The sequence below is a fragment of the Hyla sarda genome, chromosome 3 (assembly GCF_029499605.1).
Source record: "Hyla sarda isolate aHylSar1 chromosome 3, aHylSar1.hap1, whole genome shotgun sequence".
Taxonomy (NCBI): Eukaryota; Metazoa; Chordata; class Amphibia; order Anura; family Hylidae; genus Hyla; species Hyla sarda.
The window spans coordinates 161,841,121-161,943,907 of NC_079191.1; the positions used below are offsets into that span (position 1 = coordinate 161,841,121).

Below are 102,787 nucleotides of genomic sequence, written 5' to 3' on the forward strand. Positions count from 1 at the left end.
TACACCGGGCCCCTTGCGCAAATTGTGGCAAAGTACAATGTTGTGAGTATGGACGTAAATATGTTCAGGAGGCCCTCTTTTGGATGGGGGCCCTGGGCATTTGCCCAGATTGCCCTCCGCCTAACGCTGGCCCTGACTGCAGGGTCGGCTTGTCATCTGAAACAAAAAGCAATGGAGAGCACCAGGGACTGGAGCCATCACAATAGCACTAGTAGGGATCAGGATAGGTAAATATACTATATTTTTATATATTTATATTATTGTGTGTAAAATAACAAACTGCAGAATATTTACCTTGCCTGTTCCAGCACGAATGCTGTCATCCCCCCTAGTGCCTGTGTTCACTAACCCTGAAGATTCAGCTGGATATACATTTACCCTGTACCTGCCACTATAGAACAATATCATGTGGTGGCCATTCAGATAAATGCTCATCCATGTTATACATGGATGTCTCAATTGAGCCAGAGGAAGATCTTCTGTTTGTTAGTGGCTCGTCACTCTAACTGAACTTCCCTCAATGATGCCCATGTGCCCTATTTAGAGTCTTCGTTCAGAACCTCTATCTGTTTGCAATTACCCTTCACATTTAGTGGCCACTGTTTAATGCATCACTTCTCTTTTGGTGGCATTGCAGAGAGACATCTTCTGGTTACTTCATCCTCAATGGGTCATTCAAAAAAAAAGGTTTTTGTCAGAAACAGACATCCCCTTTAATTTTAGTTTTTGAGCCAAAATGAACATTTAGAAACCAGTAGCTGAGACATCATTAATTCTTAAACAATGTTTACTTCTATATGGTCATATTGTTATAAGATGTATGCTTTCACATCTATACTGTAGCTATTGTTAGGGTTTATAGCACAAAACCAAATCCTATTATCAAATTAAAAAGTTGAATACAACTGTATGGTTCTAGGCAACTTAAAACTCATCCGGTCATAGCTACATTATAATTTATTGGCATTAGGCTAGATTCATACACGGTAAAATCAACAAGAAAATATATCCGTAAGCTAGATATATAAAAGGGCTGGATTTCTAATATAATATTGTGTTATATAAAAGTTTATGGAAAAGGGGAATTACATACTTTTTTTTTAAACAATGTGTGCACTGTTGACCACTTTTCAATTTTTTTTACCTAGTTTAAAGCAGCATTTTACTTTTGAATTTACAATGTGTGAACTCAGCCTAAGTCACAAAATAGACAAATGCCAAATAGATAAGTCCAAGCATGTCTAAGGAAGGTCCTTACTGTATCTTAATGTCAAGCCAGCAAATTCATTAATGTACCTGTAAAAATTAGTTTAAGGAGATGTTTTAATTGTATTTAATCAATTGTCTACTTATATTGTTTTTTTTGTTATGGTAAATATTTTCTTAATTTCATTTACCGTACTTCTTGCCATTCTAAATAAAAAGAAGGGGAAAAACTGAAAATAATGTACAGAGTATTTGTACAGTAACATGAATAAGTCTGGCATTAGTTGGTGAGGCACACTGTAGGTCTTCTGTTTAACTAACATTATTCATTCTTACTCATTCTTACAACATTTACTTAAAACATAAAAATGTTAAAGTGATAATGGGGCAAAAGTAAAAATACCAGGTTCCCACTAATCATGAATGATCCAGACTTCTGGTAAGCTACTTCCAGGCAGTGGTTAATCTGATCTACCTAGGAGCCAGAAGAGAAAGCTATTATAGACATTACATTCCGTTCCCAATTTTATGATGTGTACCTATTGATTTTATTTTTTTTTTTAGGAGACATTTGGCTATAAAGAACAACCCTACAGGAGATTCCTCTGTGTTCTTGGATATATATTTACTTTTGGCTTTCTTTGGTTGATATTCTATTGGAAGCCTGAATGGCATGTATGGGCTCATTGTATTCCATACAACTTACAAGATGCTGACACTATCTTGCTGAAAACAACAGTAAGTACTGTTTATATCGATGATTAAAAATAGTCATATAGACAAATTACATGAGAGAAGAAACAAATATCACTGAATAGGAACTTCATGACAGCAGATCCCCCCCCAGATCCATGCAGACTGTGGTTCAGACATGAGGACAGAACAGCAACTGGGCAAGGTTTTTGCCCATGTCCACAAACCCTTAGCAAATATTCTTGAAATACATGGTTTTAATTTTTTTCATACATCAATTGTTTTTTCAAAACACAGGATGAATTTGAAAAATATTCTAGGAAGAAGGTAACATGGATTCAACTTCTGAACCTGAACATATCGCTGAATACAACATCTGCACAGCCCCTTATTGCTGATGGCAAGTCTATCATTAACAAAGCCATTCGAAAGACAGATCTGAAGGTAACATATTCTATACGAGTTATTTTATTTATTACTATTAGCCCATGAAATGTTTAAATAAATAATATATAATATAATGTTGGTATTGAAATATTATGTGAATATTACTGTTATGATTCGGCTAGCTGGATGTGGATCCTCTGTGTCAGCGAGGGATTGGCGTGGACCGTGTCGGTGGACCGGTTCTAGGGTTGCTACTGGTTTTCACCAGAGCCCGCCGCAAAGCGGGATGGTCTTGCTGCGGCGGTAGCAACCAGGTCGTATCCACCGGCAACGGCTCAACCTTGCTGACTGCTGAGAGGGCGTGGGACAGAAGGACTAGGCAGAGGCAAGGTCAGACGTAGCAGAAGGTCGGGGAAGGCGGCAAGGTTCGTAGTCAAAGAGGATAGCAGGAGATCTGGAACACAGGCTTTGGACAACACTAAACGCTTTCACTGGCACAAGGCAACAAGATCCGGCAAGGAAGTGCAGGGGAAGTGAGGTAATATGGACAGGGAGCAGGTGGAAGCTAATTAGGCTGATTGGGCCAGGCACCAATCATTGGTGCACTGGCCCTTTAAATCTCAGAGAGCTTGCGCGCGCGCACCCTAAGGAGCGGAGCCGCGCGCGCCAGGACCTGACAGCCGGGGACCGGGACAGGTGAGTGACTTGGGATGCGATTTGCGAGCGGGCGCGTCCCGCTATGCGAATCACATCCCCGCCGGCAATGTCAGTGCAGCGCTCCCGGTCAGCGGGTCTGACCGGGGCGCTGCAGAGAGAGGAACGCCGCGAGCGCTCCGGGGAGGAGCAGGGACCCGAAGCGCTTGGCGTAACAGTACCCCCCCCCTTAGGTCTCCCCCTCTTTTTGTCGGGATGTTTCTTCATCCGGGATGAGGCCTGTATGAGGGATTTTTGAGTCTCTTTCCAGATGGTGGAGAAGTCCCGGGAAACCTCATCAACAGCGGGCAAACCAGAAGGCGTGGGAGTGGGGAGGGGGGGGGAGAGGGTGAAGCTTGGCACGGGGCAAAGTGTTACCAGGACGGGGGCTATGAGGAGGAGACACTGAGGTTTGACTGACGGGACTGGGAGCAGACGTGAGGCATTTTTTATGGCAAGAAGCACCCCAGCTCTTGATCTCCCCGGTGGTCTAATCAAGGGTAGGAGAGTGGCGTTGGAGCCATGGCAGACCAAGGAGGACTTCAGAGGTGCAGTTGGGCAAAACAAAAAGTTCAATTTTTTCGTGATGCCGTCCAATGCTCATGAGCAGGGGTTCTGTGCGGTAACGCACAGTGCAGTCCAACTTCACTCCGTTGACCGAAGAAATGTAGAGCGGCTTGACTAGATGGGTCACCGGGATGCAGAACCTATTCACCAAAGAGGCCAGAATAAAATTTCCAGAAGAACCAGAGTCCAAGAAGGCCACGGCAGAGAAGGAGGAGTTGGCAGAAGGAGAACTCCGCATGGGCACAGTGAGACGTGGAGAAGCAGACTTCGTACCAAGAGACGCCACACCCACGTGGGCTGGGTGCGTGCGGGCGTTTCCTAGATGTAGAGGACGAATAGGGCAATCCACCAAGAAATGTTCGGTACTAGCGCAGTACAGACATAGATTTTTTTCCCTACGGCGAGTCCTCTCTTCATGGGTCAGGCGAGACCGATCCACTTGCATAGCCTCCTCGGCGGGAGGCACAGGGGTAGATTGCAAAGGATACTGTGGGAGAGGTGCCCAGAGATCAAGGTCTTTTTCCTGGCGGAGCTCCTGGTGTCTTTCAGAAAAACGCATGTCAATGCGGGTGGCCAAATGGATAAGTTCTTGCAGGTTGGCAGGAATCTCTCGTGCGGCCAGCACATCCTTAATGTTACTGGATAGGCCTTTTTTAAAGGTCGCGCAGAGAGCCTCGTTATTCCAAGATAATTCGGAAGCGAGAGTACGAAATTGGATGGCGTACTCGCCTACTGAAGAATTACCCTGGACCAGGTTCAGCAGGGCAGTCTCGGCAGAAGAAGCTCGGGCTGGTTCCTCGAAGACACTACGGACTTCAGCGAAGAAGGACTGGACTGTGGCTGTGGCAGGATCATTGCGGTCTTAGAGCGATGTGGCCCAAGACAAGGCCTTTCCAGACAGAAGACTCACTACGAACGCCACCTTAGACCGTTCTGTAGGAAATTGGTCCGACAACATCTCCATATGTAGGGAACATTGAGACAAGAAGCCATGGCAGAGTCTAAAGTCCCCATCAAATTTGTCCGGCAGGGACAAGCGGAGGCTAGGAGCGGCCACTCGCTGCGGAGGAGGTGCAGGAGCTGGCGTAGGAGATGGTTGCTGCTGTAGCAGTGGCAGAAGTTGCTGTAACGTGGCGGTCAACTGCGAAAGCTGCTGTCCGTGTTGGGCAATTTGCTGCGATTGCTGGGCGACCACCGTGGGTAGGTCAGCGAGACTTGGCAGCGCACCTCAGCGGAATCCATGGCCGGATCTACTGTTATGATTCGGCTAGCTGGATGTGTATCCTCTGTGTCAGCGAGGGATTGGCGTGGACTGTGTCGGTGGACCGGTTCTAGGGTTGCTTCTGGTTTTCACCAGACCCCGCCGCAAAGCGGGATGGTCTTGCTGCGGCGGTAGCGACCAGGTCGTATCCACCGGCAACGGCTCAACCTCGCTGACTTCTGAGAAGGCGTGGAACAGAAGGACTAGGCAGAGGCAAGATCAGATGTAGCAGAAGGTCGGGGCAGGCGGCAAGGTTCGTAGTCAAAGAGGATAGCAGGAGATCTGGAACACAGGCTTTGGACAACACTAAACGCTTTCACTGGCACAAGGCAACAAGATCCGGCAAGGAAGTGCAGGGGAAGTGAGGTAATATGGACAGGGAGCAGGTGGAAGCTAATTAGGCTGATTGGGCCAGGCACCAATCATTGGTGCACTGGCCCTTTAAATCTTAGAGAACTGGCGCGCGCGCGCCCTAAGAACTGGCGCGCGTCCCGCTATGCGAATCGCATCTCCGCCGGCAATGTCAGTGCAGCGCTCCCGGTCAGCGGGTCTGACCGGGGCGCTGCAGAGAGAGGAACGCCGCGAGCGCTCCAGGGAGGAGCAGGGACCCGGAGCGCTCGGCGTAACAATTACCCATAATATGAATGGTTATTCTCAAGGAAGTATTGGGGGAATAAAGGCTTATTAGTGTTATTAAGGCACTTTTTTTGCGCCTCAAAGAGTGTCAACTATGCCTCATTTTCAGAAGTGTGTTTGGTCTTTTGAAAACTTGTGGCAAATAACACATTATTAAATAAAAGGTATTTTTGGTATTAATTGGGACACTTTTGTGCGTGAGAAACTTGTGCTAAACCTTTGAAAATATGGTGTCAATACCACAAAAAGCCTAGCCACACCCCTTTGAATTTCCCCATCAATAGTATATTTGCATTGCTCCAAGCAACTATTCCTTTCTTTCTGACATCAGTAAAGAAAATGCTATGATCCAAACATTAAAGATGTATTCCCATATGCAGGATATGCTGTAAATGTCTCCTAGATTCAGGTCTCACCTATGGGACCAGCATATGCCCCTCAGCCCCCTTTGAGCAACCGCTATTGGGGTTACATAGTGAACATAGCACAGTACCATAAGCTAACTCTGGGACAACATAAATATTGTTACTGATTATAAAAATGCTCTATGGCCAGCATTTGTCTATGGACATATTAAAACAACAGTGTATTACCTAAATGTTGTTAAAAAGACCCAAGTGGAATTTACTAAAGTATACCAGTGAAAGCCTCCAATACCGTGTTTCTTTGCAAGGCTTCACATTGCATTAATTGCCACGTTGTACCAATTTAGTACTACACCATTCATCAGTTTTACAAATCTGTTACATTAAATTGCACCCAGTTCAAAAAGAGGCAAACTTATCAAAATATCTGCAAATGTTTTAAATATATATCACATTGAGTGTTTTTTTTTTTCACTTTATACTAACATTTCACTAATGAAGCCTAACAAAAGAAATGGGCTAGTACATTACTCCCTGTGTCTTTTCCAATAGCACTTTAACTATCCAAAAGTGTATATGTATATGTATCACAGAGACACAGTCAATGTACACAACATGTATTTTGTAACAGGGCATGCCTCTAAGTGGAATTCTAGTTTGGAATTAAAGCATAACATGTACCATACATCTCAACACGGTGCAAATGGACTGGCAAATGTGACACAGCTACAGAGCTGCTTCAGGATGTACCTGCTGTAGCGTACCACCATATTTAGTTATTTATTTTTGCGTAAAACAAATGGACTCGTAGGATTTTTCTGACAACTTCAGGCCACTTTGTATCAGTAATAGCTAAATATATTAATCAGTTGGATCACAAATAATCCTGTGGTGACTCAGAGAGGGCTTAAATTATTTTTTATTGACTTTCACAGGTTAAGTTGATCAAAGTCCAAAAAATATGCTATGTCTTTGATGAAGAGGAACAACAGTTTCGCAGAGCAGGGTGAGTAAAATTCAGACAGGTCCTCAATACAACCAAATTACATACTACAGTAATATACAAATTGTCTAGTCTATGTCTCTCAACTTTACAAACCATGTACTTTTACTGTAGGGTTCTTGAGGACAACCTTACCTGTTATGAAATTCATACAAAATTTGCTTCTGGGTTAACAAGTGGAGAGCAGAGCATCAGGTAACCATATATTTTTATGCATGTGCTGTATATACAGAAAACAAAATATTTTTTTGATATGAGACAGGAGTGAAAACGATGATGAATGATAATTATTATTACTAATTATGTACAATATAAGATATTACGTGCACCGAGATACAAGTATAAACAGTGTGGGGGAGAGTTATCAAAACCTATCCAGAGGAAAAGTTGCTGAGTTGCCCATAGCAACCAATCAGATCGCTTCTTTCTTTTTTCAGAGGTCTTTTCAAAAATGAAAGAAGCGATCTGATTAGTTGCTATGGGCAACTCAGTAACTTTTCCTCTGGGCAGGGTTTGATATATTGTCCTCTATAAGTTTTCAAACAGTCTTATCGAGTAAGGTTTATATGTTTCTTTCCATTTTATGGGAAAATATATACAATAGTAAGAAGGGAACATTAGGTAATAGAGTATTGAATCATAAGAAAGAGGCTTTTGTTTCCTATTGGAAATTGAAGAACTCGTGTTCATGGCTAAAAGGAAACTTGTCCTTCTTCTCCTTGGAATAATGACCTTTCTATGAGAATATGTCCTTTCCGTAAACCTTGATGAAAAAGTGGAAATAACAAAATATCTGTACATTTTCTTTAATTGTGTATTTAAAAAAAAAATTAAATATTTTCCTTGTGTGAATTACACTGAATATGACATTGTTTAATTATTACTATAATTTATAATTAATCTTATTTATCTCTATAGACGGTCTATTTGTGGCCCCAATGCTATTGAAGTTGATATTGAGCCTATCTGGAAATTACTGTTCAAAGAGGTATTATTTTTTATCATCTGTTGTTATTAAATATACAGTATTCAAAAACAACACAATAATTAACAGCAATAACAAATAACTAAATGTCTGAAAGCTTTTGCAAATTAGTAATGCACACAGAAATACAGAAAAGGGGGAGTATAGGAAGATACAGACGTGCCAGGTCATAGCATTTATTAGGCGTCCGATGGTCTCAAAACTGCTATCCAAAATCTTTAAAATCCTTGGAATGGAAACATTTCAGGGGGTTATTAAAGGGAAGCGGGAGAGGGAGTTAGGGAAAATCTCAGTAGAAGCATGGGCTAGAGCTCTAAAAAAATGTTAAGGAATGTTCGCCCAATAAATCACATTATACCAGAAAAAAAAAAAAAAAAAAAAAAAATATATATATATATATATATATATATATATATAATACCCCAGGTTTATTTAGCTTTGTCAGCACCATGGTCTTGGCTATATAGTAACAAGATGCAGGATACGCAGAGTAGCTTTCTAGCAGAAGGCAAAGAGTTTACTGTGATACTACCTATTTGCTTTAACGAGAAACCTTATCCCATGACAAAGGCCAGCGAGCACTCTGCTCTGTACTGACAATAACCACAAAAAAGCACATAACAGCCACCAAATAGCCACATTTTCTTTGTATTTTAAATCCCCAGTCATGCTCTAATGCTTTTTACCCATAAGGATATAGCCATTTTGGCCTTAAAGCCATTTTTTTCCACTTGCATTTTAAGAAAAATAGCTCTTTTATTTTTATATCCACAGAGCCAATTGATGGCTTGTTTTTTAGCTGGACCAATTGCACTTCACAGTGAAACCTTTCATTTAACCAGAGAATGTACATAATAGTGCATAAAAAGAGTCATCCTTAGGCAGTCCTGTACTGTTGGGACTTTTTTGGGAATGGTTGGAGGTGCAGTGTTTGGATAACTCTTTTTTTGCAGCTGTGTTGCCTTCAGCTGTGTGCCTACAGCTTTTGCAAAACTACAACTCCCAGCATGCCCAGACATCCTTTGACTGTCCAGGCATGCTTGGAGTTTTAGTTTTGCAACAGCAGGAGGAACTTTTTAGGTAAAACTCTGTGATACAACAATGTTGCTGCATGCTGTGTTCCTTTTAATGCCTTGTCCATCAGCCATCTCTTGTTCATGACCCTTGGACATGCTCATGCTGCTATGGGGCTCATCAGTGTCCCAGGAGGTAGGGGAACCTTAGTGGTGGGATTTTCAAAGAAAGTTTGAAGATGTATATTAGAAAATATATATCTAACAGTGCCCATTTGAGACTCATGATACAAGTACTAATGATTTCCTTGTCCCCAATTTCTTACAGGTTTTAAACCCTTTCTATGCCTTTGAGATGTGTAGTTTGGCTCTTTGGTTAGCTGTAGGCTTCATTGCATATTCCATTGCTGTTATTATAATGAGTCTTGCATCCATCATTTTTACAGTACATGATCTCAGAAAGGTAGGTAACATCATTAATAACCATGTGAATAATCGTGTTCTAAAATGTATTAACAGAAAATGACTTGTTTAAAGTGGAACAAAACTTTTACCCTATCCATCTCATGTGGGGTCGGACCGTTGGGAACCCCCATAATCTCCTGTACAGGGCCTGACTTGGGTGCTGAACTTACCAAAATCCTGTGCACTCTGGCCCCCACTCTTAGAGTGAAAGCCCACTCAGTGAATCACTGGCTGAGATAGAATCTCATCTCAGAAAATGATTGGCTGAGCAGGCCGTCACTCCTGATGGCTTCAGGAGGTGGGGCTGGAGTTCTTCAAGGACAGGTGTGTAACCAGACCCTGTACAGGAGATTGCAGTGGGTCCCAGTAGTCAAACCCCACAACCAGACACTTATCCTCTAAGTTAAGTTCCCTGGACTACCCCTTTAAATCAAGTTTTTCTGTTCAAAATATTTTTAAAGAATTTTTTGGAGTTTTATTTTCCATGTCACTACATATTTTTTAAAAAAGTGCTAACATTTTCCAATTTTTACTCTGACTACTAGGCCTAATAATATTTGGACACTTTCTGTTCTGTAGAAAGAACTGTTCTGCAGTTTCCTCATTATCATCAAAGGTAGAATTACAGTGAAAGGTGACACCAATGTATAGGTAACACAAGACTGCATCTTTGACAATAGGTGATGGTCACAGATCACCCCTCCCCCTTCACAGGTCATGGTACATGCCCAGAAAAATCAATGAATCATTCCAGACAATAGGTCCCTATTGTTCATGTGGTTGCAGTAAAGTACATCTTTGAAAACTGTGAACAGGAGCTCAGTCAAGTTTGATGCCCATATAATCCTGAGCAGATATAAAAAATAAAAAAAATCTATAACTAAATATTAAAAACATATGGATCTGGTTTTAATAATTAAAAAATAATAATTTATAGATTCCCTTTAAAGAGAAACTGACAGGCTGTTCACCCACACTAAACTCAATATACTGGGTTATAATGTGGGTAAACAGGAGTAAAAAAGGAGTATGCCATGCTATGCCTGACCATCTTTTCCATATTTATTATTCTTCACTGTCACATCCTGGTGATGTAAGAGCCTGTAGCCACTTGAGTAGTCTAGGGTTTTTCCAGAGCACATGCGCCGCTGGCTAATCTTCAGTAGGCATATCGTGGCATACATGATGGAGCCAGCTCCTGAGTTCATTGCACAGTAAACCTAGTTTCCCTTTTATTAAGCTTCTAAAGGTATTCCAAGAAACTTTACTCAGGTAAGGGAACATGGTTTACTTTTGATGGGAAAATGGGTTATAATACATTATGCTATAAGAAAAGCAAATTTCAAACATGAGAAATAATAGAGCTACTGTGAATAGCACCACAACTATAAAAAAAATGTATATGTTATATTTATAATTTATATTAACCTTTTCCCATAATTAGATGTAAATTTAAGCTCGATACAGAAATTCCAGACTACGGACAAAAATGAGATATGTTTAGGAAAATGACTCAAAAGTTACTAGCACAAATAGGAAAATACCTACTATTTGAGGCTAGCCAGATGTGAAGGAGCCAGCAGGGAGTTACCCCCATTTGAATATGTTTGGGATTCCACACAAACTGCATTGCTGTCAATGGCAGAGGCATACATATCATTAGGAGGGTAGCTGGCTAGCTAAATAGGTAGCCAAGTAGATAGGTAAATAAGTAGGTAGCTATGCAGGTGTGTAAGTAAGTAGGCATGTAGATAGGTAGGTAGCTAGGTAAGTAGGTAGGTAGGTAGCCAGCTAGATATGTACATAGGTAAGTATACAAATAAGTAGGTAGCTAGGTAGATATCTAGGTAGGTAGCCAGATAGTAGGTAGCTATGTTGGTTAGGTAGCCAGGTAAATAGCTATGTTGGTTAGGTAGCCAGATAAGTAGCTATGTTGGTTAGATAGCCAATTAAGTAGCTATGTTGGTTAGGTAGCAAGCTGCAACCCCCCCCCCCCCCCCAACCAGCTCCTCAAGATACCATGGTGAAGAAAAAAAAAATATGCTTACCTCATCATGCCCCCCGCAGCACTTTCCTCCACAGTGCAGGCTGTTCGTGTTTTTCTTCCTCCACAATGCAGGCATCTTTTTAAATTTATTTAACTTTCATAGAATGCATTATGTCCTGTATATAACAAATGTCTATGTTTTTAAATCAAACTATAACTAATTCATTTTATCCAAAGGAATCTGTAAAGCTTCACAACCTGGTGGAATCTAACAACAGTATAAAGGTGACGATACGGCAAAAAAATGGAGGTATGCTCTTTTAAGAGATACAGATTCATAGATTTGAAATAAAATGGGCAAGACATGAAAAATACTTGTCAGTTGTATATATTTGAGTATAATTCGGCATGTATGAAAATCTTTTGTTTTAGAAAATGTACACTTATTATAAAGGGTTATAAAGGGCAAAAATACATACCTAATGTCAATATAGTGACACCAAGTGTACAGCACACACCATGATCTCACAGAAAGAGTAATTTATAGTACAATTAATTTAAAGTACATTTATAGTAAAATAAAATAAAAATACTGCTGTACATACATTAATGAGCTGACATTTTCTTTAGGCTGTTACATTTAAATTTTATTTATTTTACAATTTCTTAGGCTCCATACACAAAAGCCATGTTACTTATCTATGTACAACAAGTTTAGAAAGGAAGACATGGTTGCTCACCCACATGTGAAGTTATACATTTTTAAAATATAATTAGGTGCCCATGGCACAGCTATAATATGTTAAAGAATAATACTTTTAGCATTGACATTATATGTACAGTAAAATGTTTGAATTGTTTATAGTCTATATATCATTGAAGTGCAATTGTCACAAAGAAAGTCAAACCGCTATCAACAAAAGCATACTAGTAATACCCTTACCCTGGCTGTCCATGTGTTTATTTTTCCATGCACAGCCCAGCGGTGAGATGATCCAGTCCTTCAGGCATGCTGCTTCGACACTTTAAAGGGGTACTCTACTTTAGTTCCAAACTCTGTGTGCGGGATGCGGGGGTCGTGCACGCCTCCTCGTGATGTCAGACCACGGCCCCTCAATGAAAGTCTATGGGAGGGAGTGCGGCAGCCACCAAGCCCCCTCCCATAGACTTGCATTGAGGAGGCGTGGCCTGACATCATGAGGGGGCATGACCAACCCCCGCATTGCACACACAGCACTTGGAACTAAATGTTTCAAATGCTGGCCAGTGGAGTACCCCTTTAACACCCCATAAAGACATGGACAGACAAAGTAAAGGCATTACCAGTCTCCTATTATGGTGAGAGATGTACTTTAAAAGTTAAAAATATATTGTTTAGCATAGACAAAGCTTGCTATTATTGTGTGATGGTCAATAAAAGTTTAGCAACTATTTAAACACAATGGCTCTGCTTTACTAAGAGTGGAGTGTAGGTTTTGTTGTGTTTTTTGCTGTGCCGGCCTTTTTTTCCCATGGTATTTACTAATTTACTCCACTTTCGGAAACTTTATACATGCTTTAAAGTGTAGGGTTTTCTTCCCAGAAAATACACATGATTTTCAGAGTGGTTTTCAGAAAAGACAAAGGATTTTGGATGAAACGTAGGGAACACACCTCTTTTCCAGAAAACCACGCCCGTTTTGTAGTTTTATTTATTTTTTTTCACTCTGAGTGTTTCTGATTCAGGTGATTTTCTGTCGTACATTCAGAATTTACACAGAATTTAGGCGCACAACCCGACAAAAAGAGTGGGAATGCTGTTAGTAAATGAGGGCCAATATTTTGTAGGATAAAGTGAAGATAGTGGGCCTCATTTACTAATCTGAAACTGACCAGTTTTTGTCTGGTTATTTTGGCGCAGAGTGTCTTCGACATGTACGCGCCAGTCTGCACCAGTGTGCAACAGTGTGCGCCTGGAAAATCCGAAAAACCCGACATTGCACTGTGAAAAGCCGAAAAAAGGGGTGTGGTTTGTCACAAAGGGGGAGTGGACAACTCAAAAAGGGGGCGTGATTTCACAACCCGACCGATTTACTATTGAATTCACAGAAAATCCTATGGATAAATGGCTGGAAATTTCCACCTAGAAAAGCTGGTCAGAAAATTTTCCTGACTTTTCCCAATAGTAAATAGAGAGGAATCCTGCAAGTCTGAAACAACATTTCCCACTAGTAAAAACCCGACACTCTTAGTAAATGAGGCCCAATATTGCTATAATTCTTGTGAATTTTCCAATTGATTCCTTTTGCAGAGTGTAAAGAAGTGGAATCCCGATGCTTGGTACCAGGCGATGTCATTGTACTTACTGGGAAGAAGTTTTTCCTTCCATGTGATGCTATACTCATAAGTGGAGGATGCATTGTGAATGAAAGCATGCTGACAGGTATCCTATTTCCTGAGAGAACCCAAGTACTGAAACATAAAATTATCTAAATAAGGCTAATTTTACAGTGCATGCTTACTATACAAGCCAGAAAAGGCCCCAGATAGAGACCAAAAGAGTCATTTTGGCCACTATTAAGATGGTATATGCCCAGCATTAAACAGCGAGAACTTCTGCGCTATTCTTTTTAGATGGATTAAGTAAAACAATTTTTTTTTTTCAAAATACTTTTTTTTGGTTTAACAACAGGACCCTAGGTAAGATAAATGTCACTAAGTAAACTACCTTGTACAGCAGATACACATTTGATGGATACATTTGAGTATGCAGTGACATATTCCTCCAACAGAAACTGTGAGATACAGGATAAAATCAGCCTAAGGCCATGTTCACATGGCATAAAACGTGTGGAATGTCCGCCGACGAGCTCTCGGAAAAGTGCAGTTTCTGAGCGGAATCCACAAAAAGAATAGACAGGTCTATTCTTTTTGCAGATGCCAGAATCTGGATTTCTGAGGCAGAAATCTGCAGTGGATTCCACCATGTACACAGTGCAAAAGAATCCCATTGAAATCAATGTAATTCCGGCGGAATTTTGCACGGACATTCTGCTGTGTGAACAATACCCTCAGACTTTGAAATGTATCATTTTACTAAAGATATATTTTCACTAGGATCATAGATTTTGCCTACAGCAAAGGCATGACAGCTGTGCTGGATACATTTCAGTTACTAACTATTCCTGAAGGTGTCCATTGACTTGCAATTGGGGTTTGTCAATTATCCTTCTGGGATTTTGTATATTTGACAATAATAAAGAATAGCACAAAACGCCTATGGAATGTGATGGCCTTCTGCTTTAGACATTATTGATTTAGAATTGGTTTTCAGGCATATAAAGTCCATGCTAATGTATCCTACAGTGAGAATTGTATTATTAAAAAGCATTTAGGAAAGTAAGCATGTGAATGCTTTGTTGATATTATTATTGTGGTAATTTGTTTTACTAGGGGAAAGTATTCCTGTCTCTAAGACACCCCTTCCTCACAATGATCATACAATGCCATGGAAGGTTCACAGTGGAGAAGACTTCAAAAGACATGTACTTTTTTGTGGAACAGAAGTGATTCAGACCAAATCCTCTGGCCAGGGGCAAGTGAAGGCTGTCGTCCTTAGAACTGGTCAGTAAAATAATCTAATGTTGTAAATATACATAGAGATTGTTAATCTACTCTAAAGCTAATGCACTGAACTATTTGAGGCTTGAAAAGATTTTAATTCTAGTTATCATATTTCTTTCAATATTGTATTCTTCAAGATTTACACTGTAATAAATAAGAAAGTTACAATATATGGGGGGAAGAAAAAATTCTAACAAAAACTGCATTTCCTTTTCATCCACAGGATTTAATACAGCCAAAGGTGATTTGGTTAGATCTATATTGTATCCAAAACCTATGAATTTTAAACTATACAGAGATGCCTTCAGGTTTCTTTTGGTCCTAGCAAGTGTTGCTGTAATTGGAACAATTTACACAGTGGCTGTCTTTGTTCTACAAGGGGTAAGAATAAGAGTTCCTCCAGTCAATATTGTGCTCTTCAGAGAAATTTATTATTGATCATTAAAAAATTCTGACATGAAAGTGATGTTACAAACAAAAAATCTATCTATCTATCTATCTATCTATCTATCTATCTATCTATCTATCTATCTATCTCTCTCTCTCTCTCTCTCTCTCTCTCTCTCTCTCTCTCTCTCTATATATATATATATATATATATATATATATATTTATATATATATACACACACACATATTGTACACTATGTGTCAGAGAGGAGCTAGGAAAGTTAATATTTAATGAACGGCTTTTTATTCATGTAAAATCATTCATGGATTTAAATAACAGTCAGAAACTATAATATTATACTTTTTATACCAGTGTTTTCCCAATATTAATCCAGGGATTTATTTTGATTATTATATTTGAAGACAGGAATGAATTCCACCCTGGTATGGGACAATTAGCCTCAGTCTAATAAAGGTTTATTGCCTTTCTCTGGATAAACACAGTAGGGACACAATCGGGATGGTCTTTTTTCAACCTTATGAACTTTGTAACTATGTAACTATTCCATTTCTTCTTTTTATGGCATGGACTCTTAGTGACAGGGTCTTTTACCCTGGATTGGTGCATAGCAGATGTGGTGCCAAAATTTCAAAAAGGGACTCAATATCAGCATGAGTTTATGAGGGATCAGAATTGTTAAACTAACATGACCAGCTTTTATGAGGAGGTGGCTCCAGACTGGATCAGGGTGAATGTTGTATATCTTGATTTTTTTTAAGTATTTGAAACTGTGCCACATAAAAGGTTGGTACATAAAATAAGAATGTTTGGCCTTGGGGAAAATGTGTGTAAGTGGGTAAGTAACTGGCTAAGTGACAGGAAATAGAGGGTGGTTATTAATGGTACATACACTGACTGTTACTAGCGGGGTACCACAGGGGTCAGTTTTGGGTCCTCTTCTCTTTAATATATTTATTAATGACCTTGTACAGGGGTTGAATAATAAAGTATCAATCTTTGCAAATAATGCCAAGCTCTGTATAGTCTTTAAAACAATAGAGGACAGTGCACTGTGACAAATGGATCTGGAGTGGTTGGAGGTTTGGGCTGAGAAGTGTCAGATGAGGTTCAACACTGCTAAATGTAAGGTAATGCACATGGGGAGGGAAAATCCGGCTGGGAGTATGTATTAAATTGGAAAACACTGGGAATAACGGACATGGAAAATGACTTTTAGCTAACAGTAAATTTAACTGTAGCAACCTGTGTCTGGCAGCTACTGCCAAATAAAAATCATTGGGGCATTTAACGGCGCATAGATGTACACAACAAGGAAATCATTCTACTGCTGTACAAATCACTAGTCAGACCACACATGAAATATTGTGTACAGTACTTGGCACCAGTGTACAAGAAAGATATAGTGGAGCTTAGAACTTGTAAGTAATAATTAAAAGTAATAAGTGGAATGGGTGGACTACAGTGCCAAGAAATATTGTCAGAATTAGGGTTGTTTAGTTTACAAATATACAGCTTAGTGGTGACCTAATAACTATGTATAAATATATCAAGGGGCAGTACAGAGATCTCTCTCATGATCTATTTATACCCAGTACTGTATCTATAACAAGGGGGCAACCTCTACATTTAGAGGAAAGAAGGTTTCTACACCAGCACAGACGGGGGTTCTTTACTGTAAGAGCAGTGAGACTATGGAACTCTCTCCTAGAGAATTTGGTCATAGTGAACTCAATAAAAGAGTTCAAAAGGGGCCTGGACACGTTTGTGGAGAGTAATAACATTACAGGTTATGGAGACTACATTTATAAAGACAGACCATTGATACGGGGATTTATTCTGATATTAGGAGATTTTTTTCTTTTCTTTTTCTTTTCTTTTTTTATGTGGCAATAGACATTAGCTATATAAGGGTTTTTCCCTTACTCTGGATCAACAGAGTAGGGACCAAATGGGATTTAGATTGAAATTGGTGGACTTTAGTGTTTCTTTAACCTTATTAACTATGTAACTATTCCATGTTCCCTTTTTTTTAAGTAAAAAGGAAGCCTGCTTCTCAGATTACTTTATGCACAGTGTGCTTCGGCAGTCTCAAACTTTGATTATTATATTATATTATACTTTCTTTACCAGTATTTCCCAGCCAAACAGCTTTTGGCTGTCCAAAAATTCTGGGAATTATAGTTATTCAACAGTTGGAGGTACCCTGGTTGGGAAACACTGCTCTATACTTTAGTAAATTAATCGCTGAGTTGTTGAATGTACTGAAAGGGTGATGTAAAAATTTAAAACAGCTGTAACATATATAGTTAAATCCTAAAAAAAAAATTATAGATCCCAAATACAATACTGACATTTATTTTAATGCAGCATAGTATATTTAGAAAAATATTTTCTACGAACCCAAGCCATTGTACCTTAAAGAGGTACTACGGTGGAATTATTTTTTTTAATCAACTGGTGCCAGAAAGTTAAACAGATTTGTAAATGACTTAAATTAAATAAAATAAAATTACCCTTCCAGTACTTTTTAGCAGCTGTATGCTACAGAGGAAATTATTTTCTTTTTTAATTTCTTTTTTGTCTCGTCCACAGTTCTCTCTGCTGACACCTCTGTCCGTGTCAGGAACTGTCCAGAGCAGCATGGGTTTGCAGTGGGGATTTTCTCCTGCTTTGGACACTTCCTGATACAGGCATCAGGTGTCAGCAGAGAGCACTGTGGACAAGTCAAAAAAGAAATTCAAAAAGAAAATAATTTCCTCTTTAGCATGCAGCTGATAAAAAGTACTGGAAGGGTAAAGATTGTTTTTTTTGTAGAAGTCATTTACAAATCTGTTTAACTTAAAAAATCCCTTTAAGGCAGCTATACACATTAAATAACTAACCTTCTAAATTGAGCCACCAATTATTTATCCTGAATTATGAACATGCATGACCTAGCCAGCTGTTTCCCATGAGAACAAAGGATCAGGCATGTAAGAATTCAATATGACAGATCCCGCTCTTCCTGTTCATCTACCACAGAGGGTCAAGTCACCTCCATTAGGAAGTTTGCCAATCCTGATGGAAATTGTCGGTTTAGCTTCAGGAGGGTTGTGCACAAATTTACTTATGCCAAAGAAATCCTGCACATTTACCATTTGGAAAAAGTTTTCTTAACAAATTCTATACTTAAATGATGCTTTCTGATCAATGATTGTCCTTTTTAAACTGTAGGAGTCTCCCACTGAAGTGTTAATAAAAGCCCTGATCATTATCACTACGGCTGTTCCTCCAGCATTGTCAGCCGCCTTATCTACAGGTATTATGTATGCACAGCGGAGGCTCAAAACGAAGGGAATTTTTTGCATCAGTCCTCAAAGAATAAATGTGTGCGGCAGGTTGAACATTGTATGCTTTGATAAGGTAAGGACATTTACATTTCTCACATATAACATATAGACCCTTTTACATGTGCTGATTATCTGGCAAATGATCACTCTTAGGTACTCTCGTGTAAAAGGGCCAGCAATCAGCCATTCAATGAGCAACTTCTGGATTTTTTTCAGCCATTTCAATTATTGCTATCGGCCACACATTCCCCTATGTAAACAGGTGATATGCTGCTGACAGTGATTAATTTAATGGACCGCAATCATAATCCAGACATTGTTTGTGCATGGTTCATCGAGCTGTGTAAAGGCACTGTAGATGAGCACGGATCACAGAGATCAACACTCTTTATTCTGTTCTCATAGGCCTGTCTAAAAGGACCCTACGTTTTACTTATTTCAAAAGACTGTTATCCAAAATTCACATTGCTTTTGTGTAATAATTTGCTTGTGCACAAAATGAAGATTTAGAAAAGATATCGATCTATCTATATATCCATCTTTCTGTTTAAAAAAAATTTTAATGAATGTTTTGTGCTTACTATAGACTGGAACTTTGACGGAAGATGGATTGGATTTATGGGGAGTTCTTCCTTCCAATGGAAATAGGTATGTACCATCACTAAAGTACACTTTTTATATTTCACCATATGTCACCATGCTTAGTTTCGTATAATTATAGGCTTAGGATATACATTGAGTTCACTGTTATTTAATTTATTATATAATGTTGGTGTATAAATGAAAAATTCTTCAATAAAAATCATTCAAAAAGGATATACGTTGAGTTTCTCTGCAATTCACTTTATAGCATACACTGTCATAAACCAAAGGCTTGTTATATGTAATACTAGGTGCCCTCAAAGGTTTTTAATGCCCCACATTATATATTTCTTCTGTAGAAAGAACATTAAAGTCTCCTCACTCAAATTAAAAGAAATCTACAAACTAGCATATCTGTTTTGTGTTAAAAAGTGTATTTTTTTAAACTAACATACTATTAATTGTATATTAAAGGGTTGACAATATATTTGATTATATTCATATTTTTATGTAAACTGTAATATATACTGTGATTTGATTAGAGAGTCTGGTTCAAAAGGTTATAGAAACAATTGTGGCTTTGGAGGGCCAAAAGTGACACCTGGACACCTCCACAATCAAATTGGCACCATGTAATATCACCGTTCTCCCAGAGCAGATTTCCCTATAACATCAGACCTTATTTAGGGAAGGGGATGTGCAGATGAGACAACCTCTTGTACTTGAGAACCAAGTGTTTGTGTGTAGATCTGACATTTTAGGATGTGCTCAAAATTCCATGAAGTTACATGATGAGCTAGCTTTCAGGTTCACCAAAAATTTTTTTTTTTTTTAATCTTCTCTCATAAAACCATATTTCACTCATAAAAGACATTACATGTAAAAAATACAAATATGCACATTAATCTTAATTGTCTCAAATATAAGGCATACAGATAATTATCAGGAAACAGACTGATCTGTAGATCAGCAACCTAATTATTTTTCCATGATAAAGAAGTTGCAAGGCATTTATGTACTTCAATGGGCCAGACTATGTTAAAAAAATAAAATAAAATAAAATAGTACTTACCGGCCCTATCCAGTGAGGCTGCAAAGCCTCAAATATAATGTTGCTCACTGGTTTCTGGTCCCTGCCTTTACATACAGAAAATGCTTGCTCAGCCAATCACGGACTGAGGAGTGTGACTGCTGCAGCCAGTGATGTTCACCAGGAAGAGGTGAGCAGACGGTACCCGGAGAGCCCTGAAGCAGCCAGAGTAGGCAGGGGAGTATTGCTTTATATTTTGTTGAATGTAAAGTTCAACCTGGCTTATTACAAATAAATGCCGGACATCTCCATTTAACTTTTTTTAGTCAGAGAAGATAGTTTTAAGAGTCTGTCTCTAGACCCAACAGGTAACACATTTGATGTTTCTTCAAGAGAGTAGTTAAAGGAGCACCCTGCTCCTAGACCTCTTTTCCCTATCCAAAGCATAGGGAAAAATATGTCTAATCTTGGGGGGGTCTAGCCGCTGGGATCCTCCAGTACCCTGTAATCTGCACGCACGGAGCAAACTCCACTCAGTTCCAGATTACGAGTGACCACAGCCGCCAGGTCCCCTCCATAGACAGAGGGGCGGGATGACTACTAATGCCTGCAGTCTAGCACAGCCGGCGTTCTGAACTTAAATATTCAGAATGCCACGGTACCAGACCACAGATGTTGGGGGGTGCGGTCACTGGGACATCTTATCCCTATCCTTGGAGTACCCCTCATAACAAACTCATTAGAAAACAACTTCTCTGATTGACTTTGGTGATAACAGGACATTGCAAGATGCTGTGGGGCAGGAAGTAAACATTTAGTCAAACAAAGAGTCATAATATGTACAAATCATTTCACATAAGATTAATAGACCCTGCCAATTAATGTGTGTGTGTATATATATATATATATATATATATATATATATATATATATCATGTCTTATACATATGTTATGTGGATGAGCAGTAATTTACACATTTTTTTTTTTTACTGTTAGTTTTCAGCAGGTACATAGCTTCACATCTGATAATACTTTGCCCTGGGGACCACTTCTTGGAGCATTGACAAGTTGCCACTCATTGGTTGCTATTGATGGAACAATCCAAGGAGATCCATTGGATTTGAAGATGTTTGAAGCTACACACTGGGTATGATCAAGAATATTATTGAAAATCTATAGCAATAAATAATATATTCTGTTAACAGAATATTCAGTAACAACTGGTATGGACTAGTGAGTAAGGAGAATAAGGGTATGTTCATACTTTTATTAAAAAAAACTATGTATATCCACCGCCTGGAAAAACAGCTTTCATAACAGCATTATTTATACATTATTTATAAAGAACATGCATTTTTGGATGTTTCTTTCAAAAAGGCATATTTTTTTTTAACCCCTTAACGACCACGGACATAAATGTACGTCCTAGTTTGGCGGTACTTCGCGCACCAGGAAGTACATTTATGTCCTGTGTATGACCGTGAGCATTGGAGCGGTGCTCGCGTCATACACGGCAGGTTGATAGCAGCAGGGGACCCACCGGTAATGGCAGACATCCGCGATTGCGTGGATGTCCGCCATTAACCCCTCAGATGCTGTGATCAGTACAGATCACGGCATCTGCGGCAATGTGCATGTTAAAATAGATGATCGGATCGCCCACAGCGCTGCCGTGGCAATCTGATCATCTGTAATGGCGGACAGAGGTCTCCTTAACTGCCTCCTTCACTCCCGGCGTCTCCTGCTCTGGCCTGAGATTGAGCAAACCAGAGCAGGAGATAACCGATAATACTGATCAGTGCTATGTCCTATGGGTGGGGTTACAAGGCCCCTTCGGGCACTCTGACGTCAGAGCCGCTCTTCTGCCGCACCTCCCGGCTTATGAATATTCATCCCCTCCCTCTGACTGTTCCTCCCCTCCCCGCTCTGTACTGGACTCCACTGAGGAGGGAGGGGATTAATATTCATAAGCCAGGCGGTGCGGCGGATGAGCGACATTGACGTCAGAGTGCCTGAAGGTGCCTTGTAACCTGTAACCCTGCCCATGCCAGTTTGTAGCTCATTGCATATCCACAAAAAAGAACACAACGGGCGAACGGTGGGACCGATCCGGGCATAGTAGGCAGGAAATTGATCAGCGGCCCCCACACTACGAGCCAGGACCTCTGGTTAGTGCGGGGGGAGTTTACTGACAGTTTTCCTTTAATGTGAGTTTCAAGCTGCTCGGAACAATAATATTTTGTTAGTACATTGTAGTTCTGCTTTAACTGTCTTAAAAATTGTGACAAGACTGTAAAAAAACAGCAACAAAATTTTGTCATGAGATCACAGTCTACATCTGACTACTGATTTTACACAGATAATTTTAATCACTATATATTATAGTAAATAAATATATTATTCTTTCTGTTTTATATAGTAAACAATACATTATATATTTTATTAAACTCTCTACAGGAAGTGGCACAGTCAACAGCAGAAAATAACGAAGTGTCTTCATCCTACCTCATTGTTAAGCCAGGGAAAGAAAAAACTATGGTGAGATTTAATTCCTAGTCCATATATATATATATATATATATATATATATATATATATATGTATATATATATCGAGCAATTCCAACACAGATATGGCATATGTGATAGAAAAATTATCCAAAAGGCACCCAAAAGGGGGTTTCCGATTTCACACATTGATGGCCAGGATAGGCTATTAATATCTGATCATCTGGGTGCAGACATATGGTATGGGTGCCGGAATGGTGACTAGCTGTGTGTTACTACTTCGGCATTACCTGCTTCAGTGGCTGCTGTAAAAGAAATGTATGTTCAAATGTCAGAGGGGCAGGAATTTTTACAGATCAACCTTTATTTAGGCTCATTCATCAAGACCACTGCTGAAGAAAAGTTGACCAGTTGCCCATAGCAACCAATCAGATTGCTTTTCTCATTTTTGAAAAGGCCTCTGAAAAATAAAAGAAGCAATCTGATTGGTTGCTATTGGTTGCTATGGTCTGGTCGATGTTTCTTCAGCAGAAGTTTTGATGAATCTCCCCCATAGGGTGTGGGATATCAAATGGATGATTTATCTCTATGAGGTCCAGATTTCATGTTACTTTAAAAGTCTCCTTTAATGTATGTGAATGACCTAATAATAAAAAAAAAGACTAAAGGATTTTAATATTATTCAAAAAATATTTAGAACTTATGGCATTGCATACTTTATTTAAACTAAGGGATAATATGAGTAGAAAAAAATACATTGTATTTATATTATTGGAAAACTTGTTTATTCTCTAGGGTCCTCCAGATGGACTAGCTATTGTCCACCAGTTTCCATTTTCTTCAAGCCTTCAGAGAATGTCTGTAGTTACTCAAGAAGTGGGTCAGGATACACGTTTTGTATTTATGAAAGGAGCTCCTGAGATGGTGATAAGGTTTTGCAAGGAAGAAAGTGGTAAGATAACTTACCTTGCATAGTTTAGGTTAAGTTTACACTGTGTAAACCTGATACATCACAAGAATATGTCTGCATCATGCCAAAAAGGTATGTCAAGGTATACCATGGCATACTGACAGCCCCATTCAGTCAAAGGTCCCAAACATAGTTAACTAGTGACTACATATGGGCCATTTGCATGAAGTCACATCTGAAGGAATTGATGGCGGCACTAAATAGGTCATGTAACATAGAAAAGTCACAAATTTCTGCACAGGCCTCACTGTTTTAAAAAATATATATATGACTGTCATTTTACGCCAACTGCTTTACTTTAAAAACAAATGACAAGGCTTAGTGAAAAAGGAGGTGTGGCCTAATCTCATGCCAAATTAACTACAATATATGCTAGGGAATTAGCATATATTGTTACTTAAATCAATAATAGCTCGGAGGTAGCATAGATTTCAAAGCATAACACATGGAGTAGCCGGTGCAGTGTCAGATTCCCCCCTCATGTTATAGCAGCTCCATACCACAGTCATAGGCTCTGCTCTGTATGGCCTCTGCATGGCACTGTATTATGAAGGAATGCTTGAAGCATGCCAACATTGTTGCCCTGTAGCATTGTGTATTAGTCTGACAGTGGGGCCCACTGTATACCTCTGAGCAAAATCTAAAGGTATACAGTGGGCCCCATAGACTTCTATGGGTGCTGTATAACATTTCTAAACAACTCAAAGTTTTAGTTGTAATACAAAGTACCTTCCGTAAATAACATTTTCCTGCAAACACTGATACACAGAACGTTAGATAATTTCAAGCCTTAAACTGTATTTCTTTTTTAATAGTACCAAAAGGCTTTTCCCAAGAGCTTCAGTATTACACAATGAAAGGCTTTCGTGTTATTGGCCTAGCCTACAAAACTTTGGATAACAAGATGGCAGCAGATGGTAACTTTATCAGGTACTGTATACTAACAAGAGAATTGTCTATTGTGGACCAGAGATTGCAAATTCACTCAAAAAGTAGTTGAGGCTCATCTAGAATCTATGTATCCCTTAAATGGAAATCAACACAATCCCCCAGTATCACCCATTGGAAAATAGGTGTGACCAAATTTTCAGACCAGAATAACTTTCTTACTGGGAGCTAAAGCCTTAAAGGCTCTTTTCACACCATGTTTTTGCCAATATAGAAAAGTATAAGTTTTTTTATTTGCTGATGATCCCTCAAAAATAAAAAAATTATGTACAAAATTGGAAACTATGGCCCAGATTTATTAAACTGTGTGAGAGAAAAAGTGGAGTGATTTTCCCATAGTGACCAATCACTCTCAGCTTTCACTTTACCACAGTTTATTAGCTGAGCTGTGATTGGTTGCTGGGGGAAATTCCCTCAATTTTTCTCTCTCACACAGTTTGATAAATCTGGGCCTATATGTATTCAGCAGGATCATGGGGAGAGGCCGTAGCAAAGCTTTTACATTAAAAGATCTATATATGTTTTCCTACTATTTGATGCCAACCAGCACAATCTAACCTGCTATACTTTGAATAGATCCAACCTGAAAGCAACATATTCAGTTTTTAGCTGGACAGAGAAGCACAGAGGTTTGGCATTATCCTATTCAGCACAAAAAAAAAATAAATAAATATCAAAGCCTTAAAGCGATGGAAACTAATAAAACAGAGTCATTTTGGACAAGTGTTGCTCGTGAATATCGCATATTCGCGAATTTGCGAATATTCGCGAATATAGCACTATATATTCGTAATTACGAATATTCGTTTTTTGTTTTTTTTCACAGTACACATCACCGTGATAATCCCTCTCTGCTTCCAGCTTGTGTGGTGTAAAGAAGGCTCTAATGTGAGACTGGTGTGCGAATTTTCGCATATGCAAATTTTTGCTTATGCTAATTTTTGTATATGCTAATTTTAGCAAATGTTAATTTTCGCATACGCGAATTTTCACATATGCGAAAATAAAACGAGAATATTACAAATATGTGAATATTCGCGAATATATGACGAATATTCGTCCATATATTCACGAATATTCGCGAATTCGAATATGGCCTATGCCGCTCAACACTATTTTGGACATGCATGTTATAATACATTGCTCAAAAAAGTAAAAGGAACACTAAGATAACACATCCTAGATCTGAATGAATTAACTAATCGTATGAAATACTTTTATCTTTACATAGTTGAATGTGCTGACAACAAAATCACACAAAAATGATGAATGGAAATCAAATTTATCAACCCATGGAGGTCTGGATATGTAGTCACACTCAAAATCAAAGTGGAAAACCACACTACAGGATGATCCAACTTTAATGTAATGTCCTTAAAACAAGTCAAAATGAGGCTTAGTAGTCTGTGTGTGGCCTCCACGTGCCTGTATGACCTCCCTACAATGCCTGGGCATGCTCCTGATGAGGTGACGGATGGTCTCCTGAGGGATGTCCTCCCAGACCTGGACTAAAGCATCTGCCAACTCCTGGACAGTCTGTGGATGGAGCGAGACATGATGTCCCAGATGTGCTCAATCGGATTCAGGTCTGGGGAATGGGCGGGCCAGTCCATAGCATCAATGCCTTCCTCTTGCAGGAACTGCTGACACACTCCAGCCACATGAGGTCTAGCATTGCCTTGCATTAGGCGGAGCCCAGGGCCAACCGCACCAGCATATGGTCTGACAAGGGGTCTGAGGATTTCATCTCAGTACCTAATGGCAGTCAGAAAGAAGAAATGCCACCCCACACCATTACTGACCCACCGCCAAACCGGTCATGCAGGAGGATGTTCTCCACGGCATCTCCAGACTATGTCAGGTCTGTCACATGTGCTCAATGTGAACCTGCTTTCATCTGTGAAGAGCACAGGGCACCAATGGCGAATTTGCCAATCTTGGTGTTCTCTGGCAAATGCTAAATGTCCTGCACGGTGTTGGGCTGTAAACACAACCCCCACCTGTGGACTTCGGGCCTTCATACCACCCTCATGGAGTCTGTTTCTGACCGTTTGAGTGGACACATGCACATTTGTGGCCTGCTGGTGGTCCTTTTGCAGGGTTCTGTCAGTGCTCCTCCTGCTCCTCCTTGCACAAAGGTGGAGGTAGCGGTCCTGCTGTTGGGCTGTTGCCCTCCTACAGCCTCATCCAGGTCTCCTGATGTACTGGCCTGTCTCCTGGTAGCGCCTCCATGCTCCGGACACTGTCAGGCACGGCAAACCTTTTTACCACAGCCCGCATTGATGTGCCATCTTGGGTGAGCTGCACTACCTGAGCCACTTGTGTGAGTTGTAGACTCTGTCTCATGCTACCACTAAAGTGAAAGCACCGCCAGCATTCAAAAGTGACGAAAACATCAGCCAGGAAGCAGAGGAACTGAGAAATGGTCTGTGGTCACCACCTGCAGAACCACTCCTTTATTGGGGGTGTCTTGCTAATTGCCTATAATTTCCACCTGTTGTTCCATTTGCACAACATCATGTGAAATTGATTGTCAATCAGTGTTGCTTCCTGAGTCGAAAGTGTGATTTCACAGAAGTGTGATTGACTTGGAGTTACATTGTGTTGTTTAAGTGTTCCCTTTATTTTTTTGAGCAGTGTAGAAACCTATGAATCTGTTAAACTGATACATCACAATGGTCTTTGGGGATTAATGCTTCACCATTTACTGGTTGACCCCAAATCTTAACTGGCATGGAGAACGTCAGCTCTTACTACTTCTTGAATTATGTGCCCTACTGAATCTTTTAAACTTACCCCGCACCACCACATCTTTCCCTTTATTATATACTTAATATTAAAGAAAAAAATTTAAAAGAGACAACTTTATATGACTTTAAAGTACTAATAAAATGACAGAACAATTTACTGTATTAAAATAATATAACCTGTCCTGCGAGTATATGTTAAGATAATGATAGCTACCTTACAACTTTATGTAAAAGGGAAATTCTTAGAGTTAAATCATTTATGGATAATCAAACGATTGACATTTTTAGGGAGGATGTCGAATCAGATTTAGAATTTCTTGGATTGCTCATATTAGAGAACCGACTGAAACCAGAAACAAAACCTGTTTTGCAAGAGTTGAGCGCCGCCAACATCAGGACAGTCATGATCACAGGTAATTCACAAGTTTTTTTTGTGAGCCAAAATCTTAGGCTCTGTTTAGAGCCTCCATTGGTGGTTCCTTCAGATTTAAAGGGGTACTCCGGTGGAAAACATTTTTTTCCCCAAATCAACTGGTTCCAGAAAGTTAAACAGATCTGTAAATTACTTCTATTAAAAAATCTTAATCCTTCTGGAGCCAGTAAATATGAAAAACATTTTTCCATCAGAGTACCTGTTTATTGGGAAGGAAAATTGCAGTATGATGCGCTATTCTTCCTATCAAAATGACAGGGCACAGCTGATGTTTGCCACTCAACTGGTTCGGCACTGTTATAATGGAAGGCATAATGGCAATATAAACAGCAATATCATAAGCAAATATGGCTTGCTCATTGATTTCTCTAAAATTAATTAAGAAATCCAAAGTGAAAAGCACAGATCCTCTCCTGAAGTCACTTTAATGGAGAGACCTGAGACAATTGATCTAGATATTGGGTTTATGTAAAAATTTCCTTTTTATTTTTCTATTTACTATAAAGTTTACTATATTTCTGGAATAGGAATTAGTAATAATTCTACATTGGTCAGACAATTGATGATTATTTTATTTTATTGTTTACTTCTGCAGGGGACAACTTACAAACAGCTATCACAGTGTCACGGACATCTGGCTTAATTCCAATGGACAGCAATGTCATTCTTGTAGAAGCCGAGGAGCCAACTGGACAGAGTTCAGCAAAGATTTCCTGGCATACAGTAGAAGGAATTGATCAAAGTTCAGAAGATGTACCAGTAAGTTGTTTCTTTATAGAAGATACAAATATTTAGACCCTTATATTATAGGCATGTCATTTTTAATGTATATATAAATAAATACTGTATTTATCGGGGTATACCATGCACCGGCCTATAACACGAACCCTTATTTTACCAAGGATATTTGGGTAAAAAAAGTTTTTTACCCAAATATCCTTGGTAAAATGAGGGTGCGTGTGTGTGCATGTGTATACCCCGATACACTGTTTCTGACCCCGCAGAAGTCCCCAGGAAAGGCAGGGGGAGAGAGGCCGTCGCTGCCCGCTTCTCTCCCCCTGCCTTTCCTGGGGTCTAGAGCCCTGCTGTCGCCGCTTCTCTCCCCCTGACTATCGGTGCCGCTGCCCCATTGCCGGCACCGATAGCCAGGGGGAGAGAAGGGGCAACAGCACCCATTGTATAGTTACCTGTTGCCGGGGTCGGGTCCATGCTTCTTCTGGCCTCCGGTGTGGCATCCCCTGCGTCGTGGCTATGCACTGCACGGCGCGACGCAATGACGTCACTCGTCATTGCGTCTCGCAGCGCACAGCAACGACGCAGGGGACGCCACACCAGAGGACAGAAGCAGCGCAGACCCGACCCCGGCAACAGGTAGTTATACAACCGGGCATGGGGGAGGCAACGGGGCAGCGGCGCCAGCAATGGGTGCCGCTGCCCCTTCTCTCCCCCTGGCTATCGGCGCCGCTGCCCCATTGCCGGCGCCACTTCTCTCCCCCTGGCTATCGGCGCCGACAATGGGGCAGCGGCACCGATAGCCAGGGGGAGAGAAGGGGCAGCGGCGCCGATTTTTAGGGGGAGAAAAGCGGCGGCAGCAGGGCTCTAGACCCCAGGACAGGCAGGGGCAGAGAAGCCAGCAGCGACGGCTGGACTCTGCACCTGCAAAAGCCGCTGCAGTTCATTGATTTAAAGCGCCCGCTTTAAATCATTGAACTGCAGCGGCTTATCGGCGTATAACACGCAGATAGACTTTAGGCAAAAAATTTTTGCCTAAAAAATGAGTGTTATACGCTGATAAATACGGTAAATAGAAAAACATCCTAAACTCTCATTGAAATATAATATCTGGATGTTACAGGTGTCAGTCAATATCGATATTGATGGAACAATTCTAGAAGAAGCCCAGGGAAACTATCACTTTGCCATGAGTGGAAAGACCTATCAAGTCATTCTGCATCATTTCCAGAGTTTACTACCAAAGGTAAGAGTAATTCAGTTAAATAAATGTAAGCTATTAAAGGGGTACTCCGGTGGAAAACTTTTTTTTTTTTTTTAAATCAACTGGTGCCAGAAAGTTAAACAGAATTGTAAATGACTTCTATTAAAAAAATCTTAATCCTTCCAGTATTTTTTAGCAGCTGTATGCTACAGAAGAAATCTTTTTTTTTTTATTTCTTTTTTGTCTTGTCCACAGTGCTCTCTGCTGACACCTCTGTCCGTATAAGGAACTGTCCAGAGCAGCATAGGTTTGCAATGGGGATTTTCTCCTGCTCTGGACAGTCCCTGATACGGGCATCAGGTGTCAGCAGAGAGCACTGTGGACAAGACAAAAAAGAAGTTCAATAAGAAAAGTATTTCCTCTGTAGCATACAGCTGCTAAAAAGTACTGGAAGGGTAATCATTTTAATAGAAGTCATTTACAAATCTGTTTAACTTTCTGACACCAGTTGGTATAAAAAATAAAAAGATTAAAAGTTTTCCACCAGAGTACAACTTTAAACAGAATGAATTTTTTTTTTACATTTTTTTAAATTATCTTTCATGTTATCACCAAAGAGAATAAATACCTATTTTTAATCTTTTTGTTGTTATTATTAAACAATTATCTATAACAAAATGTCATCACTGAAATCAATGATTTACAATACTAGAATATTTGGAAGAATTTGTTAACTTCTATTTTATTTATCTGTGTATACTTTTTTCTCTGTTGTTTTCAACCAAATATTGTGCAGTATATTAATTTACTATACTTAGGTTAGGTTTCCACACATATTTTTTCTGGTGTTATTTTATTATTTATTTATTTATTTATTTTTTTAAACTGCAGTTTTTAAACCAAAGTCAGAAGTGGATCCAGAATGAAGGGGAAGTATAAGTCCTTCCTTTATATTTCCCTTTTCTTTTGAATACACCTCTGGCTTTGGTCAAAAACTGCAGGAAAAAAAAAAAAAAAAACCTGCGTGGAAACCTAGCCGTAAAGTTACTTTGAAAGGCAATATGAAAAATAAAAACATATTGGCTACGTGTATAACATGCTTTTAATACTTAAAAATGTTTAAATTGTGAAACCTGTATCTACAGATGTAGTTGACACTCAGGCTTTGTGGGTTACGTAACTAATAAATGTACTACGATAGTTGTATGATATTTTATGATAGTTACCAATTTTAAGTGGCAGGGCAGATATAAGATCAGGGACATAAGTAGAGTCCCATTGCCCTATGGCTAATTCTGGACCTCCTCCTCCTAACAATTAGAGGGTAATTAAACATTTCTAAGTATAAGATAATACTGTATAACTCAAAATCTTACAGTTATCAAAATAACAAGAGGAACAATTATCACAAACATGTCACTAGTTACTAGCGAATCGAATCGGACAAATCCAAATTTGTTCCGAATTTCATGAAAAATTTGATTTATACCAAATTTCCACTCGATTCGAAATAACAAATTTCTTCATTCACTCCATTTTGTTATTACTCTAAGGCTAGGATTCCACTGAGTTTTTGCAGCAAAAAACTATGTAGTAATGGAATTTTTTTTCTACAACAAAATGTTAATACATTTTTAAACAGGGAGCAATGTATGCGGGCAGACAGGGACCTAAAAATTTAGCCGACAATAATAAAAATGTAGAAAGGGGCCATTTAAATGTAAAAATTATATATTTTTTAGAATTCATTTTGTTAAACTTTTTATTAGTAATGTATTTTAATAATGTCTTTAATAAAGTGTGTGTGTTTTATAAAAAAATGTTAACTTTTTTTTTGTAGTACTACTACTCCCAGCATGGAACATACTATTCCATGATGGGAGTAGCAGTACCTGTACTAATAGACAGATCGCCCCGGATGTCACTTCTGACACCCGTTGCGATTGTCCTATAAAATGCATAGATGCGGGTGGCTGGCCGCTCTTCTGCATGATCCTGCACTATGTTCTGCAATGTAAAGTTCTTCACATCATAGATTCATATTTCCCGCAGAGAGCTGTGATTGGCCAAATGGTTCCAGCCAATCACAACTCTCTGCGGGAAATATGAATAATAGGTATATATATACAGAAGTGTAGGGGACCAGAGTAAAGCGGCCGTGCCCTGCATCCATACATTATATAGGACAATCCTGATCTTTCCTTAACTGCAGGTACTACTGCTCCCAACATGGAGCACACTCTGTTTCCTTAAGTTACCAAAAATCCATAAATTTACTGAAAAATTAAAGATACTTCAAATTGTTATTTGCGGAGGCAGATAATGTATGTATGTATTTAATGTAATTGGGAAATTTGTTAATGTAATTATACAGTATGAGCTGGTTTTAATTGACAAATTACTGAAAAATTCTTCTTGCAATTCCAATGTCTCTGCTTTGTATGTGAAAAATCTTTTGCTTTTTAATGTAGGGGATGATGGGAGTTGTAATTCCTGAATTTCAGTACAGTGGTTGCAGTTTGCAAACATATATTTTGCACTGTTTGCAAATTGACTGTCAGTTGGTCCCACAGCATATCTCAATACTGTTGCAGGACAATGCAATATCAAGTATTTATACCAATAGATATGTGTATATACAGTCATGGTCGTAAATGTTGGCACCTAGAAAATTAAGTGTTTATCAGAGAAAAGGATTGCAGTAACACATGTTTTGCTATACACATGTTTATTCCCTTTGTTCGTATTGGAACTAAACCAAAAAAGGGAGGAAAAAAAGCAAATTGGATATAATGTCACACCAAACTCCAAAAATGGTCTGGACAAAATTATTGGCACCCTTAACTTAATATTTGGTTGGACACCCTTTGGAAAAAATAACTATCAATAAGCTTCTTAGACCTCTCAGCCGGAATGTTGGACAACTCTTTTTTTGCAAACTGCTCCAGGTCTCTCTTATTGGAAGGGCGCCTTTTCCCAACAGCAATTTTAAGATCTCTCCACAGGTGTTCAATGCGATTTAGATCTGGACTCATTGCTGGCCACTTTAGAACTCACCAGCACTTTGTTGCCATCCATTTCTGGGTGCTTTAGACGTATGTTTGGGGTCATTGTCCTGCTGGAAGACCCAAGATTTTGGACTCAACCCCAGCTTTCTGACACTGGACTGTACAGTGCGACCCAAAATCTGTTGGTAATCCTCAGATTTCATGATGCCTTGTCCACATTCAAGGCACTCAGTGCCAGAGGCAGCAAAACAACCCCAAAACATTATTAAACCTCCACCATATTTTACTGTAGGTACTGTGTTCTTTTCTTTGTGGGCCTCATTCTGTTTTCGGTAAACAGTAGAATGATGTGCTTTACCAAAAAGGTCTATCTTGTTCTCATCTGTCCACAAGACGTTTTCCCAGAAGGATTTTGACTTACTCAAGTTCATTTTGGCAAAATCTAGTCTTGCTTTTTTTATGTATCTGTGTCAGCAGTGGGGTCCCCCTAGGTCTCCTGCCATAGCGTTTCATTCCATTTAAATGTCAACGGATAGTATGCGCTAACACTGATGTTCCCTGAGCTTGCAGGACAGCTTGAATATCTTTGGAACTTGTTTGGGCCTGCTTATCCACCATCTGGACTATCCTGTGTTGACACCTTTTATAAATTTTTCTTTTCTGTCCACGCCCAGGGAGATTAACTACAGTGTCATGGATTGCAAACTTCTTGATCATGTTGCGCACTGTATATAAAGGCAAATCTAGATCTCTGGAGATGGACTTGTAACTTTGAGATTGTTGATATTTTTCCACAATTTTTGTTCTCAAGTACATACAGTTCTCTTCTCCTCTTTCTGTTGTCCATGCTTAGCGCGGCACACAAACAATGCAAATGCAAAGACTAAGTGGACTTCTTTCCTTTTTATCTGCTTTCAGGTGTGATTTTTATATTGCCCAAACATATACATGCCCCAGATGAGTTTAACCCCAAGGACGTACCGGTATGTCCTGGGTCCTTTCCCTTTCTATAATGCGGTGCCGCGCGCTATTAACCCTTTAGACGCGGCGTTCAAATGACTGTTCAGTGCCTGAGATCCAGGCATGAGCAGTCAAGCGGCAGAATCATTTATCAATGGTTTTCTATGAGAAACCATTGATCAATGTAAAAGATCAGTGTGTACAGTGTTATAGCTCCCTATGGGAGCTATAACATTGCAAAAAAAAAAAAAAAGTGAAAGATAAAAGTGAATAAAGATCATTTAACCCCTTCCCTAATAAAAGTTTGAATCAACCCCCTTTTCCCCTTAAAGAAAAAAAAACAACTGTGTAAATAAAAATAAACATATTGCCGTGTGCGTAAATGTCAGAATTATAAAAATATATAACTATTTAAACCGCACGGTCAATGGCGTACGCGCCAAAAAATTCCAAAATATAGTATTTTTGGTCACTTTTCATATCATGAAAAAATGAATAATAAGCGATCAAAAAGTCTGATCAATACAAAAATGGTACTGCTAAAATCTTTAGATCACGGCGCAATAAATGAGCCCTCATTCCGCCCGTAGGAAACATTTTTGAAAAAGTTATAGGGGTCAGAAAATGACAATTTTAAACGTATAAATTTTCCTGCATGTAGTTATGATTTTTTTCAGAACTACGACAAAATAAAACCTATATAAGTAGGGTACAATTTTAATCTTATGGACCTATAGAATAAAGATACGGTGTCATTTTTACCAAAAAATGTATTGTCGCACAATGATTTTTTTTTTCCATTTTTGGGTAAAATGAAAAATCACATGCTTAAAACAATCCCATTTTTCCAAAATTATGAAAGGGTGCCAATAATTTTGTCCAGACCATTTTTGGAGTTTGGTGGGACATTATGTCCAATTTGCTTTTTTTCCTCCCTTTTTTTTAGTTCCAATACACACAAAGGGAATAAACATGTGTATAGCAAATCATGTGTTACTGCAATCCTTTTCTGCGCGAAATACTTAATCTTCTAGAAAAATTTCAGGAGTGCCAACATTTACGGCCATGACTGTGTATATATATATATATATACATATATATATATATATATATATACATATAGCTATCCATATATATATATATATATATATATATATATATATATATATAATTAAAAACAAAAATGTATAGAGAACCTTCAATAAAACTTCACTTTTAATAAGTCCTTTAAAAAATACTGAAATAGATTATCAAAACTTAGATAAACTCACAAATTGCACAGCAGCATACGGCATTACTACATGTTATTGCACATTTGTCCGTACCTTAGATTATTTCTGCTTGTGTGGGAGTTCAAGATACAAAATTACAAAAACAATATATAAAAGTCCAGATACTCTATTGCAGCTTCCTCATAATAATATGCAACAATATCCAGAATCGTCCTTGCTATTAACGGCTCCAGTATATTATTCTTGTAGAGCCTACTATACGTCAGTTGTAGCATAAAGCACCCAACAACATTAGTGCAAAAAAGTAATTTTTTGTTCAACTTTTTTTTATTAAATAATTTTTCTTTAACCCCTTAAGGACCAGGCCCATTTTGGCCTTAAGGACCAGACCAATTTTATTTTTGCATTCTCGTTTTTTCCTCCTTGCCTTCTAAAAATAATTGCTCTCTTATATTTTCATCCACAGACCCATATGAGGGCTTGTTTTTTGCATCACCAATTGTACTTTGTAATTACATCACTTATTTTACCATAAAATGTATGGTGCAACCAAACAACTATAATTTATGTGGGAAAATTGAAAAGAAAACCGCAATTTTGCAAATTTTGGAAGGTTTTGTTTTCACGCTGTACACTTTCTGGTAAAAATGACATGTGTTCTTTATTCTGTGGGTCAATACAATTAAAATTATACCCATATTATATGCTTTTCTATAATTGTACCGCTTAAAAAAATCTCAAACCATTTTAACACAATTAGTATGTTTGAAATTGCCCTATTTTGACCACCTATAACTATCTCATTTTTCCGTATATGGGGCGATATGAGGGCTCATTTTTTGCACCATGATCAGTAGTTTTTATCAGTACCACTTTTGCTTAGGTTTTACTTTTTATAACTTTTTTATTAAATACATTTTTTATAACTTTTTTTTTAATAAACTGTGACAAAAAAGCAGCAATTTTGGACTTTTTAAAATGTTTTTATCTTTACGCCGTTGACCGTACGGGATTACTAACAATACGTTTTAATAGTTCAGACTTTTACGCACACACATTTTTAAACATTTTTTAAACTTTTTTATTTTTTTACTTTTTCGTTACACTTTTTATGTCCCCATAAGGGACTTTTCATAGCAATTAGTTGATTGCTAATACTGTTCACTGCTATGTATAGGACATAGCACTGATCAGTATTATTGGTCATCTTCTGCTCTGCTCTGCTCAATCTCAGACCAGAGCAGAAGACCCCGAAAGATGGCCGTAGCCAGGTGAGGGACCTCCGGCCGCCATGCTGGATGATCGGATCCCCGTGGCAGCACTGCGGGTGATCCAATCATCCATTCAAAGTAGCGCACTGCCACAGATGCCGTGATCTGTATTGATCATGGCATTTGAGGGGTTAATGGTGGACATCCGCACAATCGCAGCCGGGACCTGCCGGGCATGACGCGATCACCGCTCCAGTGGTCGCAATCATGGCGGCGCGTAAATGTATGTCATGGTGCGTTAAGTACCACATCACCATTACGTCCATTTACGTCCATTGTCGTTAAGGGGTTAAAACAGATAGTTGACAGTAAAGAAAATATAAGTATGTAGAATAATAAACAAAGGTCATTACATATTAACAAGACCAGGTTACAATATGGTAATCTGCATAGATCCGGCTGTCAAGATGTTGTGAAGTCCAGATTTTCTCAGGTCGGCTCTGTGAGTCTCCGGGGAAGACCCCACGCCAGGGACATTGATCATGGATAGAAACCATTATCTGATAAATAATGGAGCTAGGATTTTATGAAGTGGTATTAGTGGGTACTAGTAATATCTCTAGAGTTCCTCACAATCCAGATCTATTACACCTCGGCTGATGGTCAATAATCTAGGTAACATGCCATGAAGAAGATATAATATAATGTACAAATAAATACAAATAAAGTGCAAAATAGTCAATTGTGCAAATATATCCAAACATTTTTATATATTCACTTCCACTGCTTTATAGACATCTAGTGCATAGTTCACATTCAATGTGGTATGTAACCATCCACTGCAACTGTCCAAGCAAGTAGCGCACTCCAAACAGTATTACATTCACTTGCACTGCTTTATGGACATCCAGTACACAGTTCACCAACTTGATTATCCAAACAAGTAGCACAAATTCTGAATATATTCTATTTCATGAACCATTTTCCTCCTTACCTTTTAAAAATAATAACCCTTTCAATTTTCTACCTAAAACTCCATATTAAGACTTATTTTTTTGCACCACCAATTCTTCTTTGCAGTGACATTAGTAATTTTACCCAAAAATCCACGGCGAAACAGTAAAAAAATCATTTTGTGACAAACTTGAAAAAAATGCAATTTTTTTAACTTTTGGGAGCTTCCGTTTCTACACAGTGCATTTTTCGGTAAAAAAAAAGGCACAATATGATTCTGTACGTCCATACGGTTAGAATGATACCCTACTTATTTAGGTTTGATTTTGTCATACTTCTGGAAAAATCATAACTACATGCAGAAAAAGGTTTATGTTTAAAAATGTCCTCTTCTGACCCCTATAATTTTTCCGCATATGTGAATGTATGAGGGCTAATTTCTTGAGCCGTGATCTGAAGTTTTTATCGGTACCATTTTTGTTTTAATGGTATAAAAAGTGACCAAAAATACTATATTTTGGACTTTTGAATTTTTTTATGTGTACAACATTTACCATGCGGTTTATTTAATATATTTTTATAGTTTGGACATTTACACCCCCCCACATATGTTTATATTTATTTTTATTTACATTTCTTTTTATGGGAAAAGGGGGGTGATTCTAACTATTGTTAGAGAAGGGGTTAAATCCCATCTATTAACACTTTCCCCCCTTTTTTTTGCAATGTTATAGCCCCTATAGGGGGCAATAAATTTGCGTACACTGATCTCTTACTCGGTTCACTACCATGCAATAGCATGGCATTGATCAGTGCTATTGGCGCTTGACTGCTCCTGCCTGGATCTCTGGCAAGGAGCAGTCATTTCGGCGATTGGACATGCAGGAAGCAGGTAGGGATCCTCCTGGTGTCCTGCAAGCTGTTCAGGACACCGCGGTGAAATGAAATTTCACCGTGGCGGTCCCAAACAGCCAAACTGAGGTGCCGGGATGCTTTCAGTTTCACTTCAGACGCGGCAGTTAACTTTGATCGCCGCAGCTGAACGGTTAATACCGGGCATCACCGTGATCAGTGATGTCCGGCAGTAGCCACGGGTCCCACCCGTTGATGGCCGCCGGGACCGACCCGCATTATATTGCTGGAGCCGGCATCCTGCATTGTTAAGGAGTTAAAGGAGATGTCCGGTATGGACTATTCCTATTCCATACTGCCCGGCTGCAAAAAAAGAGAAAACAAACTTTCACTTACCTTCCTATGTTCCCCTGGAGCTCCGCAACAGCTGGTTGGTGGGCCGGGCTGTCTACTTCCTACTTCCCTTAGCCCGGGACGTCAAATAGTGCTTCAGCCTATCACTAGGCAAGGCAGGACATCACTGCGGCCGGTGATAGGCTGAAGCGCCATGTGACATCACAGGCTAAGGGAAGACGGAAGTAGACAGAACAGTCGACCTATCAACTGTTGCAGAGTTCTGGAGGAATGTAGGAAGGTAAGTAAAAGTTTGTTTTCTCTTTTTTTGCAGCCCAGGCAGGATGGAGTAGGAATAGTCTGTACCGGACATCTCCTTTAAGTTACTATGCATTTTTGTTGCCATTTTTTTTGTATTCATATTATAATATAATTATGAGGAAGCTGCAATAGAGTATCTGGACTTTTATATTTTTTTTGTAATTTTGTATCTTGAACTCAAGCAGAAATAATCTATGGTACGGACAAATGTGCAATATCATGTAATAATGCCATATGCTGCTATGCAATTTGTGAAAGAACAGTCAAGTTTACAGTATGTGGAATTATAGTGCAAATGCTAAATAAGGGTACTCTGCAGCACTCAAGAGCACGGGTGGCGGTCAGAATATATCTAAGTTTGATCATCTATTTCAGTATTTTTAAAAAGGACTTATTAAAAGTAAAGTTTTATTGAAGGTTCCCGATACATTTTTAGTTTTTTGCGTATATATATATATATATATATATATATATATACAGAAAAGCAATATATCCGAGCCCATGTCAGCAGCAACGTTTCAATTCATCAGTAGAATCTTTTTCAAGCAGGATATATATATATATATATATATATATATATATATATATATATGTATATATATATAACAGGAGAATACAGCAGCACACTGATAGCACAAAGATACGGAAAACATGAAATGCTATACAGCTATAGTGCAAAAAATGAAAAAAAAAATAAAAAAGTGAGATACTTAGCTCACAATTTGGTGGCCAAATAGTTTGGACCATCCCACCACGGTAAGGTGACCTCATTGGGACGGACCCTACACTGTGAATATGCCTCTGTGTAATCAGTTTAACAGGCATTGCAAGGTCTGAGATGTCCAGCACCTTATACACACCTAATAGAGGTGGGTGGGGTCCAGGAGTCAACATGGAGGCAGTCACTCCCCCATATGTATAACACAAACAAGGATGAGTTGGCCAGCACTACTGATACCAAACTACTGCATGGACCTGGCATACAGGTGCACGTTGCTAGGCTGAATATACATAAACAGGAGAATACAGCAACACACTGCTAGCACAAAGATACAGATAAAACATCAAATGCTATACAGCTATAGTGCAAAAAATGAAAAAATTAGGTACTTAGCTCACAATTTGGGACCAAATAGTTTGGACCATCCCACCACGGTAAGGTGACCTCAGTTTGGTATCAGTAGTGCTGGCCAACTCAATCTTGTTTGTGTTATACATATGGGGGATTGGCTGCCTCCATGTTGGCTCCTGCACCCCACCCACCTCTATTAGGTGTGTATAAGGTGCTGGACATCTCAGACCTTGCAATGCCTGTTAAACTGATGGGCACATTCACAGTGTAGGGTCCGTCCCAATGAGGTCACCTTACTGTGGTGGGATGGTCCAAACTATTTTGCCGCCAAATTGTGAGCTAAGTACCTCACTTTTTCATTTTTTGCACTATAGCTGTATAGCATTTCATGTTTTATCTGTATCTTTGTGCTAGCAGCGTCCTGCTGTATTCTCCTATTTATGTATATTCAGCCTACAGCGTGCACCTGTATGCCAGGTCCATGCAGTAGTTTGGTATCAGTAGTGCTGGCCAACTCAACCTTGTTTTTGTTATATATATATGTATATATATTTCATATATATATATATATATATATATATATATATATATATATATATATATAGCTATCTATCTATATATATATATATATATATATATATCATATATGTACTGTATATATATATATATATATATATATATATATATTATTAAAAAAAATTCACTCACACAGCAAATAAATGAATGAATAACAGGAAATAGGTCGGAAATTGATTATAAATGAATAATAAGACCTCAACCAATTAAGGTCAAGCCACTTGACCTGCATTCTTTTGATGTTCTATTGCCTATTTGACCTTAATTGGATGTGGTCTCATTATTCACTTAACCTTAATTTGCTCTAATAAGAGCAGCTACTGTATATTTCAACTTATATATATACTTGTATATAATTACAACTTCCATCATCCCCTAAAAAAAATAAAAGATTTTTCACATACAGAGCAGAGACATTGGAATTGCAAGAAGAGTATTTCAGTAATTTGTCAATTAAAACCAGCTCATACTCTATAATTACAATGACATCGTCTTTTCCAATTACATTAACTACATCCATACATTATTGTCCTGGCCATCTGCCTCCGCAAATTACAGTTTGAAGTATTTTTAATTTCTGATAGAAGACCTCTGTAAATTTATGGATTTTTGGTAAATTAAGGAAACTGTCAGGCTTTTTTTGCCTACTGTATAATATATATTATTGATGTCCATGTCCTCAACCTTTATCTGAACCATGAAATTATTCATGCTAGCACATCTAAATGCCTGAAAAAATAGCATTAAATAAATGGGGCTAAAAAAGTAAAGTGAAAATATATACTGTATAATATTGGTCCCCATAATTAGTCCCCCTGTAGTACCTGCATTAATAGACAGTAAAGTAGCTGCAGTACCTGCAGTAAAGAAAAGATTACAGTGGGTGTCACTCCTGACACCCGCTGCGATCGTTCTGTATAATGTAGAGATGCAGGCAGCCGACTGCTCTTCTCTGGTCCCCTGCACTGTAGTATATATACCTATTATTCATATTTCGCGCAGAAAGTTGTGATTGGCTCGAGCTCTCTGTGGGAAATATGAATCTGTGACGTGAAGAACTTCACATCGCAGAACATAGTGCATGATTGCGCAGAAGAGCGTCCAGCCGCCCACTTCTATACATTATCCAGGAGGATCACAATAGGTGTCAGAAGTGATACCCGGGGCGATCTGTCTATTAGTGCAGGTACTACTACTCCCATCATGGAACAGTCTGTTTCATGTTGGGAGTAGTAGTACTTCCTAAAAAAAAATAAAGAAAAAAGTGAAGACAGTTAAAAACACACACACACACACACACACACACACTTTATTATATCGATTTGCCACAAATTTATTTGGATTGAATCAAATTTTTTCTAAAAATTTGTCAAATCAGCCAAATCAAATTTTTAAAATATCCGTATCTCCACATGTTACCACCATACTGTTACTGACCATGTTCAGTATACCAAGATTAATATTAACATAATACCATTAAAAAAACTAAAATGATCATCACCTCCTTCAAAATGTAATGCGTACACAGGTGCACACTGCTCATTTTGTGTGTTACCAATAAGGGACAAATCACTTTGCCAAATCATGACTATCCATCACTACCATTACCATTGACTAATGACTAACTTACACTGCTTTACTGTTACTAAATAGAATCCTAGAATCCAATAAACCAATATTCCTCATGCATTGACATATATATATATATATATATCCAGCTCACCCCTGGTTAGGCCCCCTCGAGCATGAGGCCTCAGGTAGCTTCCTAGGTGACATAATGGAAGAGCCACCTTTGGTTGCTGAGACACCATAGTTAAAGGAATACTGTAGTGGAAAATAACTTGTTCACAATCGAAGGATAGGGGATAAATTAAAGATTCCAGGGGGTACGACTGCTGGGTTCCCCCCATGCGATTTTCTGTACGGGGCCCAGCAGTCTGCAGGAAGAAGGCATGTCCATCCTGAAATGACGCGGCAGATAATATACCCCCCATGTATCCCATAGAGGCACATGGAGGGGGCATGTCAGCCATCGTGTCATGCGGGGATGGAACGATCCCTTCATGTCGACTGCTGTGTCCCCATACAGGAGATCTTGGGGGGTACCCATTACAGTTTTCCTTTAACCTACATGAGAAATATATTTTTAATGTTCCAGACTTCATGGAAAAAAAAATGACCCTCTTTTACCACTGCCGCTCTGATGTTCACTGGGTCTCTGCTGACCACTACTTCCTGATCCCTGTCTCAGCACAGGAAAATGCCCACTCAACTAATCAGTGGGGATCCGGTAAGAATCAGAAAGGCAGTGGAAGAGGATTGAGCAGGAAAGTAATACCTTTTTTGTTTGTTCTGGTATCTACCGTAACAATTTTTATTTATTTTATTTTATTTATTTATGTAGCGCCTACAGATTCTGCAGCACTTACAATTATGGGGTACAAACAAAGACAAGTATCAGACATAATATTACACAATAACTATTAAAACAAGAGGTGTGGAGATATGTTGAGGATATGTTGAGGCAAATTAGAGAATTTTATAGGCTTGTCTGAAGAGATGTGTTTTGAGGCCACGTTTGAAACTATGGATGTTTTGGTTCAGTCTGAGGGATTGAGGGATAGCATTCCAGAGAACCGGTGCAGCACAAGTGAAGTCTTGGAGACAGGAGTGAGAAGTTCGGATAATAGAACATGTTAGTGTGAGATCATTAGCAGATCGGAGTGAACGTGTAGGATGGTAGACAGAGATGAGAGAGGAGATGTAGGGAGGTGCAGCAATGTGGAGAGCTTTGTGTGTGAGACTGAGGATTTTGTACTATATTCTGGACTGAATTGGTAACCAGTGTAGTGACTGGCACAGGGAGGAGACGTCATTGTAGCGGCTGGAGAGGAAGATGAGTCTAGCTGCGGCATTAAGGATGGACTGGAGAGGAGAGAGTTTGGAGAAAGGAAGGCCTATTAGTAAAGATTTACAGTAGTCGAGGCGGGAGTGAATCAAAGGAATAATGAGAGTTTTAGCAGTTTCAGTAGTGAGAAATGGGCGGATTCTGCAAATGTTTTTGAGATGCAGGTGACAAGAACGTGAAAGGGACTGAAAATGGGGAGTGAAAGACAGAGCAGAGTCAAGTATAACTCCAAGACAGCGAGCCTGCTGCCCGGGAGTTATGGTAGTACCTATAGGACTACCACATACTGAGATGGAAATGTCAGGGTTAGGTACAGTATCAGTTGATGGAGAAAAAACAAGAAGTTCTGTTTTTAAAAGATTTAGTTTCAGATATAAAGAGGTCATGATGTCTGAGACGGCAGAGAGACAGTCACTGGTATTCTGTATGAGTGCAGGGGTGATGTTGGAGGAAGAGGTATAGAGTTGGCATCAGCATAGAGGTGGTACTGGAAACCAAATCTACTGATTGTTTTTCCAATGGGGGATGTGTAGAGTGAAAAGAGTAGAGGACCCAGGACCGATCCCTGGGGAACCCCGACAGCAAGGGGAAGAGGAGAAGAAGTAGAGCCAGAAAAAGAGACGCTAAAGGAGCGGCCAGAGACATAGGAGGAAAACCAGGCGAGAGCAGAGTCCTTGAGACCGATGGAGCGGAGACTACTGAGGAGGAGTTGGTGATCCACAGTGTCAAAAGCCACAGACAGGTCCAAGAGAATCAGTAAAGATAAATTGCCATTTGATTTGGCCGTCAGAAGATCGTCAGTGACTTTGGTTAGGGCCATTTCTGTGGAATGAAGGGAGCGGAAACCAGACTGTAAGGGGTCAAGGAGAGAGTTCTCGGAGAGATAGCATATAAGGCGGGAGTAGACCAAGCGTTCCAGGAGTTTGGAGATAAAGGGGAGATTTGAGACGGGTCGATAGTTGGCTGCACAGGACGTGTCCAGAGATGGTTTTTTCAATAGTGGGGTTATGATAGAGTGTTTGAAGGAGGAGGGAAAGACCCCAGAAGAGAGGGAGAGGTTAAAGATTTTAGTTAGGTGACAGCTGATAGCAGGAGAGAGAGAGACTGGATGAGGTGTGAAGGCATGGGGTCACTAGAGCAGGTAGTGGGGCGAACGGAGGAGAGGAGCCTGGAAACCTCATCCTCCGTTACAGGCGCAAAAACTGAGAGTGATGAAGAGGAAACGTGGATGGTAATTGGATCAGAACTTTTAGGGGACTGGGATGTAGCTTAACATATACATAGCTACTAAATAAAACATTAAACCTTATTCTTAAATATCTTAATATATTGTTTATGTCTTTTGTCTCTCTCCTTTCTAGCTTCTGGTAAATGGAGCCATCTTTGCTAGAATGTCTCCGGGACAAAAATCCAGTCTGATCGAAGAATTTCAAAAACTAGAGTATGTTTCCTGCAATCTCAAATATTAACTGTATTATCTATTTAATAATAAATAATCATCTTAAACATACAATTTGGAATATGTGTTAGCCTGCCGGTAAGGTAATGTACTGGATTATGATAAAGATTCTATGAGTGAAGAAAGGTGTTATGGCATTGGGTTGCTTTGTACCCATATTGTGCCAGCATTATAATTGGTCATTAATAAGCTATGTGATAACCAATGCAGTTGAGGATTATAATCTTGATCTTCATGCACCGGCCCTGTTAAGACTTTAGCAATAGATTTACACCCTAGCCATATATACATGCAGAGGGTAAGTGACTATTTGTTTTTAAATGCAGAAGAGAAGTAAAATACTTTTTAAACTAATCCTGTGTGACAAAGGGGAAATTACAGTTCTTATGACTGCTATATGCTACCATATAGGTTTTGAATTTATAGCACTAAGGCAATTATTGAGCAGAGCTATAGTGTAAGGCCCCGTTCACACTATGGAATTCTTGGGGCTGAATTCCGCTAGCAGTGATTCCGCCTGGCGGCCGCCGCCGAGGCAATCGGCGGAAATGTTCGGCCACTTTCATCGGCGGAAATGTTCACCGCTGAAATTCCGCAGTGTGAACGGGTCTTGCGGTGACCCGTCCACACTAATGTTAAAGTTCACACCACGTAATTCCGCCCGCGGAATTCCGCCTAGAAATTCTGCAGCAATTCCGTAGTGTGAACGGGGCCTAAAGCATATGAGGACAGAGCAGCAGCCTGAACATTACATACAATAGGAGATGGATTTTAGGCTTTCTTAGGCTGTCATCTGATAATGTTCTCAATCTGCTAGAACCACCGACTATAGATGTTCCTAAATCCTAAAAAAAAAAAAAAAAAAAAAAAAAAAAAAAAAGCAGATACTGATCTGTCAAGCCTCCGAACCTTAACAAAAAAAGAAGAAAAAAAAAACACTCATTGACAAGATGTATATTGGATCTTTTAGTCTAGTATTGAACATTTAGTTTGATTTTCTTACTCATTTTAACTTATTTTTGGAGTGAAGACATATACTAATTTTGTTTTTTTCTTTAATAGTTACTATGTCTGCATGTGTGGCGATGGAGCCAATGATTGTGGAGTAAGTAAAATATATAGTGTCTCCATTATTAGTGTTAAATGGTGTGGCCCATGAAGTGTTATGTTTCAAAATAGGGAGGAAGTCTATATTTGTTGTACGTGACAAGGTGTTGTAGGAACAACCTTTAGGGTACGTTCACACTAGTGGACCCAGAGCATATTTTATGCTGCGAATACGCCGCTGAAGGACCACTGCATGGTGGCTTTACATGTGCCTGCTCAGAGCGGCAATACGCTGCTATGAGCAGACACACTGCAATGCGTGAGTCGCAGTGCGCATGCGCAGTATACTTGCACATCGTGGCAGCTCTCGGCCTAGCTCATGAAGCAGGGGGAGCAGCCGCGATGTGTGCGAGTACACCGCGCATGAGCTGCGACTCGCACACTGCTTCAGTGTGTCTACTTGTAGCGGCATATTGCCGCTCTGAGCAGGCACATGTAAAGCCACCATGCAGCGGTCCTTTAGCGGTGGAGTGGCAGCATAAAATACGCTGTGGGTCCGCTCATGTGAACTTACCCTTAAGGTGACCAGGTAACAGAAAAACTGCTCACAATGATATGACTGCCAGTTAAAGCTTTTGGGCTAGATTAACATTACAGAATTTCCCAGTAAAATTCCGCTTTGAAATTTTGGTGCAACAGAATCCTATTGCTGTCAATGAGATTCCGCAGCACAGTGGCCACTATGGAATGTCAGTGGCAAAAGAATGAGCTTGCTCATTCTTTAGATGAAATCCACACTGCAAACATTTCCATCTGTGGGTCCAACAATGTCCCCACAGTCCTAACGCAGTCTGATTCAGTGACTAAATCTCCGAACAGAAATTCTAAAGTGTGAAACTAACCTTAGAGAGCTATTTGTTATCATAAAATCACAAAACATTTAGGGCGAGATTTATCAAAACCTGTCCAGAGGAAAAGTTGCTCAGTTGTCCATAGCAACCAATCAGATTGCTTCTTTCATTTTGCAGAAGCCTTGTTAAACATTAAAGGGGTATTCCAGGAAAAAAAACTTTTTTTTATATATATCAACTGGATTTAGACAGAAAAGAACAACCTTAACTTCAGAAGCTCATAAGTACTGAAAGGATTAAGATTGTTTCAATAGTAATTTACAAATCTGTTTAACTTTCTGGAGCCAGTTGATATATATGAAAAAAGTTTTTTCCTGGAATACCCCTTTAACTCCTTAACGACGCAGGACGTATATTTACGTCCTCCGCCGGTGTCCCCGCGTCATATCGGTCGGTCCCGGTGGCTATCAACGGCCGGGACCCGCGGCTAATACAGGACATCACCGATCGCGGTGATGCCCTGTATTAACCCTTCAGACGCGGCGATCAAAGCTGACCGCCGCGTCTGAAGTGAAAGTATCCCGGCTGCTCAGTCGGGCTGTTCAGGACCGCCGCGGTGAAATCGCGGCGTCCCGAACAGCTTAAAGGACACTGGGAGGGCCAGGCAGGATCAGTCAAGCGCCGATAACCCTGATCACAGGCGTGTTAATACACGCCAGTGATCAGCATGAGAGATCAGCGTGTGCAGTGTTATAGGTCCCTATGGGAGCTATAACACTGCAAAAAAAAAGTACAAAAAAAGTGTTAATAAAGGTCATTTAACCCCTTCCCTAATAAAAGTTTGAATCACCCCCTTTTCCCATAAAAAAAATAAAACTGTGTAAATAAAAAAAAAAAAAAACATACGTGGTATCGCCGTGTGCGTAAATGTCCGAAATATAAAAATATATCATTAATTAAACTGCATGGTCAATGGCGTACGCGCAAAAAAAAATCCAAAGTCCAAAAAAGCGTATTTTTGGTCACTTTTTATACCATTAAAAAATGAATAAAAAGTGATCGAAAGGTCCGATCAAAACAAAAATTGTACCAATAAAAACTTCAGATCACAGCACAAAAAATGAGCCCTCATACCGCCCTTTATGTGGAAAAATAAAAAAGTTATAGGGGTCAGAAAATGACATTTTTAAACGTATAAATTTTCCTGCATATAGTTATGATTTTTTCCAGAAGTACAACAAAATCAAACCTATATCAGTAGGGTACCATTTTAACCGTATGGACCTACAGAATAAGGTGTCATTTTTACCGAAATATGCACTGGGTAGAAACGGAAGCCCCCAAAATTTACAAAATGGCGTTTTTTCTTCGATTTTGTCGCACAATTATTTTTTTTTCTATTTTGCCGTGAATTTTTAGGTAAAATGACTAATGTCACTGCAAAGTAGAATTGGTGACGCAAAAAGTAAGCCATAATATGGATTTTTAGGTGGAAAATTGAAAGGGTTATGATTTTTAATCCCTTAAGGACCAAGGACGTACCGGTACGTCCTTGGTCCTGCTCTTCTGATATAACGCGGGGTTACACAGTAACCCCGCGTCATATCATGGCGGGCCCGGCGTCATAGTGAAGCCGGGACCCGCCTCTAATAGCGCGCTCAAAGCTGAGCCGCGCGCTCAAAGCTGAGCCGCGCGACTAAAAGTGAAAGTGAAAGTTCCCGGCTAGCTCAGTCGGGCTGTTCGGGATAGCCGCGGCTAATCGCGGCATCCCGTATAGCTGACAGGACAGCGGGAGGGCCCCTTCTTGCCTCCTCGCTGTCCGATCGCTGAATGACTGCTCAATGCCTGAGATCCAGGCATGAGCAGTCATCCGGCAGAATCGTTGATCACTGGTTTCTTATGAGAAACCAGTGATCAACATAGAAGATCAGTGTGTGCAGTGTTATAGGTCCCTATGGGACCTATAACACTGCAAAAAAAAAGTGAAAAAAAAAAGTGAATAAAGATCATTTAACTCCTCCCCTATTAAAAGTTTGAATCACCCCCCTTTTCCAATAAAAAAAAAAAACACAGTGTAAATAAAAATAAAAATAAACATATGTGGTATCACCGCGTGCGGAAATGTCCGAATTATAAAAATATATCATTAATTAAACCGCTCGGTCAATGGCGTGCGCGCAAAAAAATTCCAAAGTCCAAAATAGTGCATTTTTGGTCACTTTTTATATCATTTAGTATAGATCAAGTGATCAATAAGTCCTATCAATGCAAAAATGGTACCGTTAAAAACTTCAGATCACGGCGCAAAAAATGAGCCCTCATACCGCCCCATACACGGAAAAATAAAAAAGTTATAGGGGTCAGAAGATGACAATTTTAAACGTATTAATTTTCCTGCATGTAGTTATGATTTTTTCCAGAAGTCCGACAAAATCAAACCTATATAAGTAGGGTATCATTTTAATCGTATGGACCTACAGAATACATATCAGGTGTCATTTTTACCGAAAAATGTACTACGTAGAAACGGAAGCCCCCAAAAGTTACAAAACAGCGTTTTTTTTTTCAATTTTGTTGCACAATGATTTTTTTTCCCGCTTCACCATAGATTTTTGGGCAAAATGACTGACGTCATTACAAAGTAGAATTGGTGGCGCAAAAAGTAAGCCATCATATGGATTTTTAGGTGTAAATTTGAAAGAGTTATGATTTTTTAAAAGCAAGGAGCAAAAAACGAAAATGCAAAAACGGAAAAACCTCCGGTCCTTAAGGGGTTAAAAGGTAAGGAGGAAAAAACGAAAGTGCAAAAACTGAAAAACCCTGAGTCCTTAAGGGGTTAAAGAAGCGATCTGATTGGTTGTTATGGGCAACTGGACAACTTTTCCTCTGGACAGGTTTTTATAAATCTCCCCCATAGTGTTTGTTTGTTTTAATATTTTATAACATTTGCAGAATTTTTTTTTTTTTTTTTTATATCTGGACAAAACCTTTAAGGCAGAAGAAAAATATAGTAATATCTGGTCAGAGGTATACAAAATGTATATTAACTACAGAACAGGAAACCACAAAAAATATTAATAAAGCCTTTTAACAGAAGTTCTATGATTTCTTCTTTCTAGGCATTAAAAGTGGCCCATGCTGGTATATCTCTTTCTGAACAAGAAGCGTCTGTTGCCTCTCCATTCACGTCACATACTCCTAACATACAATGCATCCCACAGTTGATCAAGTATGTCATGGAGCCAATACTTCCTATTTTCATGTTCTTAGTAGTTTGACAAAACTGTAGAGGTATTTTGCTGTCGTCCGAATGGTATAATATACCTTATATCAAAGTTAAAGGGGTTATCCAGCAATTGAAAAACAGAGATCATTTTTTTCAAAGACTTTCCTGTCTCTTTCCAGTTTGGGTGTGGTTCTGCAGCTCAGTTCCATTGAAGTGAATGGAGCCACATTGTAATACCACACCCAAAGGGGAGACAGACAGAGAGCGGTCTATGAAAGAAATTAGGCCTGTTTTCTTTTTATTCCTGGATAATTCCTTTAACAGTGAAATATAGCATGCAGTTATTTCCCATTCCTCCAAGTAGCATTAATTACCTCTTCTCCCTCACTTTCTCTTGTTAAAGTGTACCTCAACTTTTATTTAACTTTTTTCCAAAATACTTTTTGAGCAATCTTATAAATGTGTGCCATATATTGTCAGGCAATTCATTCTGATTATGGCTAAACTGGTCCCCAGAAGCTACATCCACAAATTCTTCCAGAAGAAGCTCCCCATTGTGGTTATAAACTGTTACTGGGAACACAGTGGGGGAGATTTATCAAAATCTGTCTATAGAAAGAGTTGCTGAGTTGGCTATAGCCACCAATCAGATTGCTTCTTTCATTTTGCAGAGGTCATGTTAAAAATGAAAGGAGCAATCTGATTGGTTGCTATGGGCAACTGGGCATATTTTCCTCTGGACAGGTTTTGATAAATCTCCCCCATTGTGTGGTCAGGCAGGGCTGAGAGCACAAGGTGCGTAGGGCTGGTGCTATAAATACCAGTAGTCTCTCTCTATCCTGCTGGTTTAGCAATATCCTAAGCTGATCACTGAGCAGGATCATTACAGGTCAACTACATATAGCATAATTATATAAGGTAAATGAGATCATAAAAAAGATATGGGGATATATCAAAGGATTTATGTGTTTTTTTTATGGGTTTGTCACAGGATTTTGTTAAATGTGTGACTTTTTCTGTGACTTTTGGTTTACACAAGAAACCAAGGTTTGCAGTAACCTTAATGCAGTGGTAATGGATTTATCATAGCGATTTGTCACAGAATTTGTCGCAAATTTGTCGCAAATCTACAAAAGCCAAGACCTGTCTTACAAAACTGGCTGTGTAAAAAGTTGCATATTTTGGCGCAAATGGGTTAAAAACATCTTTTAAATAAGAAACCAAACAGAGTAGGAACCAATCAGTTCCACCATGCTTATTCATATCTTGCACCATTTGATAAATTTGGTTTATGCCTTATACGTATCCATATCCAGACCTCCATGGGTTGATACATTTTATTTCCATTGACAGTTTTTTTTTACTTTACAGGATAAGTAATGGATCTGTCTTTTCCATTGCTAATTTGGAGCTTATTGTTAGCTTGTTAAAGGACAAGTTCTAATCTCCATTATTACCTTGTCACCCACCGGCACCAGGGAAATAGAAGTGTATTATTAGTCTCTGGGCTGTAGCAGGCTGGCATTATTTTGTCTGGGAAGAGCCAACATAATGCCAGTCTTCCACTGCTTTGTTTTGTACATGTCTGGTTATAAAAAATAAAAGGAACCCCAACAATTTCCTTGTCCACCATCCAGACATAGGTAGCACCTTTATAACACCCCTGTCTCTTCATTACATCACTAGATACCCCTGTATCTTCATTATACCCTCTGGGCCTCATTTTCTATGAATGGAGTGTAGGTTTCTTTGTGTGTTTTAATTTCCCACAATTTTTTTTTCCACGGTATTTACTAATGTTTCCCTATATTTTCCACTTTCCCTACATTTTGCTTTTTTTAACACATGCTCTGATCTGTAGGATTTTCCTCAGCTGAAATCCACCACATTTCTGTGGAAACCTTAGTAAATATGTTGGGTTTTTGTGAAAATGTAGGGAACACGCCCCTTTTTGGTGACCATGCCCCCTTTTCCCGACGGGTTTTCTTAGAAAAATGAAGAGTTAGTCAGGTTTTTTTTAATTCTAATGAAAATTCTGGAGCAATTTCTGGTGCAGAAAGAATTTCTGGCGCACAACCCAATAAAACATGTCAGGTTTGAAATAGTAAATGAGGGCCTCTGTCTTTGCATTTTCAGATGCTTGGCAGAGGAACTTTTTTTTCCACTGCCCATTATGTGTCCTGCCATTGACAGCCAGCCACAGTTGCCTTTGTTGGTATTGGTGTTCTGAAAGATATACCTGGACTGCTACAGACTGGAACAGTATTATCTTTAGTGTTAAACCCAGGTTCTTTTTGGGATCAAACAATAGTCAGGTTCAAGAATGGTGGCCCCATGGTAAGCACATAAATCCTGTCTTTGTGTATTGAGTGATGATCTGACAGTAGTCATCCCTAGTAATGTTACGAGGGACCCCAACAACTTAGCGATATGTGCAGGACATCTTGCGGCCACATATGTTGCCTCTCATGGCTTCCAACTGGCATTTATCAGGAAGATCATGCTTTCTCACAAACAGCAAGGTAGAGGAGGAGACAAAAAGGCATGTTCCCTCGTGTAGTATCTAGAGTGGGTACTAACCTTATAGAGTATTACTAGGAGATAGGCACAACTCTATGAAAGGCAGATAAGTATACAGTATGCTACTCAAATGACCTGATTCATTAGCCAAGAGGTACGAATATGAAGACAGGAACAAATGAGGAACAGAAAAGGAGTCTTGTTGAGCACCGCTGTCAGTATGTAAGGAAAACATTATATGACACAGTTGCACAGGACTAGTTTTATTTATTAAAAAAAATAGAAAGCACAGTGCTTTTTTTATTTTTTATTTTTTTTTATAAGAGCACCACATGCCTTCTCCCAGAAACAGTGAAAGTCGGATAACACTTTAACTCTTATTTCATATGAATGGAAAAGTTATGAAAACAAGCACAAGCATTTCTATTATATGTGAAATGGGCCTGAGAAGACATGTCCTAGTTAATGTTTTCTATACACTATATTGTATAATTATATGATTTACAATATTTGGGGTTCTTCAGAGCAATCATATTGACATTGAAGAGCTGTATGTTTTTCTCTTATCTAAAGCCATAAAGTCAAATAATAACTTGTAGCAGTCACTGGTGGGGGAACGGGGGCAAGGGTGCTTTAAATAAGCACTGTCAGATACAAAAACTTTTGATATGTTATAAACCAATAGGTTTTGCAATTGCTTTCATTAGAAAATGTTCAGTATTTTTGTAACGCCGAGCGCTCCGGGTCCCGTATCCATCCTGGAGCGCTCGCGGCATCTGGTCTCCTGCAGCGCCCCGGTCTCTCACTCTGACCGGGAGCGCTGCTACAGTGCTGTCGACGGGGATACGATCCGCATGGCGGCACTAGTCCACTTGTGGATCGCATCCTGCTCTGATTATCTGCCCTGTCCTCTGTCTCAGCCCCGGCGCGTGCGGTCCCGCTTTCTAGGGCGCACGCGTGCCGGGTCTCTCAGATTTAAAGGGCCAGTGCACCATTAATTGGTGCCTGGCCCAATCTGTTCCTAATCAGTTCTAATTACTGTGAATACTATATAAACTCACTTCCCTTTCCTGTTCCTGCCGGATCTTGTTGCCTGGTGCCTTGTGAAAGCGTTTAGTGTGTGCCATAACCTGTGTATCCAGACCTACTGCTGTTGCCCCTGACTACGTACCATTGCCGCCTGCCCTGACCTTCTGCTACGTCTGACCTCGCCTCTGTCTAGTCCTTCTGTACCACGCCTATCTCAGCTGTCAGTGGGGTCGAGTCGCTATCGGGGGATACGACCTGGGAGTTACTGCGGCAGCAAGCCCATCCCGCCTTGCGGCGGGCTCTGGTGAAAACCAGTAACTCCTTAGAACCGGTCCACTGGTACGGCCCGCATCATCGCCTCACTGACCAGAGGATCCACTACCTGCATACCAGTCCGGATAGTGACAATTTTATACTGAAAAAGCCAGCCAAACAACTGCCCCTCCTGCCTGCTTGGACACATACTATTTCTGCTGTGTCCATGCGTCATGGACCCACTTCCTTGATTGACAGCTGTGAGCACAGGACTCACAGCTGGAGGAAAAATCCTCCCACTGTCAGCTTGTGTTCTGCTACTGTCAGTGAGGACAAGCTGGGAGTTGTAGTTTTGCTAATGCCAGGGGAGATGTGAGCAGACAGCATACTGAGGGAGGGGGTGGAGACCTGCACAGTTAGGCCACGCCCCCTCCCTTTGAGAGGAATTCAGACTAGTGAGCTAAATTAAAAGTATAATAAAAAGTAAATAAAGATGCTAGACACATAAAAATGTGATGTACATGGTCAGGATTAAGTACTGATTGATATATTAAAAACTATTTTTTTTGGGGGGGGGGATCTGACAGGTACGCTTTAAAGAGACAAGCAAGTGTTTTAAAACTTTGATTTTACCCAAAGACACATGTATAACTAATGTCTAAGAGCCATAAAAGAGCCCCCATATAATACTGTTGGGTAGACTAGTCTAACTTAGTACTTAGTACTTAGTACTGAGCAAAGTGATGGCAACATGTATGGCTAAGGAAGATAAACAAATCGTACCAGCTTGTTTAAAAATACACTGCACTAGAAAAAATGTTATACGTTTTAAAATCCAGCATCCACTCAACCATTCACCCCCCCCCCCCCCCCCCCAAAAAAAAAAAAAAATCCTTTCTGGTGGCAGATGTCTGCTGGTATTTATACAATCATTATTTATGTGTGGTCCTATATATATCTGTGTTGCTCACTGTTCCTTACAGAGATCTAATCTTTGTGCATAGTCTTTTATATTTCCTTTGATATCACCCATATACTGCCTCTTGATCAGCTGGGAGAGCTGTTTGCAGGGCATTATGAGCTTTGCAAAGGTAATGTGGTCATTTCTTCAAAATGCTGCCAAGATTTTTAGTAGGTCCATCCAAACTAATCTGTCCCAAGTTTGAGTTTGTGCCAAACTTTAAGCAAAGTTCTGACTGAATTCATATGGTACAAGTTTGGTTTGCTCATCTTTAGTACATTGTTTATACAGATTTCTTTTTTAGTTGAATGAGACCCATATGCAGTACAGTTCTAATCTCCATCTAGTATTGTATGCTTGTTATCGTTTAGGGGGATTTCACAGAAACATTTTTGGGACAGTTTTTGTTCACTTTTTTGAGCCAAAGCCAAAAGTAGATCCCACAGAAAGGAGAAGTATAAGTCCTTCCTTTATAATTTCCATGCATTTTGAATCCACTCCTGGCTTTGATTCAAAAACTTAAGGAAAAGCTTGCTCAATACTTTGTGTGTGAAACTACCCTTAAAGGGGTACTCTACTGGCCAGTCTTCAGAACTAAATGTTCTGAATGCTGTTTTTGCGCAATGGGGATCGGACACGCCATTTGTGAGGTCACAGCCATGCCCCCTCAATACAAGTCTATGGGAGCGGGCATGATGGCTGTCACACCGCCTCTCATTGACTGCCACGCCCCCTCCTATTGACTTGCATTGGGGGTGTACGTGACCATGACATCACTAGGGGCTTGGCCGACCCCCTCAGGGCAAAAACAGCATTCAGAACATTTAGTTCTGAATGCTGGCCAGTGGAGTACCCCTTTAAGAAGGGTTATCAAGCCTGAAAAAAATGGATACACCATCAATTATAGATTGGAAACAATCCAAAACCTTGCTACAGATAATATGCTGATTGCAGATACAAGCCAATAGTTTGCCAATATTAGACCCGCTGATCTAATATTTTTGGATTATCCTGAGAACAGACTGGATAACCTCTTTAAATATCTACGTTTGTGAAAGCAGTTCAATAACAAAAAATTGAGATTTTGGACCCATAAAATATAGATTAGGACACAAATTAGTATAGACTTATGAGTCTAGGAGTGCAAAAAAAAATAAAAAAATAACATTATTCACTTAAAAGGGAACCTGTCATCACTTTCATGCAGCCCAAACCATGAGTCACTGTGGTGGTTCCCAGGGGCTTTTAATTGTTTTACCAGAATTGATTGATAGATATTTCCCTATACGCAAACAGGGAAATATTTATCAATTAGCTGGAGAGATGGGCAGAAGCTGCCAGAGACCACCCCAATTACTTTTTGTTCAGGAAAAATGAAAGTGATGACAGGTTTCCTTTAAGCAACACTAAATCAACAACGCTTATACAACCAACCTAGTTAGAATAATAATCCTACTTTATAATCTTTTTAATCTGTATGTATGTGGAATTTGATTATTGCTTAATGTGATGATTGATGGGATGGCTACTGACCTACATTTTTTTCTGTTTAGGGAAGGAAGAGCAGCCTTGGTAACATCTTTCTGTGTATTCAAATACATGACACTTTATGCCATGATCCAGTTTGTTTGTCTACTGCTACTATACTGGGTAAATTCTCTTATTAATTAATGGCTTTTCTCTTTAACTATTGTTTTGATGTATAGTTCCTATTTTTCAATTTATAAAAAGTAACAATCAAATATGTAAATAGTAGAGAATACAGCAAAAGTGTAATTTAACTCCCCTTCAGGACCAGGCCAATTTTCATTTTCTGTGTTTTTGTATTCTCCTCCTTTTAAGAGACATCATTCTTTTTTTCCCATATGAAGACTTGTTTTTTGCACAGCGAAGTGTACTTTGAAATGACACCTTTCATTTTACCATAAAATGTAAGGCCAAAACAAAAACATATTATTAGTGGAGCGAAATTGTGATCTAGGTTTTCTTTCTTTTTTTTTTTTTGTGATGGGACTTCTTGTTCACTTTTTATTCATTTTTAATGTTATATGAGGTGACCAAAAATCAACAATTTTGGCATTTGGTATTTTGTACATTGAAGGCCTTTCATCTTGCAGGACTATAAATATGACATTTTTATAGTTCGGACAACTCCACCAGTGAGGATACTAAATATGTTTATTTTTTTTTTTTTTGCTTACACATTTTATTTGTACATTTTTTTAGGAATGGGTCATTTTTTATTTTTATTTTTTAAATTCCTCATAGGGGACTATTATAAACAATCTTCGGATTGCTGTCACTGTTCAGTTCTATGCTGTTGAGCAGTGATCTTGACACTTTGCTAGTACAGTCTGAGACGGTGGTGGTCCGGGTCCCAGTGATTGGACTCCTACTAATCAGCTACTTAACCCCTTTCCTGTAGATAGAGGAAACCTTCAACCTTCAACTTATAAAAAATGATAGCTTGTTTTTTCTTTCATTTTTCTTTCCATATTTTCTTATTTTCTATAGCAAATAAACATCCTTTCCAACTATCAACTCCTTGTTCAAGATGTGGCTGTGACTATAGTTGTCTGCTTAACAAGTAAGAAGCATGCATAATTCTGTATAATCTTATGTTATTTTGTGTTTTTCGACACACAGGCTTAAAGTGTTTTTCAACACATAAGAATCGTTATATTCACACACTTTTTTTTTTTTTAATTCAGCCGCTACTGTAGTTGTATAGAAATCTTCTGTTTTTGTAAGCAAACGATGCTCTAGAATTTGGATAAAAATCTTTATTACAGTTTACATTTGGGGAATTCATGAAAAGTGGAGTAGGTGAACATTTTTTTACTCCATTCATTCATGTGAAAATTTGCATTACAATTGAGAAAAACCCAACGAACTCTCCATTTTACTGAGAAAACCCAAAAAGAGGCCTGGCCATCAGCATAGGGGCGTGGCTGCCAAAAGGGCCGTGTCCACGGCATTTCTAAAAATCCCAACATATTTACTAATGTTTCCACATAAAATGTGGTGGATTTGAGCTGAGGAAAACTGTACAGTTCAGAGAAGGTGTAATAAAAAGCAAAATGTAGGGAAAAGTGCAAAATGTAAGGAAACCTTAATAAATACAGTGGAAAAATACTTGTAGGGAATTAAAAACACATGCTATATTGAACCTGATTTATAGAGGGAACATGGGGAAAGTTCCAGGATAACTTGGCACTTATTCTTATAAATCTCTTTTTATTCTGCACCAAGTAGTCATGTAGATGGTCCTACTCAGTGATTAACAGCTCCCTCTATATGCATGCCTTCTTGACTTCTTATTCCAGAATGAGCAGAAGTTTACATGGGTAAATGTGCTATCCTGAAACTCTTCCCACAAAACTATATATTTATACGCTCAGCTCCTCCTGTTCCATAACATAATGCTTGCAGAGTAGACTGCATTTTAAATGTGACATGTTCCCTATTTTTAAAGAGTGCCTGTCATCAAACCATATTTTCTAAACTAACTCAGATTATATTTCCTAACTACTCCTAACACCCCTCTTGACTTTCAATTTTTTTTCCAAGTTTTAAAAAGCTCTGTATCATCTTTCCCCTTGATCACATTGTGTGAGCTCCTGGCAGGAGAAAGTGGGCGTTCCCAGCAGGTACGATGTCACTGAAGACTGCGAGAGTTGTGCCTCTCCATGCCCCGCATGCACTTCCTGAGTCTGGTCTCCTGCCAGGGCGGGAGAAGACCAAACTAACTGTTTGACTTGCAGCAGGGAACAGAACAGAGCCACCTAGGGGCCATTTAAAAACATATAAAGGTTAAATATTATATAAAGTTTAGTTTGGCGACAGGTACTCTTTAAATTTTACATTGAGCACATGATAATAATGACTGTTTAGTGCTATGGAAATCAAGGCATACATGTATATAAGGCCAGGTTTCCACACAGGTTTTTTCTTGCATTTTTTTGGAAAACGGCTACTGCAGTTTTTGAGCCAAAGCCAGAAGTATATATAAAAGCAATAGGAAATATAAAGGGAGGACTTATACTTCTCCTTCCTACGGGATTTACTTCTGGCTTTGGTTATTAATTTATCATTTGCGATTTTTCTAAAATACACAAAATTACATAACAATGGTTGAAAAAAAAACTCTAAGCATAGACCACCCTCATTAGTAATCTGCGTTACATTGCAAGAAATGGTGTTGTGAAGTCATTTTGTTAGTTTTGGTGGACTTGCACATTGTTTATGAGACATCATGAAACTATATGATAAATTATATGCATGTCCGTCCAAAAAACCTACAATAAAAGTGACTTGAGAAATTACATACAAGACAACTCAGTGATTCATATCCCGCTATTTCTCTGCTGTATTATTTATCTACATGTTTATAGTATAAAGTTAAAACTAGAAAACATTCAGTAAGCCCAGTTCTTAGAACCAAAAACAATTATGTTGCATTTTCTATTTTATCTTTTTTTTCCAGTGAGTTTAAACCATGCATACCCCAAACTAGCTCCATACCGACCTCCAGCTCAGCTCATATCACCACCTCTCTTGCTGTCAGTTGTATTGCACTCACTTTTCTCTATAGCAATACAAGTATATGGATTCATTGTTGTCCAACAGCACCCTTGGTACACAGAAAACCCTTACACGTAAGCATCTATGCATTGTACTCTAGACCTTAAAATCGTATTACTTCATACTAATATTTTCTAATATGAGTCTGGAATAAACATTTACTTTAAAATTATTGTTAAAATTATTGTTGCACTAAAACAGAAATGTTCTTTTACGATAGGGTCACACATCACAGCATATTACACACAGCACAAAATTCACTACGCAGTGGGAAATAGTCTGTGTGTTCTCCTGTGAACAGACACACAAGGCTACCCGTGGCAGCCCTGTGTGCACAGTGAGGTTTGGAGGTGGGCCTGAGTGTCACAGTCACGTTGGCACGCTGGGCCTGCCTCCAAACCTCATTGCGGACGCAGGGCTGCCGTGGGTAGCCCTGTGTGTCTTTTCATAGGAGAATACACAGCATATTTCCTACTGCATTGTGTGAAATACCCTATGTATACGCTAAATGTGACCCTACCCTATAAAGAAATTATTCAAAACAACTACATTTTGAAATAATTTATGTTTAGATATTGCAACATGAGTTTATGTAACTATAAAATGTATCTTTTAAAGGAATCTGTCATCAGTGTCATCCATACTAATCTGTTGATACAGGGTTATTGTGTGGGTAACACTGATGAAAATCATACTTATCAATCTTATGTCCATGACTCTATTCTTTGGTAATCTTGGTCTTCTGAATATGGTAATAAGCCTTCTCCCAAGACCTTCAGTGCTCTGATGATCTATGTTTCCTGGAAATAATCATCGTTACGGCTCCTCCCTCTGTGCTGAGCCTGCTGTGCTACAAAATGGAGCTCCACTCTGCCGCTAATCCTTTTGGCTTTTTTTCACTCCTTTTTGGGGTTTTCAGCTCCTTGGCGGTTCTCCAAAATCGCAGCATGTTGAGCCACTGTCGATTTTTTTTGTCAAAATTTTAAAAATTTAAAAGATGGCAAGAAAAATATGTGGGTTTTAACTTTGGCGTTTTTGCAGGTGGTTTATATTATGTATAATGTATAGATGCGGCCAGTCGTTCTTCTATGGTCCCCTGCACTGCCGTATATATATACACCTATTCATATTTCCCGCAGAGAGCTGTGATTGGCCAGATGGTTAGAGCCAATCACAGCTCTCTGTGGGAAATAGGAATATGTGAATATATATATATGGCAGTGCAGGAGACCATAGAAGAGCGTCCGCCCGCACCTATACATTATACAGGAGGATCACAGCGGGTGTCAGGAGTGACATCCGCTTTGATCTTTCCTTAACTGCAGGTACTGCTACTCCCAACATGGAGCACAATCTGCTCCATGCTGGGAGCTGTAGTATCTGCATTAATAGACAGATCGCAACAGGTGTCAGAAGTTACACTCGCTGCAATCTGTCTATTAATGCAGGTACTACAGCTCCCAGCATGGATCAGAGAAAAAAAAGCACCAGAAAAATCGCCAGAATCAGGAAATTGCACTGGTGTTTTTTCAGGCATTTTTTCGTGCGTTTTTTTCAAGCAAGAAAACTCAGGACAAAAAACCAAGTAGATTCGAAGAGTTGCCTGGGATTAAAAAAAAGTTTTGGTTACTTTGCACAAAGGATTCCACTATTTTTCATTGTTGTAGCTGGAATTGCAGGGATTTCTAATCTCAGACAATTCCTTTAAAAGGGTCCGACTGCTGGAGCCCCCATGATCTTCTGCCTCCCAACACTCCTCACTCATGGAATGACCTACATTCCGTGCATGGATTGCTGTATATCCAGCTCTCCCATAGAGATACATGGAGGGGCGCATCGGTGACCGCAGTCTGACCCCCCCCTGAGATCAGACACTTATCTCCTATCCCTCGGATAGGGGATAAGCTCTTCTGTACCAGAGTTCTCTTTCAATTGAATGTATTTACATGGGAATATTAGGAGTTTATTAGGAGCTTATACAACATGCCTTAATATGACACTCACTGCGGTCCATGGGGGACATACTGATAACAATTTCCTAATAGGTGAATAGAAGTAGGATCTCTAGTACAGATTTGAAAGAATAAAGTATATAGTAACCAATCACAGCTCAGCTTTCACTTTACCAAAGATTGCCAAGATATGAAAGCTGAGCTGTGATAGGTTGTAATGGGCAAAAACAGACAATTTTGATTTCATGCAGATTGATAAATCTGGGCCCACTTGTGCACAAAGATGTTAAATATCCAATTATATACTGATCATAACATTTCTTAAGAAATACTGTGGAATTAATATGAAAACAAAAAACAAAAAAAACTTTTATTGATTTTTTTAGCGCTTGCATTTATGGAAACATCAGTCTTATGAATATCAGCGAACTTGGTCTCAATACGACTGAAAATACACAATCAAGCTTTTGGCTGAACATGAGCCATAAAAGCTATGAGACGACAACCTTGTGGCTCCTGACAACTTTTCATTGCATAATAGTGGCTTTTGTTTTCTCAAAAGGCAAGCCATTTCGACAGCCAATCTATACCAATTGTAAGTATAACTATTCTCCATAATAACAATTTAATGGAAATTAAATAATATAGGAGGAAAAGTCCAAATCTTATTTTATTTATTTATTTATTTTTTTCGCAGATGCATTTTCTGCTGTATTGGCGGTCCAGGTGGGAGTCTGTATTTTCCTGTTATTTGCTGACATACAGAGTATATACATTGTATTGGAGGTAAGTAAACACTATCAGGTCATTTTAAGTGTATATAAACTGAACAGAGTTTTAGGCTAGATAATAGTCTGACAATTAAATATTACAATGACAATTAAATGTCAAGTAAGATAATCCAATGATAACACTGTGGACTTGTTTTGTGCTTCCAGTTTAAATCTCATATACAGTATGTACACTGTGATTTGTTAAATACTTGTCAGGATCTGAATTTATACTGACTAAGCTTTATATCAGTATATCACTTATCTATTAAATGTAAGGTGTTATTATATCATCTTGTAATCTCCACATGAACAAACACCGTTCGTATTTTGCAAGAATATTATATAATAACATACTTAAAGGGAACCTGTCATCAGTTTCATGCAGTGGGAACCGTGGTAAACAGGAAACACTCATTGGCTTCCTCCCTTATTACAATGGTGTGTGATTAACTGTAAAATGTTGTATCATTACCAAAATCATAGTTATAAAGCTGACAAGGAACAGGGTTTCAATTCACTGGGGTGGCCCCTGTGGCTTTTCCAACCCAATCAGCCTAGTCTGATAGATTTCTCTCCATACCCAAATAGGGAGAACTCTATCAGTTGTGGTTTCTCTTTAAATTACATTATATATTAGCAATTACATTTTTATTAGTTTAAGAACAAAGAATAGATACAAACAAGCCTTGGTGGAGGCTAACAGAAGAACAAGGGTATGAAATCAACTACACAGTATATATGCACATAACATCAAAATCAACATCTCAAGAACGGGGAGGAGAGCTCTTTAATTGCTCTAAGGCAGTCAGTTATTCCCCTCCAAGGGGAAGGGGGAGAGAATAATTGGAGGGGGGGGTGGGTAAAGAAGAAGGAGGTGGGGGAAGGGGTACTACGGATCGGAGTAACACGGTGTCGGAGTGACCGGGCATAAGAGGCTCTCACTCCGCAAAATGCACGCCAAGCAAAGCTCGTACAGGCTTTAGAAATGATGTGAAGGTATAAAGAAATAAAAACAAGTAAGTAAATAAATAAATTAATTAATAAATAATGGTCTTCATGATGAGGGTGCAAGTGGATTCGGAGTGACCGGGCATAAGAGGCTCTCACTCCGCAACATGCACGCGAAGCAAAGCTCGTACAGGCTTTAGAAATGGTGTGAAGGTATAAAGAAATAAAAACAAGTAAGTAAATAAATAAATAAATTAATAAATAACGGTCTTCATGATGAGGGTGCAAGTGGATTCTAAAAGGAGTAGAGACGCTGGAAGGAGATATACATATTCACAGGTGTAATAAACGGGAAGTCTCAGGCACCTGAACCACACCCAGAATGTCTCAGCCAGGGATCCCAGACACATAGGAATTTGGCATGGGAGCGTTCAGCCCTACTGGACATCTCTTCAAACCTACAGAGTTGATTAACTTTGGACGTCCACTCTGCAATTGTAGGTGGGTTTGAATTAAGCCACCTCAGGGGGACCAGCGACTTAGCCTCAGCAAGAAGGTGGGCTAGTAGGGTATCTTTATGGGGCCCATGAAGAACCAACCCAGGGTCAAGTGTAATTGGTTTGGGGAGGAAGGAGTTAATAGAGCATTCCACTTCTGACCAAAAGCTAGCGATAGCTAGCGATAGAGGGGGGGGGGGGGGGGGTAGGGTGACCAGGGTGATCATAAGCAAGAAATAGTGAGTTTCCGGGAATTAGGGAGCAGGTCTCAGTATGGTGAGGCTGGGGAAATCAAGGGTCACTGACCGGTATGTTGAGGCTGACAGTATCCGCAACAAGGAAGATGAGAAACAGCACACTGATAGAAGTAGACAGTCTCTGCATCGGAACGTCAGGGCTGTGTACACGGCTGCCAAGATCAGTGGAGCCGCAACGGGGATCTCAGCGGTGAGGAGGAATGTCCTTCTGCGGGGTGTTCTTCTTGTCAGCTTTGGTGCCGTAGACCAGGGTCCATCCATCCATTTTCGGGAGCGGTGGCAGCGACTTCAGACCCGTGACTGGAAGCCAAGAAGGTATGTCCATGAGTTGTATTCCCAGGGCAGGCCACACCAGGGCAAGGTCTGCAGGTGTCTTCACTATGATGCGGCGGGTACCATGTGAGATGGAGAGGCCGAGCCAGGCGTATTGAAGGCCCAAACCGCGAAGTTGCTCCAGCAGGAATCTTTTAGCCAAAATTGACGGGGCAATGTCCTGGTACAGGGCGACCTCTGCTTCGCTGTAGGTGAGTTGCCTCTTCTCTCTGGCAGCCTGTAAGATGGCTGCCGTAGGCTGCCGTATCGAAGTAGGACAGAAGACCACAAATGACATCCCTCGGGGGGTCAGATGGTTTAGGTTTCGGGCGCAGTGAGCGGGGGATCCTTTCTATCACTATGGCCCCTGCCCGCTCCTGACCCAGCAAGCCCACAAAAATGTTGCGTGCGACCCTCTCTAGGGCCCCCGCCACCCACAATTCTGGAATACCTTTAAAGCAAACATTTTTTCTCCTGCTCCTGTTCTCCTGGTCCTCGATGAGGGAGTATGTGGTGTTGAGATGTGCTTCCATGAGCTCTGCTCGGTCGGCAACGGCCGCGGAGTGTGAGGTCAGGGACGAACAGGCGGCTTCCAGCGCTTTAGTCCTGGTGCCTATCGTGAGGACTTCCGACTTTATCTCCGCCAACTCCACTAGCACCGGTTTCACAGCCTGGGCGAGGGCCTTCTTCATGAAGGTCTTCAAGAAGCACTGTATGACCACTGCAGGCAAGCAACCTTCTGTGTCGCTGTCCTGGTCTCCGTCATCGGCGGGTTCAGGCTGGGAAGAAGTGTCCGGCGCCATTTTGAGAAGGCGCGCTGGTGAGACACCCCCTTTCTTTTTAAGGAATTTTGACATGTCCGCTTGGCTCTTGCCTGGTCTCGGGGAGTCACTGGGTTCGCCAGAGGTTCCGCGACCAATCTTGACCATTTTCAGCTAAAAGAAAGGTATGTAGAGGCAGTAATCAGCGAGGCAGACGGGAGAGCTGCAGCTCACATGTCCATTCCAGTCCGTGGCTAGGCTCCGCCTTACAGTATATATTAGTAGAAAGTAGCCCCCCATCCGAACTCCTATTTGTGGGTCTGTTGGAGTAAGCATGCTAAATTGTATTTTGTAAGCTTCCTTGGTCAATAGGAGTCACGTGGTTGAAGCACCTTAACTAGATAGGTCATAATTTAAAATTAATAGTATATTAAAGCAGTATTCCATATCTAAGGATAGGGGATAAGTTTCAGATTGCGGGGGTCTGACCGCTGGGGCCTGACTGCTGGGGCCTCCCGCAATCTCCTGCATGGTGCACCGACAGCCTGCGGGAAAGGGGCGTGTTGACCACCGCACAAAGCAGCGGCTGACATGCCCCCTCAATACATCTCTGTGGCAGAGCCGAAGCGATGCCTTTGGCAATCTCCGGCTCTGCCATAGCGATGTATTGAGGGGGCGTGTCGGCCACCGCTTCTTGCGATGGTCAACACGTGCAATCTGGCCAGCGAGCAGGGGCCCCATACAGAGAGATCACAGGGGGCCCCATCTGTTGGACCCCCGCGATAGGGGATAAGTTTTTCACCACTGGCATACCCCTTTAACTGTGCTTAGGCCATGCACAAATATTTAACCCTTTCCCTCTTTGTCGATTTTTCATTTTTGCACTTTTGTTTTTTCCTCCTCACCTTCTAAAAATCATAACACTTTCAATTTTCCACCTAAAAATCCATATGAGGGCTTGTTTTTTGTGCAAACAATTTAACTTTGCAATACCATTAATCATTTTACCACAAAATCTACAGAGAAACAAGAAAAAAAATATTTGTGGGGCAAAATTTAAATGAAAAAAGCTAATTAAAACATACATTTTAGCGCCTTCCGTTTCTACGCAGTGCAGTTTTTGGTAAAAATTGCACCTTATAATTACTCTTTAAGTCCATTCGGTCACAAGGATACCCAATTTATATAGGTTTGATTTCATTTTACTGCAAAAAAATATTCGAACTACATGCACCAAAGTAAATACCTTGAAAAATGTCCTATTCTGACCCCTATAACTTTTTTATTTTTCCGTATAAGGGGCAGTATGAGGGCTCATTTTTTGCACCATGATCTGAAGTTTTTATTGTTACCATTTTTGTTTTGATTGGACTTTTAATCACTTTTTATTCATTTTTTTATGCTATAAAAAGTGATCAAAAATACGCTATTTTGGAATTTTTTTATTTTAACCTATTGACCGTGTGGTTTAATTAACGATATATTTTTATAGTTCGGACATATAAACAGCGATATCAGATATGTTTATTTTTATTTACAGTTTTTTTTTTAAATGGGAAAAGGTGGAGTGATTCAAACTTTTATTAAGGAATGGCGTTAAATCATATTTATTAACTTTTTTTTTTTACACTTTTTTTTTGCAGTGCTATAGCCCCCATAGGGAGCTATAACATTCATTACATTGGTCTCTCATACTGATCAATGCTATGCCATAGCATGGCATTGATAAGTGTTTGACTGCTCCTGCCTGGATCTCAGCTCCAGTGCTTGACTGCTCATGCCTGGATCTCAGGCACGGAGCAGTCATTTGGCTATTGAACATCAAAAAGGCAGGTAGGGATCCTCCTCATGTCCTGCAAGCTGTTCGGGACATTGTGATTTCACCACGGTTGTCCCAAACAGCTCCACTGGGCTTACTGGCAATGTTTACTTTAATTTTAGACACGGTGATCAAGTTTGATTGCCGCTTTTAAAGGGTTAATGCCGGACATCAGCCTTATCGGCGATGTCCGGCATTAGCCGTGGGTCCTGGTTGCTTATCCCCTTAAGGACTCAGCCCATTTTCCCCTTAACCCGTTAACGACGTCTATGCTCGTCCAATGGCCGTTAATGGGGTATGACGCGGGCTCGCGACTCGAGCCCGCATCATACCGGTCGGCCCCCAGCTTATTCCTGTAGCTGGGGGCCAGCGTTAATAGTCAACATGCGGCGATCCCCGCGGCCGGCTATTAACCCTTTAGATCGCCACTGTCAAAGTTGACAGTGGCGTCTAAAGGTGCCTGTATCCAGTCCCTTGTGGTCCAGTGTGGTGGATCGCCCCCTCCCCCACAACACGATCGGGTGGGGGGGGGGGCCGGGTTCAATCCACTACTGAGGTAGCCTGAGGGCTTACCTCTCCTGTTGCGGCGGCTTCGGTGCTCAGAATGATGAAGCCTGGCAATTGAGTGCAGAGGACACAGATCAATGGGATTGTATGTAATCCCATTGATCTGTATGAGGAATCAAATGATTCCTCATAAAAGTGTAAAAAAAAAGTTTAAAAAAGTGTCAAAACACACACTTTTACCCCTTCCTTATTAAAAGTTTAAATCACCCCCCTTTTCCAAAATTCCATAAAAAAATATATATAACCATAAGAAAAATAAACATATATAGTATCCCCACGTGCGTAAATGTCTGAACTATAAAAATATATTGCAAATTAAACCGCACGGTCAATGGCGTATGCGCAAAAAAATTCCAAAGTCACACCATAAATAAAGGAATAAAAAAGTGATCAAAAAGTCTGATCAAAACAAAAATGGTACCGACTAAAACTTCAGAACATGGCGCAAAAAAGTTAGCCCTCATACCACCCTGTACGTGGAAAAATAAAAAAGTTAGAGGTCAATTTGAATGTATTCATTTTCGTGCATGTAGTTATGATTTTTTTCAAAAGTTCTACAAAATCAAACCTATATGAGTACGGTATCATTTTAATCATATGGACCTACAGAATAAAGATAAAGTGTAATTTTTACCAAATAATGTACGGCGTAGAAACGGAAGCCCCCAAAAATTTACAAAATGGTGTTTTTTCTTAAATTTTGTCGCACAATGATTTTTTTTTCTGTTTCGCCGTAGATTTTTGGGTAAAATGACTAATGTCTTTACAAAGTAGAATTGGTGGTGCAAATAATAAGCCCTCATATGGATTTTTAGGAGCAAAATTGAAAGGGTTATGATTTTTAAAAGGTAAGGAGGAAAAAAACGAAAGTGCAAAAACAGAAAAACACTTGGTCCTTAACCCCTTAACGACGCAGGACGTATATTTACGTCCTGCGCCGGCTCCCGCGATATGAAGCGGGATCGCGCCGCGATCCCGCATCATATCGCGTCGGTCCCGGCGCTCATCAACGGCCGGGACCCACGGCTAACACCACACATCGCCGATCGCGGCAATGTGCGGTATTAACCCTTCTAAAGTAAAAGTGAAAGTGACCCGGCTTCTCAGTCGGGCTGTTCGGGACCGCCGCAGTGAAATCGCGGCGTCCCGAACAGCTGACAGGACACCGGGAGGGCCCCTACCTGCCTCCTCGGTGTCCGATCGGCGAATGACTGCTCCGTGCCTGAGATCCAGGCAGGAGCAGTCAAGCGCCGATAACGCTGATCACAGGCGTGTTAATACACGCCAGTGATCAGAATAGGAGATCAGTGTGTGCAGTGTTATAGGTCCCTATGGGACCTATAACACTGCAAAAAAATTTTTAAAAAAAAGTGTTCATAAAGGTCTTTTAACCCCTTCCCTAATAAAAGTTTGAATCACCCCCCTTTTCCCATTAAAAAAAATAAAACAGTGTAAAAAATAATAAAAATAAACATATGTGGTATCGCCGCGTGCGTAAATGTCCGAACTATAAAAATATATAATTAATTAAACCGCTCGGTCAATGGCGTACGCGCAAAAAAATTACAAAGTCCAAAAAAGCGTATTTTGGTCACTTTTTATACCATTAAAAAATGAATATAAAGTGATCAAAAAGTCCGATCAAAACAAAAATTTTACCGATAAAAACTTCAGATCACGGCGCAAAAAAATGAGCCCTTATACCGCCCTGTTCGTGGAAAAATAAAAAAGTTATAGGGGTCAGAAGATGACATTTTTAAACGTATACATTTTCCTGCATGTAGTTATGATTTTTTCCAGAAGTGCGACAAAATCAAACCTATATAAGTAGGGTATCATTTTAACCATATGGACCTACAGAATAATGATAAGGTGTAATTTTTACTGAAATATGCACTGCGTAGAAACGGAAGCCCCCAAAAGTTACAAAATGGCGTTTTTTCTTCGATTTTGTCGCACAATGATTTTTTTTCCCGTTTTGCCATGCATTTTTGGGTAAAATGACTAATTTCACTGCAAAGTAGAATTGGCGACGCAAGAAATAAGCCATAATATGGATTTTAAGGTGGAAAATTGAAAGGGTTATGATTTTTAAAAGGTAAGGAGGAAAAAAGGAAAGTGCAAAAACGGAAAAACCCTGAGTCCTTAAGGGGTTAAGGGGTTAAGGACTCAAAACAATCTTCATTTTTGCACTTTCGATCTTTTCTCCTCACCTTCTAAAAATCATAATGCGTTCAATTTTGCACCTACAGAGCCATATAAGGGCTTGATTTTTGCATCACCAATTGTACTTTGTAATGACATTACTTATTTTATAACATAATCTGCGGTGGAAAAAACATTATTTGTGGCATAAAATGAAAAGAGAAAATGCCATTTTGCTAATTTTTAGCGCTTCCGTTTCTACGCAGTGCACTTTTCGATAAAAATGACTGACTATCTTTATTCTGTAGGTCCATACGGTTACAGGGATACCCAATTTTTTAATTAAAAAATAAATTATTTTACTACTTTAAAAAAATTATGACTACATGCACCAAAAATTTGTATGTTTAAAATTGTCATCTTCTGACCCCTATAACTTTTTTATTTTTCCATGTATGGGGCTATATGAGGGCTTCTTTTTTTGACCTGTGGTCTGTAGGTTTCATCGTTACCATTTTTATTTTGATTAGACTTTTTGATCACTTTTTATTCTCATTTTTATGGTATATGAAGTGACCAACAATTCACAATTTTGGACTTTGGTATTTTTTTTACATGTACGCCATTGACTGTGTGGTTTAACTACCCTTATATTTTAATAGTACGGACATTTACACACGCAACGGTACCACTTTTTTTTTTTTCATTACATTATTTTAACCCCTTAAGGACCCTTGACGTACGTGTACGTCATGACACCCTGGTACTTAAGGACCCATGACGTACGCGTACATCATGGAAAATTCCGGCACCTGCCGCGCCGGGCAGGGATCGGAGAGGGATGCCTGCTGAAATCGTTCAGCAGGCATCCCGTGCAAACGCCCAGGGGAGGAGGGTCATCAGAATTCACACTTGCGATTTGCGCGATTCCGGGTCTATGGTGACCCGGAATATAAGGGGGATCGCGGCTGTCTAAGACACCCAGGATCCCCCTGAAGCGATAGGAGTGAGGTGGCAGGGGTGCCACCCCTCCTATCCCTGCTATTGGTGGTCAAGACGCAACCCCCAATAGAAGATCGGGGGCGGGGGGGTTAACTTTCGTTTTCTCCGTCCTGCCCTCCCACAATAGGCGGCGCCGAAGATCACTTACCCATCCGGGCGGACGACGGAGGCTGCGGGCGACGGAGATTGGCGGGTAGGCGATGACGTGCGGCTGGATCCGACGGAAACCGGTGAGTTGCCTAGCAACATCTGGAGGGTACAGTTTGAGACCATTATACAGTGGTCTCTAACTGTAGCCCTCCAGATGTTGTAAAACTACAACTCCCAACATGTCCAGACAGCTGTTTGGGCATGCTGGAATATGTAGTTTTGCAACAGCTGGAGGGCTACAGTTTGAGACCACTATAGAGTGGTCCCTAAACTGTAGCACTCCAGATCTTGCAAAACTACAACTCCTAGCATGCCCAAACAACTGTTTGCTGTCTGGGCATGCTGGGATTTGTAGTTTTTCAACAGCTGGAGGACCACAGTTTGGAGATCACTTTGCAGTGTTCTCTAAAACTGTAGCCCTCCAGATGTTGCAAAACTGCAAATCCCAGCATGCCCAAACAGCAAACAGCTGTCTCGGCATGCTGGGAGTTGTAGTTGCGTACTTCCAGCTATTGTATAACTACATCTCCCAGCATGCCCTTCGGCGATCAGTACATGCTGGGAGTTGCAGTTTTGCAACAGCTGGAGGCAGACTGGTTGAAAACTAATGAGTTGGGTAACAGAACCTAACTGAAGGTTTTCCAACCAGTGTGTCTCCAGCTGTTGCAAAAGTACAACTCCCAGCATGCATGGTCTGTCAGTACATGCTGGGAGTTGAAGTTTTGAAACAGCTGGAGGTTTGCCCCCCCCCCCCCCCATGTGAACATACAGGCAAGTTTACAGTAAGTTTCCTACTTGAAGTTTGGGCCGCAGCAAATTTTTCACCGCAGCGCAAACTCCTAGCGGGAAACTCACCGTCACACGCCAGTGCGAATGTACCCTAAAAACACTACGCTAACACATAATAAAGAGTAAAACACTACATATACACCCCTTACACTGCCCCCCCCCCCCAATAAAAATGAAAAACGTATTGTATGGCAGTGTTTCCAAAACGGAGCCTCCAGCTGTTGCAAAACAACAACTCCCAGCATTTCCGGACAACCACTGACTGTCCAGGCATGCTGGGAATTTAGCAACAGCTGGAGGCACCCTGTTTGGGAATCACTGGTGTAGAATACCCCTATGTCCACCCCTATGCAATCCCTAATTTAGTCCTCAAATGCGCATGGTGCTCTCTCACTTCGGAGCCCTGTCGTATTTCAAGGAAACAGTTTAGGGCCACATATGGGGTATTTCCGTACTCGGGAGAAATTGCACTACAAATTTTGGGGGGCTTTTTCTCCTTTTACCCCTTATGAAAAGGAAATTTTTATTTTCACAAGCGTTAAAAGGAAAAAAAGACCCACAAAATTTGTAACGCAATTTCTCTTGAGTACAGAAATACCCCATATGTGGGCGTAAAATGCTCTGTGGGCACACAACAAGGCTCAGGAGTGAGAGTGCACCATGTACATTTGAGGCCTAAATTGGTGATTTGCACAGGGGTGGCCGATTTTACAGCGGTTTCGACATAAACGCAAAAAAATAAATACCCACATGTGATCCCATTTTGGAAACTACACCCCTCACGTAATGTAATAAAGGGTACAGTGAGCATTTACGCTCCACAGGTGTCTGGCAGATTTTTGGAACAGTTGTCCGTGAAAATGAAAAATTTAATTTTTCATTTGCACAGCCCATTGTTCCAAAGATCTGTCAAACGCCAGTGGGGTGTAAATACTCACTGCACCCCTTATTAAATTCTGTGAGGGGTGTAGTTTCCAAATGGGGTCACATGTGGGGGGGGGTCAACTTTTCTGGCACCACGGGGGGGCTTTGTAAACGCACATGGCCCCTGACTTCCATTCCAAACAATTTTTTTCCCAAAAGCTCAATGGCGCTCCTTCTCTTCTGAGCATTGTAGTGCGCCAGCAGAGCACTTGACGTCCACACATGGGGTATTTCCATACGCAGAAGTGATGGGGTTTCAAATTTTGGGGGGCATTCTGTCCTATTACCCCTTGTAAAAATGTAAAATTTGAGGGAAAACTAGCATTTTAGTGGAAAAAAAATATTTTACATCCAACTTTCACGAAAAGTCATCAAACACCTGTGGGGTGTTAAGGCTCACTGGACCCCTTGTTACGTGCCTTGAGGGGTGTAGTTTCCAAAATAGTATGTCATGTGGAGTTTTTTTTTGCTTTCCTGGAACCATAGTGGCTTCCTAAATGGGACATACCCCCCAAAAACCTTTTCAGCAAATTTTGCTTTTCAAAAGCTAAATGTGACTCCTTCTCTTCTGAGCATTGTAGTTTGCCCGCAAAGCCTTTTACGTCCTAACATGGGGTATTTCCATACTCAGAAGAGAAGGGATTACAAATTTTGGGGTTCACTTTGTCCTATTATACCTTGAAAATTATTTGAGGGAAAACTAGCATTTTAGTTAAAAAAAAATATCTTTTTCACATCCAACTTTAATGAAAAGTCGTCAAACACCTGTGGGGTGTTAAGGCTCACTGGACCCCTTGTTACGTGCCATGAGGGGTGTAGTTTCCAAAATAGTATGCCATGTGGGTTTTGTTCTGGCACCATAGGGGCTTCCTAAATGTGACATGCCCCCCAAAAACCATTTCAGAAAAACTCACTCTCCAAAATCCCACTGTCGCTCCTTCCCTTCTGAACCCTCTTCTGCGCCCGTCGGACACTTGACATACACATATGAGGTATTTTCTTACTCGAGATAAATTGGGTTACACATTTTAGAAAGATTTCTCTCCTTTTAACCCTTGTAAAATGTAATAACTGGGTCTACAAGAACATGCCAGTGTAAAAAATGAAGATTTTTTATTTTCTCCTTCAATTTGCTGCTATTCCTGTGAAACACCTAAAGGGTTAACAAACCTTTTGAATGTCATTTTGAATACTTTGAGGGGTGCAGTTTTTATATTGGGGTCATTTGTGGGGTAGGCCCTCCCAAATCCACTTCAAAACAGAACTGATCCCTGAAAAATGTTGATTTTGAAAATTTTGTGAAAAATTGGAAAATTGCTGCTATACTTTGAAAACGTCTGACGTCTTCCAAAAGTAAAAACATGTCAACTTTATGATGGAAACACAAAGTAGACATATTGTATATGTGAATCAATATATAATTTATTTATAATATTCATTTTCCTTATAAGCAGAGAGCTTTAAAGTTAAAAAAAATGCTAAATTTTCAATTTTTTCATCAAATTTTGGAATTTTTCACCAAGAAATGATGCATCGACAAAATTTTACCACTAACATAAAGTAGAATATGTCACGAAAAAACTATCTCGGAATCAGAATGAAAGGTAAAAGTATCCCAGAGTTATTAATGTTTAAAGTGACAGTGGTCAGATGTTCAAAAAATGCAGTGAAATACAGTAAAAATTGGCTGGGTCCTTAAGGGGTTAAAAATAGGAAAAGGGGGGTGATACATTTTTTTTATTGGGGGGGCTTATTTACATTTATTATCTTATTTTTTTTTTTACCACTTTCTACTCTTTTTTTTTTTTTGTCCCTTGTTAGGGGACTATACCATGCAATCTTTTGAATGTCATAGCATAACATTGATCAATGTTACCGATGCTCTGCTGCTCTATGATGCGTGCTTGCCTGCTGAGCGCGCATCATACCTCAGGAGCCGCAAATGGACATGATTGTTCGTCCATTTGCGGCAAGGGGTTAAGGGGTTTCATGAGAAAACAAAAATTTACTCCATAGCTGGGGTTAAAGGGGTACTATGCCCCTAAACATCTTCTCCTCTATCCAAAGGATAGGGTATAAGATGTCTAATCGCGGGGGTACCGCCGTTGGGGATCCCCGCAATCTCGGCTGCGGCACCCCAGACATCCGGTGCACAGAACGAACTTCACTCTGTCCCGGATGACTGACGATGCGAGGCGGAGGCTGGTGACATCACGGCCACGCCCTGCGTGTGACATCGTGGCCACGCCCTGCGTGTGACATCGTGGCCACGCTCCTTCAATTCAAGTCTATGGTATGGGGCATGACGACTGTCACGCCCCCTCCCATAAACTTGCATTGAGGAGGAGTGGTCATGACATCATGAGCAGGGCGTGGCCATGGCATTATGAGCCTCTGGTGCTGCACCAGATGCTCTAAATGAATGCCGGGTGCAGCAGAGAGATTGGGACCCCTGTGCTCCTTTGGATAGGGGATAAGATGTCTAGGGGCAGAGTACCCCTTAAAACTCACCTTTTCCCTCCTACTTGCATAGGACTATGTTTTACTCGGGACAGTCTCCGATTTCGTTTTGGTTCTGGCTAGGCCACATGTCAGGCCAGTGTGCCTCATCCCTCCATAGGGGGTTTAGGAGCCTTGCTAGGCAGTCACTGGTGGCTGCCTGGTGGTCCTAGGATCTGGACTTCAGTTTGTTTTGTTTTATATTTGTATATATGTTTGTCTGTTTTTTGTTTTTCTCATAGGTACGCACCTGCGTGACTTACCGGTCGTGGGGTGTAAGCGGGGTAATATACGGTCAGACTCCTTTTTAGATGTTGGTTACAATGATATACCATTGTTATGTTTAACAAGCGTAACTATCTTTAGCCTTGTCCATGGCTAAGGTTATATCTCATAATGTCCGGGGATTTAACTCCCCGCTTAAACGTAAGAAAGCTTTTTTAGATTATGTTAAATTGCAACCTGACCTGATTTATATACAGGAAACGCATTTCACTCAGTCGTCCAGTCCTTCATTTTTTCATAAGTCATACCGTAGATTCTACATCTCCTCGTTCACATCTAGATGTAGGGGAGTCATGATTTTGATACGTGACTCCTTTCCATTTATAGTGGATCAGGTACGGACGGATCCCGAGGGGAGATTATAGCTGATACTGGGAACGTTGTATGACAAAAAATTATGCTTATTTAATGTATATGCACCCACCGATGCCCCTATGCAATTTTTCTTGAATGCGATCAACTGGTAGAATGCGATCAACTGGTATGGGCTGGTGATTTTAACATGGTTTATGATGGGAGGTTAGACAGATCCAATGTGGCTCCTCTCCGCAGGCCGGCCAGCCAGCAACGTTTATTACGCCAATCCTTTGTTAATCTTAGTCTAACTGATGCTTGGCGTGAACATAATGGGACTACTAGGGGGTATTCGTATTATTCTCCGGCTCAAAGTCATTATACCAGAATAGACTGGATATTGTTGAATGTGATGCTACTGCCGAGCTTATTATTTGCTAAACATGTACCATCTGTCTGGTCTGATCACGATATGGTGTATGCTATGATTGACTTTCTATCACCATTTCGCTGTCCATTCAGATGGCGTTTGAACAAAGCTTTACTCACCATGCCCCGAGTGAGAGATCAGCTAGAGTCTGACCTCAACCTTTACTTTAGCCAGAATTCTACCCCAGATGCACTACCAGCTTGGATATGGATGGCTCATAAGCCTTACATCCGAGGTCGTATTATTTCTATAGCTACTGGTCTTAAAAGGGATCGTACGCATCTGAGGGCAGCATTGGAGGCTAAACTAAATAGGCTGATCTATGCTCATCAACAAGACCCCTCTCAGTCCTTATACACTTCACTAAAAGAGACCAGGACGAGACTGGACGCACTAAAGTCAGTTTCTGTTGAGAAGGCAATTAGGTGGACTAAGGCCACTTACTACAAAAACGCTAATAAGCCTGATCGCCTGTTAGCCATGATGTTGAAGAAAACTGCATCATTTAATCGAGTTCACTGCCTACAGTTGCGTCCTGGTCTTAAAACCTCTCATCCTGACAAGATCTACGCTGCATTTCATCAGTTCTACTCTAGTTTGTATGCTGCTCCCTCAAGCTCCTCTCTTGACTCTTCTTCCCTGACCTCCTTCCTATCTTCTGTGAACTAACCTTCTTTGACACCTGAAGCCAGAGAGACTCTAAATTCACCATTCACACTTGAAGAGGTGCAGGATGCCATAGCACGATTAAAATCAAGGAAGTCCCCAGGACCGAACGGCCTTACTGCTGCATATTACAAGAAGTTTGTAGCAATCCTTGCCCCGCACTTGCTAACCTTCTTTAATGCTCTGCGCTCCGAGACGTCCCTACCTCCCGAGTTCTTAGACGCTATGATTACAGTAATACCTAAACCCAACCATGACCACCTTAATGTCTCCAATTATCGTCCAATATCGTTGTTGAACGTAGACACAAAAATACTCACCTCTATACTGGTCCAGCGTCTTAATCCCCATTTGTCTGGCCTGGTTCACCAAGACCAGGTTGGATTTATACCGGGTCGCCAGGCCCCAGATAATATTAGGAAAGTTGTAGACCAAATTCAACGGGCAAGGGAGAACTCGACTCCTATGGCGCTGTAAGCCCTTGACATAGAGAAGGCTTTCGACAGTGTGACATGGCCTTACTTGTTCGCCGTGCTGTCGAAATTCGGTTTCTCTGGCCCATTTATATTGATACTCAAATATCTCTATTCCCACCCGACAGCTTACCTGAAATTGCCCTCGACTGCACCTCAATCAATCACAGTTGGGAGAGGCACTCGGCAGGGTTGTCCCCTATCGCCTGCTCTTTTTTGCCTTAGCGATGGAACCTTTGGCGCAGGCGATACAGGACAATCCTGATATTGGAGGGATGACGATTGGGTCCTCAGTGTATAAGTTGAATTTGTTTGCTGATGACCTGTTGTTGACAATGACGAATTCCTTAATATCTTTGCCTAATCTCTTCAAAGTCCTGGAAGGATTTGCCATTTCCTCTGGCCTTAAAGTGAATGTGACCAAGTCGGAAATTCTATACTGCGGTATTCCATTAGAGGTCCAACATTCGATTCATCAATCCTTTCACTTTACAGTGGCCACCTCGGGTCTTTCCTATTTGGGAGTGAAATTGTCCACATCTATACACACTCTCTATAAATTGAATTATATCCTGATTTATAAATTAATTAGATCCGATTTAGCAAGAGGGAATTTTCCATATATCTCATGGATTGGTAGAATTAATGTAGTTAAAATGATGGCCCTGCCCAAATTATTATACTTGTTTCGCTCCCTGCCCATTCCAGTGAATAGAAAAGATTTAGATGCCATGCAGCGGGACATGTTTGATTACATTTGGAACAATAAGAGACATAGAATATCTCGGACGGTGATGCACTATAATAAAAAGAGGGGAGGCTTGTCAGTTCCCAATCTATTGATATACTATTATGCGGCACGCATAGCTCAATTGACACAGGTGGCTGCGGGAGGAGGGGCTCCTAGGTGGACGAGGTTGGAGGATCAGCTTCTGACACCCTATTCTTATATGGCTTTGATGTGGACGACTGGCCCTATAGCGACTAAGGTTCCGAGTTCTGCATTAGTTGCGCTGTACTCACTCTCTCTCTGGCATCGGGTTCGCCTCAAATTCTCTTTACAATTTCCTTCTTCCCCTCTGCTCCCCTTCCTCTCTAACCCCTCTTTCCTTCCTGGCCTACATCGCTCCTCTTTTCAATGGTGGATTGATAAACTGGTGAGATTGCATGACCTTTGTGATGGCCGTAGTTTACACACCATCCCCTCCCTTCAGTCCTCTAAAGGTTTACCTGATTGGGAGACGTTCAGGGCTCTTCAAATACTCTCCTTTCTTCATACACTGACAGACAGGGTCCCTTATACTTGCCCCACCTTTCTAGAGGCATTCCTTCTATATAGACCTACAGCATCTGGACTCCTCTCATTACTATATGCTCACCTCAACAGCCCACCTCCTGAGGGGAAATTAGAATTTATGGAGGAGTGGGAGGGGGATCTGCATATAACTTTGACATCAAACCAATGGTCGGACTGTTGCACTACACTTAGTAAAGGCAGCTGGCAGGTTTCCATTGCAGAGACGGCTTTGAAGGTCCTACACCGTACTTACATGGTCCCCACGAGACTCCACGCTGTCTTTCCGGAGTGCTCACCACTGTGTTTTAGAGGCTGTAACCAGAGGGGTACAATGTTTCATGTGTGGTGGGGATGCCCCACGGTGGTGGGCCTCTGGACGAGAGTGTTGGATCTTATTGTATCTCTGATCCCGGGTACTGTGCCTCGAACTCCAGAGTTCTGTCTGTTGGGACATAAGCCTTCTAGAATGCAATTTCGTGCTTTCCGCTTTACCCAATTTATCATGATGGCTATTTATATAGCCTCCCAATGGAAGCAATCTAGCCTGGATTTTTCTAGAGTGGTTGATCGAATTAATGTGTTAATGCTTAATGAGAAATTGATGGCTATCAGGGAGGACGGGGTGGAGGCATTTGAATTGTTGTGGAAACCCTAGCTCGATTCTAACCACTGTCCAGTCCGTCACTGTCTCGCCACTTACTGATCTGAGGGGGAGGAGTGGGAGGGCGTGGGGGGTGAGATGGCCTTATGCTATAGGAGTCTGGCTGTGTATATGTATGTTCATTTAAATATGCAGGAATGTTTTACCTGAGCTCTGCCTTATATTGCTCGCATATAGCAGTTCAATGTTACCCTATGTCACTATTATCTACCTTATGCTGTAGAAGTACCTATGGATTTATTTTTGTCTCTCCCTTCCCTTTTTCCTTTTTTTTCTTTTTTTTTTTCCTTTTTTGTTGTTTTTCTTTATTATTATTATTTTGAGTTAAGGCTGTTGTGGCCTCTGTTACTGGTTATGCTGAACTGATATGTTTGTACTTTGACATCGTGCAACAATAAAGCTTCATGGTTTGATTATTAAAACTCACCTTTTCCATTTTCCCCCACAGCTGCCAATACCAGGCCTTTGCTGGTCTCTGCTTCTTTTGGTTTCTGTGTTGTTCTATCCCCGCCCCAATTACTTACTGCCCAAGGTGGCAGGTCCTTTGGGGGTCAGGACAAAACAGAGTCCAGAAGAAGTGGAGAGCAGTAGAGGATCGAGACCATCTGCATGGCAGCTGAAGTGGACTTGAGGACATGAGTATAGCATGTTTATTATTTTTATAATTTATAATGCTGTAAAGCAATTTTTTTGTTTTCCCCAGACGGCCCCTTTAAGACGTGTCTAGAAAGTTATTTTATGCCAAGTCAGACATGGTTAATGACAAAGTTTTTCAGATGTCCACTGTACCAAGATCCATAGCTGGACAGAAAAAAAAAAAAGATATATGCATAGTTTTCCATTTAAGGAGCCTTAAATGGGTACTCCGGTGAAAACCTTTTTTCTTTTAAATTAATTGGAGGCAGAAAGTTAAACATATTTGTAAATTACTTCTATTAAAAAAATCTTAATCCTTCCAGTACTTATTAGCTGCTGAATGCTAAAGAGGAAATTCCTTTCTTTTTGGAACACTGATGACATCACGAGCACAGTGCTCTCTGCTGACATCTCTGTCCATTTTAGCAACCATGCATAGCAGATGTATGCTAGGGGCAACATGGTGGCTCAGTGGTTAGCACTGCTGCCTTGCAGTGCTGGGGACTTGGGTTTAAATCCCACTAAGGACAACAATAAATAAAGTGTTATTCTTATTATAATAATGTCAGCAGAAAGAACTGTGCTTGTGATGTCATCAGAGAGCATTCCAAAAAAGAAAATAATTTCCTCTGTAGTATTCAGCAGCTAATAAGTACAGGAAGGATTAAGATTTTTTAATAGAAGTAATTTACAAATATGTTTAACTTTCTGCCACCAGTTGATTCAAAAGAAAAAAGGTTTTCACTGGAGTACCACTTTAATGAGGCTTGTTTTTGTAAGTCATTGTTTCCAAACATTTTCACAGATTCCTTTTGGGTGTCTTCAGTCCATAAAGGACAAAACGATAACCTTATACAATTATGTTAGTGGCTACATATTTTCCTCCATCTTATAAAAATTGTATTATTTATAGAGTGCCTAACTCTAAAGCTACCTGGAATCTTACGAGTTTCACAACAGTACAAGGAAGGTCAGATTTGTCCTAGATTAAATACATTCTTAGAAAATAGGTGTAAAACAATATGCATATAAAACTTAATGATTAAGATTTAAAACTGGTTTAGGCAGCATGTGATGATGACAATGAAGGGTGTGGAGCAACTGAGCAGTTCAACAGGGACAAATTCACACAGTTGGGACTGATGTTATCATGCTTAGATTGTGCCTCCAGGTATGTGTCTTGGCACACCTGAGACAGAAGTTTAGATGTGCCAATTGGAGACACTACTCCTCCACCTTGTGTAAATTGTTTAAAATGTATAATTTGCAAATGGTCTCCTAAATGTGTCTTTGTTGTTTTTTGTTTTTACCAATTTAGATATTGTTTTAAAAAGTAATAGAAATGAATGCATATCTTACTCAAATCTAATAATGATAATAAATTATTTTCATTTCATTAGATTGTGTGCACACCAACGTCTTGGAGAGTCACCATTTTTATTACCCTTGTTATCACAGTTGTTGTCTCAGTCTTAGCAGAAGTAAGTTCTTATTTCAAGATATACATCTAATAATTGCAGTTACATTGGTAATTGTTTGCTTGCTTAAAATGAATCATTAATAAAGTTTTGACTAGAAATGTGATGGATAGCAAATGAGAACTATCACACTACAGTATTACTGTGCCTTCCAGGAAGTATCTATTGCTACTATCTATTTTTCATCTGAATATTTATGTGACATGCTTAAAAGAGTACTCTTAATTTACCATATATGTACACAACAATCCAAAAAGATCATACAAATTGCACTAAATTTTTATTGCACAACTACCCCTTCACAGCCCATTTCGAAAAATTGTACCCCTTCATGTCAGTGACATGCTTTTAAGGAATGTAATGGCTGCTATTTCAAATTTATATGTTTTTTTTTTTTTTTTTTACTCCATATGCCCTCTCCAGGCCCCTTACTGATTTTTCCTTTTCTTCACTATTTGGCCTAAACAACCATTAAGATTTCTCCAAACTTGTCTTTAGAGAGCCTGCCAGACAAATATTTTAGGCTCCTTTCTCCAACACAATGCCCACTACTTTACAAACTCCCAACGTGCATCGCCTCACACAGTAATAGTGCCCCCTTTTTGCCCCCATATAGTAGTTAGGCCTAGACTGGGACCTCATGGTAGTAGGCTGCCCCCAAACAATTGTATGCCCCCTGTGTGTCCCATATAGTTATATGAGCCTTATAGTAGTAGGCCTCTACATAGTAGTTGGCAGACCCCAAACTGCCCCCATACAGCAGTAGCCCCCCTCTCTGCCCCATATAGTTGTCGTCCCCTATATAGTTGTAGGTCTCCAGTACCAAGTACCAGCAGTCACTGCCATTTTAAGATTAGGAAGCATTGGCCATGGCCACTTTAGAAACAATGAACAATGGCTGTAGATTCCATTATAGAACCCCTATAGAACCTACTAAGAACCCCTGGGAGCATGTGTACCACAGGTTGGGAACTGATGTTCTATAGGATAAAAATCTGCCCTGCTCATGAAATGGAAAAACACATGCAAAATTGCTCATGGATACAGTAGATACACGGTGTATACACAGTAGGGGAAGTAAATTAAATTATGTGCAAAATTGTGTCTATAAATTTGGTACCTTTTGTGCCACAAAGTTGGGTTTCATTTCTATATGTGCTTTGTATGTTTCCTTTTGATGTTTTTCCTTTATTTTTTTTAGTTTTTTACTCTTTCTGAACAATCTTGTGCTTCTTTTGACAAAAGGACTTGGCTTATCTAAAAGAAAATGTGACCTCACTGAACAGGGCCGCAGCTTTAATGCCATACCCTGCCCAAAAATGTGCACCAAAAAGTTTTGACATAAAATAAAGCAACTAATAGATGGTGTACACTTAGACCAGACAGTCTTCAAACAGCCTAAGTCACTGTAATAAATCTAGTCTACGTTTTCCCTAAGTGTAGGCAGTTTATATTGTATCATTAAAATTAATGACTTTCAAAATATTGAAAGCTGTGAAAAATTCATAAAAAAGTATATAATACCAAAAATACAAAAACAAAACAAAAAAACTAATAAATACAAAAAAAAAATACTTATATGCAGAAATTTCAAAGAACATTTAAAAGTGAAGTTTACATGAAACTCCTTCAAGGAATAAAAAAAATATTTATTTTGGCAAAATATTACCTAAGCATTATAGGAAAAATATAAATCATATATAATTGTTATTTTTTAGCGATACTTTTTTTTAAATATGTTATGGCAATTGTTATTTGAGATGAATTAGTTGTTAGGGTATAAAAGCCAAATGTACCTTTCCTGGATATTATAGTGGTTGCAAAACTTTGTCTTTTTATTTCTGAGCCAAGTGTCTAGGAGTCAGAGCTGCGATGATCAAGTGCTGCAGTTTAACTTGTCTCTTTGATTGCCCTCAGAGTACAGCCCCTACTTGGCTGATTTAGGCTGGGTTCACACTACGTTTTCTCCCATACGGGAGCGCATACGGCAAACCGTGGTTGACCACAGTTTTAGGTCCGGTTGTAAAAGCGCATACGGCGCAAAAATGAGCCGACCGGACCGAACGTTTCACTCCGGCCGGCTCATTGAAATGAATGACATACGGGAGCGCATACGAAGGCATACGGGACCGCGAGGTTTTAGCTCCCCCCTGCCGTATTCGCTCCCGTATGGGAGAAAACATAGTGTGAACCCACCCTTACATGGTTCTGTTTGTCAGTCAAAGAGGTGCTGGGAGGTGAGAGCAAGCAAAGAGGCAATTAGGCTGTGGCAGTTGAGCATCGCAGCTCTGACTGATTAGGGCTAAATGTCTGATCGTGGGGGTCCGACCGCTGGGACCCCCGCGATCTCCTGTAAGGGCCATAGGTTTAGCCCCAGCTCTTCTCCATGAAATGACGTTTCACACACAGCTCTTTAGCTTGTGGAAACATGCACCCCAAAACTGTATCTCTATGGGCAGATGTCTTTTCTTCTTCCATAGAGATGAATGGAGGGGGTGTGTTTCTACCAGCTGACATGCCAGGTATGAAACTCACTCTAGCAGAGCAGAGCCAGGGTCAAGCCGGAGCCCCGTACGGGAGATCACAGGGGGGGGGTCTCAATGGTCAGACCCACTGTGATTAGAGATGTATTCCCTATCCTGCGAATAGGGGATACATTTCTCACCGCTGTACATCTTCTTTAGGAAAACTTTACCAATAAATGCAAATACGTATGATCTTCTATTTTTGAACTTACAAATTACAAAAGAGGGTCACCTAAACATGACTGTTTAAGTTAACTGGATAAATACTATGAATCAAACAATTTGGGTACTCTCATGCACATTTAATGATGTACTTTTCTTTAATATATATTTTTTTTGTGTGTTTATATCAGGATTTAATCGTGGAGAACAGAAAGCTTTGGTTACTTATAAAGAGATTTTTCAACTATAAATCAAACAGTCAATACCGAAAAATTATCAGAGCAGTTGAGGTGGATCAAACCTGGCCACCTATTAACAAAACGTACTGTACAAAACCTGTCATCAGACATACGAATAAGAAAAGTGAAGTCTATAGCAACCCAGCCTATGAACACTATGAAACGATCAAGTAATTACATGAACCATGGAATGTACCATCAAGTTACAAATGGCTCACCTACCATGCCCAGTCTGAGGGCACTGGCGCATAACTAGTTAGGCTAAATTCATAATTTAGCTTTATAGATCATCATAAAGATATTATAGATATCAAGACTTTAAAACATCTACTGTTACATGATCTATTATTTTAAGATTTCCCAATAGACATTTCCCAATAGACAACTCTTGACTAAAGTATGTATAACTATATGTTGACATAAAATATACAGCTACGTATCATGACAGAAAAAAACTGTCTTTTATGTGATCTACGACATGAAATATGTAGAAATCATGATATGAAAACAATGTACTGTTATACCATCTATTATTTCAAGCTTATCAAATTGAAAATTCATGAATGACTAATGTACATGCATTTGTGCTCAAATGTTTGCATACAATTGGATAATTGATAATATATATACAATCTATATATATAAAACTAAACGTGTGTATGTGTGTCTATGCGTATGTATGTATGTGTGTATGTTCCAGCATCACGTCCAAACGGCTAAAGATATTAACATGAAACTTGGCACACATGTTACTAATATGTCAACAACAAACATAGGATAGGTGATTTCACCCTTACTCACCCCCATTTGCCAGGGGCGGGGTTTATGTTTAAAGCCCCATACAAGTCAATGGGAAATACATGTTACAGCATAACTTCCAAACGGCTGGAGATATTTCGATAATACTTGGTCACATGTTACTTATATGTCCAGTTAAAATATAGGATAGTTAATTTAACCCTTAACTACCCCCATTTGTGAGGGTCGGGGTTTTTGTTTAAAGTCCCATGCAAATCAATGGGAAATGTATGTTCCCACATAACTTCCGTACAGCTGGAGATATTTCAATACCTGTACACATATTACCGGTCGGGATAGGAGGACGGGATACCAGGACGGAATACGAGGACGGGATAGGAGGTCGTGATAGGAGGTCGAGATAGGAGGACGAGATAGGAGGACAGGATAGGAGGACAGGATAGGAGGTCGGGATAGGAGGACGGGATAGGAGGTCAGGATAGGAGGTCAAGATAGGAGGACGGGATAGGAGGTCGAGATATGAGGTCGAGATAGGAGGTCGGGATAGTTGGACTGGAAAGGCGGTCGAGATAGGAGGTCGAGATAGGAGGACAGGATAGGAGGTCGGGATAGGAGGTCTAGATAGGAGGAAGGGATAGGAGGTCGGGATAGGAGAAAGGGATAGGAGGTGGGGATAGATGGACTGGATAGGAGGTCAGGATAGGAGGTCAGGATAGGAGGACGGGATAGGAGGTCAGGATAGGAGGTCGATATAGGAGGTGGAGATAGGAGGTGGAGATAGGAGGTCGAGATATGAGGACGGGATAGGAGCTCGGGATAGGAGGTCGAGATAGGAGGTCGAGATGGGAGGTCAAGAGAGGAGGACAGAATAGGAGGTTGGGATAGGAGGTCGGGCTATGAGGATGGGATAGGAGGTCAGGATAGGAGGTCAAGATGTGAGGATGGCATATGAGGTTGAGATATGACGACAGGATAGGAAGTCGAGATAGGAGGTCGGGATATGAGGACGGGATATGGGGTTGGGATATGACAACAATATATGAGGACGGGATGCGAAGTCAAAAGCTTCCTCCTTTGTTTATTTTCCTCCCCAACAAGGTTTAGGAAGGAAAAACCGGGCAACGGCGGTACTCAGCTAGTTTTTAGGAAAAACATGAGTGAGAAGGCAAAATTTTTTTTATTTTATTTCTTATGGGATGCATATTCACCTGTAAATTATTAGGGATGCATATTCACCTGTAAATTAAAACAAAAAATGGTTAACAATAAAAAGACTGCATATCCTTAGTTCTTAAAGGGGTACTCCGGGGAAGTTAAGAAAAATAAAAATGCCCCAAAGCCATCACAATACCTGTTATGTGCCTCCTGTAGTTATTCATGTGATTTTGGCAGTTCCTTTGGCCCCTGATGTCTCCTAAATACTTTTTTTCCTTATCTGCAGCATAGACTACAACTCCCAGAATTCAGCTCTGTGTAATGGCTGCCATCCAACTGCTTTTCTGTGTGCAGGCATACACTGCAGCTCTCTCACACTCACTCTCACACACACACACACACACACACACACACACACTGGGGGAGATTTATCAAACTATGTGAGAGAAGAGAAAAAGTGGAGGGACTTTCCCACAGCAACCAGCTAACAAGCTAAGGTAAAGTGAAATCCGAGCTGTGATTGGCTGCATATGGGGAAATCTCTCCACTTTTTCTCTCACACAGTTTGATAAATCCGGGCCACCTCCTGCTATGAATTTTTCTGTGTTCTGAATGGCAGCATATTCAAAAGAAAAACAGCAGCTACGGTATGTGCTCTGTTGTGACTAAGAATCTTCACTGCTTTTTCTCTCACAAGCTCCTCACACAGGGAGGGGAGGTGTGGCTGTACAGCCAGAGCTCTAGCCCAATCAGAAATCCGACAGAAATCAGGTGATGTTGTCTTGATGGGAGGGGCTGCTCTCACTGAGGAGACAACGTGGATCTAAAAAATGAATTTTTCTCTCACTTCCTGCATGTAAGTGACAGCTGAAAGAGGAAAACTGTTGTATATAGCTAATGAATTACATTTAGACAAATGCATAGGTTGGTGAGAGGGAAAGAATGGGCTATGGATTTAGTTCCCCGGAGTACCTAATTAATACTGTGTATTCCCTTCTTTAGCATCAATGGCAACATGCAGTCTTTTGTATAGTTGTTGATGAGGCCTTGAATTCTTGCATAGAGCTCCCCATTGGTCTTAGCAAAATGCCTCCAGGTAATGCAAAGTTTTTGGTCGTCTTTCATGAGCCACATGTTTGGGATCCCTCCAATGTGGCTTGATGGTATTAAGTTTTTGAGAATGTGATGGCCACTCCAGAATATTTACCTTTTCTGCAGTAACTTGGAGGGTCAACTTGGATCCATGCTTAGGGTCATTGCCATACTGGAAAGTCCTAGAGGTACCCATGCATAGCTTTAATGCATAAGAATGCAAACTGTCTGCCTGAGTTTTATGATAACATGCCACATTCATCTTGCCATCAATTTTCTGAAGATTCTCCAAGCCTTTAGAACTCACACAACCCAAAATTCAGTGAGCCACCATTATGCTTAACAGTGGGGATGGTATTCTTTTCACTAAAGGCCCATTTGACCCCACTCAAATATAGCACTAATGGTGACTCTTTTGGCTCCAACACTCTAAATTACAGTGTGGCAAAAGCTGTGAGGCATTTTAGGGTGTTGTCGGGCATATTGTAACTGAGCTTCTTTGTGGCATTGGCAGCTCAACCATGCAGATAATTTGTGTTCAAGTATTGTTGCATTGTCCTTCTTTTTTCAGAGCAGTCTGCATTTCTCCTCAGGTCACCTGTGGATTTTATTTGTATCCTGAACTACTCTTCTGGCCTTTATGACTAAAATTGTTCTTGGTCTGCATGACCCTGGCTTCATATCAAGTGATCCTTTGAAGTTTTAGATATCTTTTTATATCCTTTTCAACTTTTATAAAGTTCCATTACCTTGTTACAAAGGTCTTTTGACTTTTCTTTTTTGCTCTCCATGGCTCAGTATTTAGCCTGCCCAGTTCAGTCACATGATAGCAACAGGTCTATTGACTATTTATACCCAGACACTAATCATAATGTTAAAAGCCACAGGTGTGGAAAATTAACATTTAATTGCTAATTAAACATGTGTGAGTCCTTATGTGTCTGTAAAAAGGCGAAACATTCAAAAGTAAACTTACTTTTGATCAGGGCTACTTGGATGATTTCTACTATCATTATAATTTAAAAAACGTAGCCAAACAACTATGTGATAATAAAGGGCTTTATATGCTCTCTATCATAAAATAAAAGACTCATTTTTGGCATAACAATCATATTTTCTAAATGAATGCCAACATTTCCCAATTTAAGACAGTGTATGCAAACCTTTGAGCACAAATAAATATATATATATATATATATATATATATATATATATATATATATATATTAATGCTGTGAATGTGTACTTTTTCTGTACTTGTTTATTTTCTTTAAACAAAATTGAAAGTTTAGAATATGTTGTTGATATAAGTGAATGTAATAAGAATGTAATAAAAGTAGTGTTTTTACTACCACTGAATGGAGCCTTTCTTTGTGCTGCATCATAGTTATAGTTTACTTTGCAGTTTTATGTAGAAGCAGAGCAGTAAAAAATAGCAGAAAAGAAAGCAACAGGGATCACAGGTCCACAACACAATAGGGTGTTATACAGATAGATCAGGTGAGCAAAGGGGAAGATTAAGGAAAGTAACACAAATCAAAAAGGAGATAAGTGTGACTTAAAGGGGTTGTCCGGTAAATTAATCCCTAGAGGATGCAGGGCACACAGATACGCCCTGGGAGCCTGGGACTTAGCGCACCAGGATGTACATGTATGTCCTGCTTGCTGCAGCTATATGTAGGGACATTTATCAATGTTTGCTTATGTTTTTTTTTTTTTTTTAGTAATTTTTCCTTACTTTTTTTTTTGCTTATGTGTGACTTATTTATCAACTGGTTTCAGCCTGTTGATAATTTTCTTTCACGTAAGCAATTTTTCCTTTTTTACTTTGGTAGTAGCTTTTTCTGCTCCATGTATAAGCTGGAGTCAATTTAGTCAATTTCTAACCCTGTTGCGACTTTTTTTTTGCGCAGTTGCGACTGTCACAGTTAATAAATACCTGACTACCCGTAGTCCATTTTAAAATTATTACTACGTAGTAAATTTTTGGAAAACATGCTTTTCTCGCTTTCCAGTCAAAATGTCGCACGAAAAATTGCAGTCGCAGTTGCGACAATTTTGCGACTATTATAGTAAAGAAAACCTGACTAAACCCATTGATAAATGTCCATAATAGTGAGTGCAGGAGCTGCACTCGCTATCAGCAGCCAGGGACCCGCTGGCATTGGCGGAAATCAGTGATTGCAATGATGTTCGCCATTAATCAATATTAATCATGGCATCTCCGGCAATGTGACAGTTCCAGTGGCTGATATGATCAACTGCTTGTACAAATATTTTCTAAATTTCTATGCTGAAAAACTAAAATGCAAGCCTTGAACGATTAGCCCATTGTTTATTGGAGGTTGATGGAGAGAAGAGTTCTTATAATCAGGATTTAATTTTATCTGGAAGGCAAATATAATTTATTTCCCTTAGGAAAAGATTATTGTTCTTTTTAGAACATTGTTTAAGGAAGATTTAAGAAAATTTCTTTGGACCAGTGTGGGAAGAAGATATAGCTATTCTATTTCTATTCTATTTAGTAAACTCATCTCCTTGGGTACTTAAGGGGATAAGGGATGGGTTATGTAGACCATAGTAGGGTAATTGGAATCTTAATAGTCTATGGTGTAAAGAGTGAATTATAGAACACCACAATTCAAACTGTAAGGGGGAAAAAACCTGTAACTGTAAAGTGTAAAGCACTAAATCAGCACTGTGCTCCCTTCATTCTAAGTACTATTGTGGTCCCATACCCCTGCCATCTTAGTGTTATGGCTTATCTTAGCAATATCTCATCAAACAGGGCCAGTTTTAGACTAAGTGTGGTTCTGCCCCAATTTAAGAATAGGGCCCCAAATGCTAAATACCATAGAACAGACCAACAACACAATCACATATTGTATATTATGGTTAGTCATTATACAAAGGCTAACATATCATTATATAATGCCTAAATATTACTACCACACTAGACGGACTACCATTACCAACAGTGACTAATACTGGGCTATGAGAAACTAGGCAGGCATCACTGTGACAACGAATGGCAACACACTTAAAATAAATGATAACAAAAAGCAGGGAGTGCAAAAATATTTCTTGGGTTGCACATTTGAACAAAAGCAATTGTACCAAAAAAAAAGGACAAATGGCACTAACCTATTAAAATGTCAAATCTTTATTGTTGCTTAGGTGAAAACATGTTTGTAAGCAGAGAGTCCGTGTTCAGCATAAAAGATGACTGACCTGCAAGGAAAGGCTGATTAACTGTTTTGTGGTTTGCCCGCTTTCTCTAAGGCTTAGATAACCTCCAACCACAACTTGTTGTTGCAGAGTCTTCCAAACAACCATTTTAGGCTCTGCACTTTTCCTGTACCTTCCTCACCTTTTCCCAACCTACATTAATTTTCCATACATAAAGCCCAAATGGTAATAATGTGCCCCATAATGGCCCATACAGTACAGTACTCCTTTTTGTGCACCATACATTGAGTGTATGGGTAAATCCATCCATTAGATAGATAGGTTGCCCCCCTATTAAATAGATAGGAAAGGTCCCCCTCATTGAGTATGAAGGTAGGTCTTCCCCATTAAAAGGGATATCCAGGCAGCTGTGGCACTGATGCTCATGGTCCCACTCATCACCGTTACTTCCTGGTTTCTGGTAATATTGTCGAGATGACCCAAGTGCCTATTCAGCCAATCGCTGACTGAGGCAGGAGACCAATGCGACCAGTGATTAGCTGAGCAGGCAGTTCCTGTTGGGATGAAACATCAGTAGCAGTGATGAGCAGGGACCTAGAACGGTGCAGGTGCTGCAGGTATTGAGAAGGGTGAGAATGGCTTTTATTTTTATGCCACCCCGAGCCACCCCTTTAATTAGGTAGGTCTCCCTCATTAAGTGGGTAAGTATGTCACAGCATTAAGTAGGTACCCCCAATTTCAGGTAGGCATGTCTCTTTATCAGGTAAGTACATCCCCTCATCAGATTGGTAGGGCTTCCCCAGTAGGTAAATTGGGCCCTAGCTGTTTCAGTTGTAAAAAACAAGTGAACTATGTAGATGTTTTTAAGGTGCAGGTGAGAGGAGCATGAAAGGGACTGAACATATGTAGTGATGTACAGATCAGAGTCTAGCATAACCCCAAGACAGCGAGTTTGCTGCCCTGAAGTTATGGTAGCACCACACACTGAGATGGAAATGTCCAGTTTAGGTACCGTAGATCAGTTGATTGAGAAAATGCAAGAAGATCAGTATTAGAAAACATGATGTTTAAGACAGTAGAAAGACAGTCAATCTATCAATTGTCAATAAGTTGATGGAGATTTATTTAGTTGATGCTGAGCTGAGCAGTCAACAATGTAAAGGAATTAAATTGCTGTAGAGGCGTCTTCTGAAAAGTGAAAGAGATAATGTCAATTGGTAATACGGACAAATCCAACACTCTTTTAATACTTTTTTTTTTATCTATCTTGACTAGCCTGTTCCAAAATTAGTAAACATTAGACACTGTAAACACTACATACACTTGTGTATAGTATATGTCATACTGTAGTTATACACTATGTAGTATAAGGTTATTTGTATAACTCACTAGCACGAGTACCCGGTGCTGCCCGGTTTTTCCTACCTTATCCTTGTGGGGAAGGAAACCAACAAAGGAGGAAGCTTTTGTGGTGTGCCGGTACCGTACTGCATACCGTACCTTGTATGGTGGTCCCCAAAGTCAGAGATATTACATTCAGATAGGGTCCTCCAGGTGGGACAGCCCCTAGTCGCCTCCTCCTTCTCTAATTCTGTAATGTTTATGTGTATATATTTTATAATGTATATTAATATAATTACCTTTATAGCGTCGCAGGACCTTCGGTCATGTGATTATGTTGATTCCTCTATGGTATGTTGGAGGACCTTTGGAGGTCCTTTGGTCACATGTTTACCCATAACTCTTTGTACAGAAAATTTACAGTTGTTATGGACCAGTGAGCTTAAGTCCAGCCTCTGCCCATATAAGGGAGCTGTAGCCAATGATCTCTCTCTTGGGTTGCTGCTCTCGTGGATGCCGGACTATTGTGACGGATCTGCGCAACTTAGAAAGACAAGCTATGCCAGAAGACTGCCGGCCTCAGCCTGAAACCGTGAGTTAAAATCTCAATCCCCGCTAAGGCTAGCGTGATTACTGGACCGAATCTAAACCCCTAAATCCAGTGGATCACCGCCAACAATTAACTTCCTAAGCTCAATAGACTCACAAGGTCCCAACCACTTGTCAAATTCTAATAGTCTTTGTTATGTGGACTGTTCCTGTTCATTATTGCATAAAATCTTCAGTAAAAGTTCCGACAAGTTTCTGCAAATCTCCGGTTGTGGACAATCAATTATTTCCTATGTCCCTATCGCTCTTGGTGGTAGGACAAGCATACAGAGAATAGCCCTCACCCTGTCATCACAAATACAAAGGGTTAAGCAAGCACCCTTTAGTAACCACACAGCTACACCCCCATATACCCTACAACCCCAGGCTACCACATAGCTTTTTGGCGTCTGACGAACAGGAGACGGGTGTGTGCATCCAGCTGCTGCCACCAGTTAAAGTGTACTCCCCTTCATAGAAAGAACAGTTTTTATGTACTGTGAGCCGCATTCAAAAGTACGGGACTGTGCATATGGTACTGTGTGCAAAAAGTGCGCACGAAAAGTAAAGGGAGAGGCAAAAAGTACAGCGGAGTTGTGATTCGCATCAGAAGGGGTTAAAACTAGCGCCAGGCCTTCCTGCACTCGCGATCCTGAAACTCCGCCCACCAAGGTCTCCGGAGCCGCGGCAACCATCTTGGCGGAGCCTCAAATAGAAGACCTGCAGAAAAGCACAGTCAGAACAGCAAAGAAACGCAGAGTGTTGCAGAGGACTGAAAGCCTTAAAGAGCCAGCACAGTATAAAACCCTGAAGTACCAGACCGCTAAGTTAAGATCTTGTCTGGACTCACTCAAACTCCCGATCATTACACTCAAGTTCCAGCTCAACGCACTCAATTTCCAGATCAGCGCTCTTAAGTTCGAGATCTACGTTCCAGAATAAGGAACAGCTGCGTCTCTTAACCCCTTAATGAAGCACGACATATATTTACGTCCTGCGCCGGCTCCCTCCATATGAAGCGGGGTCGCGACACGATCCCGCATCATACCGCGTCTGGCCCCGGCGCTCATCAATGGCCGGGACCCGTGGCTAATACCACACATCGCCGATCGTGGCGATGTGCAGTATTAACCCTTTAGAAGTGGCGGTCAAAGTTGACCGCCGCTTCTAAAGTGAAAGTGAAACTATCCCGGCTAGTCAGTCGGGCTGTTCGGGACCGCCACGGTGAAATTGCGGCATCCCGAACAGCTTATAGGACACCGGGAGGGCCCTTACCTGCCTCCTCGGTGTCCGATCGACGAATGACTGCTCCGTGCCTGAGATCCAGGCAGGAGCAGTCAAGCGCCGATAACACTGATCACAGGCATGTTAATCAGTGTGTGCAGTGTTATAGGTCCCTATGGGACCTATAACACTGCAAAAAAAAAAGTAAAAAAAATGGGTTAATAAAGGTCATTCAACCCCTTCCCTAATAAAAGTTTTAATCACCCCCCTTTTCCCATAAAAAAAAATTAAACAGCGTAAATAAAAAAAAATAAACATATGTGGTATCGCCGCATGCGTAAATGTCCGAACTATAAAAATATATCATTAATTAAACCACACGGTCAATGGCGTATGCGCAAAAAAATTCCAAAGTCCAAAAAAGCTTATTTTTGGTCACTTTTTATACCATTAAAAAATGAATAAAAAATGATCAAAAAGTCCGATCAAAACAAAAATTGTACCGATAAAATCTTCAGATCACGGTGCAAAAAATTATTCCTCATACCGCCCTGTAAGTGAAAAAATAAAAAGTTATAGGGGTCAGAATATGACATTTTTAAACGTAGAAATTTTCCTGCATGTAGTTATGATTTTTTCCAGAAGTACGACAAAATCAAATCTATATAAATAGGGTATCATTTTAACCATATGGACCTACAGAATAATCATAAAGTGTAATTTTTACTGAAATATGCACTGTGTAGAAATGGAAGCCTCCAAAAGTTACAAAATGGCGTTTTTCTTTGATTTTGTCGCACAATTATTTTTTTTCCGTTTTGCCGTGAATTTTTGGGTAAAATGACTAATGTCACTACAAAGTAGAATTGGTTACGCAAAAAATAAGCAGATGGAAAATTTAAAGGGTTATGATTTTTAAAAGGTAAGGAGGAAAAAACGAAAGTGCAAAAACTGAAAAACCCTGAGTCCTTAAGGGGTTAAAGGGTCATACGCTCCCGAGCTTCATTTAAAGGGACAGAACTATAAATCAGGATGTCAGACCCTGCAGCACCAATGCCACCTCCGGGCCCTGCTCCAGCTGCACCACCTGCCCAGCAAGATGCGGGTGCTCATCAGCGGGGCCGCCACCGCAAGCAAGACAAGATCAAGCTGATTCATTTCCAGCTTCTCCATTCATCTCAGGAGCTCCAGTTGCTGCACCTGTCTTTTTGGGGAATCCAGTTCTTTCCAACTACAATGGAGATCCCTTTACATTGAGGGACTTCAAAGAGAAGATACAAAGTCTTTTTGTTTTTTATTCTTTTCCCCCTAACCAGCAGGTGCAGTTACTTACAGGATAGCTGCAGGGGCCTGCCCTGGAGGAAGTCCGCACCTGGCCGGCAGCCGACAAGGCTACAGTGGAGAAAATCTTTGAGGGGTTTTATTCAGTGTTCAAGTCTCACTCCCCCTTTGAGGTATGTCTAAGACTATATGAGCGACGACAGAAGCCAGGAGAGACTCTTCGGGCATATGCTGTGGCATTACAGAACGCTTTAGAAACAGTGCAAAAGTTATATGGCTTTACGCCCGAGCAGGGTAATAAAGTACTGATGGACCGGTTCATAGACGGGGCACAGAATAAATGGGATAATGACCAACTTAGGATGCTGGCGGTGCAGAACCCCGATATGCCTTTCCCAGCCTTTCAAAGGCTAGCTAATAGCTATCAAGGTTATTGAGTCAGGGCCAGAAGCAGAGGAAACTAGGGCTCCTTCTGCTGAGGCCCCAGGAGCCTCAGTACAACCAGTACCCCCTTCACCACCTATTCCTGCACCTACCCCCACTTGTTCATGGACTGCCAACCTACAGAATGTATGACAGGACATCGAACATTTAACTAAAGCTTTTAAAGAGATGGAGGCCTGCCCCTCATCTTGTTCCTTCACCAAATGCTCCCCCTATAAGACCACCTGGGACTCAGTGGCCTGTTTGTAGTTTTTGCAATAAAACGGGACACTGGAAGAGTCAATGCTGGGCTTTCAACCGGCGTCCCCTGGGGTCGAGGACCGCATCCTAGGAGTAACTATTGAAGGTTCAGAACCAACCAGTACCAAGACAGGTTTCTCGATGTATGTTGCCCCTTGCCCATATGTGAAAATAGTAGTAGAGGGGGTCCAGCTAGAGGCCTTGATAGATACCGGATCCAAAGTGTCTATAATTCCTCAGGGGGTGTTTTATAATTATTGGGGACCTGAAAGGTTATGCGAACCAGATGATGTAGATTTTAGGGTGGTTGCGGGGAATGGGAAACCAGTACCCAGACATGGCTACTGGGAACCCACGGTGCAGGTCGGGAGGCATGTTCTTCAAGAACAGGGTGTTATTGTTACTAATGTTAGTGATCCGCATGCAACTGAATTTATGCATCTCTCCCTCACATGTCACATCTCACATGTCGCGCAACACCATCTAAGAACCCTTCTAGCAGAGCAAAAATGTATCAACCACCAAGGGGAGATCTGCCGTGTGAGAATACAGGATATACAGGCTGTCACCCTGCAACCGCAGACAGAGATTATTATTTGGTGTTGTGCCCGACCATGGGTGAAGAATCAAAATTATCAAGCGTTATTGGAACCCTTCCAATTGGAAGATTACCCTCTAGTACGTGCAGCCAGAAGTCTTGTGACAGTGAAGAAGGGAAGAGTACTGGCTCGAGTGGTTAACCTATCAGATGTCGCTACCAGGCTGCCAAAATATACTCCAGTGGATCAGCTATATCATCTGGACCCCAAAGATGTGGTGTCAAGACCAAAAGTAGCTCGACAGGGGGCCGCTCAGACTGCCCAGGGGGCCGACAAGGGCCATCCAGAACCCTGGTGGACTCAGTTGCAGATTGGAGATGAAGATACCCCCAGAGACCAGGTCGGTGGGGTCATTCAAGTGGCCAAGCAATACCAAGAGGCCTTTAGTAAACATCCCACTAATTTTGGCCGGACCACAATGATACAGCATCGGATTCTGACTGGCGATAGCCCCCAATCAAAGAAAGACATCACCCCGTGGCCCTGGGGCTCTTTGAATTGAAGAGCATGCCCTTTGAACTGTGCAACGCACCTGCCACCTTTCAACGCCTGATGGAACGATGCCTTGGACACCTTAGCTTCCAAAGTGTCCTTCTGTATCTAGATGATGTAATTGTCTATTCCAGGATTTACCAGGAACACTTGGATCATTTGAAGGAAGTCTTCCAAGTTCTTATACGGCATGGACTGAAGGTCAAGCCATCTAAGTGCCACCTGCTGAAGCCACGAGTTCACTATCTGGGACACGTTGTTAGTGCCGAGGGTGTGCAGCCCGACGCTGAAAAAGTGAGGGTTGTGAAGAATTGGCCCACACCTCACACAGTGCAAGATATTAGAAGTTTTCTGGGATTTGCCGGCTACTACAGACGTTTCATTCCTCATTTTGCCCAAATCGCAGGGCCCCTTACTGCCCTCCTGCAGGGTACCGCGAAGGAAAATTACAATGGAAGACTCCCGATACAATGGGCAGAAGAACAAGAGACAGCTTTCCGCACTCTGAAGTGTCTTCTCGTTGAACCTCCCATCCTGGCTTATCCTGACTATGGTCAGCCCTTCCGGCTGTGCACACCGGTGCCAGCTTTGAAGGCCTGGGAGCTATCCTATCCCAGGTGCAAGAGGGTAAAGAGAGATTGATCGCCTATGCAAGCAGACACCTGGAGGAACCGAGAAGAATGATGCTAACTACAGTTCTTTCAAGTTAGAGCTCCTTGCTTTGGTCTGGGTGGTCACTGAGAAGTTCAAAGACTACCTGGCAGCCACTCCCTTTACAGTCTACACCGACAGCAATCCGTTGGCACACCTAAATACTGCAAAATTGGGAGCCATTGGGCAGCGTTGGGCCTCCCGAATGGGTAACTATGACTTCCGTATCAAGTATAGGAGCGGTAAAAGCAACATCAACGCTGATGTACTATCCCGTATGGCTCCTGGCGAAGAACCGTCCATAGAAGATGTGTGGGAAGATGTGGAGATGCCGCCCTTCTATCAAAGGTTCGTGAGTCAAAATACTCAGGCTACCCACGAGGGAGAAGAGCCTGGACCTCCCAAGATTCTGGAAGATCTGTATACTTGGAAGACTCTCCAGGATGAGAGTCGAACCATGGGGGGATCTCCTAGACTACTTACTCCAGAAGAGGGTACCCACTCGCCTGCGCAAGTCACAAGGAGATTTTGAATTAAAACGATTGTGGCGACAACAAAATCGCCTGTTCATATACAAGGGATTACTATACCGAAATTCCCTGGATCCAGTTTTAGGGGAGCATCTGCATCAAATTCTAGTTCCCCAAAGGGACGCAGCCATGGTCCTGAATGCATACCATGACCAGTCAGAAAATTTTGGAGTTCATAAGACTGAAGCCACCATCAGACTAAGGTTTTACTGGGTGGGAATGCGTGGAGATATTGAAAAGTGGTGTGCCAAATACACTGTCTGCAATGTTACTAAGAATCTTCGTAAAGGATGCGAGAGTACCTCTACTTCCCATCCACACTGAGAGGCCTAATCAGTTGGTTGCCTTGGACCATGTGAAGCTGTCGCCCACTCCAGCTGTTTAAAGAACTCTGCCAGTTCCATGATTGCAAGAAAATCCGGACCACAGCCTATCATCCTCAGGGGAATGGATTGTGTGAAAGGATCAATCAGGAGTTCATTCATATGCTGAGAGCAGCGTCTGTCTCTAAAGTCGAAGAGTTTCCCCGACTCCTGCCCGCGCTGCTGGAAATCTACAATAACACTATCCACTGCTCCACAGGGTACACTCTGTTTTTCCTCATGATGGGACAACATGGTCAGCTGCCAGAGGATAGGGCTTTTGGATTACAAGCCCCTTTTAATAACTCCCCTCAGACCTCACAAGATTGGGTCACTGAACACCAAAGGAGGATCGAAGAGGCTAAAGAGATTATGGAAAAGAAGATGGGAGAAGCTCAGGACCGACAGCAAAGAGATTACAATCGGCATGCTTCAGCCAAACCATTGCAGCTTGGAGACAGAGTGTGGCTCAGAAAATTCAGGTCACATAAGTTGGATTCCCTCTGGGAGACAGAGCCCTACACTATTACTGCGGTGCCGTATCCTGATACGGATGTCTACGAGATCCAAAAGGAGGGATTTGAACCCCAGGTGGTCCACAGAAACGGGATTAAACTATGTCTAAAAGAAGAATTACCACAGCCACCTCCTCCTACTCCCCCAACTGCAAGGCCAGTGAGAAAATATGTTCCAGGAGAAGGAATTCATCCATCAATGGACGTTCCAATGTTCTCCCCTCATCAGCCTGCAATGTTCTGTGGTGTACCGTGGCCAACCCCTGTCCAGCCATCTTTAGTCTCCTCGCCCAGCTTTAGTCCATCTCCACTGACAGCTCCAAGCAACTTAGAGCAGTCCATGCCTATTCCAATGGGTTCTCTCAGTCCAGAAAGGGATCTCACTCCTGCTTCCAGCCCTCAAGCTGATCCCTCAGGGACTGAAGTCGTCAGAGAGTTGTTGATTGACGAGGTTCCAAATAGTCCAGAGATGGTGTTGCGACATTCTCAAAGGTCTACTCAGGGAACCTACCCTTAAGATACCAAGAATGACTCTTTACATAGTCATGTACACATAGTACATCAAATAATCACTTTAGTGTAACTACCTCACTATAACTTAAATAAAAATATATCTCACATTCTAAGTAAATAAAGAAATAAAATTTTAAGGGATTGTAGCCATGTCGTTATTCAATTCCTGCCACTATTATGTACACTAACTTTGCTCTCTTTACATGTTCAGGATGCTCTTCCTGGCCAGAAGGCACTCCTGTAAGCCTAAGTATATACACATATTCATAAAGGTAACCTAGGGCTTATTTTCAGGGTAGGGCCTCTTTATTTACGGTACGGTATGTACATTGAACAACATGGCGGTTCTACTGTATTTAACGGTATTTACACCCCCCCCCATTATCATCATGTGATGGGCGCAGCTCTGCCCCCCAATGTTTATCAGCCCAGCGCTGCACCCCACATCGGGGGACTAATCGTATGTCAGCGAGCGCAGCTTCTCTCCCCCCCGGCCAAATAATTATCAGCCGCTGCACTGTACTTTGTATTCCTGTGCCCGGGCTCCAAATATTAAAAAATAAACTTTAACTTACCTTCGTCTTCCGTTCCCCCGTTGCTAAAGAACCGGCCTCATGGTCCCTCCACTGTTCTTGCTGCTTCCTGGTGTTGGGACGTCATAGAGCCTTCAGCCTATCACCGGCCGCAGCGATGTCCCGCCTCTGCCGATGATAGGCTGAGCCGACTGTCATGTAAGAAGCCGTCCTTCTTCTTACATCACAGTGGGCTGAAGGCTCTGTTACGTCCCAACACCAGGAAGCAGCAAGAACAGCGGAGGACAGTGAGGCCGGTTCCTTAGCAACGAGGGAACGGAGGACGAAGGTAAGTTAAAGTTTGTCTAGGGGCATTGTCTAGGTCAGTAGTCTTCAACCTGCGGACCTCCTGATGTTGCAAACATTTGCAACATCTGGAGGTCCGCAGGTTGGAGACCACTGGTCTAGGTCTTATTTTCGGGGGAGGGCTTATATTGCAGCCCACCCCGATAATCGAGCTAGGGCTTATTTTCGGGGTAGGGTGCATTTTCGGGAAACACGGTAGTTATTGGTAGATAGCCACAGGCAAGCCAATATAATTTCAGTGTACTAGACAGGTAACAAATATGGTAATAACAATGTCAAGTGAGATTTATAATATGTTATATAATGTTTCTAGAAAATAGAAAATGCCGTAAATGAAAGTGTTTAGGATGTATCTAATACCTTATAATGTCATCCTGTTTCTAAATTCGTGAACAGCGTAATCCTTTTTGTGAGTTTATCAGAACTCATGTATGTACACCAAAGTATATATAAGGTTTGTTTAGAAAAAAATAAAAAAATAATATATAGTAAGTAACAAAAAATTCTTCAGAGCTTGCAAGGACTCTTGTTATATGCAAGGACTCTCTTATTATGTTCATACAGCCTGAATAATGGACATTTGAAAGACTATGCCCAGGACTGTTAAAAACAATGTTGCCCTCTGCCTTAGGGGACAGAAGTCAAGCCGACTTATCTTCAGTAAGGGGGTTTGTGGTGTGCCGGTACTGTACTGCATACCATACCTTGTATGGTGGTCCCCAAAGTCAGAGTTACTACGTTCAGATAGGGTCATCCATATGGGACAGCCCCTAGTCACCTCCTCCTTCTCTAATTCTGTAATGTTCATGTGTATATATTTTATAATGTATATTAATATAATTACGTTTATAGCGTCACAGGACCTTTGGTCATGTGACTATGTTGATTCCTCTATGGTATGTTAGAGGACCTTTGGAGGTCCTTGGGTCACATGTTTACCCATAACTCTTTGTACAGAAGATTGACAGTTGTTATGGACCAGTGAGCTTAAAGGGGTTGTGTGCTGCCCTGACTTTCAGAGCTCCGCTCACAGCGTCCGGAAGTTAATTACTCCAAACGCTGTGTGCGGGCTTCCGTGTTCGCAGCTGCCAGGCGTGACGTCACGAGGTTGCGGGCAAGACGTCACAAGGGGGCGGGCGAGGGGCCGGGTGTGACGTCACACCCGGCGTCCGCGAACACGGAAGCCCGCACACAGCGTCCGGAGTAATGAACTTCTGGACGCTGTGAGCGGAGCTCCGAAAATTAGGGCAGCGCACAAGACCTTTAAGTCCAGCCCCTGCCCATATAAGGGAGCTGTAGCCAATGATCTCTCTCTTGGGTTGCTGCTCTCGTGGATGCCGGACTATCGGGACGGATCTGCGCAACTTTTTTTTTTTTTTTTATATTTTTTTTTTTTATTTAAGTAAACAAGTCATACATTAATTAATAAATATTATGAACAGTAAATTTCAATACATACTTTGTGCTTCCCCTCTTAAGATCAAAGCAGCTGTTTAACCCCCCCACCTCCCACCCACCTCCCATCCCATCCCCCCCTGTAATCCCGAGAGAGAGAGAGAGAGAGAGAGAGAGAGAGAAAAAAAAAAAAAAGAAAAAAAAAAAAGTTTTCCTTTCCTTTCACCAACCCTTCCTTAAAAAGTCTTTCTCCCTACTCCTCTCCACACCTCCTCTCCCTCCACCCGGTACATCTCCTTCTGAAAAGCTCTCCACCACTCCTGCCTACTAATTCGATTAGCGGAGATCCAATTCCTTACAATAATCATCTTTGCATAGAACAATCCCAACCTAATTACTCTGGATATTACCTTGTCCACCTGGATGTCAAGATCTTCACCTAAAATCGCCATCTGTGCTGTAAGAGCTGTCACCCTCCTTTCTTCATCCAATTTCTCCTTAACCTCTAACCAGAAATCCCTAATCTTCTCGCATGTCCAAAGCATGTGCAGCATGTCCGCTTTCTCCTCTCCACACTTTGAGCATGCGATAAACCTATGCCAACCAATTTTCCTCATAAAATGTGGTGTGTAATATAATCTATACACTATATTAAACTATCATTCTGTGATTACTATTTAAAGGGATACTACCAATCCTTTTATAAATACGTGCCCATTGCACATCTGTGATACTACCTAAATCTCTCTGCCATTTCTCCTTACTACTGTGACTTAAATCATTACTTGTGCAGTTACAAATTTCCTTATAAACCCTAGATAGCAATCCTTTCGTCAAATCCCCTTTTATCATTCTTTTGATAAAGGGTCCAGTGGGTTCAATAACTAACCTGCATTTACTGCGTACATAAAAATACTCCTAATTCTCATATATTCGAACCAGGCTCCCCTATCCCTTCCTATTCCCTCCCTCATTACTTCCCAAGTTATCAATTTCCCGTCTTTCAATATATATCTTTCACCGTGTTGATACCTAATTGTCTTATTATAGTGAACTCCTTATCCTTCAGTTTCTCACTGATATTCTTATTCTCCCAAATTGGTGCTATATCTAACATGCCTCTTATTTTTAATTTTTTCTTAAATGCTATCCAGGACTTCCTTATATTCTTAACAAGTATTGTGTGTTCCAAGTGTCCCACCCTGTTACCTGATTCCAAAAACCGGTAGATGTCTTTCACCTCCCCTTCACTTGTTTGTATAAGCAGCTGAAAAAAATCTAATTTATCCCAAATATTTATAAAATATATCTGTGAGGCAAGGAAGTAATTCCTTATGTCCGGGAAGGCGAAACACCCCCCCCCCCCTCCCCTATCTTTTGGTTGGCAAAAAAACTCTATTTTGATCCGGGTTCTCCGGCGACCCCATATCAAGCCATTAAAGGCAGCTATTATTTTTCTAAAGCATGCTTCATTACACCAAATGGGGGATGAGGTAAACACATACAACAGCTTTGGCAAGAGGACAGTTTTTATTAATGTTATTCTCTCTACTCTTGAGATATTAAACCCACTCCATGCCCGTGTCTTTTTTTCAATGTTTTTAACTACAGGTGTCAGGTTCAGAGCGTGGTGATCCTCTAGGTTTCCCGAGATCTTAATTCCCAGGTATTTAAAATGTTCTCCTCTTCCTAACACTTTTAAATCTGTACATGACCAGTTTCCCTCCTCACCCAAAGGAAGGAGGACTGATTTTCCCCAATTTATCTCCAGTCCTGCGTACACCCCAAAACTCTTGATTATACTCATCACACCACTTAAATCCCTCTCCGTATAGTGACAGTTTGTCCTCTCTCCCCCTCGCTTCGAACCCCTCTATAC

The 102,787-nt window shown here is 40.6% G+C and overlaps 1 protein-coding gene across 1 annotated transcript; it reads left to right on the plus strand.

Annotated features, from left to right (window-relative positions):
* The first annotated feature begins 2,077 nt into the window (after window positions 1-2,077).
* LOC130360998 (probable cation-transporting ATPase 13A4) lies at window positions 2,078-84,144 on the plus strand. Its single transcript, XM_056563555.1, has 29 exons — window positions 2,078-2,104; window positions 2,197-2,343; window positions 6,744-6,814; window positions 6,926-7,006; window positions 7,730-7,799; window positions 9,138-9,272; window positions 11,499-11,571; window positions 13,552-13,683; window positions 14,694-14,864; window positions 15,088-15,245; window positions 18,489-18,677; window positions 19,191-19,252; window positions 21,214-21,364; window positions 22,675-22,755; window positions 23,519-23,675; window positions 24,509-24,623; window positions 27,680-27,804; window positions 28,420-28,583; window positions 29,680-29,802; window positions 44,549-44,628; window positions 45,709-45,751; window positions 49,664-49,773; window positions 56,089-56,185; window positions 57,050-57,122; window positions 59,022-59,193; window positions 61,458-61,666; window positions 61,769-61,857; window positions 80,657-80,737; window positions 83,613-84,144. The coding sequence occupies exons 1-29, from the start codon at window positions 2,078-2,080 to the stop codon at window positions 83,832-83,834; spliced, it is 3,408 nt and encodes a 1,135-aa protein (XP_056419530.1). The 3' UTR covers window positions 83,835-84,144.
* The last annotated feature ends 18,643 nt before the right edge of the window (window positions 84,145-102,787 follow it).

Excerpts from the sequence above, each read along its gene's own strand:
- LOC130360998 (XM_056563555.1), top strand. The coding sequence starts at position 2,078 with ATGAGGACAGAACAGCAACTGGGCAAG. Across the intron at positions 13,684-14,693 it reads GAATGAAAGCATGCTGACAG|GGGAAAGTATTCCTGTCTCT; the intron begins GTATCCTATTTC and ends TTGTTTTACTAG. Across the intron at positions 57,123-59,021 it reads TATAGTTGTCTGCTTAACAA|TGAGTTTAAACCATGCATAC; the intron begins GTAAGAAGCATG and ends TTTTTTTTCCAG.